Source organism: Jatropha curcas, chromosome 2 (assembly GCF_041381405.1).
Source record: "Jatropha curcas cultivar XTBG-Jc1 chromosome 2, XTBG_Jcur_1.0, whole genome shotgun sequence".
Lineage (NCBI taxonomy): Eukaryota > Viridiplantae > Streptophyta > Magnoliopsida > Malpighiales > Euphorbiaceae > Jatropha > Jatropha curcas.
This window is the reverse complement of record NC_143152.1, coordinates 4663039-4803384: the sequence shown is the minus strand read 5'-3', so window position 1 is coordinate 4803384 and position 140346 is coordinate 4663039. Positions and strand designations below refer to the sequence as shown.

Sequence of the window (140346 nt, the reverse complement as noted above, 5' to 3'; positions counted from 1 at the left end):
ATGTCAAAATCTCTTTCATCCCAAAAAAAAAAATTAGGATTTGAATTTGAAATTGTTTAACAAAATTTTCTGTATCGTAACGTTTCAAATTTCTCTTGGAGACTAATTCAAATAAAATTAACGCAAATCAGAAAAAATGTAATATATTTCAGGTAAATTTTATTTGTAATATTAGAAGTTTGAAATATAAAATTGAAAAAATTTTACTTAAATATTATTTTCATTTAAGCCTAATATATGTAAATAAAATAAATTAATTAAACAAATCGATTGGAAAAAAAACTTTTCTTTAAATAAAAAAAAGAAAAGACTTTAGTTGAGTCAATTGCCCACATTTAGGGCAAAATTTTTATAATTTTATAGTCATTATCTCAGTGACTAGGAATTGATTAACCTCAACGGTCAACCAGCTGTTTCTTTTCTAGTGACGTGGGGTTACAAAGCCAGAGAATTTTTCTAGTCACGTGGGGTTACAAAGCCAGAGAATTCTTCGAGTCTCTCTATCATCACTTACGTATGCATTATTGTCTTTTCACTTTCCTGCTAGCCCATAGCTTTCTTCCCCTTCTTCATCCTCTTTCTCTTTTCTTACCTGAAGTTATTTAATTAGGGTTTAAACATTTACTGTTAATAATATTTTTGAGTCGATTTATGGACATAAAATTATTTTTTTTTAACAAGCAATTTCAACAACAACTTCACGTATCAAGATGAGGTTTTGGAAACATTTTATTTTTTTACCTACTAGTGTTTGCTTGTGATGTACTATCTCTATTCCATAATACTTCTTACATTTGAAAAAAATAATTTATTCCAAAATACTTGTCACATTTGTTGTTTCTAGGAGTAATAAATGTTTTTTTCATGTTTACCTTTTGTCGATGACCAATAATTATTAATTCATTTAATAGTTTTTTTAGAGAATTAGTATTAAATTAAGGGTAATATAATTAATTTACTCAATAATTTATTGTAACTTAGATAAATTTAATGATTTTCTTAATAAACGTGAAATTCTAAACATGACATGTAATACTATGAAGTTAGGTAGATCTATTCTTCTTTTAAATATTTTTTTATGTATATAAGAAAAACTTCATTTAATGTGCTTGCATTAATTGAGTTAATCTAGTATAAAAGATTTTCAAAATATCCCAAAATAACAAATTTTTTATTTATTGTATACATTAAATAGCTAAAGTCAATAGTTCTTTTTTCTCATTAAATATTAACTAATTAATTTGATTTCTTTTAGATGTTATATTTTTATAAATATTAAAAAAATATTTTAAAATGCACTAAATTAGATTGATGTGTGGAGACAGCACATTTAAGATCACTTGAAGAAAATCTAAATTAGATACATGAGAATATTTCTAATCATAAAAACCAAAAGATTTATTTATTATATTCCATGGATTCACCACTATCAACTTATAAGATGATATGTTTAGAGTGATCGCGGTGCAAAAGTCGATTTAAGATGAAATTGCAACTAGTCAAAAAGTTCGGGATGAGTGCATCACTTTTTTTTTTATCTTCTAACCTAGTTTTAGTTTGTGCATGTTGCTGATTATTAGTGGTAACCCCTATCATTTATTCTTCCTTTTGGTTACCTTCTTTTGCTTTTAATTTTTTATTCACTTAAATAAATTCAGATCTATTTTTCATATAATAAATCTATATTTTTTGTTTATTTTTGTTATATTTGCTTTGTCTCCAAGGTTTTTTTTTTCCTTTCTTTGTGAGGATTTGTTATTAAATAAAAATATTATATTTGATTTTATTTGATCAGAGACTTTAGATCTTGATTTACATATATGGATCTTTGATCAATAAAACTTGGTAGTGCGATATATTTTCTTAATTGATGCTATTGATGCGTAGTAGCAGAAATTCATTTGTGTTTATCATATGTTGTAAATTTTAAAAAAATTAATCTAAATATATAAGATCTAGAGAAATTATTATTTTAACGTTCAAATCAATTTGTTGATTGAAAGGTTGACTATAATTCATTAAATGTATTGACTTGAACCTACAGGCAAATAAATGCCTAATCCAAAACAATAACTAAGTAATAAAAAATATGTTAAAGATAGTGGTTGCCTAATTTCAACTTTCTTTTTATGAAAAGGAAAATAGATGACAATAAAAGTTTCTTAAGAAATATATATTATTGCGACATTAATGTTATTATAAAATTTAAAATTGGATGAATCTCGATTCTTGAATGGTGCTGAACGTCGGCGTTTTAAATCAAAAATTCTGTCGGACAGTAAGATGAGCTTTGTCGGCCTCCACCGTCACTGTACACCGCTTGTACCCTGAAGTACAAATCTTGCTTTTAATTAGCCAAACATAGATTACCACGACAAGTTCTTAGCACAATCGCAGTATCAAGCTGTTAATTTCACGAATCATGTGCTTGGTACTATAATTTGAAGGTGTTTAACACGCGCGCAATGGATGATCGAAAATTCTGATTCAAAAAGTCAACCAGGAAGAGATGATACTATCACAGCCAACTGTCGTTTTCAAAGCTCCAACGAAGACAGCTATGTACGTTGTACAGTACGGACGCTCTCAGATCTGTGTGTAGAATGTAATTAATTCAGAGTGCCACGTGTGAGTTTCTAGCCAATTAAATGTCACTCGGTTTATTAATTGACAATGCTACCCTTGTCCCCGTAGTAATACTAATATGCGGTCAGTGACACACACGTGTTCTAGTTGAGATGCTGCTAGCGCAAAGATAATACTAGTAGTATTGGATCGGGAATAGATGGATGCACATTGAATTTATTTCGTTTGTTACATGTAAATTTTATTAAATTATATAGATGAATTTCATAAAATTTGTTTTTAAATTAAAATTTTTATGCTTGTTATAAGGAAATTTCTTGAAATTTAATATCTTAATTCCACTTAAATTAGTTACATTTATACTAAATTTGGAAATAATTTATAATATATATATATATATATATATATATTAAAATTAATGGGCTTTTAAGTATAAACTAGCAAAACTATACATCTAAAATCTACTATCTATAAAAATCATTCACAAATGAATTTTCTTCGGCCTGAATCTATTATAATGTCGTATATGCATTTGTTGTTAGGATACGTCTTTGTGTGTATGAATTTAGAATATTTTAGTTTTAATAACTTTTACTTTTTAATTTTAGAATTTATTTGCAAATCTTATCAATTTTAGTAGAATTAGATCTAAGTATAACTAATTCCACAAAATAAAAAATGTGAAGTTCAAATGAATTTTCATTTATACTAAAAAATTGAAAACTTCGATTTGTAAATGAATTTATAGAATTCACTTTATACGAAACAATTTCTAAATGTTTTTCTCAGTCACAAAAATAAATAAATTTCTTAGGTCAATAATAAAAATAAGAGTACTCTCCATTTAAGGAATATAAAAACGAGACTATTCTTAAAATATACGGTTTGAATTTCAATTCTCAATAACAATATATAATTATTTATCCAATAGTCAATGGCTTTTTTCAAAGATAAAAGAAGGGCATCCTTTGAATTTGGATAATAATATCTAATTTATCTAAAATTATATTTAAAATATGGAACTATAATTCTTAATTTATTTATTTTTTTCACCTTCTAATGTTTTAAAATCTAAACGTATTATCGAATAAACCCAATTGAATAAACCACATTCTTAATATTTGCAACAATTTTGCCATTTTTTTTATAATCTATTAGTTTTTTCTAATTTTGACACTTACAACATATTTAACCCCAATAGGGTAGTTTAGCAGCAAAAAGCACTTGCGGGGTTGATTTCTATAGCTCAGGTCATGGGTTTGATTCTTTGCAATACAAACTCTCATGGGTCAACCCCTTTACTTTCGAGAGCAAGTGGAGATTAGCCAGGTTTGTGGACCGTTAAAACGGATGGGGATTTAGATATCTCGTGCAAGTATAAAAAAAAACATATTTAAATTTTTAATAACAACACATATAGTGGTGAAAAAGCAGTAGGAAATAGTGAGAGATGGTATTGCTGAAATTAGAAAACAACAAAATGCAGCTGGAAAGCATAACAAGAGAAGATGAAATTAAAGAAGAAGAAGAAGGAAAAAAAATGAAGTAGAAAGAGACGGACATGGAGTCGATTTTGGTTAGATTTGTCTGAAATAGAACTGTATAAAGATAAGAGACAGACAGCTATATGGTTACTGTTTTTAATTTGACAAAAAGAATCTCTTATGTATTGCAATTTGCATGCATGCTTTTCGGTCCAACGCGCTTCATTAAAGGAAGCACCGACACATCACTTTCACCAATTCTGCTTCTTGGCTAATTGTTTTGGTCATTCAATTTTTACTTTATTTAATTAATTAGTCTTTAGCCAATCACTCTAATACTTTAGTCAAAATCCAACTCATTTCATTACTTTTATATAATAATTCCTCAAATTAGTAGTTTAGAGAACGTTAATGTTTTTTCCTTTGTACATGTGTCTTACGTTCGGATAAAATATGATATTTCAGTAAAATCCTTTTAAGAGTAGCAAATTTAAGTTTCAAGACCTTAAAGATAAAGTGAATTAGACTTGTCTGGACGTGAGTTTGAACAAATTTATAGATTAAATTAATGAAAAATTAAGACAATGATATTTTTTACCATACTCTGATTAGGAAAATCTAAACTCGATAAAGTTTTTTTAAAAAGGCAATTTACTTTCATTTATTTAATCATTTTGAATGTGTTGAATTAATAGAGAAAAATAAGTTACCTCGCTTTCCACATTTAACTAATGCGTAAAAACATTTATATCTTTTTTGCAAATTGTGATATCTTTAATTTTATTTGCGATTTATAAATTGTGTCCGATAAATTATAAAATCATTTTATTAAAATTTTTAATTAATAAAATGAAATTTATTAAATAATTATTGGATAATCGATAAATTTTTTATTTGGATGATTTTTCTCTCTCTCATTTTTTCTTCTAGTGGATTATGCTTAATTAAGTGGTCAATTGAGAGCGTGCACGTAGGGTATTTCATGTGGAAATTTATAGTCAAAGCCTATTAATGGACCAGTCTTTTCATGTTTTATTAAGTTAATATAATCTTCAAAAATGTCCATATTTGAGAATGACTAAACATAAAGAAAGAACAGACCTCGTCCACCAAGCTAGCTAGCTAGTGCCTAGTCAACTTTTATGAGTTGGAATCGAAAAAGACTGAAATGAAATATTACTTTTGCTTAACGTAACAAAATATAGAATAAAAAGATTAACCTAGTTGGTTTTTGGTTAGTAAGCAAAATGGCAACAATTAGGTATAAAAAATGATTAATCAAAATCATATGATATTGGTTGGAGTAGTAAGTGATATGTGTCCCGTAGGGATGAGAATACAGATTCAACACCTTAGAAATCCACTTTACTGAGACCGTAAAAAATTTTTATGTTCTACGGTCTGAGGAGGATTAAACCTCCTAATTATATCAAAAATTTGATTAATCTTTAATATTCTAACGTTTACCAAACGGGACTATAGTTAATTTCCATGTGCTTTCAATATCATTTCATTCAAATTATAAATGTATATACACACACAAATGAGCATTTGAAAGTTCAAATTCAAAGTAGTTTCACCTCAACATTAGAGCCTGTGGACTTGGAAAATAAGCTTATATGAGTACAAATTTCCACAAGCAGTTTTAACAAGTCTTCCTTTGATTTCATTTCTTTAACTTTTATTAGAGTCATTGGAATTCAAATTCCAAGACTTGGTCATTTTCTTGATTTTTCTTTTTTTTTTTTTTTTGAAAGACATTTTCTTGATTTTTCTTTTTTTTTTTTTTTTTGTTTGAAAGACATTTTCTTGATTTTTCAACTTCAAAGGATTTGCAAAAACCAAATTATTTCTTTTTTTTTTTTTTAAAAAAAAGAATTCTACAATCACTATTTACACGGTATCAATTGATATAAAGCTGGACGACAAAACCAGAACTCAGTAGGGTGTATTGAAGTACAAAACAATTTATTCAATATAATGAAATAAGGGCCAACTGGTGTGGTCTGGTTGACGTTCTCACTTTTGTGTGAGGAGTGTGAGGGCTCAAGTTCAAGTTCTATGACTATAAGAATTTTCACCAAATTGGTGAGTTAAGGGAGGACTATCACGATTGTACAGCCCGCAGGGCCTCCCAATGGATACATATATTATAAAACTGCAGAAATTGTGAAGTGGAGGCACTGTCTTCGTTCTTCATTTTTCTTTTCTAACCATTTTCTGGAATCTTTAAAAATGTCCGTACCAGTTTAATATTCTAATACTGTGTTTACCCATTTGACAATTGGGACCATCTAGGTCTGATGTTGTGGTGTAGGATTACTCACATTGTCATTGTTTGGTGTTATAAAGCACATTGCTCCACAGCAACAAATAACAGAACAAAGCATTGCCATTCATCTTAAGGAATGTATGCTTGGATAAAAATGTCATTGTCAAAAATGAATTTTAACAAAAGAAAATGGAGAAGTGGAGGCACTGTCTTTGTTCTTCATTTTTCTTTTCTTACCATTTTCTGAAATCTTTAAAATGTCCGTACCAGTTCAATATTCTAATACTGTGTTTTCCCATTTGACAATTGGGATCATCTAGGTCTGATGTTGTGGTGTAGAGATTACTCACATTGTCATTGTTTGGTGTTATAAAACACATTGCTCCACAGCAACAAATAACAGAACAAAGCATTGCCATTCATCTTAAGGAATTGTATGCTTGGATAAAAATTTCATTGTCAAAAATGAATTTTCACAAAAGAAAAGGGGGTATATAGTGAAATGAAAAAGGTGAAGTTCTTGAGAGCAAAATTGTTGTAAGAAACCTTGTTTGAGCACTTCAAAGTTGCATGTCCAGGTTTCCTGCTAGATATGATCTCTGACATTTCATGAACAGGGTTTGCTAAGAAAACACTATTGATTTATGTTTAAGCTTGGGTTTGAGGTTCCTTTTCAGCATCTGCTATTAAATTTGAAGTTTCAAGAGACTCATCACCAAACTTGTTTGGGTAGTAGGTGGATTTTTCAGTAACTCCAATTCCAGCTTGAGATGATTCTTCAATAGCCCCGTTTTCTTCCTCATCCGTTTTGTCAGTAATATCATCTGCAGCCTCAGTGGATTTGCCATTATGTTCATTTGTAGACTCATTGGAATCTTCACTGACGTCGTTTGCAGCCCCTGTGGATTTGTCACTAACATCACTTGCAGCCTCCGTTGATTTGTCAGCAACATTATTTGAAGCCTCAGTGTTTTCAGTAACATCATCTAACGCCTCAACGGACTTTTCAGTAACATCATTTGAAGCCTCGATGGATTTTTCAGTGACTTCTTTTGGAGCTTCGAAGGATCTTTCAGTAATATCATTTGAAGCCTCAATGGATTTTTCAGTAGCTTCATCTGAAGCCTCTGATAATTTTTCGATAACTTCAGTTGAAGCCTTGGTTGATTTAACAATCGCATCATTTGAAGACTCCAATGATTTTTCAGTAACGTTGGTTGCAGCATCTGTGGATTTGTTAGTAACATCATTTGCAGCCTCAACAGAACTGTCAGTATTCTCATTTGCAACCTCAATGAATCTGTCAGTAATGTTGTCTGAATCATCGGCGGATTCTTCACCAATCTTTTTGGTAATAACTAGGGGCCCAAGCTTTGCATCAAGATCCCTGACTCTCTTGGTTAGAGCTCTCGCATCTCTAGCTGCTTGTAGCTGACCAGAAGATGCCTGTCGTAGAAAATGAAAAGTGTCAATTCTGGTTATGTCTGTGGCAATTTATAAGCATGATATTATGAAAAACATGTGCACTGCATTGCGCATGACAAACTGGTCGTACATCACTGAAATGAACTTTATAAGAAAGCTGATTCGTAGTAATTTAAATGCGACCAACCGAGGAGAAGAAGAAAGAAATCATCTAGTCAAAAAGGCACAAGAATAACACCACACTTACTGGAAGTCCAACCACAAGCAGTAACAATTTAAATAACAATAGAACCATTTACGAAAACTTTATGCGGTAAGCTCAAAATTAAATACAAAAGGTGCCCTTTACAAGTATAAGCCTATTAATACACTTACATAGTTTGACTTTATAGCATGTGTTGGTCAGGAAATTTTTCATGTGTTTCACGAAATCCTTAAGTAAGCAACACATCAAAAAATTTAATTTCCCCATTGCAAAAGAATAACGTTGAAGATGAGTTTCATAATTGGAGCTACATTGTTCAAGTTCCTCACATTATGTTCATTCTATTAATAAACTAAAATTCCCCTCTGCGCTTCAAGTAAATCCAAGAAGATTAAAAAGAGAGAGGGAGATAGAAAGTCTGTAAGAAGCCTGGTAATCAAGCACATTCATATTTCTATATCCAAGATATAATCATTAACTAAATATAGTTTACCTGCTAAATTACCATCCCTGTACGGCCATCAGGCATATAGGAAGCTAAGAATAGATTGGTTAAGGGCCCAATGAATGCCCCATTACATGCTGACTACAATTTGATGCATCTCTTGACATCTTAAAATGTGTGAGATTTTTTTATTTTTCGTTTTTAGCTCTCTCTGTCCCAGATCAATAGACTGTTTCTACAGTAGATATAATTAGAAGAATATTCATAGCTTCTATTTTGGCCTAGAGCATCAGAACATAGGTCAACAGAAAATGAATGCAATTTTGCCTAATCATTTCACAGGCTTAGGAATGATAAGAACATAGAAAAACATTTCTAATAATTATTAAGCCTTAATCCAAAACTAGTTGTAGTTGGGTTCGCCTATGATAGAAACACAATGGGCTATCTAAATGGTTGCTTCCAGAATTCAGAAACAAGAGGCAAACAAACATCAGTTTGTTTAAGCATGCTGCAATCAAATTATGTGGCTTTCTTATATCAATTCAGTTGCTGAGAATTTTTCAAGAATCATCAACCTCTGACTCACCTGCATTATCTGATCCAACCGATCTTTCAAATCCTCCTCAGATGCTTCTTTGTGAATATTTTTAAGTGCGTATACCAAGTGTGAATTGAGGTCATCTAAACAGTGCTGCTGAATCATACTCCTTGTTATGGCGGCTGGACAACCCACAGCATAGAAAGGACAGTTCACAAGCTTCATTGGACAGACAGTTATGCAATGTCGGTCCATTTCACGTCTCATGATGTGATCTGAGCACTTCTGTTCGCAAGGGATTATTTTGAAAGGACAAGTCGAATCATGCTTCTCCAATTGGCTTGCACAAAAAAAAGATACACAGCCATCATTTGTGCAGTTTACAGTCCTAAAATCACAGTTGATGACATGCTCGGCTAGTTCTTCAGCAGTATAGAATTTCTTGTCACAGTAAAATATGTTTTTGTAGTCAACATTCTTAACCAAATTTTGCGCAATTACCTCTCTCCTATCACTCAACCAAAATCCATTTACTTCCATCTCCTGTACAAAATCATCTATCTTGTCTTCTCTCTTTTCGCTCAGTATCCATCCTTGAACCCGACTAAAGAAATTCCTCTTTGAACTTGCAAAGTCATCAACAAAATCAGAAATAATATCGTAAGGATGGTCGGATATCTCTTCATTTTGACCACCTTCCAAGATAATAGTTTCAGCAACAAAAGTTTCACTTCGCATGGTGAGATATTCAATCATTTCTTTCCTCATCTCAACAGCCACTGAAGCAGGGGACCTGAATATACCACCTGTTGTGTTGTCAACACAAGCTGCCGATAATCCAGGTAGGAACACTTGGGCTATTCTGCGAACTAGATCTGCATCATAAAGGTCACAGTGGAATGTGGGGCCTCCCTCTTTTCCATCTTCAATTTTCTCTTTTTCTGGAACAAGTTCGATATCTATCATTGGAGGATCCATTCTGAAATACACCTACAATAAGTTTGTTCTGAAGCAATGAATTCTTCACCACCATTTAAAGGATAAAAGTAAAGACACTTAAAATTTTCATCCAGAAATTAGCAATAAGTGAATGTACAAATAATTTAGAAAGAGAAAGATCTTAACTCCAAGCTACCGAACCTTTTAATAAACCAAAATCTTCTTGAATGTTGTTGTATTCAGGAGCTTTTGCCTGTTTTCTCTTCCCTTAGCAAAAGTACAAATAGAATACTAACAAGGCAACAAATGGACTTCCAATTTATAATCTCACATTAAAGAAAACTTGAAAACAGTTAGAAGAACTTTTAGTTGCTATTTACTCCCATAATTGTCGCCTTATTGGCATTTGCTTTTCGAAAGAAGGCAAATATGCACGCTATTACCTTCTTCATTTCCCAGGGTTTAAATAACATTATAGTCCATTTTTAAAAAGAGGTAGACTGTAATAACTTAAATAAATAAATAAATAATCTAGTTCATCCTCCTCGCTGTGGATTTGAGATATTTACTGCTATAACAAAAATCCCTTGATTTACTTTTTATCATGTAAATTGTGCATTAATGAGAGGAGAACTATTTAACCCTACGGGATTGGCAATTAATCGAGCATTATTTTACACATTAAATTAACCAAATTTAGCTATCTGCAAAATGGTGCATTTGAAAATATAGCTAAAAAAGATCCAAAATTTCGATCCACAACAAAAGATATTTCACTTCTACTGCTGGATCTGCCAACAAAACAACAAAGATCGATCCTTTATTTTGTCTGTTGATACTTCCATAAAATCCCAAATCCTACATACCTTATCTCGATGAGAAAAAATCTTTCAAATTCACGAATTAAAATTGGAATTCAATGTCTAATAAATGCGTAAACAGTCAGAAAAACGAAAATGAAAGAAAAGAAAGCTTGAGGTATTACCTGGTAAACTGGTTCAGAGATCTGGTTAGGAACTGAAATTCAAAAGTCAATCAGAGAGGGTGATTAACAACAAATTAGGCGTTATTTCCATTTCTTTTGCTTTGGCACGGATATAGAGAGAGAGAGGTGCTAACGTTGCAGGATTTATCGGTGTCCCACTCTTTCCTTTTCAATTTCGTTTGTGTATGTCAACTGCTTTAACGGTCTTGCTGGCTGACCAGAACAGAGAGTTTTTGTTTTTGCTATTTTAGGAGCGAAATATTTATATAGGTAACGATATATTTTAATATTATGTCAATAAATTCAAATTTTAAAAAAGAAAAGTTGACATATTGTTATTTAAAAAAATTTATTGAATCACATAATATTTATTAGAGATGATTGGATATTTATTTAATAAAAAATTACTATTTTGTCCTTAAAATTTAATCAAAATTATTAATTTATCTGTAAATCATCGATTTTTAGTATAGTAAAACTACTTTAATTATTTAGTTTAAAAATGCTATTTTGGCAGTTAAATGCTACTAATGAAATACTTATTTTGTTCATAATATAAGTAGTTTTATAATAATTTTTGCCCATAAACATATGCATTTTGAGATATTATGAGTAATTAATAAAAAATTTTAATTTTATCTTTATTTACATTAAATAAATTTAGTGAGATTGGAGTAATAATATGATATAAAATGTAATTTAGTTAAATTAATATACATCTTACTATAATTTAAGAGGATTAATTGCTTTCTTGCAATAGTCTAAAATTGCTCATATTAATGCACAAAAAAATAATAAATATAAAAAACTAAATAATGTCATTTCTATTTTTATAAATTATTTTTTTCACTTTTTCACAATATCCTTCTTACGAGAATTTAGTGTGAATAATTAATATTAATTGAATTTATTTGATAATAAAAAAGCCTTAAACTACTAAAATTTAATATACTAATTATTCACCCTATTTTGAAAGTCTAATCATTAATATACAACTGTTAAAATTTTTAATGGTCTATATGGAAAAATAACGAAAAATAATTAAGCTCCATGAAAAAGTAAGGACCATAATATTGGATTGAAAGGAATAATACTATCTTATATGAAAAAATAGTCAAATATTATAAAATTAGTCGTGATTCTGCACTTCAAATATATTATTTGAATATTTATTATTAGTAATCTAATTGATATTATTAATCCATATTAATTATAATCATAGGTTTGGTACGTGATTGATATATTCATCTAACATAGATTTGTATTCATGATTTTACTAAAAAAATAATTGACCAAGAAGAATATTTAATGAGCTGGTATAATATTACCATTATTAAAATAATTTTGTATAAAATACATGAAAATAATAGAAATTATTTTGTAAAATAAAAATATAAAGGAATTTAAAAGTTATAGTTGAATAATGTTTAATAGGAGTCTATCACTCTTTTAACTTTTTAAAAAATAAAATACTAAATAAAAATAACGGTTTAAATATTCTCTTTATTTTGTCTTTCATAATTATTTAACAACAAAATATGTAACGCCCAATAAAGCGACAAATCCATCAACGGTCCAAATGCGACAGAAAGTGGACGGTCTGCATTCGATATGTTATATGCAGTAACAAAAAACCGATATCGTCAAATCGCTGTCGGTTTCTATCTCTCTCTCGCTTCTCCTCGAATCGTCCGGCCTGCAAATCTCCCTTCTTCTGCGCTCTCCTTTCAACTGCTAGCAAACGACGTTTTTTTTCTTGAAGGTTGCAAGACTTAGCAATGGCTACCGCTACATACCCACCACCCCCACCTTATTACAGACTGTACAAAGATTACTTACAAAACCCTAAGTCCGCTCCTGAGCCTCCCCCTCCAATTGAAGGGACCTATGTCTGTTTTGGTGCCAATTATACTGTAAGCTCTCTCTTTCTCTCTATTCAATGGTCGTTTTTTGTTTTGATTTTTAGATCTCGTTCTCTTCTCTTTATAGACAGAGTATGTGCTTCCAAGCTTAGAAGAGCAAGGCGTGCGTCAGCTCTATCCTAAGGGACCTAATGTTGGTATGTTTGCTTTGATTTTGCTTACTTTTAGCTGAGCTTGATCAAAGATGACTGCTTTGATGGATTTCAAGAAAGAGCTAGGCATCCCTAGTAATTCAAACTTATGGCTCTTCATTATCTGCATATGGTATTTTTTTTTTTTTTTCTTAGGTGGTCGTTCATATATATATTTTTTTCAATGTAGTTTCTTTACTGGGTTTGGTTATTTTGTTTCAATTTTTTTGGTAACTGGAGCAAGTGGGTGGTGTTTTATTATTATTTTTAGATAGATTTCAAAAACTCAATTTTAGTGGCTTCATGTTTTATTAAAAATAAATAAATGAATAAAACCGTGATTGTTTTAGTTGGTTTCATTTTGTTTCTTCCACATTCTTTGTTTACTGGATTGGTTGTGTTATATATGGAATGGTAGCTGCATATTTTAGTGGTTTTATTTTTTATTTTTTTTTAAATGATTATTTTAGTAGTTGTTTTTTTCCCCCTTTTCTTCAGCATTTTTTGGTCACAAGATAGCCTTTAATATTCTTTTTTAAAGATTTCAAGGAAGAACTGAGGCAATTACTAGAGAATTTGGAGTTACATTTTTATTTTTTTTAATAAGTGAAACGATTGCTTTTGTGAGTCTAGTTATTTTTCTTCCACGTTTTATGGTTGTTGAATAGCTAATGTTATCTTTTAATAGATTTCAAGAAAGAACTGAGGTCACTTAATAGAGAATTGCAGCTGCACATTTTGGAACTTGCTGATGTTCTTGTTGAGAGACCATCACAATATGCTAGGAGAGTGGAGGATATATCTCTCATATTTAAGAACTTGCATCACCTTCTAAATTCTTTGCGGCCCCATCAGGTAAATTAATTTTTACTTACTTCTGGCCTGTTTTTGAGGATCCAATTCTTTGTATGATAGTTTTTGTTCTCCCTAGGCTCGAGCCACGCTGATTCATATTCTAGAGCTTCAGATACAACGGCGTAAACAAGCTGTTGAGGATATTAAGGGGTATGCTTTTGAAAATCTTACTGATATAATCAGCTGCCTACCCTGCGAATAAACTGTCTCTCGTATATTGCCAAAGCATCTGAAATGAGCTTTTGTTCTAAGGTTGTTCATGCAGTTTGTAAAAAAAATTGTTAGATGACAGGCAAAAACATAATATATGTTAAACCTGATCTACTTTATTTTAGACCTAGTTGACAAAGCTTTGAGCAATTAACCTTGAGATGTTGGCTCAAGGCTGAGCAAAATAGTGTCACTGTGTAGTCTCTTGGTAGCTGAATATTGTAGATTGTGATTATTAAATTTCAAAAGCAAAATTTGACTGGATTTTCTATGTTGTCACACATGGAGCAGAGGAAAATTTATATGAATAGTTTGAAATTATTGCGGTTTGCAGCTCAAACCTGTAGCTAATGAATCATAAATTGTTGTAAGTACATTTCTTATGTGTGTTGGACTCTGTTACTTCATCATTGAGTAGAACCGCTATATTTATGCCTTCTTATGTGGCTATTTTAGATTGCAATCTTTGAGGAAAATGTTAGCATGCTAATTGGCATGGTATTTATTTTTTTTACTTATTTTATTGTCAGGTGAATTGTCATGAAGCATTGCCACATCCTTAAGGGCTATAATTTTATGTTATTGTATCGTCATTAGTTGGCAAGTTTTGATGTTGCTTTTGTTTTATCTTTAGGTAGGATGAGCAAATGTTCATACACTACCCTGATATATTTGTAGTTAAAATTCTGATTGATGCTTCCTTGTCTTGTCCAGGAGGAGAGAAGAAGCACAGAAACTTCTCAAGGAGGCTCTCGGAACTTTAGATGGCCAGAGTGCATAAATTGTTGGGCTTTATATTTCTGAATAGAACGGTACAGTAATTGCTGGAGATTGATTTGCCCTGTTCTTGTGGAGATTTTCAGTACTTATAGATTACAGTTTCACCCAAAATACTTGACAGTTTTCAAGGCTCAAGTTGAATCAAGTACATTGAAGTTTTAGTTGGCATCTCGAGAGAGTTGATACACAGGTAGTTTCAGTAGTGCAGTTATGTTTTGTGTAACAGGAAACTCCTGGTTTTAGATTAAAGAAATTTATGTCCTTGTAAATCAACTCTTTGTAGAAACCCTAGTGCAATTTTAAGATGCTATTCCTTATGGTAGTGGCTGTAGCAAGTACTTATCCTTTGCTAATACTAACTTTTAACCTTCTTCTGATGTAATTGAACTTGCGGATGCCATTTTGAGATTAATCTAGCTTGTATTGCAATATTGATGATTTTACTTTTATGTTAAATTTCATATTTATGAACCTCTAGTTAGATTTGTAAATTATTTATATGGTAACGTTACTTCTAGAATAAGTTCTGTTAATATTAAATTGACTTGATTGTCCTTGATTTTACTTTTATAGGTATATCTAACCTTAATCAGATATCTACACTCAAGCAAATGGCCCGGTTTACAATGAAAAAGCTATTTTAGATATAGTATTTATTTATTATTTATATCATTATTAATATTTATCATGTCCCAGATATGTTACGAACGATTGGATGCTGGAAAGCTATTCAATTGATTTTTTAGAAGTGTCATTTAAATGAAATAAAAAAAAAAATTATCAAATTTAACGAAGCGGAGGCACCAATATTATTATTTAAAACAATCTTTTTGCTGTATATATTTATTGATGAGTTCCAAATTAATAATATTTAATTAATATTATCTATTTATATCCATACTATATATGAACAAGGAACGAAGAAGAATAATAAGATTTCTGATAATATATTTTGTGACATTTAAAATAATTTTTTTTCTTAGCCAATCGAAAAGAAAAAATAATTTAAAACAATATATATAATATTTTAAAATTTTATTTTTATTAAAAATAGATAGATATGTATAGATTTTAAAATTTGCGAGCTTTTTAAATTTTTTACTTTTTCTAAAATTATAAGTTAAACTAAATATATATAATAATGAGGCATTTAAAAGTTTCACATTTTTTTTTGAAATATTTAATTTTATTATTTTATTATATGAAAAACATTTTATTTGGGGAGATAAGAAAAAATAATAAATTAGTTTATTTTTATTTTAATATTCTTTTTTATGTTTATACGACTAACATATACTTTTTTTTCTGAATTTTAATATTCTATTAAATCTTTAAATTGAATTTTATTATTTTTCACATTGATTGTATTATTTTTATATAATTTTTTACTCAATGCTTTTTCTTTATTTTTTTCTTTTGTATTTTCAAATTTTCATAATATTATAAATTATATAAACTTCTATTATTTTCTATTTAATTTTTAAAAAACGGCGGATAAAAAAGTAAATAAAAAATTATTACAAGATTACAAAAACAAAGTATAAAAGCTATAGAGATGAATTTAGCTAGAAAATCATAATATTTATAAAAAAATCGACATTATTTGATAAGCTTTCTTAAAAAAATATATATATAATTAAAAATTAAATTAAAAGATTAATAATATTAATAATAAGTCATTCAATTTATTTTTATTATTTCATGTGAAAATAATTTATATTCCAATTTGATGGTACTGTAGTACTTAATATTGTAAATAAATACTAGTAAATATATAAACAATGAGAAAATAACGAGTAATAACAACCCATGTAAAATGTTACAGAATCAAAGATCCAAAATCTATATGTGAAATGTGTTAAGTTCTTAGCACACCACATGTTAAACTCCCTGTACAAAACCACCAACAACTCTAGAAAATTCCCTTTATTTTTTTTCTCGAGAAACAAACAATTCACGAAACCCTAACTTCCACACTGGATTCATAAGAAACATAAAAATGGCTGTCTCAGAGGAGGAGTGCTCGAATGCCAAGTCCCGATCATCGTCTCCTTCTGCAACATTAAATGGCACGCACTACCTGGCCAAGTGTGTTCTTCGAGGAAGCGCTGTTCTTCAGGTCGTGTATGGTCACTTCCGTTCGTCTTCATCCAACGACATCATATTTGGCAAAGTCAGCTCTCTCTCTCTCTCTTGTTTGCACTGAATTTTTGTGCTTTTGCTACTGCTATGCTTTAGTTACTACACTTAATTTTCTGGTCAATTTACTTCAATTTTCTGTTTTGGCTTATTAGCTAGTGAATGCCCTTAAAAATGGAAAAAAAGAAAACTGGATTAGTGATGAAGATAAGTCCAATGCTAATATGATGCTAATATGCTGTAGTATTAATTTTTAATTATGGTTTGATTGTGAAGGAAAATCATATAAGCAAGAAATTAAAATTTCTTGTTTTGCATGGTCAGAAAGTAGACTCTGCTTCGTTCTTCTACCTATTTAATCCTATAATGTTATTGTTAGTTTTATCTGATGGTGATCATATTGTCGCAGGAGACATCTGTAGAGTTGGTAATAATTGGCGAAGAGGGAATTGTAGAGTCTGTTTGTGAGCAGCCCATATTTGGCACTATTAAGGATCTTGCTGTTATCCCTTCGAATGGAAAATTACATGCACGAAGCCCGCAGGTCTATTGATTTCTAAATTATGACTTTGTTTTACAAACATATGTTTTTATATTCTTCCTACTTCTCAATAACCTTAAAAAAATACTGAATGAAGAAAACTGAAACTCAGAAATGCAACAAAAAGTCACATTGTCCCCTGGAAGACAAAAAAAAAAAAAAATGACAGTAAATATTTTTCCTTGGCAAGGGTGATGTTGTGAATATGTTTTCGCATTTACACTGTACATGCAGGAAAAAGACCTCTTGGCTGTTGTTTCTGATTCTGGGAAGCTATCCTTTCTCACGTTTTGCAATGAAATGCTCAGGTTTCTTTTATATGATCTATTCATTCTTGCACTTGGGATTGCTACTTATTGAGGAAGCTTCATTCCTTTTTGAGATAACACTTTTCTTTTTAAAGGTTTTTTCCATTGACGCAAGTGCAACTTTCTAGTCCTGGAAACTCAAGGCATCAACTAGGAAGAATGCTGGCTGTTGATTCCAGGTAAGTTGCTTTTCCTAGGAAGAACACTGAGTTAAATTGTCTATATGCTGGTGTTTGCATATCAGGTTGTTTATGGGGGTTTTCAGAAGTCTGGATGTTCACAAGCCCTATTCTTTATAGAGGCATGCTTCATTCTGGTTGGGTTCACATTTGCAGTCTAGACTGAGAAGGAAAGATGCATTTTTTGATGGTTGTTATTTATTGTTAAAATCTCAGATACTGGGAATCAAAAGCTAAATCTTCGGATGCTGGGGGCCCAACCGGCCATACTCAGATGAAGAGTTATTAAGAACACTGAAATGCTGAACCTATCCCCTACTGAGCAAGTTGTCAGTGCTCATTTAGTGAAGAACTATATACCAAATGAGAGTCCTTAACCGAAGGGCAACTTAGCTTTCCCACTTCTATTAGCCTGTTAACAATAATGGTCCTGAGAAGTGCAGTGATGGGAAGGGAAGGATTGATCTTGGGATTAGTGAGATGTTGCCTTGTAAAAATTATTTGTTGTTAATGGAACACCGATATGGCAAGAATTATGAATTCTCTTTTGAAAACTCATTAACTGATCTCATAAATGTTAAGAGCTTAACGTGAAATTGTTTGCAAGTTTCTTTTTTCTTTTTGTTTAAGTTTATGTTGGCGTGAGATTTTGAATTTCAAGTACAAGAATAAGTTTTAAAAGAAGAATAGCATTTGCGTCTGGATATCCTCAGTGTTCCTAGTTTTCTTGCTTTCATATTGCAGTGGCTGCTTTATTGCTAGCAGTGCATATGTGGACCAATTGGCTTTGTTCTCCCTTTCTGTCTCTGGTGGCAGTGACCTCATTGATAAGGTTGATATCTATCTTTATTTTCTATTCACATACACTTTCTACTATATTATGTTGTTCTTCATAGACTAACAATTAAATAGACTGTTCATCTGTTGTTTATTGAGATGGCATGAAGATTTCATGTGGATGTATTGAAATGTTCCCTTTTGCCACAATGTCAGCGAATATTTTATCCCCCTGAAAATGAGGGGCAAACAAGTTTCACCAGAAGTATCCACAAGCCAAGTATATCTGGTACAATATGGAGCATGTGCTTTATTTCAAGGGATTCTTGTCAATCAAGTAAGGAGCATAATCCTGTACTAGCCATTATTCTAAATAGGTATGACTATTGGGATGTGTATACTACTCTTTGGGGAAGTTCTAATTTTATTTTCCGTTGTCATGTTAAATGACAAGTGGGAAGAAACCCTTTCTCATATTCACTTTGACACTGTTTTGCTGAGGTCAAGTTAAGCTTTCACTAATATTTTTGGTATTGGCAGGAGGGGTGCGCTTCTAAATGAACTTCTGTTATTGGAATGGAACATTGGAGAACATGCTATAAATGTCATTTCGTTGTATGTTGAAGCTGGACCAATTGCACATGACATCATTGAAGTTCCTCATTCTAATGGATTTGCATTTCTGTTCAGGGTTGGTGATGCTCTCTTAATGGATCTTAGAGATGCTCACAACCCCTGCTGTATCTATAGAACAAGCTTAAATTTCTTGCCCACTGCAGTGGAGGAGCAGAATTTTGTGGAAGAGTCATGTAGAGTTCATGATGTTGATGATGATGGTTTGTTCAATGTTGCTGCATGTGCTTTACTGGAGCTTCGAGATTATGACCCTATGTGTATAGACAGTGAAGGCAGTAATATAAAATCAACCTCAAATTACATGTGCTCTTGGAGTTGGGGACCAGAAAGTGATAAAAATCCAAGGATGATATTTTGTATAGATACAGGAGAATTTTTCATGATTGAAATATCTTTTGATTCAGAGGGGCTTAAGGTTAACCTTTCTGATTGTCTGTATAAGGGTCAACCATGCAAGTCACTTTTGTGGGTTGAAAGTGGCTTCCTGGCTGCTATTGTAGAGATGGGAGATGGGATTGTTCTGAAAGTGGAAGATGGAAGGCTACTATATACCAGCCCCATTCAAAATATTGCACCGATCTTGGATATGTTAGTTGTGGATTGCCATGATGAGAAACGTGATCAAATGTTTGCCTGTTGTGGGGTGGCTCCAGAAGGCTCATTAAGGATTATTAGGACTGGCATAAGTGTCGAAAAGCTTGTGAAGACTGCATCTATTTATCAAGGCATTACTGGTACCTGGACACTTCGAATGAAATTGAACGACCTTTATCATTCTTTTCTTGTGATATCTTTTGTTGAAGAGACCAGGGTGCTATCAGTTGGGGTAAGCTTTACTGATGTGACTGATTCGGTTGGCTTTCAGCCTGACGTATGTACTTTAGCGTGTGGACTTGTAGGTGATGGTTTGCTTGTCCAAATTCATCAAACTGCTGTTCAGCTTTGTTTGCCCACCAAGATTGCGCATGCTGAAGGTATACCTCTGTCTTCTCCTGTTTGCACATCTTGGTTCCCTGATAATACGAGTATCAGTTTGGGGGCTGTCGGACATGATTTGATTGTTGTTTCTACTTCTAATCCATGCTTTTTATACATTCTTGGGATCAGATTACTTTCGACTTATCATTATGAGATATATGAATTGCAACATTTGAGATTGCTGAATGAGTTATCCTGCATTTCGATACCTCAAAAGCATTTTGAGCGAAAACGATTAAGTTCTAGCAACCTTGTGGAAGATAACTCTGGGCCTACCCTTCCAATTGGCATGGACATTGGTATTACTTTTGTTGTTGGCACACATAGGCCTTCTGTTGAAGTTCTGTCTTTTGTGCCACATGAAGGTTTAAAAGTTCTTGCTTGTGGGACAATTTCATTAACAAATACTCTGGGAACTGCTGTTAGTGGTTGCATCCCTCAAGATGTAAGGCTTGTACTGGTTGATCGGTCTTATGTTCTTTCTGGTTTGAGGAATGGAATGCTGCTTCGGTTTGAGTGGCCCCCAGCCTCTTCCATGTCATCATTAGAATTTCCGCACTATGGATGTCCTATTGATTCCTGTATGGTTAATGTTGGTGGTGCTTTATCAAATATGTCTGCGATGTCTTTTGAGCCTCAAACATGTGCTGTTGAATTAAGGAGCAAGGCAATGGATGAACTTCCTGTTAATTTACAGTTGATTTCCACCCGTCGTATTGGCATTACCCCTGTTTTCCTTGTTCCTCTGAGTGATTCCCTTGACGCAGACATGATTGCGCTCAGTGATAGACCATGGTTATTGCAAACTGCAAAGCACAGTCTCTCTTATTCATCAATTTCATTTCAGCCTTCAACTCATGCAACACCTGTATGCTCAGCTGAATGCCCAAAGGGGATCTTATTTGTTGCAGAAAACAGTCTACATTTGGTGAGAGTTTGTTATGGCGCTGCTTGACTTAGGGTAGTTTTACTGCTATTTACGGTGTTTTTATTTAGTTATTCAGTTTTTTATCATGTTATTTTCAGTTTCTTTGTTAGTGGCCATTAGTGGGGTGGTTAAGCAAGTAACTTATTGTAATGGGTAGTTATTAGTGGGTAGTTTTAGCTTTACATTTAGTTGTTTAAAAGGCTGTTATATCAGGAAAAATGTAAGCAGAATTTTATGAAAAGGTTTTGAGTTCCTAAAACTCAGAGATTGTAGAGTTCTCTCTTAACGAGCTCTAGGAGATTGCAGATTCTCTCTAAGTCTGTCACCACTGATAGAGGGAAGAAAACTCCTTCTAAGATACCCATCTCAAACCTGATTCCCCTAATTCAAAGACCCATAACTAGATCCAAATTTGGGACCATAACAAATTGGTATCAGAGCCAACAGTTATGGGCGAATCTGTTCAAGACCAGCTTACCAAACTCTTCAATTTACTCTTATCTGAGCAGCAGGCCAATCAGACCTATAATGAGAAGGTTGAACAACTTCATGCCAAATTGGATGCCATGTCTTTTGACTTGGAATCCATAAAGAAGGGGCTGACTTCTTCAATTGCTGAAAGTCAAGCACCAAAAGCAAAGGGTCCAATAGGTTCAGCCTGTCTAGAATCTCCTAGGGGCACTACAACTGTTTCGAAATTCACAGAGTTGGAGGTTCTTGGACCACCTATGAGGAGTAATAATTTACGAAAGTTGGCAAGATTGGAACAACCTAAAACTGCCGCAGAGCGAATAGTTTTCCAGCAAATGTTTCAAGTCTCAATAGTTGTGTGTACAGAAGATAGAGCGGAGCAAAAGAAAGAAATAATCAAACATCAATTGTTAGCACAATTAGGGGGTCTTGCTTGTGATTTGGCAGCTTCTAAATGGGAAGGGAGTGGGAAGAAGCAATTCGAGAATGACATAGAGGAAACATTAGAGGAGCCATTTGATCCAGGCATATTAATTAAATATAGAAGCACAATAAACAGCTCCTTATTTGCAGAATAATAGAGGGTAATAAGGATTTTGTTTGCATCACATTTTCATAAGTTGAAGATTGCATGTCATCCATCCTTTGCGCTTGAGGACAAGCGCTTGTTCGAGGAGGGGTGTAATGTTATGGCGCTGCTTGACTTAGGGTAGTTTTACTGCTATTTACGGTGTTTTTATTTAGTTATTCAGTTTTTTATCATGTTATTTTCAGTTTCTTTGTTAGTGGCTATTAGTGGGGTGGTTAAGCAAGTAACTTATTGTAATGGGTAGTGGGTAGTTTTAGCTTTACATTTAGTTGTTTAAAAGGCTGTTATATCAGGAAAAATGTAAGCAGAATTTTATGAAAAGGTTTTGAGTTCCTAAAACTCAGAGATTGTAGAGTTCTCTCTTAATGAGCTCTAGGAGATTGCAGATTCTCTCTAAGTCTGTCACCATTGATAGAAGGAAGAAAACTCCTTCTAAGATACCCATCTCAAACCCGATTCCCCTAATTCAAAGACCCATAACTAGATCCAAATTTGGGACCATAACAAATTGGTATCAGAGCCAACAGTTATGGGCGAATCTGTTCAAGACCAGCTTACCAAACTCTTCAATTTACTCTTATCTGAGCAGCAGGCCAATCAGACCTATAATGAGAAGGTTGAACAACTTCATGCCAAATTGGATGCCATGTCTTTTGACTTGGAATCCATAAAGAAGGGGCTGACTTCTTCAATTGCTGAGAGTCCAGCACCGAAAGCAAAGGGTCCAATAGGTTCAGCCTGTCTAGAATCTCCTAGGGGCACTACAACTGTTTCGAAATTCACAGAGTTGGAGGTTCTTGGACCACCTATGAGGAGTAATAATTTAGGAAAGTTGGCAAGATTGGAACAACCTAAAACTGCCGCAGAGCGAATAGTTTTCCAGCAAATGTTTCAAGTCTCAATAGTTGTGTGTACAGAAGATAGAGCGGAGCAAAAGAAAGAAATAATCAAACATCAATTGTTAGCACAATTAGGGGGTCTTGCTTGTGATTTGGCAGCCTCTAAATGGGAAGGGAGTGGGAAGAAGCAATTCGAGAATGACATAGAGGAAACATTAGAGGAGCCATTTGATCCAGGCATATTAATTAAATATAGAAGCACAATAAACAGCTCCTTATTTGCAGAATAATAGAGGGTAATAAGGATTTTGTTTGCATCACATTTTCATAAGTTGAAGATTGCATGTCATCCATCCTTTGCGCTTGAGGACAAGCGCTTTTTCGAGGAGGGGTGTAATGTTATGGCGCTGCTCGACTTAGGGTAGTTTTACTGCTATTTACGGTGTTTTTATTTAGTTATTCAGTTTTTTATCATGTTATTTTCAGTTTCTTTGTTAGTGGCCATTAGTGGGGTGGTTAAGCAAGTAACTTATTGTAATGGGTAGTTATTAGTGGGTAGTGGGTAGTTTTAGCTTTACATTTAGTTGTTTAAAAGGCTGTTATATCAGGAAAAATGTAAGCAGAATTTTATGAAAAGGTTTTGAGTTCCTAAAACTCAGAGATTGTAGAGTTCTCTCTTAACGAGCTCTAGGAGATTGCAGATTCTCTCTAAGTCTGTCACCACTGATAGAGGGAAGAAAACTCCTTCTAAGATACCCATCTCAAACCTGATTCCCCTAATTCAAAGACCCATAACTAGATCCAAATTTGGGACCATAACAGAGTTCTTTTCTGTGATGCTGTTTTGATTGTTGTAATTCATTTTGTCAGGCTGCTTATTTTTCTGCTGGTTAAGTCTATATCTAATAGAAGTATATTAACTGATGAAAAGGATAACTACTTGAAGGTAAATCATGCTAATGAGACTCTCATATGATGAAGTTCTGACAGTATGCATGCTTGTTCTGAGCTTACTGATTGATTGGTGTTCAATTACAGAAGAATAAAGAGTGCAAGTTGTATTTGTTTTATCTGGATTTACACAATACTGTGGATTTGGAGCTGATTGTTTGTAAGATACTTTTCTTACTTCTGAACCATGGGATGCCAGTAATTAATCACTAATTTCCATGGGGTTTAATGGGACTGATTAGGAGAACCAAGTTGGAATTCTGAGTTGATGTCTTGGCTTCATACATTTAAATGTGGGATCGGAGTGAGATTTATCCTTAATAAGTTCTATAAAATATGTTTTGGCTTCTGTTCACATCTCTACTTACAATAAGTTGTCATTATAGTTGGTTCCTTCTCACCTATCAGAAAAGTGGAATTTATAATTGGTGGTCTTAAGAATTTTTCTTCTTGGAATTTTTCTTCTTTTAGTTCTTGAATGTTGTCTCTAAGTTGGGTAATTAGTATCATTCTGCATGGTTTGTGATGTTGTAATGACCTTCAATTCTTTGATGCTTCAGGTTGAGATGGTACATAGTAAGAGGCTCAATGTTCAGAAGTTTCACCTTGGTGGTACCCCGCGTAAGGTCCTATACCATAGTGAAAGTAGGTTGTTACTTGTGATGAGAACTGAACTTAGCAACGACACATGTTCATCTGACATATGTTGTGTTGACCCCATCAGTGGTTCAATAGTATCATCTTTTAAACTTGAACTTGGAGAAACAGGAAAATCAATGGAATTGGTGAGGGTTGGAAATGAACAGGTTCTGGTGGTGGGAACTAGTCTTTCTTCTGGTCCAGCTATAATGCCCAGTGGTGAAGCTGAAAGGTGTTTAATCGTTTCATGCTTGCTTGTTTTTATTTTATGATAGTTGCTTTTTAATAATGAATGCCTGTTAGGATTGTAAAAGAAAAATTATGGGGCTTGTCTTGGATCCCACATTGGAAGTATCGAATTTCAGTGTGCACTTTATATGAACTTGGCTCTCCAACCTCAATGGCTAGCTTTTGAGGTGTGGTTCTCTCAAAATCATTACAATTTGTGTCAGAGCCAACCACCCTTCTCCCAGTTGCAATCATGCAACCGGTGGTGATGCTAGAATTGTAGTGTTCTCTAGGGGCTAGTGGTGACGCGGACATTGCAAGTGTTCGCTTGGAAGCTGGGAAAAAACCTAGCACACGGCCACCCTAGCACAAAGCCAACCCGTCGTGGGCGCTGGGCACTGCGGAGCATGGTAGGATGTTAGAATTTTAGTTGCAAGACATGGTATGGAACTTGTCTTGTATCCCACACTGGAAGTATGAGATTTTGTTTGAGGTTTATATGAACTTGGGCTCTCCAGTCCAACCTCAATGGCTAGCTTTTGAGGTGTGGTTCTCCCAAGGTCATAACAATGCTATAGCTGCAAATCTTTGCTAAACTTCAAGGTTTGCCCCTTGATTGTTCAATTTGTATAAGTTCTAAGGTTCTGAGATTTTAGAAGACTTTCTCCCAATTTATTTGAAAATCATGATTTCCTAACTGGACATTTCTTCAACAGTACCAAGGGCCGGTTGATAGTCCTCTGCCTTGAACACTTGCAAAATTCAGATAGTGGCTCAATGACATTCTGTTCAAAGGCAGGGTCATCTTCTCAACGAACTTCACCATTTCGGGAAGTTGCTGGTTACACAGCAGAACAGCTATCGAGCAGTAGCCTTTGCAGTAGTCCAGATGGTAGCTGTGATGCCAAACTTGAAGAAACCGAGGCTTGGCAGTTACGGTTGGCATATGCGGCCAAGTGGCCTGGAATGGCACTTGCAATCTGCCCATATCTTGATCGTTACTTTTTGGCGTCTGCTGGTAGTGCTGTAAGTCGTGTCGTTTTCTTTTTTGCTTTTAATATGTGATGGCGAATGGTATGTGATCATTACTTGAAAAATGTTGGTCTTCTTTTTCAGTTCTATGTATGTGGTTTTCCAAATGATAATCCCCAAAGATTGAGAAAGTTTGCAATAGCAAGGACACGTTTTACTATAATATCATTGGCTGCACATTTGACTAGAATTGCTGTTGGCGATTGCCGTGATGGTATCCTTTTCTATTCTTACCATGAGGTAGGTCAATAACAAATTTCCAGTGTTACTTTCAGCTTATTTCTTCTCATCCTCCTCACTTACTTTGAAGCTTCCTGCTGCTGCACTTGAATTTTGTGGAGTGGTCATGAAAATTTGTTATTTTGCTTCATTTTATTCAAGGATACTAGAAAACTGGAGCAGCTTTATTGTGACCCATCACAGAGATTAGTTGCCGATTGTATCCTCATGGATGAAGATACAGCTGTGGTTTCAGATCGTAAGGGAAGCATTGCTGTGTTATCATGTTCAAATCTTACAGAAAGTAAGTTTTAAGCCTGAACTGTATTTTACAAGCAGTTGGTTTTTCATATATGTTACGTGTTTACATATCCTTTTAACCACTAAGTACTGCAAAATCCACTTCGGTTCTTTCTCCTATAATTGGACATTGGCACTCTTCTGTAAGAAGCAGTGAATGGACCACCATTTTCAAGTTAGAAGTTTCTTTACTGTTTCTTTAGGATATAAAAAAGAATAGATTTTCTCAACTGTGAAGTCTGTTTATGTAACTATGAGCCTTTAATTTGATTCCAACAGGATCTTCTATTTCATTGATGACAAATAGGATAACTTAACTTTTGATCTTTCATATGTGGCCTAAAAGGAAAATTAAGCAGACAAGCAACTCATAATTATTTGAAGTTAAAATTGATGCCATATTTTTTACATTTGTTTGGAACACTGGTGGTCAAGTTGTTTTGTGAGTGATGATAACTACAAGAAGTGTTGCACTCAAATATGTTCAATAACGAACCTGATGTGTGGACAGGCTTAGGATTACTCCATATATTGGCAGTGGACTGGAAACTAATAACTATATTAAGAGTAGCATACTGACAGGATAAGTTAAAAGAATGGCAAAGTGTTCTCTCTTCATTTTGTCTTGCTTCTAAATTTAAGTTGCCTATTTACAGTAGTTGAGGAAAAAATGTTATATTCCAATATCTTATGTCCCTTTGTTCCAGGTAATGCAAGTCCAGAAAGCAACTTGACATTGAGTTGTGCGTATTATATGGGGGAGATAGCCATGAGCATTAGGAAGGTAAATCTTCCTGCCACATATTTGTGGTCCAGAGGCATTTGGTAATATAAACTAGTCCTGCTAATTATTTCAAAACTAAAAAAATGCAATTATTTCTTTTCCCATCATTGCCTAAAAAAGAAAAAGGAGATTCTTTGAGGATTTTGTCTTGGCAATGGTCATTGAAACTTAAAAATGAGAGGATTAAATGGCTTAGTTTAAGAGAAGTACTTTAAAGTTTAGGGTGTTTATAACACTTCATAATCAGACATCATTCAATATTGATTTGACACCGTATAAATGTTTGATATCTTTATTTTGGAAATCTGTAGGATTATGTGCATATAAGACATTGTTGCCTAAAGGAATTATTCTGGCATAAAAAACTGCGAAATAAGTAGCAATATCCCTATTAAAAACAGGGTGGATGGATTAGAGGAGAAAAAGAAGCTATATTGTTTCTTTCTTTGTGAATTTTTTTTGTTGAGCAGTTTGTGAGGGCGTTGGGATTTTGGGGAGGTAGCCCAGAAAATAGGTTTAAGTCTTCGGAAAGACCAACGGCAGGTCAAATTGGTTCGATGGGTTGTCAGGACATATGATAATAAGGACTGAAGATTTGCAACTGCTTAATTTCATGTATTTTATTCAGGCTTCCCTCTTATATAGTTATATTTCCATACTGCTAGAATCTCACATAACCAGATTATAATTCCATCATGATTTGGATGTATATGGGTCTTTAGTAGGGGTGGCCAAAATCCAGTTTTTGGAAGCAGAAACATCGGTTCCGATCCGGTGGGAACCGGAACTGGAACCGTCCGAAACCGGTTCGGTTCTGGTTCTACCAGTTTTGGAATCGTGAACCGCGGTTCCAGTTTCAGTCAAAACCGATGGTTCTAGTTCTGTCCGAAACCGGCCAGAACCGTCTGAAACCGGCTAGAACTGGTCCAAAATCGGCTGGAAAACCGTTCGGAACCGTTGGTTTTGGAACCGTTGAGGAACCGGAACCGTTCGGTTCCAAACCGTAACCGGAACCGTTAATTTTTGGTTCGGTTCTAGAACCGAAACCGGCGGTTCCGAAACCGTGGCCACCACTCGTCTTTAGGACCTGTGTAATTATAAATCACATGAACTGTAAAGAGCTCTCTTATCCATTTATCTTTCGTGTAGAACATAAAATGTTGGATAGGAAATATACTAATGGACATATAATTCAACACAATGTCTATTTGTCTTTTAGCAAATAGTTTTGCTGATGAGATTTTCGTTCATTGATGATTTCTCTTACTAGTCCTTGATTGTTGATTATTAGTTGTATTTCTTACAGGGAACATTTTCATATAAGCTCCCCGCTGAAGATGTGTTGATAGGATTTGATGGCATAGGTGCAAATATTGATGCTTCAAACAACACTATCATGGCCAGTACACTTTTGGGAAGCATAATAATTTTCATTCCCTTGACAAGGTATGAATTTATTTTTCTGAAAAATATGATGTCTCTTTCTATTCATAAAATTGGAGATGATTGTGGGTATGGTGACATGGTGTTGCTTAGAAATTGGAGGTCTCTTCCTTGCAGAAATGACTTTTCCAATTAAGAGGACAAAAATTGGCATTGAAGAGATATTTTAGTGGTTATGGTTCCAATTTTAAAAATGAATTTTTGAGGAAATTATAAAGCTCATTAAACAGAAAACTGAACTTTCAGTTTTTTTCATCATGGTTTGGATTAGAAGATACCTGTTTATTTGGGTTTGATTGCTAACCCAGCCTGGTCAGTACTTGACTTCAAAAATTGGAGGCGCTAGAAATATGAATTAAAAAAAAAAAGGTTTATGGATGAACCATAAGAGGTTCTAATTTTTTTCGAGTATCATAACTATATTGTAAAAGTTTTTATATAGTAGTTACAATGATATATAGTACATAAATACAAAATTGGAGTAAAAAAAGAAAGATATATATATATATATTGGAGAGATTATTGTAGTTATTTTAAAAGATATTGCATTAAATATTTTATAGAAATATTAAATTTTGAAAAGGGGGTGGGGGGGGGGGGGGGTGGTGCCAGTGCATATTTTATTTAGAAAATAGATTCAATTTATTGAGGGGAAATGCAATTCAGAAAAGTATGGGGAGGCCAAGGCTCCCCCTTGTCCTGCCCTAGTTACCCCCTGAACCCAGTGTCAAGTGGACAAGGTCCTCCTGGTCAGCAAGTGATTCACAATTGGGAAACTGTGGGTTGTGAATTACATCTTTTTTGGTGCCGGTAAATTGTCTTTATTTGATCTTCATTTAAATGATTATTTCAGCAAATAAACCTTCCATTTTTATTTTTTATTTTATTGCAGAGAAGAGTATGAACTTCTAGAGGCAGTTCAAGCAAGACTTGTGGTTCATCCTTTAACTGCTCCTATTTTAGGAAATGATCACAAAGAGTTTCGTAGCCGTGAAAACCCGGTAAAGAAACTTGCTTTTGATTTTTGTGATAATGTTGTGCTTTGTTGAATTAAAAGTTTTAACACCAAGCACAAAGAAGTAATTTCCTTTATCTTTGGTGTTTCTTATATTTTGCTATAGCTTGTACAAACTTGTCTGGTCAGTATTCTTATCATGAATTTCAACTGACAACTTTTGCTTAATTGAGCTCAAATTCTTGCAAGAATCTTTTTTAAAGAAGCGTTACTTAATGCCTAGAATTATTTAACTGATGGAATTGGGCTAGTTTTGAAGAAAAAAACTAAGCATATTTAGTAAGTGCAATAATATCTATCTTGACGACCAGAGGAGAAGAAAGCAAAAGCGATTCCAATTTATCCCATGAATCTGTAATTTTAATATAGTTATTCTGGGAATCGAAAAGGTCATCAACCTTGGCCATTGCATGTCCCTAACAATGGCAGTGTCTGAAACTTGGCAAATGTTCCAATGCTTGATGGACCTCTGCCATTTAGAACACCTGTGTTCCTACACATTTAAGCATCCACCAAATAATTTAATCACGTGATGTGCAAAAAAAATATACTATTAAGACACCTGTGTGCCAACACATCTTTCATATGTGCTGGATAAATAGCTAGGCTTTTATGGGGTAATCCTTTTACAATAACTTTCTGTGCAAATTGCTAGGGTGAAAATAAATGCTCCTTTAGAGGGTGAAAATAAATGCTCCTTTAGAATTTTTAGGAAAATGTTGAATGTTTTATCATGACTTACTGGTTGATGCTTATTGATGGCTGATTTTGATTTTGGCATTGCTGCGTTGATGGTTCCTTCTTTATCACATAATATGGATGGAAATTTCTTTATGCCGTGGATGGATAATATGCTTTTCTGAAGGAAAATGTTGAATGTTTTATCATGACTTACTGGTTGATGCTTATTGATGGCTCATTTTGATTTTGGCATTGCTGCGTTGATGGTGCCTTCTTTATCACATAATATGGATGGAAATTTCTTTATGCTGTGGATGGATAATATGCTTTTCTGATCTTATGGTTAGAGTCTCCTTTCTTTTGAATGATAAGAGTTTCATTCTATATTTATATACATTTCTGACATCACTTGACAAAATACAATTTTACTTTACATATATATAGATATATAATGTAATTAACATGGAGATGAATTTTCAAAGCACTGTCTTCCATCTTTTTTGTGTAGCTGCATCCATACCCAAGTATCATCGCCAAGAGTTTGTGTTATAGTTATGATTTGAAAAGTATGTGTTACGTATATTCTGGGCATGGCTAATACATGCACGCACACTTGTTTTTCTAATTATGTTTAAATCTTCTTGTTCTTTTTATTTATTTATTCTTTTATTTTTGATGAACAGGTTGGGGTACCCAAAATACTTGATGGTGATGTTCTGGCTCAGTTCTTGGAGCTAACAAGTATGCAGCAAGAGGCAATATTGTCATTACCAATTGACCAGCTAGATACTATTAAAACAGGTTTAAAATCACCTCAATTACCTATCCCGGTTAATCAGGTTGTGCAACTCCTTGAGCGGGTTCATTATGCTCTCAATTAAATATGCTTGTCACTTCACGAGATTTGTTCGCTGTGACTGGAGTTGAACAATTTCAAAACCAAAGAACCACTACCAATTTTGGAGGGGCTCATGTTTCTGGTTGCCCCTTGATACTCGTACAGCCAAGTTCCGCTATCGATATGCAAACTGGGCTGGAAGATGCAATCTGTTATGTTGAAGCTAATCGATTCAACGGACGTGATGCCAACCATTGATTATTATTTTAGAGCTGCACGTCCCAACCATTGATTATTATTTTAGAGCTGATCGAGAAACAGAAAGGGGACTCGACACATAAAACAAGGCTGAAGTCGTTTACCTTTGGAGCCTGATAATGCGCTCTGCATATATTTGTCTAATCTTGTATCATAGTTTATTCATATTTCATGTGGTGTGGAAAAGCCGTGGGAGGAAAGTGATTTGTAGTTCAATGTGCAATTCTTGCTCTAAAATTATAGACACCGGTCCTTGTAAAGTTCTTCCCTACAAAGACAATAATAAAAAAAAAAGTTCTATATACTTGTGCATTTTCCAAATGTAGTTTTCTTTCCTTATTTTGGATATCGCCGCGAGAATACTTTTGCTTTAAAAGTCTTCTACTGGAATTAGAAGATAGATTCTCCTCTCTCAGCAAGAGAACATTTTATTTATTAAGATTTCTTTTTAGAACTGGCCCAAATCCATGCTTGAAACGACAGAGTCGTACAATAAGAGTGGTCAAATCAATCATTTGGATTTGGAAGAGTGGTTTCAATTGAACCAAGTAAAAGAAATAAATGTGTTAGATAAGTTTGGTTGTTGGGTGTAGTATGAAGCCACCGGCGAATAAATGTAAAGTTGACAGTCCAAAAACCTTTTTGCGTGCACCTGAAAGCATTGAATATGCCAAAGCAAAGCTTCATTCAACTCAAAAAGCACCAATAAACCATTGGATGGCAAGTTTGTTGAGATGCAATTATGGTGCTCCAAAACACAAGTATTTGTATTCCTGTGTCTCTCTCATTGTTGCATCTCTTTAATGGCACATTTCATTATTGGTTCCATCACAATTGAAACTTGCTCTTTCATTTTTAGTTACTGAAACCCTTTTCTTAATACTTATCACATCTGAGAATTTCATAAATAATAAATTATTTTTTTTAATTTTACCCTTTGTACATGACCAACGGTGATTGCTTTAATTTCATAATGGTTTATTGTAATTTAGACAAATTAAGAGTAGTATAGTCAATTTACTTAATAATCTATTACTACATCAATTCCTAAATAATTGTCGCATTTGAGGAAGTACCGTGTTCTTAAATATTTGTCATATTTGTAATTTCAAGGAATAATAAATTTTTTTTTCATGTTATCCTTTGTATATGACCAACAATTATTTCTTCAATTTGGTGTTTGAATATACTAAATTAAGGGTAATATAGTTAATTTTCTCAACAGCTTATTGTAACTTAGACAAATTTTAATAGTTTTCTTAAGAGAATAAAATTTCAAATGTGACGAGTATTTAGAAATTGAGATAGTATAATGTAGATAAATTAATGATTTCTTACCCAAATGTGTTAAGTATTTAACCGGACGAAGTAATTACGAGTATTTGAAGTTAAAAAAAAAAAAAAAAAGTATTTGATGAATCTAGCATTTTAATATCTAAAATACCTTAATATTTGTATGATATGTATTTGGTTCTTCGACCAATAATCGCCAACCGCTAGCATTTAACTACAACAATGAAATTAAACATGAAATACATCCGCATACCTAAACTAGTTAATTGATTAAATTATATTGTTACATTATTTTCCATTACACACTATAAATATATGCTTTAACTATAAGAGTATATTTAACATGGATGTAATCTCAAATTTATATGTTTAATTCAAATCGGAATTCTTAATTAGAAAACATCAGGTACCGCAAGATATAATTATATTATAATCATCATACAAAAAATTATAAGGTGGTGCTTGAATGCATATGATACAATTATAGAATAATACATAATGTAATTATATATATATATATATATGTGTGTGTGTGTGTGTGTGTGTGTGTGTGTGACAATAAAAAGAATGGTTTGGTTTTGTAAATGACTCCACACATCGGATCTAAACAAATTTAATCCAAATAAATATAAAAAGTTATATATATAGATATATATATATATATAGCGAGGCATTAAGCCATATACCTTTACTTTATACAACAAGAGGACCAAAATTATAATGATAATAATAATAATAATAAAAAGGAAGTCCTATAAATACAGCCAAAGATGAAACTAAGCGACATTACTGTTTCAACTGTGAGGAGTCCAGACATGGAAATGTTATATGACCATAAAGCAAGAAGTATTGTTGAAGCTCTAAATGCAAAGGTATATGGAAATGGCACTGAAACTCTGGTTCTTGCTCATGGGTTTGGTTCAGACCAAAATGTTTGGCTGTTTCTTATGCCCTATCTTGCATGCTACTTCAAGATTGTGGTTTTTGACTTGGTTTTTTCACCAAATGTCAATCCAAATCTTTATGATCCAAACAAGTACTCTAATTTTGAAGGGTATGCAAACGATTTGGTTACCCTTCTTGATGTGCTCAATGTGAACCAGAGCACTTATATAGGTCATTCTATGTCAGCCATGATTGGATGCTTAGCTTCAATAAAGAGGCCAGAGCTCTTCCACCACCTTGTTTTGCTTAGTGGCTCTCCAAGGTCTCTCTCTCTCTCCCCCTAACTCATATGTGCAATTTTTTTTAATTAGCTATTGGAGAAAGAAATGTTAAAAGTGATATTCAAACCTTTTTTTTTTTTTTTCAAATTCCAATTATATTCCCTTTAATAATTCTATTTTTTACTTTTCCATATGTAGATGTATAGATCATCACTTCACTTGTTTAATTTCAATGTACAAGACAGAATATTGAATCTTTAAAAATTTTTTTTAGGTACCTGAATGCTGAAGGATATGATGGGGGCTTTGAGAGATCAGAAATCAACACAACATTAAGAAACATCAACCAAAATTTTTCAAGTTGGGTTGAAAATTTTGCTCCAATGGCTGTTGGTGTGAAGAACAAGAAAGCTATATCATTGTTTGAAAATAGCTTGAGGAGAATGAATCCCAAAATAGCATTTAGTACTGCTAAAACAGTGTTCTTAAGTGACCTAAGAAAGATTTTGCCACAAGTGAAAGTGCCTTGCACCATAATCCAGTCCAAGAAAGACATTGTTGTTCCACAATCTGTTTCCTATTTTATGAAGAGAAATCTCGGTGGTAAAGCTAGGGTTAAAATACTAAAAGCACAAGGCCATTTTCCTCATCTTACTGCTTATCCTTTGCTTTTGAAGGTTCTGAAGAGGGTTCATGTCATTAAGTAGCTTGGTGTGACATTTGAATTGTAAACTGTACCTTTTAGGACCAAGTTAATAATTTGCTTTTGTGCAAAAGCTTCATATAAAAATTGTTGTCTTAAGTTTGTAATTGGTAAATCAATTATTAACTGTTCCCTTTTATTTTCTGATTTCTGTTTTGATTTTTTAATATAGAAAATAGATTGTCTTGTTAATCCACAGAATAATGTACATATATAATAGTACAAACATGTGTGTGTGATAAAATTACATGAAAAGAGAAAATTACATTGATGACCTGTAGCTAAATTTATTCAGATAACCAGGTGAACTTTAATTTATTAGTACTCCAATAGTCTCTAGACACAGAAAAAATCCTCAAGATAGACAAAAAAGAAAGGGAAAAAAGGAAATCTAAATTAAAGCAATCATTACAAAAATAAATACCAAGGCAAAATAAACAACAAATGAAACAATCTTGCATGATATTTATAAATCAAACTGCTTCAACAAGCCACAACCACCTTCAACATCTTACTTCAGTTAAAATAATTCTGCTCTTTATCAACATGATTACATCATTCCAACATATTCTTCTGTATTCCTCATTGTATGTATGCTTTCTAATGTAGGAATGTTCGAGGCCGCAGCTGGTTAGTTTATATGTTAGGTAAAGAAGACCAGAACAAATAAAATGATGAACAAAACTACCAAAAACAATATCATCATAATTTGCCCCTTTGCGCCAGCCTTCTTCATGACCATGGCAACTTTTTTCTGCAAAGCATAAAAAATGAGCAAATAATCCATCTGAGGAAGAAAATATGATAAGACTATTTGATAAAAGCTATAAAGAGAAAGTCACCTGAACAAAATCCAGACGGTTTGATGTACTGTCCATTTCCATACCCAAATTATCTATAATCTTCTCCTGAAGAACCAAAGATTTGGATTTTAGCGCTTCAATTCAGCAAAACGGGAGTGGGATAATTGAGATAGTTTTGATACATGCAAAATGTTTGGAAGGGAATATGCACTTCTAACTTTTATGCAAGTTTATGGCAGAGGGCCTAAGGCAGATGCTTTAAGAAAGAACATTAATAAACAAAATGTAACCTGAGCAAGGAGTTCTTCGTGTATTGTAAGCCCAACACCCCCAATTCGCTCCACACTTGCACTAAGCTCATCCAATTCCTCATCCTGTTGCCTGCCATGATCAATAATCATAAAGGTACTGAGTAAAAGACAGATTGCAAATTCACATAAATTATAAAGATATATCCTGAGAATTAACACTAGCTTGATTCGTATGTTTTCTATCATGAATATGTCAACTCTCTTACAAGAGAAACATAACCCCACCACAATAAAGAAGCCCTCAATGCAGCAAAATACTACCAAAACGCCCAAACTCATCTCTGAAGATCCTTCTGGAGGATACTGACAACAGCGGTGGCGGTCACAATGTTTTAACGCAGTATAAACTTTACCCTTTTTCCCCAGCCTTCAATTTTGATAAGCACCAAAAAAATTCAAAGGTAATAGTAACACCATGAAAAGAAAATGGACTAGAAACTACTACCATTTTCATTTCTTCAGTAACTGACTTTGCAATGAAAATAATATCATTTTGTCATCCCATGTTTATACATATCAAAACAGTCAGGAAATAATCAGCAAGGTTCTATTTAACAAATTAAAATGTCTACAAAGATGTGGTATAAATTTTAACTATTAAAAAAGAAATTCAACGAAGATCAGTACTATTTCCAAAACCTCAACAAACTTCACTTGATTGACTCTTTATAACTACGAATACTACAACAACAACAACAACAACAACAACAACAACCCTTAACCCAAACCAGTTGAGGTCAGCTATATGAATCTTTTGTCATTATTTTAAACTATGAATACAAGCAAGTAATTTTTTTTCATCCAAAACTCCCAAGCCTCGTAAAACACCCTTATAAAATAACAGATCCGTACAAGTTAATATTGACATATTATATAGACTTCAATAAGCACTTACACGTGCAAGAAAAAATCATATGCAGTCATTAAGATAAGAATGTGGGGGTAAAAGAACTCACTTTATAAGAAGCATCTGTCTATCTGATTCTGATTGTATAAAATCATCATTGTCTTGAGTGTATGGGTTGGACTTATCCGTCTGATGAGAATTTTGCAGCCTCATTAACTCTCTGCGCATCCCATTCACACTAGTTCTCCCATTGCCATTCACCTCTTTTCCAGCTACTACTGCTTTCTTTACGTTGCCCACCTGATAAATCGATGCAATCCTTTAGGGAATCCACAAAGACAAAGACACACAAAAAAGAAAAAAAAAAAAAAAAACTTAGGTTTACATTGTGTTGCACTATCCTAAATTTATGACATAACTAAAATGAAATGTAGGATAAACAATCCAAATAGGTTAGGATAATCAGCCAAAAAAAAAAAAAAAAAAAGAAATATATTCTTAAGAAGGAGAGAGGAAATACATGCACATTCACATAATCTTTTGAATAAGCATACAGATGATACCTGAGTACGGGCAGTGCTAGTCCATCTCCTCCTTTTTTCAAGCTCTACTTCATCAATCCCATACCAAGAAGGGTCTCTAGCCGCCACACCAATTGCTTTGTCTAGCTCATCCACCTTCCTATGATAAAGAAAGTATTCAGAAATTGCAGACAATAATTAAATTGCTCAATAAAGACACAAAACAATAACAAGTGCATGCCACTAAGTTGCCTAGATTAATGACCTCAATAATGGATTGTGCACTGAACAGAAGCAACAAGAAAATAGGCTAATTATTACGGCCAATCATATCTTCTAACTGACTTTCTATACACTCAACCAAGCAAAGGGCAGATGCTGATCTCCACAAAATATCATGAAAAGCTAATCTGATTACAAAATGTAAATTTCTGTTACCTGCCACTCAATGCTCTCGCAACCAGAAAGCAACTCCTTTGAAAGATGCATTTGGTCCTCTGGATCAGAAGAAATCCGTTCCCATTGGTGAAAAGTAGATAGCAACTTATCAATCTATCACAAACACCAAAAGAAGGCAAAGTATGGAGGAAATTAAATAGTCAGCCCAACAGCTATATGCTATAAAACTGCAAAACCAGCCACACAAACATATGCAAGTATTAACATGATTTTCAAGGAAAGTATGGAAGTATGCATGTGAAGTTGTGCATGAGGGAGAGGAAGAGCTTTTTTTTTTCTTTTTCATTTATGCCTGACGAGGGAGTTCCCAGGAGGCAACTATGTGATGATTATACACACAAGATGTCAGAAGATAATTTCATATACAATGATCCTTAACTTCAAAAGTAAAAGGTCCAATAGCAATTATCATGTCATTTACCGTGCAAAATAATTTGTGTAGAAATCCAAATGCAAAGCAGGTTGACAGATGTGTTCTTTGTACATTTATCAAGGGAATAAAAGGAGAAAAAAAAGGGAAACATGAGTCATAAAATTGCAAATCCAATGAAAGGGAGAAAAAGATAATCACGAGTCCTACTGTAGCAAATCCAATTTACTCAAAAATTTGAACATCTGAAAGAATAGCAATAATAAATGCATGAATACAGATTTCCTTTGGGTCACCCCTGAGATGTTCTAACCAAAGCTAACGTTGATTAAAAATCATTATTATGCATATTGAAGTATGTGAGTTACATTTTCAAGAGCTACCACAGTGGGTACAACTAATATGACAACAAACTTACAGATTCCTGAATTTCTTCCTTCACGATATAAAATGGATCTTGAGCTGAAGACATCTCAGCACCAGTAACTACAACTTGTCCTATGGCACAAAACAAAAAACAACAATGAGATATATTATATGGTTATCATAAGAAGATGCCAGATTAATACATCAACATACAAAGAAAAAATAAAATAAACCAACTTCATTTTACATTATTAACAGAAATGCATATTGATTTTAAATGTGAGAATTAAGATAATCAGGCCAAATTGATGGTGCCAAACCTGGAATGTAGGAAAGAAAGGGTTTCTTCCATCAATTAGGGTCATGCTTAAGATTTGAAGCAAAAAGTATTTACACTGTTTTCCAGTACAAGGAACCACATCATGAATACAAAAGATTACTATAAGATTCAGAACTAAATATTTAATGGAACAGCGGAAAACATACTGGATGCCACCATTAACAGAAATCCTCTTCTCTAAAATTTACACAATTCACTAAACAGTTTACGAGCACAACTTCTTTTAGCCTGTTGATTGAATTTAAACAGGAACAGCTTAACTCTTAACAGTAACAGCAGATTATCAATAGACCAAATGGAAACGAGTAATTAGATCAGAAATAATTGCAAAATCAAATCCTACACTCCAACCCAGATGATCAAAGAATACAAATAATTCAGAACTTACAATGAAGGTAGAACCCAATTCGATCAAGAATAAACCTTCAAGCTATAGATCCAAAAACTCAGATGGAACAAAACAGGGGAAGGTACCCAGAAACTATCGCCGGAGAGGTAAAACGGAGGAAAGCTTCTCCGAACGTCGGTGGGTGAGGAGAAACGAAACGTCAATATAGGATGAGACGGAGAATTCTAATATTGATTGTGATTTTGATTTTGAGATACATCAGTGAGCCCATTCTAGGGCCCATATAGAGGTCATATTACACTTTTGAGTCCGGTCCATATAGATTATGTATGTCGCTATAAAGAACCCCGCCCAATTATGAAACGGGGATTGGATTTGGAGGTCCATTACTCTCCTTCGGCTTTCCTAATGACTAATGAGATGAAGACATGTGATATGATATGCTCATTTGGTTTATAGTAATATAAATTATGACAAGAAAAAATAATTATTATTTTATATGAATAGTCATTTTTAAGTTTGATTCGAGTTTAGATTAAAAAACCCCCTTAAAGATTTTATCGATTATATATCATTTGATTTCATGTAATAAATATTTTCAAATTAATAACAATATTTATGCTAAGGTAAAATTTCTTTTTTAGTCATGAACAAAATAAGTGAATAAAATATAAAAATGATCCACAAGCCAGTACCATTGGTTAGACTGTTTGTGTACAGAGTCTAAGTTTAGCGTGATAAGATTATGAATATAATAATATGATGACATTAATACAGCCAAAGACAAATGATTAGCGAACGCCCAAAGGTTGACGTTTGAAATTTCAACTACAAATAGCTAATTAGAACAGTAAACGAAATGAGCCTAATATCTGTAGACAACTCACTTTTAAGGGAATGGGGAAACGCAAACAAAAACAGGAAAAATGCTATATCTTGAATGACCTTGTTTTTCCTTTCTTTTTTCATATTAATAAGTTTCTCAAGAATACAAGAAAAGCCCTTAGAAACAAAATTAGGGCACAATCCCACATGTTTATACATTTTTTCAAAATGTCTAACCATTAAAAGAATCAAATACTCATTTCATCTCCATTTAGATCAATATCTTTATCCTTCTCTAAATCAGCACTCTTAAGGGCAATTTCTGTAAACATCATATCATTTCAATCACCTTCGAGTTAGACCGCTTTGTGTTAGGCTCAATTGTAGCTCGCCACACTGTTTGTTCATTCCTTGTTAAAGAAAATGGACATATTACTGTACAATGCCAAGAAGCCATTCCAAAAGCTTGCAAGTTCAAACTGGAAAGGACCAATCACTATCAAGCCAGTGCATTCTCAACATATTCCATTGCCTTTTGTTTAACTGAGTTGATTCGTTCTTCATCACCAAGAGACTTCTCATACTCGAGATACTTCTTGAACAGGAACTGCAAATCCAGAAAAGCACACATAAGGCTTCATAGCGAAAGGCATAACAAGAACATACTAAAACAAAGAATTAATTAAACATACCTTCATTTTTTTAGGAGGGAGACTCAAACTAATGGCTCTCTCAAAAAGTGTGCGAGTTACCTCCACGTCACCAAGTCTAATCTCCTGTCATTTTGTGACATCAGAATGTAAGGTATGTCACGTGCATAATGAAGAAGAGAAAGTAATGAAATAAAGTAACTAAATTTTCTTACTTGATCAAGATACACACTCCATAAATCAGTTCTCTTTGGATACTCTCGCAAGATTCCTTCAAACATAGATCGTCCTCTATCAGGAACCCCACATTTGAATTCAAGGATAGCTGTCTGTGAGATGAATTTGATATGTTTGCGGCGGGGAAGGCTTAAAATAGCACGCTGAACAACAGACTGAACCCCATCTTGTTCTTGCTTCAAAAGTCTCTGTACCCGCCTCAACCAAATCTGGAATTCAAATAAAAGGTAAAGCTTAAAGGTTATACCAAACAAAATCTCAACAAGGAACCTGAAAAGAAACCATAACATACCTTGCATGAATGCTTGAACTTCTTTAACATTCTGTCAAGAAGTTCATCAGCCAACTTATGCTGCTCAGTCCTCTCATACACACCCAAAAGTGCTAGATGGACCTTCTTTGGATCACAATACTGCAATGCTCTTTGAAATACCTTTTTAACAGCTTCCTGAAAAAGAAAATCTCAACTGCTGAACTTCTGATTCATATAATTGAATAAAGGGGGGAAAAAACCTTGAAATTGAAGCGTTTTAATTGAAAAATTGAAATTCAAGTGGCTTTCCACTACCTCCGGAGGATTTCCATATTCCTTTTCCAAGTTGAAGTAGGCCACCCAGATGTTTAGCTTCTCATTTTCTTCACGGAAATTTATTGTTCTCAAAGCCCTTCAAAAGGCAAAAACAATCAGTACTAAAGAAAAAGTTTCATTCACAAGGTCACATGAAAATTAAAGTTCCTACAATTCCAATCAAACTTCAATTCTACAAATAGCTACAAATATGCACTAGGAAAATTTTGTTATTGCTCAAAGCAAATTTATTCAAATCAAGTACATGCATGCACAAAAGATCGGCAACTAGCATCTGCATTTCCCATATACAACAAGTATTGTAAACAAATATTACCTTTCAGCAATTGACCGAGCTTTCTCGATATCAGCCAAATTGAGCATGAAAGCCATGTATTTTATCCAAATAAAACTGCTGTTAGGAGAACTGCGAACCAATTTCTCAAATTCTTCAGCTGTTCTTGGTATATCCTTTTCCAGCAGTCTTTCTTCAGCAGCTCTAATTTCTTCCTCCCTGGAGAAATAGTTTCCAAATTTAGAAAAGTAATCCAGAAGAATAACCATCAAAGATGGGGGTGGGGAAGCAAACATTTTAGTATGATATGCTAAAGTACCTCTGTTCCTTTGATTTCTTCTTTTCCCGTCTGTTATTCTTCTCATCTATCACATTTGCCTCTACAATTTGCTCTTGATTTTGCTTGATTACATCATCCACATCAGACAACTCCATGTCATCTAGGGTGACATCAAGTGGAGGAATGGAAGCCCTTGATTCTGCTTGTGCAGGAAGTGGACATTCATCATTTTCAGGTTCAACATCCACACTAGGGTTGCCAAGAGAACTGCTCTCATGTCGTTTAGAACCACTGTCATCAGCAGCATCATTTTCACTAATGTCCTCGTCAGACTCTTCTTTTGAAGGCAGTCTGCTCATATCATTCCCATTATCCAAATTTTTCATTCCCAGAGAAACTCGATGTCTTTCCTCATCCACCTGAAAATTGATATTCAGAACAGGTACAAGTTAGCACAAAAATTGCACCGGTAGACTACCTTAGAATATCCCAAAAATATTCAGTTAATAAAAACGATACAGCAAAGGCTCTCCATGAAATTTCATTCAAAATTTAAACAGCAGAATGCGATTATATGATCTTGGAGAAAAAGAATATACTTCCAAAACTGATTAAATTTGTAAAATGATCTTATTCCCGTGTACTGATGGATAATCCAACCCGATAATGCTCGCATAACATAATGATTCTAATGTCACCAAAATTCCTACCTTCAAGATCCTCACTGTAACCTTCTCCCCAGCTCTATATTTAGTTTCAATATTGTCAACGTGATCCTCTGAAAGCTCCGACACATGGCATAACCCAACCTAGGACGAGGAGAAAGATAGCACGCAAGGTAAGAAAACATAAATATCAATGTAAATTTGCAAAAAATAAAAATAAATAAATAAATAAAAGGAAAAGAAAGGAATATAACAAAATGTACAAGAACTTTTATTTATATTTTTAGACAAGGTCCACCGAATATCAGTTACTATTGCCTTGAAAATAGAGCATCATGTAAACCCACTCATTTGGCCAAAATATGTATGAACTTTCATAACTTATTCCTTACCAAGTTTGTGTGGTCAATTGTGATAAACAGACCATATGATTCCACCCGTTTAATCCTGCCTGCAATTATGTCTCCAACATGTAGGGTACTCCAATCATTAGGTCCAGATATTGCAGCATTCCTTGAACTTGATTTCTTCAAAGTAACTTCAACACGCTTGGACAAAGGCTCCACAGATAATACCCTGGAATCAAGTTTCTTAATACATTGCCCCACATAAATCACTCTTTGGGATGGGAAGCAGGACGAGAAAACCTACCTGCCAATCACAAGTTTCCCAATGGGAAATTCTTTTTCAGGATTCTCAATATATTCATCAGATAAATTTGAAAGGAGAATTTTGGCATCGATCTTCCTTGAAAGCATGATGAAACATCCTTTTGTTGTCACATTCTTAACATAACCCTGTCAGATAGCCCAAAAAATAAAGCAAAACAAAACAAGATCATACAAAATCAACAGAAAGAAACAAATAAATTTACCACTATGAGCCACATATCCTAGTATATTTTGTTCATGCAATAAGAAACATACAATGAGATCATTTACCATATGGTGGAATAAGGCAAAATTAACTAAGGATAGGCAAAATCCCTTATAAAGATAAATGAAACCATCAGGGAAAAGCAATATTAGACTGGAGAAATGCAATTTAAAATATCATGATGCTGTACCTTCTGCCTAGGCAGGCCTGGCTCATATTTTCTCAAAATCATCAATTTTGCTGAGTTAAATTGCACGTACTTGTGAAGTTTTCCCAGTGTGACATATTGGATACACATTTCAAGAAGGTTTCATAGTCATAATTGTAAAAACCTATAGTATATATCATTAATTTCCTTATTTCATGGTGTTGCTTATTGCACATACGGACGTTCAACATTCAAAATGTTTCAACATTACTGATGACCGTCTTAGTATCCCATACCTATTCATCTCAAAAATACATTTCTTCTATTGACAGATCGACTATATGAATATATCTGTGGCAAAAGGTAGCTGTTTTGACACAAGGACATTATAGCCACCAAGTTAATTTTAAATCAAAACAAATTGTCCTTAATGCAAAGCATATGAAGTTAAAATATACAATGCTTTAAACATGAGGCATGATAGCATTGGCATTTAATACAAGGAATCCACATATATTAATTTGCAATATTCAAATTATCAACAATAATGCCTTCGATATGATAACCTCTTACTGATATGAAGCTATACAAATCATTACAAACAACCACATTAGACAATATGGAAAACAAAATATTGTCTATACCTGTACGATTGTATTAGGATGAAGATCCTCTATCTTTTCCACATGCTCGGTAGAAGTATCCCTGGAAATCACATTGCACCATATTCAACAACAGAATAAAAAGGTTAATGGGAAACCCAAATAAAATTTGGAAAGCCATGAAACAAAATTAAACAAAGTTCTAATAGTTCTAACTGTCACTAAATCAGACAAACTTCCAAATTCTATACCCAGAAACACAAGATGATAAAATACGGAATATCCTGGATCTTTCCTGCATATTTGTTATGCATCATAACGCTTCAGTTGTGGTTGATATCGAGTTCATTACATGACACTCAACCACGTTGTACAATAGCAAATAGAGAACCCAGCTGCAGCAATATATCCACCAACATAATGCCAAAAATTAGTTATGAATGCCAACAAGACTCTTTTGTTTTCATACATCAGCTGTGTCAGCATAATGCAGTTCACTCTACAAAATTCTAACTTTAGGGGTCATACAGTGACGAAACTAGCCTCATGATGCTATAAAATCATGAAACTGTTTATAGGGAGCATCATTTATGCCAAAGCAAGCAAGAGCAAGTTTCATCAATATGAATATGCCAAATGATTTAGTACTATAATGTAAAGAAGAAAACGATGTCAAAATTACTAAAGGTCTAAGACATACAATTTCTTTGAAAGATCAGCTGAATTTTGACCAGCCATGCCGTCTAAAGAGAAGCGCAGCGACAGATCAATGTGAATAGTGTTCCTCACTGACCGGCTGATCTCCAGGACCTTGCATTTGACAAATTGCCCTTCATGATATCCAGATAATGGGTCAGGCACCCATGAATCCTGAAGGTCGGTAAAATGAACTCTGCCATGTAAATGGGGACCGATTTGCACAAGCAATCCGCCAATATTAGGAAGTATTTTGGCAATTCTGCCACCGATGACATCTCCTTCATGTATATGAACACTAGCAGTATCACGAGGAACATTATTTACATTATCCTTATTCAGAGCCTTGCCATCATGTGTACTATCACATAATGGACGTAGCACCAGGCGTAACAGTGATTTTTCCTTGTTATAACTTAGAATATTGCCACTAACAGCCTTTCCCACAAGAAAGCGTTTCTGGAATTCTTGAAGTTCACTGGGTTCACGCGCACTGTCAAGAATAAAAAGTTGTGCGTTTACATGTCGAGATATTGCTAACCAGGCCCATTCACTGTCCACTTTATACACATAACCAGTAACACATCGCCCAGAACTAAATTCAAGCTCTTCAGACACAAGTTTGTCCGCTGGCTCATTGTAATCTGCATTGAATTGGATACCCCAAAGGAATAACAGGTCATGGTTACATATCAACAAGAAAAACATATTTCACAACTAAATTCCTGATCCAAAAATAAGCAAAACCATCAAAAATGAATCCCAGTAAGTTAGATAGAGAAATAAATCATTTTTATCAAATCATGTATCACAAACATGGGCAGGCCTCAAGAATACATCAATGAAGGGGTCAAGATCTGATTATCATTCAAAGTTTTCTATGATTTGACAGTACCAATTTGATTGTCATGAATTCAAATGGAGGGGACTTGGGGGAGAGAGAGACACCCTAGACAATGTTTTGTGTGGTATTCAAACATGCCTTAGAATTTAGCCTTGAAATGGTATTCCACAACAGCACCCTTTATGTTACAAAATATTAGTGGTGCTTAAATGTGGCAGCAATTGTTACTATTTCATACAAATAGGTAGCTTTTTCAGATTCTATCTCGTCAGAGGGTAAAGGATTTAAATTATCCTTCAGAGATGTTGCTACAATAAGAAAACTAAATTATTCTTGTATTAGACTTTGCCACCTGCTACTATGGATCCATAATCCCAAGAGACGCATTCCCAGTCGTGTATATAATGTGGGAGCAAAATTAAAAAATATGATTTGCAAATACTGATTCTTTTTTTGAATACCACATTTAAAAAATATGATTTGCAAATACTGATTCATAATTTGGCTTTCATTATCTGGATATAAAAAATATGATTTGCAAATACCAACAGCAATTGATATTGTATTTCCAGAACCATGCCTCACCAAGGTCCAGCAACTGATTCATTTTTTAAGTCATGGAGAACATGAGAACCAACTTTCAATCCATGGCAAACTAAAGGGAGTGCCATTAGAGAGTATGAAAAGTTAAAAAGATAATTCATGTATAACATTCTATATTACTGCAGAAAACTATACAGGCTACAGAAAGTTATAGTTGATAGCCTAATAACATGATGTGACTGACGAAAGGAAGTGCTGTCCCAGGGATTATGTGAGGCCCAGAAGCGAATAGAAACTATGCCCTCAAGATGAAAATAACCAAGAACAGAAAACCAAAAACATTTTGAACCATATTCAGATAAGTGGAGAGATTTCAGAAACAAGACAATGCACAGCAAGTCAATTCCTCTAGTCTTGGATTAGTAAAATCTCACCCGAGGACCAAAACCATCATAACATAGGGACAAACTATTTTCGTTGAACAACAGCTTATTGGTACCAAGACGTAGTAAATTGAAGATCATATGTCAAATATTATTAACCAGTTCAAGCCATGCAATGCAAAATAAATTTCACCACATTGTTATTCTACCTGTAAGTATTTTCGGTTTAATAGACAGCTCCCACAGATTGCTTTTTTTATTCTCTACTTTGCTAGCCTTAGCAACAATCCTTGCAGTCACCGTTTGGCCAATTCTGAAGTTAGCAAATGGATCTTCCAACACACAATCATTATTTACCTGTCCATGACAAAAATGAAAATTAAAAGAGAAGCCCCAAAATGAGAAAACATTTGAGCAAGAAGCTTGCAAATGTTGTTCAAATAAATACATAAGAAACAATGTCCAGATTATTTAGAGCTTCACCTCAGTTATGTGAATCCTTCCCCGGAAACCAATACCAAACTTTAATCTCATTTCAAGAGGCTTTTTATCAGTTATCTAACAGGCAAAACATTTATCAGCATTATTTTTTCAGTCCTCGAAATAAATAAATACAGTCAGCAATCAAAAGCTCATTACCTCTGCCTGAACAAGGGATCCCACATCATAGCTAGACTTCTTTTTTGCCTTCTTTGAACTGGATGTCTCAGTTATCTCACTAATCGATTTCAGAAGCAAAAGCAACCTCCCTGAAGTAGAAGGGTTTGGGAGTGCCATAACAGTGGCAATAACACTGCATTAAATAGACCCATATAAATTGGACGCCCACTTGTAAAGCAGAAAATGAACAGACTACTAATGTTAGCGATACATGCTCGACAAAGTTAAAACATACACTAGCAAAACCATAATCAAACAAAGAAAAGTAGCGAGAGAAACCTAACATACAATGAGTACATTTTACTGGTGTGGCAGGTCATAGGACAGAGAAGGATAGTTACCATCCTACTGATAAAAGAGTGCACTAATGATAAAAGAAGGATCACAATGGGAAATTTATTAGAAATATATGAGACAAATTAAGGTTTCATGTGGAGTTGCAATATAAAATATTACTAGAACCCTTGCACCAAAAAAAAAAAAAAAAAAAAAAAAAAAAAACAAAGAAAAAAAATGCACAAACACAAACACAGAGCTTCACAACTCCTCTTTTCCACCCAAAATTATATTTTGAAGGAATGGAGTTTGTTAAAGACTAATCATAAAGTAGAACATATATTGTTAAAGACTAATTATAATAAATATTCCCACCTTTGTCCATTAAGATATTGTTTTGGCAGAAGCTTCTGCGTGTTGTAGTCCAATACTGATGCATAACCTATAGCGTAGTTATGCTCAGGAATTGAAAGAACCTGCTTTCAGCAGAGCAGATGAGCATGAAGATATTTACGAATTATTTGCAGCAATCTATCATACGAAAGAATACTCACCAAGTAGTTCTCTTTCACAATCTCCACAACAGCTTTTACAGTCTGATGCACCCCCAAGCTCCTAGACTCTAATTTGCGTTTCTGGGATCCAGTATGAAATCAATGGTGTAAAGAAGACCCAATATTTGTTCAAAGAAAAAAGGACCTAATATTACAAAAACACATACAGAAACAGGGGAAAAGAAAGCTTGGAATCTATATTTGCCAAGGAGTAAACAATGTATAAACAAGCCACCATGAAAAATTAATCGTTGAATAGGGTGAAGAAAAATTAAATCAAACCGGATGAATTCGACCTAATCCAATTAAAGACTCATGCTTTTATCATCTATGTGGTTCTTGTCAATAACCAACAAATTGTTTGTTGTGAATATACCACCTCATTGAATCGGGTTGCTCTCCTTACAGGGTAACCCAAAGTGGCTATGAAAACCCAATTAAATTCAAACTGAACTAACATATTTTGAGGATATTTAAATCCAAGAAAAACAAAACCAAAATGAAATTACATAACTTGATGCCTTAGATTTCAGCTTTTTCTAGCACCTGGTTCGCTTGGATGCCAATACCTATCAAGTTGAATACAGCATTACATTTATATATTATAATGATTTGTCATTATAATGCTTAAAATGTTACTTAAGAAGACTTATATTGTTTTGATATTTCTGGTGTTAATATCAATTTCCTCTTCAAGTTTTTGCTAAAGCATTTTTCTAACATATTAATTGCATCATTTAACAAAAAGTAAAAAGAGGTACTTGTGTAATCAATGAGAGAAACTTGTAATGCATACGAGTTCAATTTAAGGTCCAAACTGAAATCAAATAGGTTTGACTTGGTTTGGACATAGTTAAACTATTTACAAACTAGCTTCACCGGTTTAGTTAACTGACCAAATTCTGATCTCTCTCACACTTTATACTGGTTATAACACCAAAAAGAAGTGTTTTGGCTATATCAATTCTTAAACTTCCTACCCTCTCTTCTTTGTTTTATCTTTTTCCCCCACTCTTTTTCACTATTATAATAATCAGGAATCAAATGCACAGAAACATAAACAGAGAGGGGTAAGATTCAAGGCTTAACCTTCTTGTGAGTCTGGTTGGTAGAACCCTTATCTATAGATTTATCAAGAAACTCCGGCTTTAGAGATAAATCAACAAGGTGATCTCTCTTTGCAACATCAATGACTGCAGCTCGAACTGTAGATCCTGTTTCTACTTTCATTCCACCAACTGTTGCAATTATGATGCATGAGAGCTTAGCAGTTGAAAAGCAATTAAGCCAATGAAGTAATAAAAACAATATTTTTTTAAGAATTACGTTGATGATGTGCAATAAAACCGAGAACATCATTATATTTTTCAAAGCTGACAACAACCCCAACTTCCTTAGACTCCCGAACTTTTGCCTCAATGACACTGCCAATGTTAAATCCTTCAACCCATAAGTCAGGTCCTTTGGAGTCTAAAGATTGTAGCTCGGCAATCTGGAGAAAAGACGAGAATAGAAAAAAAAAAAAAAAAAGGTGAGAACATGTAGCACGTTCTTTTTTCAATAATAAGCATAAGCTAACAGAAGTGCCAGTGAAAAGATGAGATTCCAGCTTTTTAAATTGTAAATAGCTGTACAATAATGAGAACACGATATAGCAAATACAGCGCAGTGATTTTACCTTATCCTCCAGACAAAAATATCCTTGAAGAAAGGATGCATCTGAAGATGAACAGTTTGATTGCTTCAAAGACAGTGTTATTCTATTCGTCTCACTACTTACCTAGACATCAAATTAAAAATCATTAAAGCCCAAAAAGTCACAATTTTGGAAACTTTAGTATTAGTTAATTGACCAACATCAATTATATTGCTCCGAACAGATTGTCCGATATAAAAGGCTTCCGCAAGCTGTGCTCTCGGGTCATCCATTGCCTGAAAAATGGGAAGAATACAATTTAAAATAGGCTAACTATGCACCTTTTAAAAAGTATTACATTGTTCTGCCTTATCAAGCTTCCTACTTTCAATGTCAACAGAATGAACGTCCAGTACTTACACAATTATTATTAAGAACAGGCTACTTGCTTTAAATATTGTGTGTCCATGCATTTATTTATTGAAATACATAAGCAGTATGAGATATATAAAACCTAATGCTGGACCCTCACCTAAAAGATTGAACCATATAAAGTTGCATAGCTCCTTACTATATGCCTAAAAAATTTTAGCATGCCTCATTCGAAATCCGGGACACTCATTATATAAATGATGATAACGAACAAAATTTACCTTGCTTCGAGGGGAGAAACCAGTCAAACGCCCAAGAAATCGAACAAAGCAGCCACTTTCAATTAAGTTACAAATGTAACCCTGGTCCACACAAATAAATCCATATATATGAAAGCAGATAATTAAATTATACAATATGAAAACTTTAAGAATCTAATTCATGCTGATAAGGTATTCCTGCAAATAAGGTTGGCAAATATAAGTAGGAAACCTGTAATACTCACATGGACTACTGACTGGGGATGAATCTGATTGAGTTCAGAAGGAAGCTGATGAGCTGAGTTGATGAGAGAATATTTTGCAGAGAAAATCAAATTGTTGCTCTCAATATCTACAGTAATGCATCCACATATTTCCAAATAATTAATTTCTATATCATTCTTACTGTAAACAATCTTACAGACTTGCACACAGCAATAGCAAATTATCAAGGAAAAAAAGGGGAAAAAATGAAGCCTTTTTACTTCTGAATAGCTTCAAATTCCCAAAGCATTAGGTGCTTCACGAAGCCCATATGAATAGGCAGGTTTTGTCCAATAGGGTGAATTTAAGGGGGGTTTGACTCCTTTTGACTGATTATAATTATAGCAAAACTGACCTTGTGCAAATAGTAAAGAACAAGGAAAAGAGAGAAAGATCATACAAATTGCACAGTTGTAATATGATCTAAATTGGGAGGAAAGATTGAGCTTGTTCACAACCTTTACTAGCTGAATACAGTTAAGTAACTGAAATATAATTCATAAATCATAAAAATATTTTCTTTATCTCAATAATGTAGATCAATAGACTATATGTTCAAATTATTTTATATGAACTTATTATATAGTTAATTTTATAAATTTTTAAATAAAGCATTCCAATCAGTAAAATTTTTGAAATTAACTATGTTAAAAATATTTTTTAGAGCTATTCACAAGCTTTCAACCAAAATTAATGTTGATAGAGATTCTCCATTTAAATAATCAAAATTAAAATTTGAAATTGAGCTCTATATCTTCGATAAGTGATGATCTCAAGGAACGATTTGAGTAAGTCAAACTCAAACCAAGATTATGCAATTTGAAGTATTTTACAGCCCCCGATACTGCCTTAACTACATTTTTAAAGGGTCAACTCCCACAAGCTAATGCTTCAATCCTACCAATATGCACGTACAAATACCCCTACATAGGCCACGGTGTAGACAAAAGTAGAATATCCTAGGAGGCTTATTTTCTCACTGGAAAGGAATTCACACAGAACTAAAAGAATAAGAAAAGAGAACAAAAATAAATAGATGAGGACACGAAATACTCATGTGTCTGGAACACTAGTTCAAGGGGGGAAAAAATGGTAAAGCTCCCCAATCATACTGGAAGTCAGCACCAGGCATCTCTATACTTCTAATGCCTCGGAAGCAAAAGGTGATAGCAAAGACAAGAAAAGAATACTTTCATACAATATCTATTTGAATGGAATGGTTTGGAAAATGGGAACTTGCAAATCTTCATGAAGAATTATAAGCAGGAATGATGATGAGCATATAATTCTTCGGGCCATCTCTTTTCATTTCAGTTTCTTATTCCCCAAAGAAAAAGGATTTCAAATTAGATGTCGGACAATCTTATTGAAAAAAAAAATGATATAAATACTTCAGAAAGCAAAAATTTATGGCCAATTAGTCAAAAGATACCTAAGACCAGAAGTTGATCAAACTCATATCCAGGCTTCACGATCGACTTCAACAAGGCAGCTTGGCCTGCAATTATACAAAACCAAATTGGACACTGACAAAAAGATGCCCTAATGATAAAATCCACAAAAGGCTAGGATCAATACCATGGTGATCAGCCAAATGCTCAGTCAAGATTGTACCCTTCATGTAATCTTTGGCTTTAATATATACTATCACAGCATCAGGAGTTACTTTCTCAACAACTCCCGCAACAACGCTGCCCAACTTTATAGCTTCTTCTTCACAAACACTGTCATTTTGATTTCCTAAATCAATATGATAATTTTACAACAGGAATCATAGTGTAATTTCTTGCAGGATACAGATGAATGAATCAATAAAAAAATTTTGAGAACAGCCACTTATCAGGCAAGTAAGTAAACATTCCATCCTAAAACATACATTTAAGAAACAACATAATACAACTTTATTTTAACAGTCGACCAAGGTCAACAGCTACAAGCTTTATGTAGTATTGCATCAAAATTCCGGCACATAGAGACAGGCATACAGTTATGAGAAGCAACAATTTCATTGACAAGCAAACCTTGTGGGCTTCATTATGAAACTAAGGCTGATCCGGTGTGAAGCAGGAATAGAACTCAATACCCTGCATTTGACTGCTTGTCCAACATGATACACTGAAATTGCCTCAGCTCCTGGCTCTAATCCAAGCTCAGATCTGTCACAGAACAAGAATCGTCGATCACCAATCTTCAATGATCAGTGAAAATAGGAATATAACTTAATGCTAAAATAAACCAACAATATGACATCAATTAATTGAAATGAAAAGACATTAATGGCTAAAGGAGACATTAGGATCCTTCATTTATACCAACTACATGTTATGCCATCCATACTTAACATGAGAGAACCTCAAAAGGGAAAAATTAAACATATTTGCAAACCATGTGCATGAAACACACTCAAATGCATGGTTGAGCACACAATTGGTCCACATTTATTGTAATGAACAAACATAAAATGGACTTTCTTCTTGTTTAGGTATAATTAAGGAGATTGGCATAAATATAAGGTGGACATTTAGAGACTAGCCTGGGAGCAAATCCCTGAACTCCATTGTAAAAATGGACAAAGCAACCATGCTTTTCAATCTTTGTTATCCAACCATGTGTTATTAGCCCATCCGTTGCATCTGCGTATGAGCCAAGAATAGGAAGTTTTGATTTGACCTGCCAAATCAGAAACAAAAAAATCTATACATCAGAATAATTAGTAAGAGTGGCAACAACTAATACTGAAGGCTAGTAGGTGAGCATCAAAGAAATTTAGTAACTTAGGACAAGATAGTTTACTCCAGAACATGTGAAGCGAAAGCAAAGATGAAAAACAAAAATGAAAATGAAAAAATTCTGCAGATAGTAGTAATCGCAGCAAATGCAATGAATTTTTTTATTATAAATTAAACATTTGTACACTCCACAAGGGTCTACTTATTTATGAAAAGCACATAGCTATCCGAGGAGAACATACAAGAGTTTTCTTGTGTGTTACAGTTATTCTCTTGGATTTGCAACCAAGCACGCGGAACAACATTTCAGCTCCAACCTGAATAGCAATAGACATTAGCTAAAAGCCCTTGACACGAGTCAAAAGAACAACTACAAGATTAGCCATCATTTCTAGCATCCACCACAAAAGTAAACCTAAAAGCAACTGTTTTAAGAAGTGACCTTAAACTTTTTTCTAGGCTTTGTAATTTCAAATTCAGACATATGGCTAAGAGGACAAAGTGCCTTCAGACCACCAGGAAATTTCACTATAGCGCCAAAGCTGTCAACGGCTATGATTTTGGCCCTTACGACCATCCCAGGCTTGACATCCGAGTGGGTAAATACAGGGCCTTCAAAAGCACTTGCCTGCACAACTAAAACCAGTGAGACAAAAAAATGAAAGCATAACAAAAGATAATCTCGGATAGTTAAAAGCAATAATTTATTTGCTCACTGAACAATTTTTAGTTGGAATAATCAACTCAAAGTATAGAAAATTAGAAGCAGCACCGACAAAGGGCAATGTCAAATTATTTGACATTCTTCAGTCAATCCAAAGTAGATCTACAGATGCAGTAGCAAGAAGCGAGAACAAAATCAAATGGTAGACGCAAAAAATGCTGAGAAAGTCTAAAACAAACAGTCTGAAGTGATGATAAAGTAATTTTCATAACAAATCCCAATGGAATTTCCCCATAAACAGAATAGATTACAGAATAAGGATCCAGGTAGTTCAAACAAGTTAGGGATCAACAATAATGAATCCAGTTGCAAGAAGAAATATAGTAGAATATGGTTAACCTAAAGACTCAATGCAACATTTAAAAAAGAAAAAAAATATATGTTTACTCCATAATGCATCCTTTACATGAAAACTTTGCTTTGAAAAGTATCTTCTGCAAGGCCAGGCAATAGTAAACTGGAGGTCAATCTCCCAAGAGATAAGAACCAGCTTCTATTTCTAGGAAATCTGAGATCCACCCAATAAGTCCACCAACAACTAGGATGGTTGCGCCGAGGTGTCTGACATCCGACTCAAGGAAATATTGTTGAACTAGCTTCATTACCAATAAAATATTATCACCAAATATTGACCCATTTTTAGTTGACTAAATACTTGAAATCAATTGGCTTCCCAGTCTGAGATAGGTAAGTGTCTAAGCAAGGCAATGAGAAAGGAGCATTTTACATGTTTGCAAGTATCTCAACAAAGTCTTACAACCAGTTGACAAAGAGGATCGTTTTTACTATAGGTGCATCACATTGAACAGCAATATACTCCAGGGGAATATTGAAGGAAATGTAATATTAACATAATAGGTAGCACTTAATGTACGTAGAAAACCTTCAAAATCCCCGTTGCAAGGCCTTCCAAATGCTTAAATCCAAGAATTCGGACGCGAACTTTATTTCCTTCTTTGAACTTTTTCTCAAGCTTCCTTACTTCACTTTCAGCTACATCAGATATCTGTCGTTGATCACAAAATTTTAATTAGCCAACAATCAAGTAAAAGATCCAAATGATTTTAGATAATTTAAGGGAAAAAACACACACACACACACACACATACGTATATACAGAGAGAGAAAGAGAGAGAGAACATACGCTAACAAAAGCTGGAGTTGTCACTGAAGTGGACGGGATTTCAAGCAGAAGACCTGAGCCTTTATCTACTCTAACAACTTTTGCGCTCTCATAAATATCTCCAACTTTAACAGGCTGCATTTTAAATCAGTCATCAGTTCCAAGGAAGGGGAGAAAGGGAACCTCAGTTAAAACTAGAAAGTAAAGCCTGAGACAGCTTGAAAAATGTATGAGCATCAGAACATCAATGGTGGAGCCAACTGAGTAAAAACAAAAAAAAAAGACATATAACCCTACAGACGCTCCAGTACAAACAAGAATAACCTTAAGCACTGAATTACTAGGTATGCCCCAGAATCTCATACACAGAGTCCTCAAGAAGCAATATACAGCTTTGTTAAGTGCATGGAACAACTAATACTTTGGCTCATGTGACAAAGCAAAAGATTACAAGTCAAACCTATAATAAATTTTTAAGAAATTGTCAGCACAACCAGGCCCTGCATTGAGCCATAATATGAGCTCCATTAAATTTCTATTGGTGACTCCAATTAATTCCTATTTCTGAAAAAAAACCAGCTTACTTTCAGCTCCAGAATCTGACCACGTTATCATTAAAGATCTATTTTCAAGGCTAAATGACCATATACAAATATTTCCATAAAAATATACTAGACTTACCATTGGAGGAGTCTGATTTTGGACCAGGTGTTGATTGAGAGTCAAGCCAACAGCTCTAGTAGAGGGATCAATAAATAATATCCTAGCGTTGACCTACATCAAAATGAGAGTCGAACCAGCAGAATATTAGTAACTAGCAGCAGAAAAATTGTTGGCAATTATACGGGTAATAAATTAAACATGCATAACAATGTCTACCCTACATGACAAACTAGAAGTAAATAATACAGTAAAAGACCACAATGAAAGAGACATTACAGGAAGGCAAATTGCAGTTTACCCACAACATCTAACAATTAATTCACAGACAGCATGCTTTGAATGAAAAACATTGAGCAAAATATTAATATTGTATTATTGTGATAATCAACAGAGTCAAATGTGTCAAGATCAGTTAGAGAGTAAAATTAATTACACACCTTCTTATTAATGTTGTAATCATCTTTCCAGTTTGAAGTGGGAAAAGCATTTTGCAAGTGAAATATATCAACCTGTAAAACAAAGATAAAAAACAAATATACAAATATTGGAAGATGTAAAGCAGTAATCAAAATCAAATGCTAGTTACCCATGACTGAATCTAGATTCTACAATATGATATGATTAGGCGTTATGACAAGATCACAGCAAACTTACAGTTCCAGTGAAATATGTTAAGAATGCCAACATAATCCCATTTTCGAGGGTGGACTGTACACGGGCATTAACCATCATGCCTGGAACAAGAAGATCAATTGAAATTCCCTTAAGATCCTTCATCTGCACAAGAATTCAACAATCACAACACATGCAAAAGAGGAAGAGAAAGAAAAGAGAGTGATCAGAAAACATTAGCATACCACACATTTAGAAACAGCATCTGGATCAGCACTTAGATAAACAACTTTACGAGTCTTATCAATCCTTCTAACAATTCCTTGCAACAGTTGCCCTGTTTTCACTTCAGAGTTCGTGTTCTCTACAATCACAGGAAGAGTTTACTATAAGAATTAGATGACGCTAAAAGCATGATATCTCATGTCCCTTCGTTTGTGTCCGTGCCTGTGTCATGCATGTGGAAAGTCCAAGAAAGTAAAGCTTAAAGCCTGTAACATCGGCATAAAATAATAGCAATGACTCAAATTGTCACAGTCAAGCATTGCAACTTCATGGGGGCAAGACCCACTCAATGAATAAACAATAGCTGAATTAAAGCAAATAAGCAGTTCACCATCTTTTTTCTAATTAATTTGTTCTTTAGAATAAACCGTGCATTAAAAAGTATTTTACTTGGACCAAGTGTCCAGGAAATTCTCCTATACAGATGTGTCTCTGGGTTTGCTAGCATACTTTATTGCCATGTGCCCATATCCAACTATGCTAAATACAAACCAAAGACCTCAGGGTAAAGCATAGGGCAGAAGAAGCTGGACTGAAAGAGTCAACATCAGCCAGACTCCTAGTATTCCTTAGAGACAATCAATTGAAGAACGACAATGCATGAAATGAAACATTGCTAGGGACTAGTCTTTTCAATAGGACACTCAAAAACCAACTTGCAGCGCTGGATTGTCCGTCAGGTAAAAAGGCAACAGCTGATGTAAAAGTGACTTCTGATGCAACCATGTATTGGCAAATGAAGCAAAATGAAAAAAGGAATCAAACAAACACTACCCTAAATAGGATACATAAATTCTAATTGGGTAAACATCTCCCATTGCCTACAAGAATCATAGGGGACATTCTTTAGGTGCCCTGCAAGTCCTATTTAGTTCTTATTTCTTAAAATTGGTTCTCTAGAAAACAACTCTGTTCTCAGCACAACCATTTTCTTAGTTCCCGAGAACCTTTCTTTCTCTTGAAAACTCGAAACCAAATCACTTTTTTGCTTTCAACTTGTCTCCAATGATATTCAATGCTTGGATCAAACAAGAAAATGAAAACAACTAAGGACTAAAAAATAAATGCTAACTGTGATTTTCCCAAAAACCATTTTATACCCATCCTCAGATATATGTTTTTGAGAAGAGACACCAAAAATAGAACCAAACACTTTATAAAACTAAAAGAAATCTTCTGCTGGCAAGAAGCTGGAATTTGGAAGATAGTTAGCCTTGTAGCAATACCAGTACCCTGGCAGGTTAAGCTTCTTAGCTAAGAGGTAATCATTCTTAGCTTATGAGGTTATGATCAATGTATATGTTCATTAAACACCTTCTTTAATTTCGAGGTCTCGGCTTATATTCTAGCTTTCATGATGTTTTGGTCTATATTGCTCTTATTGAACAAAAAATAGAGTTCATATGCTTCAAAGGTTTTCTCAATTCTTTCCCAGAGCTAAGCTCAAAAGATAGTGAGGATCAGCAGTAGAATTCTTTCCCTCTCTAGACAAGAATACATACTCATACAAGCATTACAAAATTATAATTAGAGTACTGTATAAGAAGAAAAGCAGAAGAGAGCCAAAAGCGAACACCCTGTAGATTCAAATACATAGAGAAGTACTGAGAGTAGATTACAAAAATGGTAACATAAAAGGAAAGACTTATTTTTACCATTTTGGCTGTTCTTTGCCAAAAAACCCATAAAAGAAGGCAATCCAAAATGAAGAATGTAGCCATGATCTTCGACGCTTTTGACATATGCCATGAGAACCTGCAATCATGAACAGTGCACAATTAGAAAAACTAAGAAAGGCCTATGCACAAAGGAAGAAAACATCATATCCTTGGTAGTTCCTATGGAAAACAAACAGACATGGCAACCATCTTTGACGGATGGTAATTAAATTGTTAACGTCTCTCAATGAAACTAAAAGGTTCAAAAGATAACAGCAAAAATATACTATTTGAACATTTAAAAAGAACATTTCAAAATGAATTTCCTCATGGCAAATTGATAAAGCATGGTCTACAAATCCTTTTTCCACAGTTGAAATCCGGCTGTCGCCTTCACAACCCAATATTTTGCACGCAGATATGGTTATTGCTTTTGCTTTCTTCTCCTCTAGGTCAAGAAAGGTTGATGGTGATGTGGGGGGAGATTTCACACACTATTTGATGAGGTTTGAAGAAGGTTAGACATACAGAGACTTCCCTCAACAAACAAATTCATTAGGATGTTTTAGTTCAATGTTCTATTAGAAAGACAAACTAGCTAATTTGGTTCACCACATCAAAGCTTCAATATAAGGCCTGTTTTACAATCCTATGGACAAACTTAATCCACAAGTCTCGATGAATATTACTTAAGTTCATAATATTTGTTTTACTTGCTAAAGCATGTGACATAATAATGCAGAGACTTTGTTAAAATAGAAGCTCAAAGATGTCATTGTTCCATCAATCATTCATCCAATAAAAAATTAAGATAACAGAATGGACATCATACACCACATGAGACAAATGACATTCCTATGTACCTTCAGCTCATGATACTTCACAACACATCCTAGGATGTTAATCATGATAATTATGGTAAACAGCAGGGTTAAACCAATTTCATACATACGATTGATTGCATGAATATAAATCAGGAGGCTGCATACTTGCTGGACATGCTGGACAAGCTCAGTAAATAAACTCTCCAAACCACTGTAAATTACATAGACCAAGCTATTTACACAAGATATAGTAATCAGTCTCTGGCACCCAACTTAATCACTTAACCTAGACAACCAGCAAGTTCAAGACAATAAAAGAATATCTTAATTCATGTATCTAATTGTTTCAGGACTATGAGTTGAAGCAATAACAATAATATTTCTGGAAATCCTAGCTCCTATTAGACCATTTATATCTAAAACATTATATATTTTTTAATTATTTTTAATTTTTTCGAGTACAGGTTTTTGTCAGTAAACAAACAGCCTAAAGTTAAAATGCCCTCACATAACTACAGTCTTCATCATCCAACATCAGGTTACATTCCTGAATAGCATAAATCATATTTCAGTGATTTGGATTTTCATACCATCCCTTCCTGAATAGCATCTAATGAAAAGCCTTTATGCAACAATGAAAGGCGTAAAGAAAGCCAGATTTTTCTCTTGCCATTATCTTTCTTATCATCATCCAACTGCAACACAGTGCATGAAACCAACTGCCCGGTGTAGAATATACTTGGGAGATTACGTTCAATGTCCTGCAAGAAGGAAAATGGCAAAAAGAAGCAAACAAGTTATTGACCAATGTATGCTAAAATGATATTTTGTTTTGGGGGGTGGGGGGGTGATTCTATATGAGCTTTTAGCACCTCAATTTCATCACCCAAAACAGGATCAACTGCATCAACTGAGCGCACTAACCCACGTAAGCCCCCAGGAAGACTAATTACAAGGTCCTTCTCATTTACTTCAGCAACAAGTCCCCAAAGCTTCATTCCAGGGGAAATATTCTGTGCCCATCAGGAAGAGGTTAAGAAAATTTTCAGACAATTAATATTATCTCTTACATTGTAATCGAACTATTCAAAAGATCAACCAAAGTTGAAAAAACAAAAGACATAAAACACACATAAATACAGCTCTTCTGACTTTGATAAGTGATGGCATTAAATTGAAATAAATTAATACGTAATTCCAATCAATAAGACCTCTTCATGAACTCCAATAGAGAAAATAACTGATGGTCCCACGGAAAGCCATGTGTATATTCATAGGCAAAAAGTTAACAAGATATACTCATAAATCCTCTTCAAAAGTATAATAACAAATTATCACTGCCAACTATAGAACTTCATGCTGCTGCTATAAGACCACTGTAAATATGACTTTAGCTTGGATCATTTTGCGTGCTTATCATCCATTGTCTGATTAATGTTCATTAGTTGTTTGTTTTGACTCACAAACTATGTTATAAAAAAAATTTTCAAAAGAAAAAATCATAGCGGATCGAGCTACACCTTTTGGACACTTGCTATGACCTAATTATCACACACCATACATCATGAATCCTATGTACAAAAAAAAAAAGAAAAGAAAAGAAAAGAAAAGAAAAGAAAGCATAAACATACTAGATGAAGTTACAAGTACCAAAAGAACAACACTCACAAGATGAATAATAGATCATGGTCATACTTCCCAAAAAACTTTTTCAAAGACTAAGAACAATAAGTCATTAAACTGCAAATCCAGCATTTACATCCATTAAGATCTTATCATCAAAAGACCAAGGACACCCTTCAAGGGCCACTTTAATTAGCTCTTTTTCTAAAATAACATATGAAGATCAATAGTACACCCTTATGGTCTTTAAATTAGTCTCCTGATTAAAGATAATATTTATACCAATTTAAAGGTTCACCTAGCTGGTATTTCCTTAATGCCTTAAACTTAACAACCTCAAATATTATGTAATTTAACAAAAACATTGTCTGGAGCTAACCATATCAAAAATTAAAATCTTAGAAATCAACAATCACAATCCCATTCAAAAGTTATACTCTCACTCTCACTCAAATCAACCTGGTTAAACTTTAATCTCATCCAGTTAAGGTTGGCAATATACATTCTTTCCCTTTATCCTACTTGGTTTGGAGCTACATTATTACTACTCTATTTGAATCTCATTTTATTCACTCATACAAGTTGGATATGGTCAACTTTCTGAGCCAGTGCATCTACTGGTAGTATTCACTAGGCTTGCCCCCAATTGCTTCTTATCATCAATGAATCCCGTAACACTTTCTTATCGATGCTTCAGTTCTCCTCCCTCATCCTAATCACGCTATTTAATTTGCAATTGAATTCCTACACTGACATCACCAGTTTTGCGAGATGGCTCTAACGTAAATGTGACTTTAGCAGGCAACAAGAATTCTGCAATTAGTTTATGAGAACAAAAAACTAAACCATAAGCCTTGCGTTTCCAAAAAACCACCTAACTTAATTTGAGTTGCAGATATATCGTAACGTAAACCCAAAAAGGGAGAAGTTAAAAAGAATAAATGAAAAAAAAAGGTTAAATTTTCCTCAGCCAACCAGACAAACAGAGAGCAGAGGACATTAGTATTCAGGTTCATCTCCATACCTTCAATGTGATCTTGTTTGCAAATCGTGGAAGTTTTCCAGTCAACCCCTCACCAAAAAGAGAACCAAAATCATCAGTTTCCAAATGCTTCTTATTTTGCAATTTCTTTCCCTTCTTCTTCATCACCGAAACCCTTTCCTCGGCCTCAAATTCTGCATCAGCTTCTGCCCGAATTTCCTTGCGTTCTCTTTGACTCAGAGAGCTTCCTCCACCTGAATACATATAAGAATCAGCAATACAAACACAAGGAACCTCATAGACTTCAATAAGCTCTCTTAACCAAAAATACGTTCCAAATTGTAAGTTTCTTTAGTATCTAACCAACTTGTGCAACATACACATTCAAATGATTCAATTAAACTAAATCCTAATTCAAAATATGCCGCACATATGCTTCAAGTCCAAATTCATTTTTTCCAATCCTCAAGAAAAGCAAAGGTGGCCATGTAACTACGTTAAGCTCGTATCAGTGAATTCACTATCTAACATCAAAAGAATACTAAATTTTATTCAGTTGCTACAGTTTTCCGTAATATCCGTTTTCTCAGGAATCAAGTAGAAAATTAGAACATTAGAGTCGGGGAACCTCTAGGAAAATCAGGAACGTCATCTTCCAGCTGCAAGGAAATGGCTTCAGAAGGAACAGTGTCGTTTGAGTCCTTCTTCTTAGCTTTAAACGGCTTCTTCGAATCTTTATTAAATTTTGGACCATCTTTCAACTTCCTATTCTGAGATTTCTTCTTAGAAGAAGCTGCCATTTTCTGTTAGATTAAGAAACTCGAAATCTTAGCGAAGCTCGTCCCTCTATTTTCAGGTTAATCAACCACTGAGATGTTTCTCTGTTAGCGTTTTATGGTTCAGACTGTCAGGGAGGGTTTTGTAGGGTTTTAGAAAATGAAAGAGAAAGAGAAGGATCGCTAGCCCTACAACTATTAGTCCGGGTTGGGTTAGTTCTTAACGGGCTAGTTCGATCCATTTCTCGACTTTTGATGGGCTGGGCCTGACACCTCATTCAATTTTGAATCGAGGCCGTCCATTAATTTCACTACGGATCGGATGGGTATTTTCTAAGAAGTAGCATGAACACACATCCTGTTGCGAGTCATGGTAACAAATCACTGCAATAAGAAACTTCTCGAACTTGAGAGAAAGCGCCTTTATCATCGATCATCACCAAAGCATTACATCCACTTTCCGTGTTTGTTAGAGCTTAAGGAGAGCGAACGTATTTGTCGAACTAATCCGTAATCTGTAAGTTTCGCTTTCTCTTCCTCTATTTTTGTTCCTTTTTTTATATATATAATTCCGATTCAAATGTATTGATCTGTTTCTGATCTCTTGGTTCTTGTTGACTCTAGGAATTTAGGGTTTGTATATCTGTTGTTTTTCTCCATTTGAATGTTTTACCGTTAAATTTTGGAAATTTCTGAACGTTTGTTTCTGGGAATTGCTTTGGTTGTGAGATGATGTAATTTCAACTGGTCTATGTGATGTTTGTGTATTAATATACGTTGGGGGGATATTCAATATGCTTGTTCTTTTGATTAGTAGAAGAAGCAATATATTTGCTTGCTAATTGTGTCTAACTAATGGAGCACAAGAATTGCTCTGTTTATCGATCGATGATTCTGATTCTTAATAATTTGTTAAAGAAATAATTTACATAGGTTTCTTGGTTTGTTAAAAGTAGTAGCCTAGTGGGGAGTATGAGTTTTAGAATGCTTCCTTCGGCTTCAACATTGGTAAAACAATCGCTATAGATTTCAGTTTTGGCTTCTATGGTGGTGCATATCAGAGTTGGAGTTTCCCACTTTTTTCTTTTTGATTTTGTTTATTTATTCTCTTTGTTCAAAAGATAAGTATTGGATCTTGAAAATGTCTAATGATTACGCTTTACTTGTTGTCTTTAGGTTTTGATATTGGAAATAATGAGGGGCAGGAGCTACAGTTACAGTCCTTCACCTCCTAGGGGTTATGGAAGGAGACGCCGCAGTCCCAGTCCTAGAGGTCGTTATGGAGCTCGTTCTAGGGATCTTCCTACCAGTCTTCTGGTTCGCAATCTTCGTCATGACTGCAGGTCTACTCTCTTTGCTATCCCGCTGTTTAATTTCTATTATCTATTTGGTGAAATCTGCAATTGTGAAAGCAAAATATATGATTGGAAGTCGAGGAGATGTTTTAACTCTATCCTTCCAGCCTGTAAGCCTTCCCTGGGCTTTCTCCCCTTCCATTTCAGTCCTACAGGTTGGAGTGTTTGCTAAGGTAAGGGAATTCCTATAAGGAAATCCTAAGTCCCAAAGTCCATGATAAAATTTTGGGGACATGATATTGTTCTTGTGGTGTTATGTTTTCTTTAGACATTATGACCTTCTTTGTCGTGGTTTTATGTTTTATTTAGACATTATGAGCTTCTTTGTCGTGTTGTTATGTTTTATTTAGACATTATGAGCTTCTTTGTCTGCAAATCTGCAGTAGTCAACCCTAGTTTTACTATATTGTTGAAAGCCAGCCTATTCAAACTTTGCATTATCTCAGCTTTTTTTTTTTTCCGGTATAATGTTTTTGGGCAGGCCAGAAGATCTACGTGGACCATTTGGGCAGTTTGGTCCTCTCAAGGATATATATTTGCCTCGTGATTATTATACTGGGTAAGCCTAAACTATTTTGTTAAAAGTAGTTTGAACATGAGGTATTGTCAAATTAGCATGCTTGTTAACTGTAAAGTTTGTGAACTTGTCTGTCATCCTCATATCTATCACAACCATTTGATGATGGGGTTGTTTCTTGTTACATCCGGTTAATGGGAATGTTTATGGGAATTTGGTTGTTTTTATTGAAAGTTCTGAAGACAAATGAAGTAATAAGAGTACACTTGAAGACACCAATCAACTAATAAGAGTACTGTTCAAGATGACCTTAATGAACACCAAGATTGAAGTTCAAGTCTTGAAGAATATCCAACTCAATTAAAATATTGGCTCCACCAAGGTTAGCAGCCATGATTATTTTTATTTTAATGGTTCGAGGTGTTTGCTAGTGTTGTGATGGCTGTCCATGATACACTGGAAGTTGCACTCTTTTTTGAGGTCAGCACACAGACAGTTTATCTATATGTGCACTTTTTTTATTGAGTCTTGGTGTATGGATGCTGCACAGGGAGCCGCGAGGCTTTGGATTTGTCCAATATGTGGATCCAGCTGATGCTGCAGATGCTAAGCATCATATGGATGGTGAAATTCTACTTGGTCGGGAGCTGACAGTTGTCTTTGCGGAGGAAAATAGGAAGAAACCAGCAGAAATGAGGGCAAGAGAACGTGTAAGGTAATGATGGATATTTGTTTTATTTGCAGTATTTGGTTGAATGCTTAGATTGGCACCATTGGTAATTTGTACATACGATCTGTGTTATCAGGGGTCGGTCATATGACTACAGGCGGTCTCCACTTCATTATTCACGATCACCTAGATATGGACGAAGTTATTCTCAGAGTCCAGGCTACTATTCCCCTTCTCCCAGGCGAAGGCACTATTCAAGGTATGCTGATTGATGGTTTCATCTTTTATCTATAGCATTTTTATCACAACCACTTTGATGGTAGATGAAACTGAAAAATAAGGGTATGCAATTCTGATTACTATTTTTCTGCTTTTGTGATGTATCAGGTCTATTTCTCCAAGAGGCAGAAGGTATAGGGAGCGGTCTTATTCAAGGTCTCCTTATGCCCCAAGGAGCCGGAGTAGAACCCAAAGTAGAAGTCGGAGCCGGAGCCTAGACTACTCTAGGTAATGGATACATGTATAAGGCGGACAGCATTATGGACAGAGAAAATCTCTTGGCAGGAACATGTATTATTATTAGCTGATAGCAGTTTACCTAGAATCAAAGAGTTGCAGTTTAGAAATAATGTTTACAGTTTATGGTTAATTCAGTTTCTGCACTGATTGATGTTCTTGATTGTCTTTGCTGATTATCATTTCATCCCTCTTGAAGTAATTAGACTAGCTTGTGTATGAGATTCTGTTGATTGTGTTTTGTTGTGAATTTGTTTAATTGTGCTAATGTGGAGTATTAAATGGTAGATCTAATTTCTGTACTTGGAACCCCATGAATTCTTTTTGTGTGTGCGCGCACGAGTAGCCGGTTGATGCGCGAAGATGAACACTGATTATCTTGAGGTAAATCCAATAGAAGTTTCTGAATTAGGCTAATATATGTTTGATAAGCTCGCAAATGTCGCATAATCATTATAATAACTTCTATCAATCGGATGTCACTTAATTGATGCAATGGAACTATGAACCTTATACTTTTATTGTTATAAAAAATACACTTTTTAATGTATATGTGTTGAAAACATATTTGATGTATTTTTATGATATATGATATTTTCAAAAAATTTTGAAAGCATTCAAAATTAATATATTTAACGACATTTGGAAGTACTTGAAGAAAAGGTTCCTTCTTTGTAGTTTCACAAAGCCAATGGAAGAGTTCTATATACACAAGAGAAGATGTTCACGAGCGGCTCTTGCCTCTTGTTCATATCTCCCAAAAGCAACCAGATTGAACAATCCCCGAAAATTCATCCGGCACTTTTAACTTTTTCCATTTACCATTTTGTCCTTCCATCATGTAAAACTCTTGAGGCCCACCTTGGTAACTTGATCCGGACACTATTGTCCATTCACCACTCTGGACCCCAGAAGTCCCTACTTTAACCTCCATATCTGGCCCACTCCAGCTCACCAGTATTTCTCCTTTATCCACTCCGAGACAGGATGACTTAGGGGACCCACTCCCTCTCCATACATCCTCAACTCGCTTCCACTCTCTCGCTCCGAGTTCTATTGACTCGGCGCTGCTTTCAAATTGTCCCTGACGATCTGTTTTATACCCACTCACAACCCAGAACTCCGACCCGATTACTACGCCTTCGCACTCGTCTCGCTCCTGACTCATCTTTGGTAACTCATTCCACTCGTCCTGAGTCACATCGTATACCCAAGCTGAACTCAGCGCGTTCTTATTCTCTTCATGACCTCCGGCGATTATAACTCGACCGTTTAACTCGCCTACAGCGAAGAAAGAACGATATTCGGGCATATTCTTACCCTTCCTCCATTTCCGAGTCGTAAAATCATAAATGAACACGTGACTCAGTGGTTCGTAACTCACTGGATCCCACCCTCCCAGGATTACAATCTTCCCTTCTGAGCTAGTAACTCGACAAAACAAAGGAAGACCATCGGGATAGTCAGGAACCGGGTCAACTCGTTCCCAAGCTCCACTGATTGGATCAAGCATAGAAACTCCATAACTGGGTGACCCAGTTGATTTAGAGTCAGATTGAAGAGGAATAGATTGGATAAAGCAAGCAGCTTTATAGGTACGAGCAGATAGTTTTCTCTGGTAATAAAACTCTCTGCTTCGAAGAAGATGACGCCAGCGTTTGGAAACTCGGGAAGCAACTCGGTACGTTGAGTAATGGAGTCGAGTTAAGCACTCGAGAGCTATTTCTTCTGGAAGACCCGGGATTAAGTCGCTTGACTTGGTCATGTTTAGTAATATAAATGTAGTAGTGATGTTGTGTAGAAGAAAAATAGGTTGTGATGGCCATTTATAGAGAGAGATGTTAACGGAAAAGAAGATACAACTAGCCCAAATGGGTTTTCCTTTTGTTTATTCATGATTCGACGTTTTCAGGTTTTGCATTGGAAGTTGATTTAATTGCACATTAAATTTTCTTCAAATCAGATTTTTTTTTTTTTATATATATAAAAAATAAAGTAACTGTAGCGGTTTATGAGTTAAGTAACTTCATACTTTCATAGTAGTTCAATTTTTGCAGGCTTTGTGTTTAAGATTTTATAATTATTTCAAAATCTACATGAAAATTCAAATAATAGTAACTAATTTATTGTTTACAGAGTAGTCTAATTGTAATTTAGTTCATTTTTAATATTAGTCCCAATTTTATTATGAACAAGACATTGCATGTCAAGGGCACTTTTTTTGTATTTAATCGTGGATGCAACATAATGTCAAGGGCACTTTCAAAACCGTCGGTTTTGGATTTAAAAATTACCGATTCTAGTCATAAAAATTTCAAATGATATTGAACAACTTTTCAATGGCTCTAAAATAGTTTTGAAATTGTTGGTTTTGATTTGTTTCGGTTTAGATTTCATGTCAATTTGGAATCGAAAATTAGATAATTTTTTTAAATCTCTTTTTTAATTCATAGCTTCAATAAATAATAAAATAATAATAATAATAATATTGAAAAGACTAAACTAATTTAATAAAAAGTTTTAAATTTTATTTCCAAAATTACAGTAAAATAAAAGGAAAAATTAGGAGTTTCTTTGAAAATATTTTTTTACTGTTTAAAATGGAAACGGTTGGCTTCGATTGCCATTTGAAATTAGTCATTGCTGATCATGGTTCGATATCGATTTTAATCGATTTGGTTTCAGTTTAAAATCAAAGCGTGATCATACCTATTCATCTTTTTAATTTGTAACCTTATTAAAGAACACTAAATTTCTTACTGAAATAATAGATAAACATGACAATCAAATACAAAAAATCAACCTATAATTGTAAAGTATTAAATTTTTTAGAAAAATAATGGATAAATGTTGAAATTAAATATAGAAAAATCAACATGTAAGTGACAATTCTAAATAAAAGAATCAACTACAGAAATTAATTGGCTACGAATGTACCATAAGCAGCATGTTACCTCTATATGTAGCAAATTATACATTAAATAGTAACACTTTCTTCTCAGAGGGTACAAAGCGATAACAAATTTAAGACTCCATTTATTTCCAAGCTACAACTTATTTTTGAAAGTGTTTTTCATATTTCATTTTCTATTGTTTGATTAAAATATTGAAAATTAGTTAAAACTATTAAAAATTATGATTTAAATAGCAAAACAAAAACAAAATAAAATTAAGACAACAAGTTTTTAAGGTGTCGTTTATAGTGAACAAAAAAACTATTTCCAGCAAAATTCAAAAAAAATCTCAATAACCAAATAAAATAAAATTTATTTAACAAAATAAATAAACATTATGGTGATTTTTTCTCTAAAGAAAGAAAGTATATATATATATATATATATGGTAGCATGATAAGATAAAACTTGTATAATACGATTCTAATCCCTATGTTTGTGGTGGTTTTTTTCTCTAGACAAAATAAGCATATATATAATAATATGGTAAAAAAAATTTTAATAATAGAATTTTAATTCCTATTTAATATTGAATAACACTTAATTTAATATTGATGAAATATAATTTTCTACGATATGTATATTATCAATATCCATTGTTTAAATAGTCTTTTTACTTATTGTGTTCTTTATATTTGTCAAAATTTAATATAAATTTTTTATGTTTGTCCAAATCTTTATAATATTAATATAATTACATATATAATATTTTATTTATCAATATTTAATTAAAGTAATTTTCTTATTACACAATAAACTTGCTAAATTAAAATTCATAATTACAATCTTTTGCAATAATATTTTTTTAATTGTATTTATTAACCAATCGAATTTATATTTAAATGGAAAAACGATTATATTTTGACTCCGTTCACGCAGTAAACCAATAACAACCTAAAAAATTTAAACATTACTTCTAACTTTTTATAATGTACATTCAGAAATATCTCGTTTCAGTAAATATTTATATTTTCATTAATTTATTCGTTAACCTTTTACAATGGACATACTTTTATTTTTTATATGTCTCAAATTAAATTGTTAATTCTCTAATATATCTTTATTTAATTTATACAAACAATATTTTTTTAATATTAATTTTATTTACACTAAATATAATAAATATTTAACAAGTAATTATTAATTTTGAAATAAATAATAATTTGATCATATTACTTTCATAAAATTTGTTATAATTTAAAAAAATTAATTAATTTTTAATTTTTGTAAAAAACTTTAAAAAATATATATTTTGGATCGGATGAAATAGTTTTAAAACAGCGTTAACTTATTAAATTAATATTAAGAAAAGGTAGCGGCATGATCGATCGATCAACTCCTACAAAAGATTATTTTTATTGAAATGGATGAAGATCACACACAGCTCAATGAATGGTGTGATACGAGGGGTTGGATAAGTTTGTATTCGCTGTCACAGAGATGACTCATGCTGGGTGGGGCCCACATTTGGTCGTGCGATGTCGATGTCGATGTCGATGACTATGAGTTGTTTTCTTGCAACTGAAACTGACAACGGAAACAGACTTTTTGTTGAAAATTGAAATGCTCAGATTTCTGTCACTGTCGGTATTACTGTGGAGATAGGCACGAACACACTTATTTCCGCTTTGAACTTACCCATTTTAGTTTAGTTTAAAACGAGAAAATCAGATCGCTTCTAGAAATGATTTCAAAGTTCAATTTTAATCTTTTTTTTTTTTTTTTTATGTGGAAATCATCGATTTTGTTTTTAAAAAATAAAATTATAATAAAAATTTTTTAAGCTGTTTTATAAATGAATTCCGAAAATTACCAATTTTAGTTCACTTTCAATTTAAAACTAAACCGAACAAGTTTTTTACTAAATTCAATGCTCATAAATATATACTACCTCTTTTTTATAATACTTATCAAGTTTGAAATTTTATGTCTCTTAAAAAAATTATTAAATTTATCTAAATTATAATAAATTATTAAGTAAATCATTAAATTTGAATGTATAATTTTTATATGTTATCTATGCAATATAATGATGTGGGCTTTACACATGTTTGGTCCTGTGCATTTTGCTTAGAAATGGAAGTGAGGTGCCCATTCCTTTCAAGGCCTATGCTTTTGGGCATATCCAATTCTTCAAGCAAAATGTTCATTTCACAGTTTTCCCATTTGGATTTGGACTTCACCAATCCATTTTGGGAATACTCTATAGCAAAAAAATTAGACTTCTTTCTATTTTTCTTTATAACCTCTACCCATTTTGGTTTTCTTCTTTACAAAAAATATAAACTCGTTTTAGCATTTTTGTTTTAGGTTTAAATCACCAGATTAGAACTAAATCTTGCTCACACCAAGTCAGTCCATTGAGGGAAAATGCTCACAACGAGTATTTACTTCATTTATGAAGATCGAACCTTCAGCTGTCATCTTTTTAACACTTGCTGGTTCCCTTTGATATTATTATTGCAGTTGTAGGCAGTTAAGAAAATCACTTCTTGAAAAATATATTGATTAAAGCAGTAAAATTTCTTTTCATGCATTTTTCTTATAAACATTTCATATGTTATTTTCTTTTCAAATATCCCCTCCATTCCTCATAATCAAACCAAAAAAAAAAAAAACACTAACATAGAATGTTAGTACAAAATATATTCCAATGCCCTTTAAGCATCTGTGCATGATATGTCAAAAGAAAAATGTATTATTGGTTTTTTTGTCTTTTTCCCCTTCTAATCGATATTTGTAACCGTGTTTCCAAACAATGTCCTATTTCACTCTAGCCCATTTATGAAGCACATCACTTTTTTATTTTATTTTTCAGTGTATATATATATATATATATATATATATGTGTGTGTGTGTGTAGGCACATCATGTGTATTATGTAATGTAGTACCTAAAAATGGTAAAGCACTAACCACGTCTAACATTTTCACACCTACTCTTTACAATCACAACCATTGGAAATTTTTTTTTTTTTTTTTAATTCCCTTGTGGGCTTCTATTATCACTTTAATTTATGAATTTAATACAATTCTCAATCTTGATAAATGGTCAATCTTATAAGGCACTTGGGTATTAAATAATTTAAATTTATAATCTTCACTTATAATTTACTTAATGCATTAAAATAACTTCTTTTTAAATACAAATTTCAAAAAATTATATACAATTTCTCAAATAAATAAGAGTGTATTAAAATTTTCATTTAAATTATTAATTATAAACAAATGTTGCTCAAAAAATCACATTAATTACTGTACAAAAGAAATGAAATATAAGAATAGATAGAGTTAAGTTTAGTAAAAACTAACTAATTTAGTTTGGTTTAAACTGAATTAACCGAATACTTACATCCTTGCATAAAATTTGTGAAATATTTTCTAATTATTCTTATATTAACTTATTAAAATTGATATAAAAATAAACTTTATAACTGTAAATTTATTTTATTTATTAGTCACGTGCATACTGAATTGAAAACATATTTAATTTATTTTATTATTTTTCAATTCATTAGAAAAAAAAAAAAAAGGTAAAGTAGAATCAATGCATATACTAAATATAGTTGTAGTGTGAGAAAATGTGAAAAAATTTCTACAAGAAAAAAGATGGAAGCAATGGAAAATGAAAGGTACTGTAAAATTGCACCAAACGTACCAGAAAAGTTATAATTGCAAATAGGAATAGATGTGGACACAATGCCCGCCTTGCCTTCCTTTAAAGCTCCTTTTCTTAACCAAAACCACGCGCCTATTGCTTTTGTAATTTGTAAATATACTACTACCCCTATTTCACTTGTCCATAGGTTACTTTGTCGTCTCCCGTAGCCTTACTTTGTCCATAGGTTACCATGGTACGACACCATGGGTCTTTATTAAAGAAGGAGAGGAATGTTGAATGGTTCATTTCAATACTTGTTGCCCTCATCCAACATGACCTAATTTGATTAAATGCAGATAATTCATATTAACAGCAGAAAATATGCAATAAATGAAAATAAAAATTCTTAGTTTATGGTTCTGTTCTAATAATTAAAGCCTGATCAATAAAATGAAAATAAATAATACAAAGTAATTTTTTTTATATCACAGGTGTCCTTAGTCCATTAGATAAGAGTAATAAGGAAAACATTCCATGTGAAAATTTCCTCTGTTCAGAGGATAAAATATATTATTATTACTTTTGTAACAAATGAAACAATATACCCGCGGTTAATATACCAATCAATATTTAAATTAAAATTAGTACTTTAATGTGAAATTATTTTATATAATTTATTTATGTATCACTTAAAAGTATTAGTTAAATTAGCTTAAAAGGTTAAAACTTTTAACTAAAAATTAATATATAAGTAATGGCATTTGACTTTGCTCTCAAAATTATTTAATACAACTTATTCACATATCAATTAAAATACACCTAAAAGTAAAAATTACTAATATATAAGTAATGGCATCTGCCTTTATTAAAGGCTGCCCTACAAATCCTATTCTATCGCCTCTGAATTGCAAAAACTCTACATTTTAATGGAATAAAAGTAGTGAGTGGCTGTCAAAGTGTCAGAAATCTCAAGTAAGATCTGTCACAATAAGTTTTTTATTTCTGAATTCTAATATTGTAATTTTGTCTAGTCATTTTCAATTTATTATAGGAAAAGTCAATATGGCAGCTCCACAATATTGCTATAGTTTCTTTTTCTTCCAAAAAAAAAAAAAAAAAAGAAAGAAAAGAAAAGTTATTGGCTTCTAAATAATTTTGTAATTTAAAAAAATTTATTACTCAATTTTCCAATAAATGCTAGTAATGGTTTGATCAACGCATGGCCGGTTCAGTGAACCGACGGTTCGAGATTTTTAAAATTTTGATCCGGAATCGACTCTTAAACCTTCGGTTCCGGTTCCGGCACGGTTCATCACGGTTCCGGCGAACCGATGGTTCAAATTACGGTTCCGATTCGGTTCCGGCATTACGCAAATTTAAAAAATAAAAAATAAAATTTTGATTCCGAATTCATGAATAAATAATAATTTTAAAATGTTTAAATTTTATTAACTAGATGAATTATTATAAATTTTAAAAGAAAAACTTCTATTAACTAACTTAGAACTATTATTACATTAAATTTACAAATTTTGCTAATTTACTAATATAAAAAAACTATAAATGGAATATAAAATTAATGGAATGAGTTCGAAATTATTATTTTCAAATACTAAGAAAATTATTTAAAAAATCAAATGAAGTAAATTTATGAATGGAAAAATTTGAGATCAGAGAAAGAATTTGGAATTGGATGTAAGAAAATAAAAAATAAACAATAGATAATTCCAATATTAAGGAAAATAAAGCAATAGAAAAAATAATGAACTATGGAAATTTGAGAGAATTTTGATTGAGAATAAGAGAAGAGTTAGGATATAATTGATTGTGAAATAAAAAATCATCAACTCATCATATTTATACATGTTTCTCATTTATTAGTTTTCCAAATTGTCCCTTCTAATAGAAAAATAACAGCTATATTTTTGGATAATTTAGTAAATTACAGTAAATAAATAAATAAATGATTAAAAATGAATAAAATTTATTTACCAAAAAATAAATAAATAATACCTATCATATCAAAAACTATCCGTTACACTTTTTTTTTTGTACATTTGAAAGTATTTTTTTATATAAATCAACTATTCATGTATAATTTTTTTATATAAATTAAGTCAAAAAATGTGTATTTTTTTCACAACTTTTTATAACTTATGTACCATTTTACTTCTCTTCATCATAAATCAAATCAACTACAATCAAATCAAGTGATATAAATTTTTTTATAAAAATTTTAAGCTACAATTTTTTGTGCATCCGGTTCAAACCGGACCGAAATCGCCGATTCTAGTTCATATTTTAACATTCGCATGAACCTTAACTGGCCCTTGAACCACCGATTTCAGTTTAAAATTATGAACCGTCGATTTCGGTCCGGTTCTAATTCGTCTACAGTACGGTTCGGTTTCGATTAGAACCGAACCAGTGACCATGCCTAGTTTGATCCAATTCTGAGTAAATCTAAATCTCTTTTCAATAAATTTTGGCTTCGACAGTAAATGCCACGTAATGTTATTTTTAACCTTTTATTATATAGCGTGCAATATTATTCTTCAAATTTTTTTGATTTACTTAAAGATTTGATAATCGAAATGACATGATAATTACACAGTAGAGTAATTTTCTTTTTCGCTTACTAAATTGATGAAAACTCTTAAAATAGAAATTGAGACTATTTAAATTTATTTTAAAATTATATTAAATATATAGATTTTTTATTTTTCAACCAAAGGATAGAATATAAGATTAAAATTTTATATATTTCATATTCCATGAATCTAAACTAATTTCAAAGAATTATAAAACAAAAGAAAGAAAAAGATGGTTTGAGAAAAGTGAAGCAACGCGCTAAAACAGCGAGTAGAAAAAAAGTAACGAACCAAACGGAGCAGTCCCTTTAAGTACACTTTCCCACTGTCCCGTTTTTCTTCTGCTACTGCTTCCATAATAACCAACTCTCTCTGTGTTTCCAAAAGAAAAAGAAAGAAAGAGACGAAATGATGAGCCGTCTTGCACCATTATCAGAAGAACCCATAAACGAAGAAGATGACAAGAGCAACAATTCTTCAAAGAAAGTACAGTCATGGAAGAACTGGCTCAAGACCCATTTCTCTCTTGTCTTCAACAAAAAATCTGACCTCAAGATCCTCTTAAGTGTTCTTGGTTGCCCTCTTTTTCCTGTTTCTGTCCATCCCAAGCTCCCCATTAATGAGGTATGTCTTCTTTCATACATTCTTGCATCTGATAAGGATTTTCTTTTCCAGGAAAATAAGTTCTTTTGTGGGTTTCCTTTGTTACATAAAATGCTTTCCAAAGGAGAAAAATGATTTATAAAAAATGAGAAAAATGATAGTTTGAATGTCTCATTACAAGTTGCAAAAGTAGTATAAAATATGGTTTGCTCATGTTGTGATTAATTATTAATGACTAATTAAAAATTAACTAATTAATTACAATGCTAATAATTATAAATTAGAACTTAAAATATTTTAGTTGTAATTTTAATTTTAAATTTTAAATTTCATATTAGATTTATTAGTTGAAAATTCAAACATGACGGTAATATTTCCAACCACTTACAATCTGTTTTCTATTTATTTATAGCTGTAAGCTACCCAACTAATTGTTTAAAAAAAATTTTTTTAAGGGGAAATTAATTTATTACTACTAAAGCTGCAAAAAGAAAAAAAAAAAGGGTTAAATGTGATATTTTTATTATTTTTTAATTTGGGGGAGTAAATGTAATTTGTGTCTCTGTATTAAGGTGCATAAAAGGCATCAGGTAGGCCATTGATCTCCCACCATTAAAGAATCCCAAAAAGGACTGTGAGTGAGGTACTAAAAACTTTGTAGGTCCAGTAATTTAATATAGCATCTATTACATTTTGTAAGGAAAAAGTAATGTGTTTTATATTATAATTATAGTGTTTTTTTTCCATCTTTGATGAACTTTTTTTATTCAAGGTATTTTTGTCATCTTAACCAATGAAATAAAAATATTTTCCAAATTAATGTATATCTATTCTAAGTTGTTCCTCAAAAAGGTTAGTTTCACTGGGATACTTAAACCTTTTTAATTTGCTTTAATAGCGATTTAACTAATAACGTTTTGATTAATTTTTAAAAGTTAAAATTTAATTCATTAAACGCATGGCTTTTAATATTTTACGAAACACTATCCAAACAGTAAATGTTATTGTTAAATTGCCTGGGTAAAAATCTCGAGATTTTTTATAACTTATTAACTGCTGTAACAAAAATCTAAATATAGATTTTAAAGTTGTCTGGATTGAAATTCTGTGAATAATATTTAAAGAATTTTTAGTATTTCAAATAATGTAAATTAAGAGTAATTTTTTTTCTGGAAATATACTTGAAGTGGTTATAAAATATAGTACCAAAATAAAAGGGTGAAAAAGAAAAAAGTGTACGATTCATTTAAGAGAAGGCACCTAATTTCTTATTAGTAGCATTCAACAATTATTGCTATATGTACAGAACCAACTTAGTGTAATTAATGACTTTCTTTATTAGGTATCCTCCTCAGCTCAATACATTATACAGCACTTCACCGCCGCAACCGGTTGCCGGAAATTGGAAGGGACGGTGAAGAATATGTTTGCTACCGGAAAAGTAGCAATGGCTATGGTGGATGAGCTAGGCGGCTCATCCGGCTTGGCGGCTGGAGCAACCACGGGTGATACACAAAAGGGGTGCTTTGTGATGTGGCAAATGGTCCCTAATAAGTGGCTAATCGAGTTAGTTGTGAGTGGTCATAAAGTTGTAGCCGGTAGTGATGGCAATGTGGCTTGGCGTCATACACCGTGGCTCGCTGCTCACGCTGCTAAAGGCGGCATCCGGCCTCTCCGCCGTGCTCTTCAGGCAAGTCGCACTAAAAATACCACATGAATCTCTACACACTTATATTAATTAAAATTAAAGATTAAATAATCCAAAATAACATTTACTATTTAGATCACATCAGATTGGCTCTATTTGTAATTTTAAATTACTCTAAAAATAATAATTTTAATTCCACTTATTGAAAAGCTTAAGGTTTTAATGTATTATTGATTATTACAATCTTGGAGGATAAAGTGATGTAATAAAGAATTAATTTAGAATTAGCGTGACATAATTAGTTATAATCTCAATTAGAAGAGATTTTATAATTTACTAAAATAAAGTTATTTAATTTATAATTTTTGAACTACATTTAGATCTATACCATATGATTAGTGGACCATAATCACTTGTTAATTGGATCTTTTGCCATTGTATATGTTATTCTTAAATTGTAGAAATTAGTTGGTCTTCCATGTTGATTTTATCTTATGAGAAGGTTACCGTTGGTCTTTCTGTTAATTTTATACATAATTTTACCTGCTAGAAACCATAGATCCAACTAACCCCAAGATGCCGGATCTTGCTTCCTTTCTTCCTACTATTTGAATCAATTAAATCATATTTCTGTCAGTAAAAGAGAATTTAAATTTTATGTAATTTACAAATAATTAAGTATTTGTGTTCTCATCGTAAGGGAGAAGGAGGAATCAAGAAAAATAAGTGATAGCTCCGCAGGCAATATCTACAGGGACTTGATCGAATGGCAAATAATTAATTTACAAATAATTAAGTATTTGTATTTGTGTTTGTGTTTTTCTTACAGGGACTAGATCCAATGGCAATATCAGCAGTATTTTCTCCAGCACAATACATGGGAGAAAAATGTATATCAGGAATTGATTGTTTTGTACTGAAACTATCTGCTGAGCTATCAGATTTAGCTGATAGAAGCGATAGCTCCGCAGAAATGATCAAACATGTACTATTTGGTTACTTCAGCCAGAGAAATGGCTTGTTGGTTTATCTAGAGGACTCATACTTAACAAGAATTCAGTCTCCCGGAACTTATCCGACGTACTGGGAGACCACCATTGCAACGAAAATTGAAGATTACCGGACGGTAGAGGGCGTGATGATCGCCCATGGTGGTCAGTCTAGTGTGATCATAACAAGATTTGGAGATAATTTGAAAGCAGGCCTTTCGATTACTCGGATGGAAGAGACATGGACAATCGATGATTTTGCATTTAATGTTGCAGGTTTGTCTATGGATTGTTTCATTCCTCCTAAAGAAGTACAAAAAGATTGTTCTGAGGAGAAGCTTGATTGGAGATCATGATTATAGTTTTTAGATGGTCGACTTTATACACTCGAGCTAAGTGTTCTATATATATACAAATATAGTTTGTCGATTTCAATCGAGATTAAATCAATTGTACTTATTAGTCTGATCTGACTACAAGTGCATATTTGATTTGGACAAAAACTTCCAATCCGATAAACGGTCGATTATGAATTTGTGTACATAGAGAAATTAAGGCAAATATGTAACATAGTACTTTTGAGTTCTGTTTGGTTTCTTTGCAGAAGACTCGATGTATGAAAATGTATTTGGGTAATGACTATTTTTGGCTTTCTAGCTAGTATCAAATATATGGATTAGGAGATGTAAACTTTTCTCAAAATTTTTAATACATAGAAAGTCCAATTTATCGAAATAACATTCCTTCAAATATCATGTCGTGTTAAAATAGCATCTCGAACTCAGAGATTTCTCTTGTACATGTAAACCGGAGATATTATACTATCTAATTTTATAAGGAACTACTATAGATTAAAGTAACGGTTAAATAAACCGATTTAACCGCAATTTTCAAAAATTGAACAGTTGGTTAGGTTCTTCATGAAACTGTCCGCCGCAGTTTGTATTTGAACTGAAAAAGGTTAAAAAAAGGATTTGAGTTTGACATAAAATTGAAAAGACAAAGAAGAAGAAAGTGCCAAAAGGGAGAACTGCAGCGCAGAATTATAACAATGTCACCCTTGGTCCGTTATAGCCGTTGGTTTTCGCGCTACAGAAACCTGAAATTCGAGAACAAGCAACTTATTACATTCTCCTCCTCAGCCACCAACCCAGAGAATGAGAAATTGCATCGACCTGGACCGCCTCCGATCCGTGTTGATCTTACTGAGTCGGCCGGTCGAGGAGTGTTCGCTACGCGAAGAATTGGCGCTGGAGATCTCATTCACACTGCCAAACCAATCGTGTCTCACCCTTCTTTGTCGACTATTAGCAACGTCTGTTATTTTTGCCTCAACAAGCTCGCTTTAACGGAGTTCAAGGGCCAAAGTGCTGCGTTTTGCAGCCAAGAGTGCAAAGAGAACGCTAAGGTATAATGAGTTGTTTTTATTATATGAGAACAATGGTCTGTTTTTGAGTTTTGCTGAACACCCACCATATGTTTGTCCTTTTGCTTATGAAACGAAGTTAGATTTTTTGAAATAACTCTACTTTGGTTAGCAAATGAACTTGGATTCTCTTCGGCTAAGTGAATATGGATTGTTTTGATTGTTATATACTGGCAATAAATAAGTGGTGTTCACAGTTCACTGGTATAAGTTAAATTCTTATTTTATAGATGCAGCATTTATTTGTTTTATGACTAAACTAGAAAGTGATAGGGGTTCTTCATTGTTGTTTTTCTAAGTTAACGTCTTCCTGCTACGATAATATTATTTGCAATATTGTGTAAAAGTAAGTGAATCACAGCGGTATTGGCACTTGATTGGTGCTTACTACCTAGCGATAAGAAATTTGAAGGTTTTTTCAGTTGCTTGGAAATTTGTCCTTCATGGCTCTTTCATTAATGTCTTGGTTATGCACGTCAGCACCTGGATGGGTTAGAGAGCACATCATAAGGATGTTGGCAGGTCGATTATCTGATGTGTAGCTAAGGGGTTCCCTGAGGCAAAAATAAGATGCCAGTCCTGTTTGCTGGAAAGCGTAATTGCGACAGCAAATATTGTTGGTTAGGCGATTTTTGCCCTAGGTAGGGCAATTCGATCTGCTTCTTAGAACGAACTTCACTTTGATATATGTATTTGCTAAGTAGTCCTGGAGTCACATGTTTATCTTTGTGGAAACTGGCACCTTGTCCAGAAGGGGAAGGATATTGAGAATTTCCAATCAAAACATATTATTCTATGGACAGTCTGGCTAAATACAGAAATTTTCTTGAAGATATGATGATTTTATACGAAGAAATCCATCACGATAGATTTGGATAGACGAGAAATATGTAAGTTCTAAGTCCACGTGGTTCATTGAATGAGTGTGTCAATGATCAAATCGTATATTTTTCATTTTTATCCTAATAAAAACTGTTATATCTCCTTGAGAATATGCTGGTATCGTTAAAACCATAGAGAATCTAGTTTAATTTTAAAAGCTTAAATTATATATGATGATCAGGACTTGTTTTATGATTGCAGATGATAATTGAAATTTGTGATTATATGTCGCGTAAAACATATTAGCATGGACAAGGCTGTATATTGGGCAGTGTGTATGGAGAAGGATTAGTTTTTGTGGCTTGGAAGTGATTTCTTTTCATGCTTATGTGCATACTTGTTAGGTTGGAGCTATTGCTGTGAAATTTTACAGTCTTCAAGTCAATTATAACTCAAAGAACTCTGATATTTTATGAAAATTATCTTTTTCCATCATACATTCTTGGAATGAGTTCCGTTTATTAATTGAAGTTTAAGTCTAATTTTTCATATCTTTTAGGTGTTTTATGATGTAGAGACAAAAGCAGATTGGTTAGCTTTTGATGACTATTGCCGGTATGACAGCATCTGAAAGCCATTTACCACTTCTTGTTTGTAGATGATATGCTTTTTTCATTTTGATTTCTGCCATTGATAAAACTGATATATGATTGATTTGCAGAGTCATTCTCTTCTGCACCGCAGTGCACATGTTATCCGCTATATATAAAATGCATTTAGGAAAACAACTTTATTATTTTTTAAAATTTTTTTATTACAATGTTATGTCTATTTTTATATTTATTCAAAAGAATTTACAGATCACTAAATCTCCAAAGCTTCCATTTATTATTATAGCTGTTCTTTGTATTCAAAGGAAAATGTAACATGTAGTATACATCTTTTGGCATATGGACCTGCAGGATAACCCTTTTGTACATCTTACTTCGCTTCTCTTACTTTACAGGACCCAATGTCTAAAGTATCCACTAATGGCAAAACGGTTGGCTTGTATGGTCATCTCTGGAGCTACATCCGCTGAAGTTCTTGACATACTTCAACCAGCTAGTTTATCTCATGAGAGGACTTTAGAGGTGAGAACCCTACATAAATCTTGTTAATGTGATGTTTGGGATATGCGATTACGGTGTTATTGTTAGAACTCATGAAGCACTGACATTTGTAGTTTAATATTTTTTTTTTTTTCTATAGGCTGCATTATGTGGCCTGAGCTTGAAATTAAATAAGCATGCATTGCCATGTCCTTTTATTTCCCCCTTTTTCTTTGTCACCAATGTGCTTTTTATTTTGGCTTGTTTAGATTTCGTTGTAACTTGGAAATTACAATTCCATAACACGGGAAAAGCCTCCTTGCATTGCAAAAGAGAGAGCTACATAAATTAGATCTGTGCCCAAACTGCAAGATGCCTCATACACTAGGACATTCTTTTGGTTTTGTGTGAAGATTGACCTTTACACCTTTATGCCCATGCATTATTTAAATTGATGTAGGATACAGGTATAAATTCTGATAAAGAGGACTTCCATTGTCATGTTCTGTATTAAGCTAGTACATCTAAACTGGTTGTGACAACTTGATCTTGTACTTTTTTTTTTTGTGGCATCTTCTCTTTCTCAGAATTAAAGTTACGTACATTTTTTAGTGGCATTTTTCAGATGGAAGAGGGCTTTCGTTTGCTGAGAAGTTCCTTTGCTAAGGCAAATATTGAAGATGAAAAGATGGAATGTATCCTCCACGTGACTGATGTTTACATTATATATTTCGGTTTAATAAGCGTTAACTTGGAAGTTTCGATGAAGAAGTTATCTTTAACTATATAAGTCTTAACAAAGCAATGGTACGCTAATGTGCTGGCACGAATTCGAATCAATGTGTTCCGTGTTGAATTGGCTGTAGGATTGTATGAAGATCTCCTGTCATCAGCTGCTGCCTGTGTAGAGGCCGAAGCTGCTGTTGGAAGTGCTGTTTATATGCTTCCTTCCTTTTACAATCATGACTGTGGTAAGCTTCTCCCCTCTGGTTCTGGCCTGCTGTTTCATTGTGGGTTTAGGTTACCTTGTTTCACCTGTAAATCATCAAGCCACTGTCTATAAATTCTGTGGGATAAAAATGGGAACATAACTGTTCATTGTCAACTTGTATCATTTGAGTTTGCATGTTCTTGTATGTTGAGTAGTTTGATCAATGAAAATTGGCATCTCTTTCTTGGATCTTTAACCTCTTCTTCAGCAGAATCTTGAATTCAAATGAGATCATTTACTGGGAAATGATGTTGAAATCAAACAATGCAGAAAAGTATAGTCTGTCCACCTTGCTCAACTCACAATCAATAGGCAAATTGTGGTTGCATTCTCCTCTAGCATCTCTGTGCTCTGCCAGGTGATGCCAGGGTCGAAGAAACTGACTTCATTAATTGTTTACTGCAGATCCTAATACACACATTATATGGATAGATAACACGAATGCAAGATTGAAGGCTCTTCGTGATATTGAGGCAGGTTTGTCGCATGAAATCTAGTTTTCAGATTTTCTTTTTCTTTTTTTTTTTTCCTTTTTTCTTCTACTTGTTATTCTTTTAGGTTGATTTTCTATTAGGGAGCAGCACGATAGGACAGTTATTTGAGGAATTCCCTGATGCCTCTTTTTCATCACCATCACACAGCATCCCTCGTGCAAAAATTTCACAAGACATTTTTTGTTGGTGTCAATATAATTTCGTGCATCTCAAAAACGGAGCTGCATTAAAAAGTGCTTATGCTTACTATATGTCTATGTCTATCATTTGGTTTTTTATATACACATTTTGACAGTTGTTTCTGATATATTCTTATACTGTTCGGCTAAGACTCCATTAGTTCAGGTCCTGGAAAATGAGTTACGAAGACAGCTGGCTGTGACACATGAACTTTGAAACTAAGTCATGAAAACTACAATAATTTTTTGTGGATATTCGGCAAATTTTTTTTTTTTTTTTAATGAATATTGGGCTGATGTATTATTGATGAATTGTTTTGGATATGCAGATGAAGAGCTCCGAATCTGCTATATAGATGCTAGCATGGATCATGATGCTCGACAAACCATCTTGCTTCAGGGTTTTGGTTTTAAGTGCAATTGCCTTCGTTGTTTGTCTGGAGATTAATATTTTTTTTTTCATTTGTATTGAAATATTGATGAGAAACATTTGCTTGTATAGATAAATTTTGAACAATGACAGAGTCTGTTGCCTGCTTGTTTTTTTATTGTTGCTAATTGCTCTATCTATAAATGTAGTTGGTGTTTAAGATTTTACCTATTCACATTGAAGTAGCTTTGAACTTTTGAAAGTAAAACTAAAAACCATATGCTTTTGGTTATTTGACCTCAGTAATAGTGTAGGGTGAAAATTTGTATTGGAGTTTTATACTTGTGTTATGTAAATAAAATTTCAGCCAGATACCACAATCACATGCCATACTTAATTGATGAGTAAAAAATTGCAACTACATGAGCTTGTATAATATATATATTGGAACAAACAATTTCAATTAGGGAGGCCTTATAACTTAAAACCCTATTAATTAAGCCCATTTTTCCATTGCCACCAACCACTTTAGCACCCTCTTTTTTACACTTAATTTTCTTTTGAACATGATAATATGCACAAGTAAGAGTCTCTAGACAAGAATTACTAATCAAATCGAAGATATAAAGAGAACTCCCGCCATCTTAGCCCTAAAAATGTGAAGAGGGTGGCAGAAAGAGGGTTCTTATAGAAAAAATCTCCCCCATAACAAAATAGATTTAAAGAAAAAAAAAAAAGAATATATATACCTAACCCTTTTCTCCTTTTCCCTTAAAACCAAACCAAACCCAACTCTTGTCTTATCTTATAGAGCTTAGTTAGTTTACTTGCTTTTATTTCCTTGTTTAGATAGTAATTAGCTAAGATTTCACTCCAACTAATTTTTTTTTAACTTCAAAAAACCAAAAAAATTAGTTTGTTAACTTTCTTTTTTTTCCATCTCTAATTCTCTTGCAGTGATGGGGTCTAATTTGTTCCTCAAATCTCCATCACTTGCTTTCATTTCTAATAATAATAAGTGTGAGTGGTGCTTTTTGAGGAGGAAGAAGTTTAATAGTATTGTATATTGCCAAGGAGGTGGTGGTGGTGGTGGAAAGGCAATAATAAGGTCTAGTGGGATTTCTTCAGTTTTAACAGAAAGATCATTATCATCAACAACTTTAGTTGGTGATCAAGATCATACTGCATCAAGCTTGGTTTTGTCCCCAAATGGCAATAATTCTAATACCATCAAAGATTTTGAGCCTTTTAGTGGAACAACTAGCTCTTCTTTAATGGAGGTTCAAGATGGTATTGGCATTGTCAAATTTCTTGGAGGGAAAGGTTTTTTCATCACTGGTGCAACTGGGTTTCTTGCAAAAGGTTTGTTTTTTTCATTAGGATTTGAGAAGTAGCCTTTTACTTGCATATTGTTTTGTTGGGATTTTATCTAGCTTTGATGAAAAATTAATATGCAGTTCTTATTGAGAAGATTTTACGGACCGCGCCTGATGTGGGGAAGATATATGTTTTGATCAAGGCAAAGAACATGGAAGCTGCAATGGCAAGATTAAAAAGTGAAGTATGTTACATAGTTTTCCATTTTTAATCTTAGAAGTTTAGTTTCTGGTTTTTTTGAATCAATATTATAATTATGGCCATACTTAGATAATAGATGCAGAGCTATTCAAGTGTCTTCAACAAACTTATGGGAAGTCCTACCAAGCTTTCATGTTGAGCAAATTAGTCCCAGTTGTGGGAGATGTATGTGAATCTAATCTTGGGTTGGATGAAGATTTAGCCAACTTGATTGCCAATGAAGTTGATGTTATTGTTAATTCTGCAGCTAATACAACTTTTGATGAAAGGTTTTGTTCATCTCTTTTACATCCACTATATATTTTTACTTTTGGTAATCTTATGCATTATATTTGAGGGCAGGTCTATTTGGTGAAATGAAAAAATTGCTCTTTTGCTACCAAAAAGTCACGAGTTTAAATCAAGAAAATGCAAGAAAAGTATTGCATATACTATATTACCTTTCCTAATTATCAAAAAAGAGAGTCTTAACCAAGATAGCTTGGTCTAGTGGTTGAAGTGCACTAGATCATATCTTGATGATCTTAGGATCGAATCGTGGAGTCAGCATCTTAGAGAGTGCTTTTAAGCCTGAAAGAGATTAGTCTCTCATCTAACTGTTAAACGGGAGGTGGAAAAACACCCTTGGTAGTAAAAAAAAAAAAAAGAGTTTTATGCACTGGAATGCAATTTGTGCCAAGTATATAATTTTGAGAATATGATGTCTTGCAGGTATGATGTTGCTATTGACATTAACACTAGAGGACCTTGCCACCTTATGAGCTTTGCAAAGAAGTGCCAAAAGCTTAAGCTATTCTTGCAAGTATCAACAGGTAAGAAATCTTTACAAATAGGTGAATAGTGATTCTTGATTCTTTAATAATTTTTGGAGGAAATCAAATTTCTGTTGCTAATTGATAGAAATTAGTTAGAAATGCAGAAATTAGAGTTTCAAATTTATATGAAAATTGAGTTTCTGTTATTTTTTACTGCAGCTTATGTTAATGGACAAAGACAAGGAAGAATAATGGAAAAGCCATTCTGTATTGGGGATTGCATAGCTAAGGAAAATTTCATAGCTGAAACCAATTCAAGATTTCTACCTATTCTAGATGTGGAAAATGAAATGCTTTTGGCCCTGAATTCCAAAGAAGCTTTTCAAGAAAATGAAGTGGCTCAAAAGATGAAAGAACTGGGTTTGGAAAGGTGATTAGGCTTATCCTTTATCTTCTTGATTTCTATAAATTGAATGAATATATAGTAACTTAAAGCAATGATAGTGACTTCTGAACAGGGCAAGAAAATATGGATGGCAAGATACCTATGTCTTCACAAAAGCCATGGGAGAAATGATGGTTGACAGCTTGAGAGGAGATATTCCTGTTGTCATCATAAGACCTAGTGTTATTGAAAGCACTTTCAGAGAGCCATTCCCAGGATGGATGGAAGGAAATAGGTAATCTTTTCCACTCAACCTTTACTTGCATTTTTGAAATATTGCCATGACATTCAGGGACGGACGCAAGTTAGGTGGTGGGAGGGGTCTTGGCCCTGGCAATTATTTTTTGAAAATTTTCATTCTTATATTCTGTCCTCTTCAAAATAGATTAGTTTTATTTTATGACTATTTATATCCCCAAGTTTTGAATCCCGCGTCCGGGCCTGTTGACATTGTAATATTTCAGGATGATGGATCCAATTATATTGTACTATGGAAAAGGGCAGTTGACTGGATTTCTAGTGGATCCAAATGGAGTACTTGATGTAGTAAGTGATACTAATAGTATTATTCCTCACACACAATTTTTTTTTGGGAAAGAAGCAAGAAACGATCCAATTTAAAATGAATCTATTTTCACTTTTTTTTTGTTTGAAGGTCCCAGCAGATATGGTAGTCAATGCAACCCTAGCAGCAGTAGCAAAACATGGAATGGTTCAAAAATCAGGAATAAATGTGTATCAAATTGCTTCATCTGTTGTAAATCCACTGGCTTTTAAAGACTTGGCTAAGTTGCTCTATGAACACTACAATTCATCGCCTTACATGGATTCCAAAGGCAGACCAATCAGTGTTCCTTCAATGAAGCTCTTCAATTGTAAGGAAGATTTCTCTGATCATCTTTGGAGAGATGTGGTTCAGAGAAATGGGTTGACAGAAATTGCCTCATTTGACAAGAAAATGTCCCTAAAACATGAATTTATATGCAAAAGATCAATGGAACAAGCAAAGCATTTGGCTAATATATATGAACCATACACTTTCTATGGTGGAAGGTAAGCAACTTTATAATTTCTTACATTGAAAGGGTTTAAAAAATTTATCATGCGGATAAAATTTATACACATCACTCATAAAATGGGATCTACACGTATGTTTTATATGGGCTGAACCCGATAAAGAAGTGATATTTTAGTCTATACGAGAATTACTCAAATTCATTTCTTTTAACTCAAAATTTAAAAATTTGCAGGTTTGACAACAGTAATACTCAAAGATTGATGGAGAGCATGTGTGAAAATGAGAAGAAGAAATTTGGATTTGATGTGGGAAGCATAGATTGGAGAGACTATATAACAAATGTTCATATTCCTGGTCTAAGGAGGCATGTTATGAAGGGGAGAGGGATGTGTAGCTGAATGATATATATATATCTAACTTGTTCGAGTCCTATAACTAATTGTAATAAGACAGTTTTTTTTTTTACTTGTTTTTCTTCTTTGGAAATATGAAATACTATCAAGAGAAGCAAAAAAAAAAAAAAAAAGAAGTCTTTCCTTTTTTGACTTGGTTTCTAACTTTCTAATTCTATTACCAATGCTTCTTCTATGTTATGTGTAATTCCTATAAAACAAGATTTACTAACTAAAATAATAAACTTTACTTGCATAAACTTATTGAACAATTATTTTGACTGAAATCATAATCAATTTTCAAAAGATTTTGTAGGTTATTATTAATAATATAAATATATTTTTTAATAATATAAATAGATTACTTAATGTATGGATTTCAATAATGGAACAATTGTTGTTTTATATTACTTAACGAGCTTTTTTGGAATTAATCTATTTTTGAGGAGAATAGAATATAAGAATGAAACAATATTTAGTTTCCAAATACAAAAAAAAAACTTGTTAGGGGCTAGGGCCAGGGCCCCTTGCACCTAAAATAGATCACTTAACAAGCTTTTCGGCTCGATCCGTTTTGGGCCGAGTCCGTATAGGCCCAACAACCCGTTTTGACAATGTTATTTTTTACATATATAATTTAATGCAAAAATCACTAACTTATGATGGAAAGTTACTTAGAGCATAAATCAGAGCCCTCCAACTAAGGCATCCCATATTTAATATTGGTGAATATCCGTTTTTTTAAACTATTATTTTATTTGTCAATAAATATAAATCATTTAAAATAATTTTTTTATTCACAATATGGTAAGTCGTTTTTAGAATATCAATGATTAATAAATGCTATTTTCTAATTTTATTTTTATTTATATTAAATGTAATAGTTATCTTTATAATTTTCTAAAGAGTAATTTAATTAAATTAATAAATATTTTATTATAATTTAGAAAAATTAAGTTGTTTTTTTTATCACTCTATCACAACTTTAAACTACTTCCACATGTAGAGAAAGAGAGTATCTAATACTTTCTCCCACCAAACAAACACGTGGATAACCAATTAGCCGTAGAATCTTAAAGAAAACAAAGAAGTAACACGTGGACCATTGACAGGTTCGGGCGAGCCCATAGTCGTTGGACAAGTTTGGTACTGCGGGACCCAACCCAATTACTCTATAATTGGTGGGACCCATTAGCTCCTAAATTTTACTTTTTTTTTCTTTTATCTTATTTTATAAATATAAATTATAATTAAAAAAAAAAAAAGGAAAAAAGGGGACATTTGACTTTTGACCTTCGTCAAATTTGGAAGGCCTCCAACTACAAGGAGACTAATTAGAAAGTAAGTTCCATCCTATGAAAGAAAGATGAGATTATGAAAGTCAAGTTAGGGTCATGAATGCAATTTCATGTTTAACTTGTTCTACTAAATCAAACAACTTTGAATTAATTTTTTACCTATCTCAGTTGGCAACACAGACTGAGCATATAAAAAGAGCTCTCGAGTTTGAAATACCGGTAATTTATACAAAAAGAAAAACTACGAACCCTACTATTTTTTCTTGTTTGGGGTCCTTCTCTGTGATTTCTTATTTTTATAAATTAATATAATATCACTCTCCTATTTTTTCTTTAACTACTACGGGTATTCCAATATTCTTTAAATATGAGACTATTTTTATTTTAAAATTCGTAAAATATCTTCCTATTTTGTAAGAATATATGCTATTTTGTTAGTACTTAAATAATTAAATGTTATCTTACAATATAAAAAAAAAAATTAAAACTTTGATTTTTTTTTTTTTAAGTTTTGATGTACTAAAAGCCATAGGTGTGGTTAAACTCTAGATTTTCAAATCCTGTCTAGTTTTTGAAGTGGTAAATTCAAATAGTTATGTATTAGGTTTAACCAGAATTGAAGTCGAATTCAATTGGAAATTTGAATTAATTTTAAATATTATATCAATATATAAATAATTTTTTAAATAATAAAATTGAATTATTAAAATATAATTCAATTAAATGCGTATACAATAATTTTTCTTCAAGTAATTAAATATATAATTTTACAGAACATAAAATTAAAGATAATAATGAAATAAATATTTATTTAAGAATTTGAACAGAATAATGATTTAAATGATATTAGTAAAAATTAAAGAATAATTTAAATGAAGTTAAGAAATTTAAATGATATTAGCAAAAAATAAAGAAATTTGAGTTTTACAACTTTTAAAAAGTAAATTTTTCCAATTTAAAATTATAAATCCATCTTTTCATAATTTGCTGTTAAAAGAGAAAAATTAAAATAAAATGACCACTTTAATATATTTTCAAGATTTGTTTAAAACACTGAAAATTGAAGAAACAAAATTTGGATTCTCATATATTCACGTAAGATTTAAGATGCAACAAAGGCGGTAGAAAATAATGAATTGCATCATAGAAAATACAGTCAAATAAGAGCGCACAAAGCTAGCTCCCTCAATTATTATTATTATTATTATTATTAATGAATAAATTGACAACTACGATTTATGATAAGAAATTTCTGTCATTCTAAACTTTACATTGGACGTATTGTGTTCTTAAAGTTATGATTTTGGTAATATTGTATACGTATTCATACCTGATATGATAATTTTTTCATATTTTAGTTTTTAATATGCAAAATATTGATTTGATGTGTGGTTACTGTAATTTTTTGATATAATTTTTACATTTTTTAAGTACCTAATAAGTGTTGAATTGATTTAATTATAAATTGAAATATTTTAATAAAAAGTTTACTCCGTTGATGTGTCTAATAAGTGCAATTTTATAAATTAAATTATTTAATAGATCAATATAAAAGTTGAGAGTGCCATAATATTTTTTATATAAAGTATATGAATTTTGTCATTGTTAAAAGGATACTCTTGGATTAGATCATGGTCGGGAATCTTAGGAAACCCTTTTCGTATTGATTTGGAGCATTTAAAATTATTTTTTAAGTAATTTAGCAAGTGATTTTAAGTAGGAATGAGTATTTAGTTCAACTGAATTGAACCGAACCGTCTCTAATTAAAAAAAAAAAAAAGTTAAACATAAAGAGAGTGTTGGTTTTGGTAATTCACTTTTAATTTTTGACTCAAAATATATTTTTAATTCACAAGTAAATTTAAAACTAGTTAAAGTATTTTTGATAACACGGCTTAAAAATTACTTTTAAGTAGTTTATGTGTTTTGTTAATAAGTATTTATATGTAATTTAATTCATAACAATTACTAAAAGGGGTAATAATAGTATTTTGAGAACTTATTATGTTAATCATACTTTTTACTGGGTCAAACAGTAATTTTAAAATGAGTAGGTGACTTACTTATGACTTATAATTTATTTTAAGTAGATTTTTAAGTTATATTTCAAACCAAACATCGTTCCACTTGAAATATTTTACTTATTTATGGATTTAAAAGCTTTAATAGAAATTAAACCAAATCGAACCGAAATAATTTAATTCCCTTGATGTAAAAAGCAAACAAAACCAAAATACTCTTATAAGACTATTGATTGCTATTTAGATCGGGAGGAGATGAAATTTATATTGAATTGAATACTCGAAGTTGATAGGAGATTACAGGAGATGAAATAGAGGCTTTGATCTACCGTTGGATTCTTCTTAAGACGACAACATTTCTTTTATTTTCATTTGTGCAAAATAGAAAGTTCTATATGATTGAGTTAAATCGAGTTAAGAGTGAGCTACAGATGAATATATTTTTATTTTGCATTTTAATTTCTAATTTTAATTTGCATTTTGTGGTCTAATATCACAAAAGATCATGATTAGTGTGAAATTGATATAAAATCGAAAATAGAGTAAAATCGTAATAGAAGTGAAAGTTTAGAGTGAAACAATCCAATTAGGCCATTGTTCAAGAGCCAAATCAACATTGATTTGATTCAATTATTCGGTTATAAGCAAGTTTACTCATCCCTAATTCTCAAGGCACTTCAATATAAGTTACTCGAATGTTTTTAAATCTGGAGTATTATTTTTTAGAAGTCTTTATCAGCGGATGGGAAAAATGAGCATAATAATATATGTTTGTTTTTCTTCACCGCGTATATTTTGTATTGGTCAGAGTCTGTTCTTTAATGTATAGCTGCCTCTTTCTCCGCCAGCCAAAATCCAACAAAGCCTGCTGGAAGCTGCCTGCCCACTTGCCACAAAAAAAAAAAATCACAAATATCCAAGCCAAAAAAAAAAAAAAAAAAAAAAAATCACAAATAAAAAAACCAGAAAATTGCAATCAAAAAAATCAAAATCAAAACCCATTTGCCTCCTGACTTCTGACCCCGCGAGTCATTGCCAGTAGTTTTTCAAAGTTTCTGTTTTTCTTCCCCCAATTTCTATTGCTAATAGTTTGTCAAAAAATTTTTTTTTTTTCTGAATTTCCATTTATTTCTTTTTTTTTGACTCCTCTGGCTTTTTTTGGAGGGAGATATTAATGGAAAGCATAGCATTGTGGCAAGGGGTGACTCTTTGTGCGATTGCATCATGGATTGTCATATCGTCATGTCTTAATGTGACCTTAAAGATTAGATCTTTCCTGCAACCTTGGGTCACCCATCATGTCATTTGCGGCACTCCTTTCATCCTCCGGATCCAGGTTTTTCAACTAGATTTCCCTCGAATAAACAAAACCCAGATCGTCTTTTGATTGTTTGTTGAAGAATTTATGCTGAATTGTTTAAATTTTATTTTGTTTTTGCTATTTTGCAGAAGCACCAGCATGGATTCTTGGATGCTTTATTTTCTGGGTTGTCCTGTGTTGTTTCTGTTCCCTTTTATACTGCTTTTCTTCCTTTCCTCTTCTGGGTATCATTTCTTTCTCTTTTAGTTTAGTTTAGTTTACTTTTTTTTTTTTTTTTTTTTTTTGAGGTTGTTGATAAATTTATACACCTGAATTTTAATTTAGTGGTTTTTTGGGTAAAACTGTAGAGTGGGCATGGAAAATTGGCTAGGCAAATGACCCTTCTAATTGCATTCTGTGATTATGCAGGGAACTGCATAAAGGTACTCTTGCATTTTTTTTTTTTGGCTTGATCCTTCCATTTTTCCATTTCTGTATTCTTTCATTTGTAAATGAAGGAATAATATGATCAGCTCATCTTTTGTTCCTTACTTTTGTGTTTATGTGTCATAGGATGTGGTATCAGCTCCTAGACCCAATTGTCCTCCTGTCAGGAGAATAACTGCCACAAAAGATGAGGAAGACAATGCTTTGGAATATGGATTACCTTCTTCCCACACACTTAACACAGTTTGTTTATCTGGGTATTGATGTCTCCTCCTTATATTCGTGTTCTACTCTATATTAATTTTCTACTTGTGTTATGAGCAGATTTAGTACACATTGTACTGGTTTGTATTGTAAGATCGAAATTAGTAGTGGTTTGGTTGTTGTTATCAAGTGTACTACAAGAAATTGGGATCAGCGACTATGCTCAATTCTTGCTTATTGGTGCAAAGCTGATTATTTGTACTTTCTTTTATTTTTTTGAGTTTGTGAAAGTCCTAGCAATTAGCACTAGTATATTATCAATATGTTATTTATTTATTGTGTAAAAATACGAATGCCTGTGTCACTGGAACTTTCGGAAACATAGTTTTATGGCAATATTTATATCCTCGCTTAATGGACACTTACCAGGTACCTCTTGCACTACTTCCTATCACATACCCGAAATCAAGATTTCTCTGTTGAGCTTGCTGGATTTGCTATTGCTTGTTTGCTTGTGGGCCTCATTGGTTTGGGTAAGTGTATCTTTGTTTCACAAGGTGCTGCTAGCTTTATCAGTTTTCTTTGGGGATTTCAAATGAAATTAGTTTTTGCTTGACAGGAAGAGTGTACCTTGGGATGCACAGTTTGGTTGATATTATAGGTGGTTTTTTCACTGGGTTGGCAATCCTCGCCTTTTGGCTTACTGTCCATGATTATGTTGACGAATTTATTGTCTCGGGACAAAATGGTATGTAGAGTTCTGTTTTAATTATCTCATGTTTTATATTTTTAATTAGTAAATTCCAAAAGCTTTCTTTGGACTGCCAAATTGTCCTCAAGCCTCTTGAGTAGTTTTTATGGAATGCTCTATCGCTTTTGAGTTTGAGTGAGGCAAGAAATAGAAGCATAGATAATTGCATTGGATTCTTTTGCCTTTTTCTTCAATTATCCTTCGGTGTAAACTTCAAAAAAGAAAAAATCTTATTAACTCCAAAAGTTCTTGATCGAGGCATGAAAATAGGACAAATAGGATGAATCCTGGCACAAGGCAACTTACTTGTGCGGTGAAAATTGATGAAAGCCTTATGCAGACCCTACGAATGTAGAACGAGTTAATTAATGTCGGCCTGGGAGTCAAAGACCACTATCAAATTTTCCTAGCAAGCTTCAGTTGATGGTCTCAAATGTCTATTCCTCTAAAGAGGAGAAATGTGCCTCTGTATCTAAGCATTCCACATTTCTGACTCCTATGGTAGGATGCTAGGGCTCTATTTAGCCACGTGATGCCAAGTGGCAAGTAGATTGGGAGTAGATTTCTGGTCTTTCTACTTAATTGGCGCAATAAAGATTAAAGAAAATTCTTGGGAACTTGAGGTTGCAAAGTCCTCAAGCACTTGAAAATTCTTTGTTGGAACCTCACATCAATCAAAGAATGATAACATTTGAATGGGATTCGAGTTGCTAGAATGGGCTTGTGTTTTAACACTAGCTATTACTTTAACGGAAGGTGGATTCCAGTTTTGTTTTTAATGTCTTGAAATGTCATACAAATTTAAGATTCAGAATATGAAAATTTTGCTTTATTCTGACTTCTGCATACGCTATTTTGCTTACAGTTACGACCTTCTGGGCTGCCCTAAGCTTCTTGTTGCTTTTTGCTTATCCAACTCCTGAGCTCCCTACTCCAAGCTTTGAGTACCATACGGCTTTCAATGGTGTTGCATTTGGAATAGTAAGCAACTACTATTTAAAACTTGATTTTCATTCTGACTTATCTTTTTTAGTTTTCAATTACCAAAAGTGTTATTATAGGTTATGAAACTGGAATCAAGTTCTAAATTCCATGTGCTGGTAGTGAAATCACGATGTTACTTGTAGAATTCCCTAAAAGACAAAGAAGAGGCATGGGGTATGCTTAGAATAATCTTAAAAGGTACATGAAAAAGAAAAAGAAGAAAATTTTATGAGAGTTGAGATATCACTTGTTCATTGAAGAAGATAATCTTAGCACAGTGAAATCACCAATTTATTACTATTCTTTTGGTAGATTATAAATGAAAAAGAGGGGTATGATAGAATTGGGGTCTACAACACGTGCACAAACACAAAGGAAAGATAAGATGGGAAAGGTGCACTCAATCATGCAGGTGCGCACGCGCGCGCACACACACACTCTGGCACGTCAATATAGCGAGTTATGTGAACTAGTTATCTAAGTTCAGGAAAAGGGTTAAATATTGTAGAATGAGGAGTAGAAGTGCGAGATGTTTGGAAATTTCCTGGTTATTCCTCCCTTGGTACCAATACCATTAGAGCTTGTCTATGCTTCTGAATGAGCAAATTGGTGAGGGGACCATCAGGAACTATTATGATTGAATTTCAAAAACTCATACCTACACTTAGGCATCCTTATCTAACACAGGTACTTTTGATAGAAGTGAAGAGTTGAAATCATTTTGCCATTAAGGATGGGATTTAGAGGGCCTGGGAATCAAATGCCTGGTTTGCCCCTTGGGGAGTGGTAAGGGCATGGTCTTCTAATTTACCATCAAATAATGGTCTTCTAATGTGTGCTTTTGGGCTTGCTGGAACATTTCTGATGAGGTTTCACTTTTTAGTTACAATTTGCTCGGACAAAATGATGTTTAATAGATTTTTCTTTTTCATCTAGCATTTTGCAGCCTCACGTTGAAGTTCTTTATGAAATAAGCTTTCAAAACATAAACTAAATTTGCTTTGTTGTTCAGGTGGCTGGGATTCAGCAAACATTCCACCAGTTCCACCATGAATCTGTGCCACGCTTGTTTACACAACTCACTGTCCCTGCCTTTTTTGGAAGAATGCTCGTGGGAATACCGACAATACTCATCGTGAAGTTCTGCAGCAAGGCCCTAGCTAAATGGGTACTTCCTGTGATATCAAACACCTTGGGCATTCCCATAAAATCAACTAGCTATATTCCCATGTTGAATGGATCAATTAGTGTCAAAAAATCGGACGAGATTAAGCAATCGGGATATATCAGAAAGTTATTCTTCTTCTCCCATCAGGACTCATTTGATGTTGATACAGGTATTAGATTCCTCCAATATGCTGGCCTTGCTTGGTCTGTGGTAGATCTTGTTCCTTCTCTATTCTCTCATTTGAGGTTGTAGTGATCCTGTTTTGTATATATATTGATATCTAGGGTGTTTTTCGTTTCTTTTCTTTTTTTTTTTTTTTTTTTTTTTTTTTTTTTCTTTTTCTAATTGGGTGAGGGGGAGTTAGCCATTGGTAAGTAATTAGGATGGTTTTATCAAGTTCCAATTGGAATTTTTTTTTTCTACGCTTTAATTTTGTAAATCAAATTTTGTCCACGGACAAAACGAATCAATTGTTCATGTATTTAATGGAAGTTATGCTTAGAAGCACATAAATGTACTTTAGAGTCTCTGCAAGCGCATGAAAAAAATATAGTTAACGGAACGTGTAGTTGCAGGTGAAACTAGCATTAGAATTTTGAGGTGAGTTATGCAAGGATGTTAAGAACATGAACATCTCAATTGGTGTCCAAAGTAAATATTGGCACTTACTATTTTGTCTTAATCTTTTAAACCCTAAAACAGAATAGCTACTCCATAATACTTTCTTCACTTTTTATGTAATAGATTGTTATAAATTTAAAATCAGAACTTAAAGATTATAAATTTGTTATTTTATAAATTTGAATCAAAGTACCTCTAGACTTTCTGTCTCAAAACTCTCCGCTCTAGGGTCATTTCGCCCTCTTCCTCAAAGACAGGTTTATGGATATGCTCTTGTTAAAGGAGGTTTACGCAACAATATCTCATGAGGGTAGATACTAGATAGATACGAGAAATGAGAGATGGTATTTCCAATGCTTAAAGATGGGTGTGGTTTGGCTTTGACAATGCCATATTTTTCATAATTAGAGGGGAAAAATATGATTTTATCTATCTATTTTACTATAATATATAACATTACCCCTGTATTTTTAAAAATATATAGTTTTGTCCTTATCTTTTGCTTATAAAAAATTGATAGAATGATATAACAGTGAAATGCAAGCAAAAATAGGGACAGAACTATGCATTTCTAAAAATGCAAGGGCAAAGTCATATTTCCATAGAATACAAGGATAAAAATGTAATTTTCTTTTATAATATATCTTGCTCATATTTTTGTTGTACTAACTGGACTACATCTTTTTTCTTGCCCTATGTTAGGAAGTAATATAATATTTCGTTCAAAGAAAAGAAAAATCGAAGTTAGTAATCATCATTCCACAAAAATAAGAATTTTATTCTCTTCCTATTTCAAGCAATTTCGTGCACCAAATAGTTACTATATTTCCTCATTCCATGCAAAAAAAAAAAAAAAAAAAAAAAGAAAAAAAAAAAAAAGAAGAAGAAGAAGCAGCAGCTTTGGACCTTAGCTCTAATTGGAGAGCTTGTGTTACCTTGTAATTTTGTTAGTTCATTTTGCCTCAAAGAAATATCTGTCTGCACATTGGAGATAGCAAAGAAACTCACGGTATTGGAAAACAATTATCAGGGATTTTCTTCACACCTGCAATATCACTCTATAAAACTCTTTCTTGGCTATTTCGGAATTTGCATTTGGCTACTTTATGTGAAAATATACAGTTAAAATACTGCAAAAGACTAATAAATAACTGTTGAAGAGAGAGAGAGAGTAATATATTTTTTCAAACAACTCTTGCTCACAATTACAAGATAAAAAGAAAAGCAAAAGCATCTACTTAACATCTAATCCACTTGTCTCCAGAAGGATGCGACATTAGTTGAACGTGGAAATAAAACAAGAGTATTCACAATTCTGCTAGGAAGATAATATCTATTGCTGATGATCTGCCATTAGCTTTAGCAAATTGTGGAGAATATTAAGCATCATTTCAAATATAAACATAAGAAAAAGATAAAAAAAAACAAAACCTGCCCTATCATACATGCTTTTCAGTTTATATATCCACCAGAAGCATGCAAAGAAAGTTCTATAGATGAACTCAGTAGATATATATTTCTTGATATCAGGATTGAGAGGCAGCACCAGGAGCAGGGACAGCGGCACAGTAGAAGGCTCATTCATAGGAAGTAATCAGGAGTTCTACGGGTAACATCAGGCTCCCCCCTCCTAGGAGCTGGCTCAAACTGCAAAGCATCGAAGATTCACCCTAAGAATTCTCACCACACTAAAGCATTAACATTGACAAGCAAAATAAATTTGGAACAGGGGGAGATAGACTGACCTGAATGAAAGTGTGACCTTTGCAGTCATCGACTTCCAATATAGAAGCCATGTTTCCACAGCGATAACAATAATTAGGCGCACTAAATATGGTAACCACCTTTTGTTCCTGCCCCAAGAAAACAATGTAATATCTTAAAACCTAACTTGTTGTCTAGAATGCAAAACTAGATTAATAGAAATATATTCATGAATTATGAAAATGATAATTACATGAGCCCAATTAAATCCATCCATTACAAGCTGATGTGCTCTAGCAATCAACTTCAAGTTGTTTGAATGATTAAATTGCTCAGATATATCCTATACAAAGCAATAAAAATTACGTTAGGAAATTTCAGCATATTAAGGTAACCATCACAACTTGAGAGAGAATAAAAGAGAATGGAACAAGGAGTAAAATAGAGAGAGAAGAATAGTCTTTGTAATAAAGAAAGGAGTTACCTGTCCAAAAGTATATCCAGCACCACGAGGTGATATACCCCAACCACATCGGTCATCTGGGTCAGACCATAAAAGATCGCACATTGCTCCTTCATGAGGAACCTCCTGGACACGATCAAAATTTCTTATGTTGTCGAGGGTTTCTATTGACGGTGACAATCCACCATGTAGACAAAATATTTCTGACTCTACCTGCACAGAATATAATTTGATTTCAGAAATATGCATCATTTATCCCAGATCATTTTGTGACCAAGCTTTGTTACAAAATAAATAAAGCAGAAAATTTCACCCCAAGAATGTCACACCTATTGGAGAGGTTTTCTGTCTATTTACAGGAAGAATTAAAATTTTTTTCCCAAGAAGCACACTCATAATCATTAGGTAAACTCATTATTCTTTGCATATGGCATTTGTGCTTTAGAGCGAATTAAGCAATTGGAATAGTCAGATCATCATAGAAAAACCAAAGACAATAATGATTGTCATAATGACATGATATTCAGTAACTAACATAAACAGGAAGTACATCATAGAACAATGATAATGGTGAATGAATAATACCCAACAGCATTAGCTAAAGCAATCTCTTTAATCTTGTATCTTAGAAATAAAATAAGCAGGTAAATCATTCTATAGTTTTCTCCACATCCAAATTTCTGTTATTTGCAAATTTGTAATCATTAACAAACAGCACAGCTATAATGAGTCTTACTAACCAATGCAGTCAATGGAAAATAGTCAAAAAGGTCTGTGAAGGTCTTCCAAACATTAGCATTGCCATACCTGTAATAGAATCATATAAAAAAAAATAGCATCAAACGTTTGCAAGAGAAGGCAAGAATGTTTTACAACTCCAAGCAAGCATATCAAATCATCCAACTCCTCCACAAGGGCATGCTTCTTGTCATTGAGGCCATATGAACAAATTCCACTTCCAACTGCCAACACACTTGGCCTCCATTAGTGTTAATACAATTTGAAGTCCACCAAAAGGTTTGGTCAATTATGTTCCATCCTAGAAAATACGTAGTAACACATAAAAAATAACAGCACATCACATGCAAAAGTATGCAGAAGGGGCATCCTCCATAATCTAAAAGAAACTCTAAAATGCAGTGCACATGGTCATTCATTTTTGCATATTTTTACCACATAATCAAGATATGAGGACTTAAACATTAAAACTAGCTAGGACCTAGCTCCAGAAAAGAGTTTACAAATGAATCATGCATCTCATTGCATTTCCTCATTCCAATAAAAGAATTCACAGTTCTGTGAATTCTTTCAGTGTCACAGAAACTTAGTCTTTCCAAAATCAATAGAATATGTCAATTAATTTCGACATTTGAAATATAAATACTAATTATTTTTAATGAGAAGTCCTTTTTCTCTTTTTAAGTCACTGCTGATTTCTACAATCTGGATCAATGACAAAGTCCAGTTAGGATGACCAACTTGAAACCAATAAGTTCCACAGTTAAGATTACCTATTAGAAAGTCTTCCTCACAATAAGGTAAACATATAAAAGGGAGAAAGAGAGGGGGGGTGGGGGTTGGGGGGTGGGGGAGGAAGATAAACACATGCAAGAAACACTTACATTCAAACAGATATTAGAAAGTTCATATGAGAGAGAAAAGAGTCTGCAACTCAACCCTAAAAACTTTTATGCTTGCTAATAAACTGAAAAGGCAGACAAAGTAATATAAATAGAACAGAAACAAGGGAACATGAATACATATAACATGCGTATGTGTGCATGCACTCTTATCATTCCAGTACATTATCACTACTAGAACATGGTAATAACAACGAATAAAAGCTGTGTACACTATACTCACTTTCGTAGACATTCATCATAAAACCCATAAACCTGAGTAATCTGCCAGAAGGAAAAACAAAAATGAAGCAATAAGTAGATTTGATAAATTCAACTATCCAAAATAAATATGGTGTCAAATTATAAAGGATCCATACTGAAGAAATTAAAACAGCTAAACAGTCAATCACAGGTTGAGTTATGCTCTTCATTTTGCAAGCATTACTGCACCCATTCAATTAAAATATGGGAACTCAATAACAGAGAATATGAATGAAATACCTGGCGACTTTCATGATTTCCTCTAAGAATGGTTATTCGCTGTGGATAACACACTTTCAGAGCCACTAAGAGCTGGACTAAGGAAATAAATCAGTATTATAGTGTGAAAAGAAAATGCTTCAGACATTTGCTGAGCTTTGAAAAAGCCAAAAGCCAAAATCCAAAATCAAAAATCCATAATTAGCTAGCACAATAAGCAGCAAGTCAAAAATGAGGATCAATGTCTGAGCATGTGCATTTCAACATCTATAATAACTATACTAAATATCTAAGGCTGGTTGAATTTCAAAGATTGCTACTAAAAGAGATGCCAAGCCATCATATGAGATCGTCCTTTGTACCAGATTTCAAATGTTTCAACAATGGCAATATATTCGTACCACCAACAAAAATTGCAAATTTTAATCCACATGCTTCATCTACTACTACAGGGTCAAAATCCAGATTAATGTGTCACATTCATCTTACATCAAAAGCTAGACATGAAAGCAATTGAGGCAACATGAATACAGTGTGATTAATTATTTGGGCCACAAACTTAATCACAAATATGACCAATCTATTAAACAAGATAACAGTGCACCTATTTTGCACCTGTATAAAGGTCAAAACGGAACCCACTAGGGGAAAGTTAAGAGAAGAGAGATTGATATAGTCTGCACATGTTCATTATAGAAAATGAGTGTGTTGTACAGAAAGCTGAGCTTATTGAAGTTGCAAAAGAAAAGAAAGCAAGGCATACACCTTAGATGACATGAGAACAACTACTGAAAAAGGGATTTTGCAACTCTAGTATTTTCTAAAGAGGTGGCATTAAACCATGTGGACATCAGCTCATAACCATATTAGCCGATGCACAAAACTGCATCAATAGAATATTATAGGTCAAACTACTAGACAGCACAGCCATCTGATTCCAAAATTGTGTAAAAGCTGCCAATAAAGCAAACACCAAACTGTGATTAATATTAGGTACAGCCAGTTTGCAGGTCATGTATAATATTGCCACCCCTACGTACTTCATATTATGGTGAAGAATTAAAATAAATAAATAAATAACATCAATAACAGCAGATCAAAATATAAACAAAGCACCTCGTGCATTGTTGCTAATTTGTGCTTCTTTCTACTGGCATGTGCAGAAGTGTTAATTAGCATCCAATGAATAATTGCAAATGACATAAATGAAGATATACATACCGTCACAGTTTCAACAGAATAATAACCACGGTCCACATAATCTCCCATAAACAAGTAATTGGTATCGGGACACTGTCAATAAAATTTTAAGATATGGTTACAGGTCTTGAATCTGAAAGTGATAGAATGAATCCAACAAATGCCTTACCAAAATATCCAATGAGGAAGAGAGGAAAGAAAATACCAAAAAGAATTAAATTTGAAATTTGCATAGGCCATTTTTTCATAAGATAAAATGATAACGAAAGGTAAACACATAAACAAATAATTTAAAACCTAGATGAGTGAAAACAATTTTTTAATGAGGATTCAAGGTGTGCAAGATGCCAAGATAGCATGAACCAAAATGAATAATATGAAATGAACTCTGCTGAAACCATGAATTGGAACTGTTCTATTGACATAATCTTTGATATGGGAAATGACTGTTTGTACTTCTCCAAATGAGACGCACTAAATATCCAAGATAAAATGAACAAAAACAAGTAGTTTCCTAACCAGTGGCAATTTACTTGACTATACCTCAAGAGTACTTCAACCTTCAAAAGCATTGGCAGGTCTCAATAAATTATTTTAGACAATCCCTCAGCTGAAACAGAAGAGTTAAAATACAAAGTGGTGATAGTCAGAACTGATACCTTCCCTCCAATACGAAAAAGTTCTGCAAGATCATGAAACTGCCCATGAATATCGCCACAGATTGTCACAGGGCTTTTCACAGGCTGTGGTAAATTCAAAAAAAAAAAAAAAAAAAAGGAATATTAAAATTTCTTTTAAAGAATTACTACCCGAGTAATATAATGCTTTGAAGTACAGGAAAGATTGAGTACACTTAACAGGCAGCCAAATAAAATTAGAAATAAAGCTGAAATTCTAGAAAGACTGCCAAATTTCACAAGCACCTGCTAACTACTAAAAGTATATTTTCATTTTCGAAATTTAAAATTAATAATGACGCAGGCAGGTTCCTACAGCACCACAACTGGGTTCCATGTTTAAACCAAGAAGGATAACGAGCTGTACCTGAACATTGCTTTCTTGCATTAGTATCTCCTTAGCCTTGTCACATAATGCTCTAACCTGCAGAGCAAAAGAAAATCAAAATGAACAAACTATACAATTCTCGCACAACCCAAAATGAAAACGTTGTTAATAGCAAAAGCAAGTAAACTGAAAATGGAATTAAAAGCTAAATGCTTCACTAATAGCAAAAGCACATATGCATTTGTAAAATGTGTTATTTCTCATAGGATAAAATGGGAATTTAATCACCACACATCCTCTGCAAAATTTGAATATTTTGCGAATCATTTTCCTATTAGGGCTCTTATTTTAGAACCAAATAAAACAAATGGGCATAGATCAACTCAACAATATCATGTAAATACCACAGAATTCATTTCCCAAGCAAAGAAACAAACACAAATCGTCATTAAATTAAGCAATTCAGATCAATTTTCAAAAATTTAATACGTTCTTGGCAACCAAACAAAAATTGCAGATGAACCTGGGTCTCGGAGAGTGGCTTGCACTGCATGAGCTGCGAGATCTGCTCATCGAGATCGGTGACTGAATCTGAAGAAATCGAATTGGCGCCCATCTTGATTGTTCTGTTCTGCTTCGCGGATTAGGGATAGCCCTAACCCTAAAGATTGAACTGATATGGTTCTTTGTGTCTTCTTTTTCAGTTTCTCTCGCAGTTGGCTTTGCGCAGTGAACGAAGATGAAATGAGAGAGCGCGTGACTGCGTGAGTGAGGGAGCGAGTGAGATAATTAGCTAATAAGTTGAGAAGAGAAGGTAGATTGGATTCTTTCTTTTCCTTCCTTTTATTTATTTTTAAATTGATAAAATAAAATGAATGGCAGAGTTTTTTCTTATTATTAATAATTAGTAGCTTTTTTATGTTATGATAACAATAAAGAAAAAACACAACAACATGATATCCTTTTAGAGTATTAATATCATGTCAAATAAATTCTATTTAAATTTAAAATATGAAATCAACATGATAAATGTAGAATTCAATTCAATTCAATAGTATTTTTTTAGAAGAAATTCAATTTTATATTGTTTATCTATCTATTTATCTATACTATATAAAGGAAATATTGAAGAATAATGAGATTTTCTATATTACACTTGATGAAATTAAAATGTTCTAAAGTACCCTTAATGACAGTTAGTTAAAAAATTACAATTTATTAGTTGATTAGATATAATTTATAAAAATTATTTTTTCAGTCAATCATGTGCAACCCGATTATCTTTTCACTTATACGAAGAGTGAGATGTTTTCACCAATTTGGTGAGTAGAGGTTATTTCTTATTGTGTAGCCCACAGTATTATTTCGGTCCATCAGACCTCTTAATTAATAAAAAATTTATTTTTTAAATAAATACATATATATAATTAAGCATTTCAAAATAGTGAAAAAAAAAGGTAAATTCCCTATATAAGAGCAACCATTTCTGTACCAGTTTTGACAAAGCGAAAGTTTTATATTTACTAAATTTATTTTTTAATAAATATATATGATAATGACACATTTAAAAAATATATATTTTATTTATTAAATATTTAATTATTTTTATGATATATATAAAAAAGAAAGAAAATATATTTTTTTATTAATATTCTTTTTTCTTTGATTTGTATGGTTCGATTAGATATATATTTTTTAAAGAATAAGTTAAGTGTATATATATATAATATTTTATTTAGAAAGTAGATAAAAAAAAGGAAAAAAATATATTATTTTTATTAATATTTTTTTCTTTATATTTGTAAGGTTTGATTAGATATATTTTTAAAAAAGTAAATTTTCAAACAGAATTTATATAATTAAACCTAGATGGTAAATAGTTGAAATTTTTAATTTAAAAAATATATATAATATTTTATTGATATATTTATATATCGATATACATTGAAACATTTTTTATGTTAAGTGAGTTTTAAAAGAATTTTATTCTTAATAATAATTTTTTATTTTCTTTTTTTGTTACTAAATAATTTGAAACTACTATCATTTTAATTTAGTAAGAGATTTATACCTCCCTTACAATAAATAGGTGACCTATTGATGATTAAGCATTTTTAATTTTCTTGATATTTTTTCTTTAATATCCTAAATTTGTTTAACTTAAAAGAAAATAAGATTTAGAAAACTGGAAAAGAATTAGAACTATATGGGTTAGGTTTTAAGAATTTGTGTGTTTGTATATATATTTCTTTCTTTGATATACTGGGTAAGTAATACCATTATTATTGCCAAAATGATTTACATTATTAATTTAGATCATCTTTTTATTTCTTTTCTGTTATCCGGCGGTAAAAAATAATTTATTACTCCCTCCGTTTCATTTATTTGGACAAATTTTCCATTTAGGGTGTTCCATTTATTTAGATAAACTTGCTATTTTCAGTAAAAAATGAAGATACAGAGTCTATATCGCCCTTTACATAGCTTTCAATATTTGAAAATATTAAAATAGTGGCAGACAAAGTACAGAAAATGCATTTAATGAGGTTATGTTTACAAGGTAATTGTTTTGTTTCATTCTCTCTCCACTTTAATTAAATATGTACGAAAAATGAATTTATGAGCACAATTTTAGTTCTCTACGTCATTCTTATAATTCTCTTCAAACGATAATGCACAAATTAGAAGACTGTATCCATCCTAAACCCTAAATCAACGATTTTCAATTTTAACTCGTATTTAGAAATTGAAAATCATACATTACTAAACTCATATCTTCCCAAAATCCACCGCTTCCTACGGACAATGTTGTGTTTATTTTCTGTTTATCATTTATAATGACAATGTTTGTCCGTTATTTTGCAAACATGTATCAGTAGTTCAAAAAGTTGGTGCACACCTTTTACTCATATGTAAATCCCGAAAATACAAAAAATGCGTGCAACTTAACAGAAAGTGCACGTATGCAATGAAAATGATTGAAACAAATACATATAAAATGTTTTCTGTAAGATTTGCTTCAATTATTCAAATTTTTTAATCTTAAATCGTTACTTTTGAGTTTTTGTCATTAGTTGATTTTATTGGGAGAAGAGAGCCTGACATAAATGTCTTTAAGTAAAGAACGGTATAATCAATGCAATGTTGAAGGTAAATTTGGAAAAAATTTTTCTTTTCTTAATTCATGTGCAAATCAACTTTTGTTCAAATAAATAAAATGGAGGGAATATCATTTTTCATTATAGTTAAATATAGATATTGATTTGGGATTGAGTCATGAGTTGAAAATTGAGTAATAACTTGATTTTCTTTTTGGGCACCTATTAGGATTTTAAAAATTTGCATCCATAAATTATGGACGAAAGGATTATGTTAAACTTTATTATGAGACCACTTTATTGCATAAAAATAGAATTAACGACATAAAATGTAGCATTGCAAGTATTTTATACCTCAAAGTGCAATATAAATTAACCACTTGTATTTATTTTATTCTAAACAAAACTTATACTTTAATATTATATAGATAAAAAAATGAGTGTATAACGAGCATAGTCAACGTGCAACGCACGATATATAAAATGCTAGTACTATAAAATACCATTAATGATGGTCAACTAAAAAATTATAATTTATTAGTTGATTAGATATAATATATTTTAAATTTATTTTTTAATAAATATATACGATAAATAAGACATATGAAATTTGTATATTTTATTTTTTGAAATTATTATTTATTTGATTTTATTTTGAAAGTTGTATATTTTCGAAATTATATTGCATATAAATATTCTGAAATTTAATTTTTTAGTTTTTTCTATGAAAAATAAAATATAATTTCATGATGAAGTAGTGTACATGAAAATATTTAATTAATTTTTCTTCACTTTTTTTCTTATAAACGATTATCTAAAATAAAGATAGTCTAGCTCCCAATAGTTTTCTTTTTTTCTTATTATAGAAAATAATATGTGATATTTTTATTTTATAGATTATGGCAATAAAGGCGAAAATCTTATACAATAATAAGATTAATAAATATTTAATTAATCTAATAGTTTATGTGAAATTTGAAATTTCTTTTAATCTTCTCTTGAATATATTTATGTGAAATATATATATATATATATATATATATATATATATATATATATATATATATATATAGTTTATTAGTTGATTGGATATAATTTATAAAAATTATTTTTTAAATAAATACATATAGATAATTAAGCATTCAAAATTTTTAGTTTTGTTTTTTTTTAATTTATTTTTTAATAAATATATATGTTGATAAGACATTTGAAAATTTTTATATTTTATTTTGTAATTTCAGTATTTATTTAATTTTATTTTTGATTATAATTTAAAGTATTTTATTTAGAAGGGAGATAAAAATAGAAAAAAAAAATATTTTTATGAATATTCTTTTTTAATGTTGGTATGATTTGATTGAATATATTTTTTAAAAATAAATTTTCAAATAGAATAAATTTTGAAATATAAAATTTTGAAATTATATTTACATATAAATATTCTGATATATATTTTTTTAGTTTTTTCTATGGAAAAAATAATATAATTTCATGATAAAGTGGTGTATATGATAGTTTTTAATTAATTTTTTCCTTCACTTTTTTTTTTTTTTTTATAGATGAGTATCTAAGATAAAAACTAGTTACCTAATATTTTTTTATTATAAAAAAGAATATGTGATATTTTTCTTTTATAATACTCTTAGTAATAATCCGATTATGCCAATAAAAAATCTTATACAATAATAGGAATAATAAATATTTAATTAATCTAATAGTTTATGTGAAATTTTATATTTCTTTTAATCTTCTCTTGAATATATTTATGTGAAATATATATACACACATTTAAACCATTTATCTCATTTCGGATACCTATGAATAGAGAGAGAAAAAGAATGATAAATAGTAAGTAGAAACAAATTGTACAATATACTTTGTCAATTTTTCACCTAGTTGGAGTTATTCAATATGTTCAAAAATATTATTAGATTAATTAATTAAATATTTTATTAATTAATGGTCTAAGATTTCTCTAAAAAAAGAGAACTTATATCCCTTTGCAATTTTAGGGATGTTTTCTAATTTTAAGGATATTGAAACATTGAGTGAAACTGATTTTAAGTTGGTTTTTAGTTTGCATGGATAAACTGAATTTTTTTTATTCGATTTTTGTTTTTAGAAAGATTTAAATTGATAAATGTAAAAGTGTATATAAAATCGATTAGACTAATTAGATTTGGAACTATATTTAATTTGGAGATGTTTTTATTTTGAAAATTCACTTTAATTTTAATTTAATTCGGTGTAGTTTCAAATTAAGGTGATTTTGTATGCTCACTATCTAAAATTAGTTTTAAAAGTTATCCCTCATTTTATTAAGTAAAATTAGCTAAATTTCTTTACAATATTATATATAATGATTTTCGTATTTGGTCAAAGATGTAAAAAAAAAAAATTTGTGCAATTATTCATAAGTTCTGAAATATTAATGATCTTATTTGAATCTTATTCCATCTAAATGAATTCTATATTTTATATATAAATTCATACTTTTTTTATGTTCAATATAAGTAAAAATTTACCGAGTTCAAATTTTTTATTTATTGAATTCATTATATTTGAATTATTTTTTTAAATTGATAAACTTTATAAATAATTTTTAAACTCAAAAGATACAAATTATTAAAATCAATGATTTTAAATATAAATTATCTAAGCTCGGGTAGATTTAACTTAATTAAAATATTTAATTTATTTTTAACTATTTATACATCCACAATAAAAAGATGGAGTTCTAACACTAAAAAAATATACACAATATAAGAGAGAAATTATAATAAATAGTTAATATTGTATATGAAAATAAACAAGTATAAAATAACTAGAATATATCTTTAAATATTTGATTATATTTTTATTATAATTTAAAACATTCTATTTAGGAGAGAATTAAAAAAGAAAAAAGTAAATTCAATATTATTTTTTTCTTTAAGTTTGTATAATTTTTTGGATATATTTTTTAAAAAATAAATTTTCAAATCGATATATACATAATTAACTCTTTCAAAATTTAAAATTTTTACTCTTTAAAATTTATTTTTAAATAAATTGAACATGTGTATGTGTGAAATAACAAACAATTGAAAATTTTAATTTTAAAAATATATATAATATTTTATTATTTTATCTATTTATCTACATATATTAAAATGTATTTTTTATTTGTGATATTGTAGATTGTAAATATACAGTTATAATGAATTTTAGATAAGTGACGATATAATAAAAATCTAAATGATATAAGAGAAAAATTATAGCAATTTTTAATATAAAAAAAATAAAAATGAGTATAAATAATAAGTAAAAGTAAGTAATGACATAAAGAATTGAACGAGTACGAATAACGAATGTAATTGTAGTCAATTCGAAAATTATAGTTTATACTAACGAGAGTTTGAATGAGTTGCTCGACACTCTTTTCCTTTTGAGTGAGTTCAAGTGTTTGATTCTCATTGATAAAGTAAATAATCGCTGAGAGTACTTTATCCCTTTTTGGGCTGACCTAGTACAAGCAGAATTTAATTCTCCCTTCTTGAATTGACCTAGTAAAAGCATGATTTAATTCTGCCCAGTGGGCTCGAGATACCTGTGGTTAAAACAAAAAAAAAATTACAAATTTATTATTTGATTGGATATAATTTCTAAAAATTATTTTTTAAATAAATACATCTAGATAACAAAAAAAAAGTATACTATTCCTTAAAATTCAAGGTTTATTTAGCGAGAATATAACATTTCTTTTATGTAATCTTTTTTATTAATTAAGTAACTTATTTATTTATTTATTTTAAATTTGCAACTTATAAAAATAGAGAAATAAAATTAGATCATACCATTATTTGCTTTATATTTTTCATTTATTGACTTGGCTATAATTTTTTTTCGTCTATCAACATCAAATTTCATTAAATTATAACATTTCAATTAAAAAAGGGTTGATTTTTGAAATTCAAATTGGTAATTTTTTTAATATAATCTGTTTCTTGTTATACGTTGAGTTCCAAAAAGAGTTATATTCTTGATAATAATTTTTTATTTTATTTTCATTACTGAATTAATTTGTAACTATTATCACTATAATTTAGTAAGAGATTTATATATTCTCTACAATAAATAGATGATCTCTTGATAATTAAATATTTTTTATTTTCTTAATATTTTTCTATTATATTTTAAATTTGTTTGACTCGAAAGAAAATAATGTTTATAAAACTGGAAAAAAACTATAACTATATATTTATATTTTGGGTCACTTTTTGGAGTTTCAAGAATTTGTGTATATGTGCATATATTCCTTTTCTCTAATGTACTGGGTGAGTAATATTGTCATTATAGCCATAATAATTATTATTATCAATTCAGATCATCTGCTCATTTTTTTTCTTTATCTAGCAGTAAAAAAATAATTTATTATTATTATTCATAATAGGTGTATGTAGATATTGATTTGGGGTTGAGAGTAGTAGGTTAGAGATGCAGTGATGATTTAATTTTCTTTTTGGACACTTATTAAGGTTTTAAGAATCTGCATTTATAAATTAGGAATTGAATGATTAGGCATAGGAATTGAGTTGAATTTTATTTTGAAACTACTTCATTATAAAAAAAATTGAATTAAGTATATAAGAAGAAACATTACAAGTAACTTATACGACAAAATCCAATACGAATCAAGTAATTATATTTATTTTAATCTAAATAAAAACTTATACTTTAATATTATATAGATAAAAAAAAATTAAAAGAGTATAAATATATAACGAGCATAGTCAACGTGCAACGCACGTCACAAAAAAGACCAAAATTTGATAAAAGGACCAAAACAAGCATTATTTATTTATTTAATTCTGTGAATTTTGTAAAATTATTTAAATTTTATCGGGTTTACTGAAATTTAATTTAATTATACTCAATTTCTTATAATTGAATTTATGAAATTGAAATGAACATTATTTTTGTTTGAGAACACAAGCAACGCTTACTACACTAGACTAATGACTCGCAAGACCTGATGAAAATAGTCAATACACAAATTTTTGATTTTTTTTTTTCTTATCTTTTCTTTTTCCTCAAACCTATACTTGATATTTTGATAAGAAATTATTAATTCATAAACAAAAATTATTTCCATTACTTTTTTTTCCTATTTGCAATTCATAGAACGACAATTCATATTGGTGGATGGTGTTAGTGTCATATTAAATGTATATAATACAATTAAGGTCAATATAAACATATTACAAGAAGTCACCTAAAAAATTAATCAATTCGATCCATTTAATAAATTGACAATATAGCAATACACGATAATATATTTAACGTTTATATAAAAATAAAAATATCGTTTTGGACTTAATCTTAATTTATATAGTTTCAATTTTCCTTTTTTTTTTTTTTTTTTTTCTCTCCTTGTCTTAGAAAAAATCCTTCTTTTTTGGAGATAGCATTCTTTAGTTTCACTCGGACAGTAACACGCATCAAATTCATATTACGTTCAATATTTACCATTCGCAATTCAAATATTAGGCACCATTTTGTTTACTCAGTTCATCTTTAATAAAAGGGTATTTAATATTTGTGCATCTTTTGAAAATAATTTATATTAATGAAATTATTCTAAAATGAGTGATTTTTTTTTTGAACCAAAAAATATAAACGTAAATGTAGAGCTATAAATGAGCCGAGCTAAGTTTTGATGAGCTCGAGCTCGACTTGATAAAGATATACTCGAGCTCGGAAATCTAAACTCGAGCTCGAAATTTATTAACCAAAACGACGTTGTTTTAATATAGGTTTTAATTGATTTTGTCTTATTTAGATAGCGAGCTAGCTTTTACCCAGGCGAGCGTCGAGTAGCTTACGAGCAGCTTGTCTCATTTATAGCCCTACGTAAATGCAACTTTCAAGTAAAATGGTTTCCAAAATAACAAAAAATGCCAATTTCAGTTTGAAAAAAAAAATCAACTTGTTAACTTTATTAATCAAATTTTAGCACTATGGTGTGATCTATCCACTATATTTTTTTAAAAATAAAGATGGTTATCGTTAATACGCCGAGTATAACCTAGTGGTAAATGCATAGATCGCATAAATTATTTGTTGAATTTGAATTTTCCTTACCACTTAAGCCACTTGTCATGAGTTCAATTTCAACTTATTATTATTAAATAAGTTCTAATTTTTGAAAATTAAGTTGGAGATAATATAAGTCGTAAAATCCAAACTTAGTTTTTTTTAAATGGCCAAATTTAGTTATTAAAGAGTTCAAATTTTTTTAACTATAACTTGAATATGATGATAATGGCTACATTTTTGGATAAGCGGAGTGTTTGGTTCCAAAAAACATGAGTATAAGTACTGATATTTATAGTAAACATAAAATATAACTTATCTACCTCTCATTTCATGCTAATAAAACAAAAAACACGCTAAAAAGTAACTGAATTCCCAATTTTCTTGTTGTCAGCAACACTCAAGTTAGGTAAGAAGAGTAACACCGTTGGCTAAAAGTCGTACGGACACCGTTCACTTATAAGATATTTCTCTCTTTCGTTTGGGACACACAACACAAAAGGCCAAAGGGGCAAAAAACCAATAGACTCCGTCCTGATCTGATGTGGAAAACTTAAGAAAAATTAGATTGATGAGATACTACTATTTAATGATTTATTAATTTTATTTTTTTAAGAATGAATTGCTATTTTTTCTTTCAGTTATAGTCAAATATACTTGCAAAACTCATATTTTTAAAATTTAATTATATAAGTTTTGATTCTAGTAAAACTTTATTTTTCAATTCATTGCACGTAAAATATAATTATTGTCCTCGATAAATGTATGTAGCATGTAGAAAATTTTAAAAGAAATGAATTATCCCATAGTTATATATGGATATTCCATTCTTTACATAATGAACAAAATGACTCGTGTGTTAGCTCGGACTGAGTTTTTTTTATCTAATATGAGGGAATAGATTAGAAACAATCCATCTTTGACTTGTGCTGTATTTTTCTCTCATGCTAATAATAATTAGTATAATTAAGTGCGATTTGATTGGTATTTTTATTTATGTGCTGATTGGTATTCTCATTTGTGTGAAGTGTGAAATGTGTCGTGTTCGAGTTTTCTTGACCAGAAGAGTTTTGGTTAGTCAAAGAAAATGAAGGCAACATTGGAATTTAATTATATAGTGTTTAATAGATAAATTTAATAAATGAATGTAGTAGTATAATAACGATAAAAGTTTTATTTGAGTATAATTAGGTAATTAAATATAAATTCACTTTTTAAAAGAATTATGCAAAAATAATTTTTTAATTTGCTAATTCTTAAATAAAATTTTAGAATTAATTAATGATTGTAGACAATTATTGTGTGACAGAGGGAGTACCGGAGCAGTATATAAATACATAATCTCTCTCCTCCCGAAAGAAAAATAAGCGCTATTTTAGCTTGGTGTCTGATCCCAAACAATCTAGGGTTTCTCGCATTTTCAGTTCTAATCAAATTACGGCCAACAGGTTCTCTCTCTCTATATATATACGAGACTTATCTATTTTTGTTAATGGCTGCTAGTTGCGTTCTGGATTTGAATTTTGGTTTACTTTTTTCTCCTTTAACGTCTATTCACAGAAGAAAATGTACGCTCTCTCTTCTTCTAGCGGAATTGTTGTTTGTTGGTTGGGTGGTTGCTAGCTTTCAATTTCTGTAATTGCATTGTGTTTATCGGTATGCTTTTTTGATTTTTTGTTTTTGTTTTTCTGTTTTCAAGATCTTATCTGATTTTTGAGCTCTTAGATTGTTCTAATTTATGTGCTTGTTGATTCTTGATTTTTGTGCTTAATTGCGTTTTTATTCGTATATTATAGCATCTATAAATGCATATTTTTTTAAAAATTTTGCTTGTGTTTGTGTTTTTTTGAAGTTAGATTTTGCTTGAAATTGGATTGATTATTGTATTACACTGTTTTGTTATGATTTTGAAATGCATGGTGTTTATCAGGGTTTTTATGCAGAATTTTTATTAGAGCTAAAGGATAAGAGGTGATTTGACTTTGGAGGAGGAGTTGTTCTAATTGTGGAAAATAAAATTGTAAATTGTAATTTCTAGAAAGCATGAGAACTTCATGGGCGGATTCTGTGGCTAACTCTGCTTCTGATAGTGTGGAGTCTGTTAATTCTGGTAACAATGGCCAGCCACGTCCAACCCGTGCCACTTATATTCCACCACACCTCCGTAACCGGGCACCTTCTAATGATGTCCCTGCTTCCTCGTCTGCTGTTCAGTCAACAGCCAATGTCAATGTCAATGTCAACGTCAATGCCAATGCCAATGCAAATGATCGTGTAGGTTATGGTGGACCTGCACCAGGTGGTTCCCGATGGGGTGGAGGTTCTAGACCAGATTTTGGCCGTCAAGGATATGGTTCTGGTGGTCGAACTGGTGGAGGTGGTGGTAGTGGTTGGAACAATAAGAGTAGTGGGTGGGACCGTGTGAGAGATCGTGAAGTTAATCCTTTTGGCAATGATGATGGTGATGTGGATGGCGCTCTTGGTGAACAAGAAAATACTGGCATTAATTTTGATGCTTATGAGGATATTCCAGTGGAGACTAGTGGGGACAATGTGCCAATGCCTGTGAATACCTTTGCAGAGATAGACTTGGGTGAGGCATTGAATCAAAATATTCGAAGATGTAAGTATGTGAAGCCCACTCCAGTTCAGCGTCATGCAATCCCAATAATAATTGGGGGACGGGATTTGATGGCTTGTGCTCAGACAGGGTCAGGGAAGACAGCTGCTTTCTGCTTTCCAATTATTAGTGGAATTATGCGGGAGCAGTATGTACAGAGACCGCGTGGACCGAGGACCGTATACCCACTTGCACTTATTCTCTCCCCTACAAGGGAGCTCTCTTGTCAGGTGTGGTTGAAATTTACTCGTGTGTTTCAGGATTTGTGGTTCAAATTTAATCGTGCATTTGAGGACTTGCAACCTTCTAATGTGCCATTGTGTCCTAAATTTTTCTATTACAATCTAATTGCAGATACATGATGAAGCCAAAAAGTTTTCCTATCAAACTGGTGTAAAAGTGGTAGTAGCTTATGGTGGAGCGCCAATCAACCAACAGGTTTGGATCACATGACATCTTTCTTATCTATTTGTGAAAACATGTTTATTTTCTTCTCAAATCCTTTGCCCTTACAAAGGTTTACTGGAAATTTATCTGTTTTTGTTGCTTCAAATCTTTCCCATTGTCTCGTTCTATAAATGAATTGAGATAAGAGAACAGTCCAATCTAAGGAAAAAAAAAAACTTAACAAGTTCAATAGCAAAATGATTGGAGTAAATTGTTTTCTCGTTTAGTATTTTGAATTAATTCTTGTTGGTTGAAAATCTACCTTAGATCAATTATAAAATTTAGGAATTTCTAGCTAAATTTCAAAAATTGAGATTTTGAGATGATCAAATGTGAGACACACCAATGGTGAAAGGCAGTATGTATGTCTGATGAGCAAAAAGAAACCACATTCAAATCAGTTCAGTTTATTGATTGATTGATTTATTTATTTTTTTGAATTGGTGATAGTGAGAAAATTGATTCTTTTTCTACTTACTGAACTAAGATGTCGCCAGATGCACATGGTTCAAATTGTTTTTAATTAATCAAACAAAATATGCTCGTTGTTCATAATTTACATTTTCTCACTGTTACATTATTGATATTATGGTTCTTGGAACAGAGGCATGCTTCTACTATGGTCTGATATTGTGAGCCTTATGTGCTTGTTTTTGTGCCACTAATCTTATGGGTATAGTTAGTTTTGCTTGCATTCAAAATGTTTTGGATGGCTTTTGCTAGTTGTTTTCCCGCTCCAATCTAGCTTCTTTGTTTGTACTTGTCCCTACTCATCCCTATTCAATGCTTCAAGCATGTACACACATAATGTGATTGTTTGAATTTGTGCATTGTTGAATGTGTCAACATTTCTGGTTCCCTTTCTGATTATATTCTCAAAACAATTCTAATTAAGTGGCTATAAATTAATTTTATAGGTTGAGGTGCAGATAAGGTTTTAATTAGCTATAAATTTCTTTTTCATGACTGCTCTGACATTTCACACCAGAACCTGAATTCAATAAACCATCAAATATTTAGATTTTATTTGATGGCTGACCTGTCCTGTTATCTTGTGATAAGTTATGGACCTTATTGCCCCAGCAATTTTTCCAGTTCCTGCACAGCACTATTATTAATTCTATGATATGATTTTCTCATACTGGAATATCCAATGCCAGTGAAAGCAAGTTATGTAGCTACTCTCTCAGTTTTCGAGAAAGCAACCTCTAGGCTTGGTCAGTATAAATTCTCGTGTGTGTGCTTGCTGCCTCAGCCCTTCATAGCCCTACGCAAGCACCCAATTTATAAAATGAGTAGTAGCCATCTATCAACAACCATAAAGCTTTCTTTTAATTTTCGCATGTTTTGTGAGCATACAACACTATTTGTACATCTGATGATTGCAAGACTATTAACAGAAGCATGCCAGTTTGATCTCTACAGAACGGTCCCCTTCCCCAGCCTCCTCTATTTTCCAATATAGTTCTTAGTTTTTGTGGCTAGCCAATAGGATTGTCTAGGATTGGTGGCACTTGGGTTCATATTATTATGGTATAAATATGAGCAAACTCGGCCACTGGAGCAGCAATAACAGACAAACCTTTAAATTTTTTTTACTTGCTCCCTTGTACTCCATTGCTCTTTTGGTCAAAGTTCGATGCTGTTTTTTAACTTTTTATGGATATGATAGACAGATGAGTTGTAAGTGACAATGGTTATTTCCCATGGAGATTGGAGGATGTGATATATTTACACTTTGTAACACAAAATTAGTTTTGCTGGCTTTGATTTGTTCTTTGTGCAACATGCATTTTTCCTATTTGTCATAATGCTTTTTTATACTTCAAACTGTGTTTTGGATTCATATTACCATAAATTATCTTTGTGATCACTTATTACCTGCTTTAGCATTGTCATTCGCGCTTATTGCATAATTTAATTGTGTAATTTCTGTTCATTATTGCTTGGTCAGTTACGAGAACTTGAAAGAGGAGTTGATATTCTTGTGGCAACTCCTGGACGATTGGTGGATTTGCTTGAGCGGGCTAGAGTGTCATTGCAGATGATTAGATATTTGGCACTTGATGAGGCAGATAGGATGTTGGATATGGGTTTTGAGCCTCAGATTAGAAAGATAGTGGAACAAATGGACATGCCTCCACCTGGGAGGAGGCAGACAATGCTGTTCAGTGCCACTTTTCCAAAAGAAATACAGGTATTGTTTTAGATACTTTAGTCTTCTCTATCGATGTCCACTCATCTTCCAGGGAACTTCATATATTTATATCATGATGCCTTTCAGAAGTTCTTAGATAATCAATAGGTTTGATGAAAACAATCTATTTTGTTATGGTGGAGAGCGTTTTGGGGGGTGTGCTGCTTTTTGGAAATTTTCGATAACTGTTCCTAAGAAAATAGAGAACTGGATTTTATACGAAGAGGCATTTTCAAGTTTTCTCTTCGAATTTAGAAAACTAGAAAGTCGATTTCCATTTGAACATACAAGTGGAATATCTAGATACCTCGAGTTTTTCACTCAACGAAAAGGTTTTCTATTTTTAGCAGTTTTAGAACATTTTGTATACTATTATTCATAGAAAAATGAATCATGAAATGTGATGAAAAATAGAGAAGAAAATCAAACCTATTTGCCTCAAGGTAAATGCAAAGTTGACTTCTGGAATTGTTGCTTTATTTTTGGTTTCATCATGGGATATAGCTTATGTTATGGATTGAACAGTTGAGTTCCTATTTCAGCAAGTGTAGATGCGATAACCATTTATTTTGTGAAGGATAATAATTGGGATTTATTGCACAATCACATTTAAAATTCCATCTAACTGTTTTTTGTAATTCGGTTGGCATGCAGAGACTCGCATCTGATTTCCTATCTGGTTACATCTTTTTGGCTGTTGGAAGAGTTGGTTCTAGTACTGATTTAATCATCCAACGAGTTGAATATGTTCATGAGACTGACAAGAGAAGTCATCTCATGGACCTTCTTCATGCACAGAGAGAAACTGAAATTAATGGCAAGGTAATTCAAACTATTTGCTACTTTTGGAAATTTGATGTGGTTCATTTGTTCTGTTCTGGTGATTTAACCAGTTCATAGTAGTTAGGAACAGCCTGATTACTGGGATCTTTCTAACTTGGTTTAAAAATTACAACTGCTTAAATTTGAATAACAGTAACAAAGGGTAGAAGGGTAATAAATCTAGGAGAGAAAGAGAGTATAACTGAGGAACAATTTATCATGAGGAAAAGATGGGAAGAAGGCAGACGACTATGAATGGAAGGATACAATAAATGATAAAAGAAAATGAAAAATCTAAAGCCTTCTGAACCATGCTGGGCAAATGTTTAGGGGAACCATTTTGAGATATTTTTTGATATTTGCTGTTTGGTAATAGTTTCTTGTGACTTTGCAGCAATCTTTGACATTAGTTTTTGTTGAGACAAAGAAAGGTGCCGACTCTTTGGAACATTGGTTGTGTATGAATGGGTTTCCCGCTACAACAATTCATGGTGACAGGACACAACAGGTGAGTTGTTTAGGTTCAGATTTCTTCAGAAGGATGGAATATAACACACTGTTCTATATAACATGATGATAGGAACATTTATTCGGCTGATGTGTTTTGAATCCTCTTTAGTTCTTCTGGCAGTGGCCATATCTTGAACTAAATATTTTAGTATTATGGATTTGTTTGTAGGAAAGAGAAATGGCACTAAGATCGTTCAAAAGTGGGAGGACACCAATTTTAGTAGCAACGGATGTGGCAGCACGTGGTCTTGACATACCTCACGTGGCTCATGTGGTCAATTTTGATCTTCCCAATGATATTGACGATTATGTTCATAGGATAGGCCGGACAGGACGAGCCGGAAAGACTGGTCTAGCCACAGCTTTCTTCAATGAGAACAATTTGTCACTGGCAAGATCCCTAGCCGATTTAATGCAAGAGGCAAATCAAGAAGTACCTGCCTGGCTTACTCGCTTTGCTTCAAGGGTTTCATACAATGGTGGCAAGAATCGACGGACTGGGGGCCGTTTTGGCAGCCGTGACTTTAGAAGGGAGGGATCTTTTACTAGAGCAACAGATTATTATGGTGGAGGAAATAGCAGTGCATATGGGGTTCCGGCTGTTCCTAGTGGTTACAGTGCCGGATATGGTCCAGGTGTGGCCAGTGCTTGGGATTAGTGACCCCACTATAATATTGGACTCAAAAAACTCTTGTTTTTCTCATGAGTATATAATTTTTCTTCTCCATTAGAATCAAGGATCAAATTTTTGATACTTCATTATTTTCTGTTTGTGTTTTCTTCTAATTTGGTTCAAACTATGGAAAGCTGTATATATAGTTTTTCAATGCTCTTGTCGGCTTATCCAATGTATTGAAACCAACGGAGTATATGCCTTCTAGGTGTTAATTAGCTAAAACTTAGCTAAACCATAAAACAAAACAACCTACATGGCCGTCGTGTATATAATTCTCAATGTAAAGCATACCAAAGTTCGATGTTATGTTCTAATGTACAATAGCTAATCTCTAAATGAATAATTTATATTTATTGGATGAATTCTACAATGGTTTTGTAACCTCAGTCTTGAAACTATCACATGGGATACCAATCATCGCGATCATATATGAGACATAAATAAGGATAAAAGATGCTATAATTTAACTTTCAGATTATAATTGAACAAGCAGGTAAAGAAGAAGAAGAAGAAGAAGAAGAAGAAGAAGAAGAAGACTCAGAAAGATAACAGGATTGCCTCAAATTGTTTGAATGCGACTTCAGAATCACCAATTGGTTCTTCAGTCAAAATTAAATTTAATAATGATATCACGAATGCGGGACTCAGCAGCTAGTGGCACTCGTCCATATGATACTTCAATACATGGTATTCACCTTCACAAAGAAATATGATTTATTGCTTCTCTGAAATTTTGATTGTTATGGCGGTGGCGGTTCTCTTCTAGATTTCCAGTACCATTCAGATGATTTCCCGGTGCCTTATAACCATCCACACATTAATTGACTTCGTATGTGGATCGAACCCACCCCGTGACTTCATGCAAAACCAGAGAAAAACAGCTTAGGTTAGTTTAGTTTAGTGGAAATCATAAGTTTTCTATTAAGATTTAAGAAGCTTGACTTATGCTTCCAACAATTTAACAAAAAAAAAAAAAAAAAAAAAGATGTTCATATACAACATAAAATACATAATTAAGAAGAGCAACTCCTGGTCTATCCCTCATATGTATTTTCACTATGACCTACTGCAAATACAAATGTTGAATGTTATATAACTAGAAATTCTTCAAGCAGCACCATATAATTATCAAAGACGGAGCAATTACAAAGCCTCAGAAAGTCGTGATTCTATCTCAAAACAGCAGACATGAAATTTATCAACCTAATGCACAAAATCAACATTCTTAAGTAAGAAGCACCCATTGGACTGTATATAAGCATTCTACTCGAGAATAATTTATGATATTCAACAAACATATATTCTCATTTATTCTTTTTTTTTATTAAAATAAACGTGTTTTCAACAATGACACACTTCAGGTAATTAAAACATTAGCTATGCATTTAAATTGGCATACGAGTTCATATTCCTAAAGGGCACACCTCCCAACTTTATGTTTACAGAAGTGAAATCAGAATACTTGCTGTCATATTAAGCAGGTTTAGTAATCTGTATTAATTAACTTTCGAAAAATGAAAGACTTTGCCTTTTTTATATAATTGGCCTAACAACAGACTGTCGACCTGTAAAGTACTAACAGATAATTGTATTTAAGAACTTAAAATAAGCCAATGTGAATTATATATTTCATACCTTACCTCAGTATCAGATGTTCATTTCAGTTCTGATTATACAGTAAGACTGTCGATTCTGTTGGACAAAAATCTAACCTTCATCAGATGTATCGTCGATCTCAGAGGTTACCTCATAGCAGGCATCATCTGTTTCACCCTCTTCCTCCTCAGATTCATCTGTTCCAATCTCATCCTCAGCATCATTCAACAAAATATCTTCAGGTATCATATTAGCACCCTTATTCCGGTAAAGAAGTCCAGTTCTCATCACATAATGAAACTTATCTCTGAGACGAGCAAGAGGATGTGGATTCACTAGTTTTCCCCGCTGGTAACCTTCTCTAAGAGCAACTGTGGTTGTCTTACACTTCAATGAGAGGTAGAAAATCCCTGGATACCTTGTAAATAGTCGAGTAAATTTATGTGGAAGAATCATCTCCTCTCTCAAGCTCCTCAAATAGTTCCTCTTGGTCTTCTTATGAATTGTCAGGCTCAGAAGCTCATGCAAAACCCCAACAACTCGCTTCTCCATGAGTTCACTATTTGGATCAATCTGTCTCGAGTCCTCATATGGCGAAATATAGGGTAACTTCTGAAATTCCTCCATCCATGCTCTCACCTTCTTTTGCGCTCCATACCCCCTTGGGAAACTCATTGGGAAAGCCAAAGTAGTCTGCCCTTTCTTGAACTTCTGATACTCATTACCCATTTCTTTGCTCTCATTACTACGCTGCAATGCAGAAACTGCGAATTCATCCCGCCATTGCACAAGCCGTAAGCACCCAAAACCATTTGATGCCTTAAAAAATTGAAAATGATCAGGGTATTTTGGAATCAATATTTTCTCAAAATTATCAGGCAAACCGAGGTCCCACTTCAAAGGATATAGTGATTGAAGTGGTACTGTCCTACTTTTCATCATCATAAGCACTCTACAAAGTCTCTCCACAGTATCACTCTCATAATTTTGGTGTATGCTCTGCTCCTGTGAATCCAGCAAGAGTGCAGTGTCCGTTAAACGGAAACAGGGCAAATTCGCATAACGGGCATGAGGAAATTCACTAAAAAGAGTTGGGTACCTACACATCGATGGAATTAAATATATATCGTTATTTTAACCATTCCAATTTCTTAACGACATTATTCACCCAAATTAGGTGCACATGCAAGCAAATGCAAATAAATACTGGGTGTTTCAAAAATCTGCGAAAAGAATTCATTTGACCGTAAAAGAATCAAATATTTTTATTCCCATAGCTAGTATACAAATCCACTCCACATTTTCACATTCTTACAATGTTAAATAGAGTATTATCTCCAAAAACCCACAAGAACCATACAGTATCCAATAATTTGAAACTAGAATTTGTTTGGATTCAATGAATTCCATAATATTCCATTTGAAATTTCTTGTTTGCTATAAATTAAAATGAGCAAAATTTAATTTTACGTTTTCAATTAACTAAACCAGATTCTATCATTTATACATAAAATTCTACGCTTCAAATTCATTTATCCCAAAGACAAGGAGTTAACAAACAAGCAAAATCTCTAAAAATTGATATATACTCCTATTTTCACAAACCATTCTACTCAGGCCACCCTCAAATGTTCTCCGACATGACCAAACTAATGAACTATGGATAAAAAGAGAAAATTGCAAAATGGATAATCAAATGAGGAATAAAAAGATTCTAAATTTCACTGCACACACCCATTTTAAGGCCAAAAAAGAAAGAAGAGAAAAAGCAAAAGACCTGCGCAAGAAGCGAAGAACAGGCACAGTAAGGCCAAGAAGCTTATGCCAATCAGCAACAGACTTAGCAGTGAGAAAGCCAGTGGGAGAGCGCTTGATTGCGTCCTTTAAGAGACAAGCCGCCTTAAGATCGGTCTCTCTATCAATTATGTGGTCGAGGCTACGGTTCTTCACCCATTTAAGCCTGACCTTAACAATGGATCGACACTGGAGAAGAAAATGGTAAAGATGATTACGGTTGTTGTTGGGTTCCAACGGAGTTTTTGGCTGCAACAAGTTTCGTACAGTAATTAAAGATTTGTGGGTTTTGGAGATCATTTTCTGCTTTAGTTTGTCTTCGCTCACACTTCAGCCATTATATATGGCTGTGCAGGTTAAGCGACCACCTTGGTTGAGTTTCTAAAATTGATGAATAAATAGCTCGTTTTGACCCAGAATTTGGCCCACGTAGTTTATCCAAATTTTAACTTCACAGCCGATTAATTTGTCAAAAATTGCTCACAATTTTATCCCACACGTGAACAGCGACCGAAAGAAATTATTATTTTTGTTTCATAATATTTTTCACATTTAAAAATTTAATTTTTTTAAAATATGTGTTACATTTTAACTGAGTAATAAATATTTTTTATTCTATATTTATTCTTTATATATGACTAATAATTATTACTTCAATTAAATGATTTTCTTAGAGAATTAATTTTAAAATAAAATATAATATAGTCAATTTACTCAATAATTCATTATAATTTAAACAAATTTAATAATTTTCTTAAGAGACGTAAAATTGTAAATGTAACGAGTATTTTGAAACAGAGATGGAATAAATTAATTTTTGAATAGCCTTATTTCCGGAGCAAGGTTTGTTAATTACAGAGCAATGATATTTTTATAACGTTAAGCTGACTTAATAAATATTTACTCTTGCAGATTTATGAGCTTAAAATCTATTTGTGACTTTGATTTTTGATTTAATTGGGAATTGAAAATCTCTCTGTATATTATGTTTGAACCTGTTGTTTTGGAACGCTCGAATCAGCTCCTTTAAGCTATGCCTTACCCATCAAGAAGAGAGAAACTCTCTTACGTGCATTGACCAATTATGAGCAATTTGACATTTTTACCTGAGTGACTTGGCTATAAAGTTGAAATTGGAGCAAATTGAATAAAAGAGCCAAGTTTGGGGTGCATAATGAGCTAGTTTCCATTATGAGCCAAATAGTCATTTATTTATTTATTTAAAAAAAAAAAAGAAAATAAAAAACAAAAAAACCACAGCTTGGCCAAACCCATTGCCGTCTTTCAGTTTCTGTCCGACTCTGTCTAGAATGGAAGCCAAGGAAGCAGAAGACGAGTTAACATGGAGCAGAGAAACAATCCCAAGAGTAATGAAGATAGTCAGCGCAAGACTTCCTCAAAAAGACCTTATCTCACTTCTACTTGTCAGCCCTTGGCTCCACCGCACTCTCATCTCCTACCCTTCTCTCTGGCTCGTATAATTTCCTTCTCTCCAACTCTTAATTTTGATCAGTATACAATTTAAATGCTTTTCTTGATATGGGTTCTTCTTCTTATTTAATTTAAGGTTCTTGATTTTCGTGAGATGAGCAAGGCGGGAGATAGGCTTATAGCAGCTCTTTCACTGGTAATTTTCACAAACTCGCAAATATTTGTTTGTTGACACGGTGTCGTGAAGCTCAATGTTTCTTTTGTTTTTGTAGTCAAGATACCAGCATGTGAAGCAGATTAGCCTTGAATTTGCACAAGATATTGAAGACAGACATCTTCAAGTCCTTCAAAGCAAGGTAGTTGAAATTTGATAACGTTGCAAAGTTGTACTGGACCTATCTTTTCATTTATAAAGAGCTACAATTAAGGATTCGTGAATGATTTAGATAAAAATATTAAAGCTTGATTCTTAGTTTCAGTAAACAGAAAAAAAGAAGGCAAATCTGTCCTTAAAGTTAAAAAATATTCTTAGAACTTATTATTGTATAGAATAGTAATGCCCAAATTTATCTTTGCAATAGGGATTTTAGTATAAGAACACAGAGTTTACCTTAATCTTGATAGTAGAATCTAAAAATTTGTTGTAAAATTTACTTTATACAATTTAAAATTTAATTTCCTCTCTGTGAAAACTATACTGATGAATTTTGAGATTTCAGTTTATCAATTCTCTTCAAAACCTGGAGTCTTTAAACCTGAATGGCTGCCAGAAAATTTCTGACAAGGGAATAGAAGCTGTAACTGGTGCTTGTCCAAATCTCAAAGTCTTTTCTATTTATTGGAATGTGAGGTACTTGAAATTTACTAGATTTGCAAATGTGCAATAGTAGGGAGTAATGTTTTTCATCGCTAACAAGTTTTGTATGTGGGTTGAGCTTCAGAGTGACAGATGTCAGTATAAAGCATTTGGTAGAGAACTGCAAACATGTAGTTGATTTGAACTTGAGTGGTTGTAAGGTACTTGATCCTACATTTGATGCTGGTTATTTCTGTATACTATGCTGAAATATGAAGGAAATCAAAATATATTTGAGTGCAGACTTTGAAAGGGAGTGATGTTGTAATATGATCATAAGATGCTTGCTAGCTATGTTGCTCGGAAACTTACTTTGACTGCTGTTTCTGTGTTTTGGAAACGTTTTCTGCACGGAAACATTTGGAAACTCCTTGGAATATGAAAGAGAATAGGGAAAAGGAGAACACACGCAAATTTGCCTGAATTAATGACAATTCACTTGTCCCATACAACTCAATTAATCAGTAATAAAATTTTGTTTCCATTTTTTTTCCTTTTTGTTATTGCAGAATATAACAGACAAAAGTTTGCAATTAGTTGGAGACAATTATCAAGACTTAGAGTTGTTGAACCTGACTAGGTATGCAGTTGGTTCTCATTAAATTTTTATGAGATCAAGCTTATTTAAATAGAAAAAGGTTCTAAATGTTGTCTGCTTCTGAAATGTATCAAATTATTTATTTTTATTCATGTCTGAACAAAGTATTAAGTTACCAGAAGCTGCTTAACAAATAAGGGAAATAATTATTTACCTATCAACAACACACCAATTTACATCCTAAATTATTTTCCAGTCCAATGATTGGGTTATTGAGGTACCAAATTTGATTAGTTCTTACTGAGGGTATGTGCATATTTTTATTGTCTTGGTGTTCTCAGGTGCATCAAGCTAACAGATGGTGGCTTGCAACAAATATTGTCCAAGTGCTCCTCTCTCCAGAGTTTAAATCTTTATGCCCTTTCAAAGTTAGTACTGATGTCTTCAATGTTGTTTTAAAGTTTGTTATAGTACATGCATTTCAAAATTATGGGGCTTATGTTCTGCTTGATTCCTTTCAGCTTCACTGACAAAGCTTACAAGAACATATCAAATCTACCTGACTTAAGATTCTTAGATTTATGTGGTGCCCAGGTGAAAGTCTGCTTCCTTTCTGAACAAGCTTTTACATCCAGTTTTGCCAAAGGCTTATATACATTGCAATTTATTTTTCAGAATCTATCTGATGACGGACTTTCTTGTATAGCTAAATGCAAGAATCTTGTCTCCCTCAATTTGACCTGGTGAGTAAAATAACAGGTCTATAAAAAGTTGTGGAATAAGAAGATATAATTACATATAACTTCTTTCTTTTCTTTCATTAGGTGTGTTCGAGTCACTGATGTGGGGGTTTTAGCTATTGCCGAAGGTTGCACCCGTCTCGAGTTTCTCAGGTAAACCCAAAAAAAGCATCCTTTATTCCTCCTCCTTATTGACCATGCATAGTAGAAAAGATATAATAGTCTTGGGATATTGATGTTTAAGTGAGTCTGTACCAATGTTCAAACAACAAGAAGTCGTACAAAACATTATTGACTATTCAACCACCTGTAAGCAGCTGCCCTGCTTGAGCACTTAACTGAAAGAGTTTGTTAAGCCTGCTATCTGTCATTCAGGCATTGCTATCTACGATCATTCTGCTGCTAACCAAAAGTTCCAATATCTGGCAAGTATCATGGGGAAATATTTGCTCAATATTCTTAACATTGTCGTAAATTTTACAAATTACTAATCACTTGAGAATAATATATAGATAATTACGGATAATATTGATAGCATGCGGTCTACTTTGTTCTCTCATTCAAATGTGCAATTTCACGCTATAGTCCTGTCTCTGATGTCTTGGAAAGAATGCTGCAGTTTGTTTGGAATAGTTGGTGTGACTGACAAGTGCCTGGAAGCTCTTTCAAAGTTCTGCTCAAACACAATTACAACCCTTGATGTGAATGGATGCATTGGCATAAAGGTAACTCTTTCTTGTGAAGGGCATGGGTTGTTTATGTGCAAGTTAATAGTTGTGGGGTCCTGTCTGATAAGCTTTTAGTTTAAAGCTGTAAACCCAAGCAACAAGAATTTCTAGGTCCTCTTATACTCTGACTATGTTGGTTATGTACTGCTGAGAACTATTTTTATCACAATGTGAATAAAAAAAATTGTTAGTTGTTTATTTGAAATTGTTAAATTTATAGTCTTGCATTTCCAGTAAATTCAATAAGGTGATTCACTAGGATGGTTTCTTCTAAATATTCACATCTTGCCATGTTATTTGCTATTTTCTTTTTCCACCTCCTCTATACTTCCACAGTATTTAATGCACTGTAAATCGTGAATTCCTGCCAATTTGGGGTAGGTGATAACGTTAATCCTCCTACATACTGTGGAGTAATGTGTCATCAATCTTATATGAGATGGTTTGCTATATATTTTCATTATTGTAACTTCAGTTGCTAGTGGTACTCCTTGGTTGTGTGGCCATACCAAGAGCGTTAGGGGTTAACACAAGTATTGATAAGATGTTACTTTGCAATGTTCATGGGGTTGCTTAACCGTGTATTCAAGCGAGTGCACATACATGTAGTGTAGTCAACATAGGCACGAGAACATGCTCAGTCCCATGTCAGTGAAAGATTGAAGTATTTCTTTTGCTTCACTTTTATTTCTCTCGGTTTGTTAAGTCTCTTGTATTTTCAATCAATTTGTTAATTACATGTTTTCTTGCAGAGACGGAGCCGTGATGAATTGCTTCAGCTATTTCCTTATCTGAAGTGCTTCAAAGTACACAGCTGATATCAGGAAATTTTCATACTTACATCTTCACATAAAGGTGTTTTACCTTGTAAGCCATATTATTTCCTGCATGCAATTTTCAAACCACAATGATTAAGAATTAGACTCTATGCACAAAGGTAATAACAGTTCTAAATTGAATTTTGTTCCATTATGCATCATTATGCTGACAGTTCTGGTCATCCTAATCAATCATCCAGATATTTCTGGTGATTTTATTCATGTGATTATTTCTTCAACATCAGATTCTGAGATGCACTTGGCTTGAACTTTGCTTTTAGTCATTTTTCAAATCGTTTAGTTTTTTTTTTTTTTTTTAGTTGTCTGGACAGTTGATGGACTGGCTGAAAACCAAACAAAGATCTCTAGGTTAGAAGGAACTGCATCCTGTTATTGTTTCATTGACTGGGAGTATCCTTATCAATGTTTGGCATCACAATTCCTTAATTTTGCTTTGTAAATTTAAGCTCTGTGCTTTCGTTTCATCCTTTTTGATCTCGAATTATTTCTGGTTATCAGGAATCTTATGATACTTTAAGATGGCATTTTGTGTTTCGATTTGACCGAGAAAAATCTCTCATGGTTGGCCCTGCCAACAGACCCCAAGTGTTGTCCACTTGTTTCATGGGGATGAGATCACATGCTATAAAGTTCATAGCATCACCAGTTTCGGGTCTTGCTTCTGAGGATTTAATTTTGTTTTTCCAATTTGGTCCTGATAAGCATTACAAAATGCTAGTGAATTATACATGCCATAATAACCCATTAAACTTTTAAGTGAACATGCAAAATGTAAACATTTTTGCTGCTATTGGATGCTGTTTAAAGAAGTTTCAGGATAGGATAGCTAAACTTCAATCCATCTAGTTCTTCTAGTTCTTAATCAAGTGAAATCTACCATACAAGTCAGTAAATAAATCAACTGCAGTTCGTGTAGTATAGATAGTGGTTAATGCCTGGACCCTTACAGCAAAAATGTTGTCCTTTTTCCTTTTGCCTCCACGATGCAATTCTTGATCATGTGCTTTTTATTTTGGCAGCTACTTTCATATCTTGGATAGTCGATCTTTATCAGATGCTAACCATATTGGTTAATCTTTCCAGGGATGATAAATTTTCAATCATGACAGAATCATATAAACAAACAGCAGACACTCGAAATGACGATTTGGAATTTGGAATACATTCATACCACATGGGATTTGAATTCTTTCATCCATTACATGTGAGTTCATTAAACTGTTTAGCATGTGTACGAAATGCAGGCCAAATACAATTTGTCTTTGTTTTATCCATCGCTGTCTGATGAGATTCTCCTAAAAATATATGTATCGATCAAATGTTTTACTGACAAATTATTTTATTCATCAAACAATAATCAGTATACAAACTGTTCTATGCCAGACAAGGATTACTGTACTTGTATTACTAGTTTGCTGTATTTTCTGTTGTTTGATAGATGTTCATATAGTAATAAATCCCATTGGAATCTGATTAATCAATCATTAACATTCCCAGCTACACATACAACGCGTGTGTGGGCTAAAATTAGAACATTCTCCTTCTCCTTCCTGTAAAAATCTGCAAAACCTTATACAACTACGAAGCACACAATTGCCTTCTTTGTTTATTAGATTTGGAAGACTTGGAAGTATATGCCGGCATGTTTCGGCTTCCACTTTGTGTATTACGACCGTAACTGCGATAAACAAATCAGGGTTTAAGTTAAAAAAAGAAAAAGACAGAAATTAAGCGCGAAGACAAATGAATAAAGTTGATCATGCATTATACTAATTTTTAAATTTGGTATAAATTTCTTCAAAATATTGAAGCTCTGGTTCTTGATGATTTGAATTTGCTTATTGAATAAAATGTCCTCTCTTTAAAAAAATAATGCGGAAATAAAAAATAAACAAATAAAGAAACCTGAGAAAACAAGGAGAATGACAAAGAAATGCTTGGAGGAAAGCACAGCCATCCTTATTCCCTAAGAACGACCTAATGATAGTTATGTTTTCTCCTACTCTGTACTTCTATTATATAAATAATTAATATAACTATCTCAATTTATTTGGATTTGCCAAATGTTTCAAAGCATTTCCTATTTAATGTATGAAATCAAGTGCCAAGATTTTCTTAGATATGAGTTTGAAAAAGTGTGTGTTTGCTCATAATTGAAATTGGCTATTCCCTACTAAGAGCCATACTGGAGAATCCAGCTGCAACCATGGGTCCAATTATAGCAGGAAGGTCTTTACTAGACAGCAGCCAACTAAAAGTAAGCTTTTTTTTTTTTTTTAATCCACTCGAATTTTAGAACGTAAAAGTGTTTTGAAATTAGTCATTCATTATTTTTTATTTTTTTATAATACATAAAATGGTATTTTTAAAAAAATAATTTCAACAATATAATTCAACATTTATAATAAATACTATCAGACATAGAATTTTAATGTGAGTATATACAGTTTATTTATCTTTCAAAAAATCAAAAGAATTGTTTATATTGTTTGGAATAATAAAACTAAAATTAGAAGAGATAATATTATATCTTTTTGCTTGAAGATTATTTTAATGTAAAACTTCATAGTAGCAACTAGGGATAGAAGCTGGGCAGGTACCTGCCAAATTTGCATTTCTCATATTCAAACTTTCTTAAAAATTTGGATACTTGTGTTCATCTCAAACTCATTTAAAATTTTAATACTCGCACCAGTTCTATATCCATTGAATTAATACCCAAACTCATTTTAAAAGGGTTGGATGATTGGACACTCTCGAAAATCCACTTTGATGATATTAGGGTTTGGAGTTTTAGGCTTGAATTTAATTTATTTACCCTTCAGTAAAATATTGAGCCAAATAGTACAATTAAATTTTCACTTAAAATTTATTATATCTAACATTTTTAAACTATATCAATGGGTTATGGTGGATAGAGGGTACCTGCAGCTTTAAACTCAAACTCAATTCAAAACCGTGATGAATAGTTAATTTGAAACTCATATCTATCTCAAACTCATTTAAAAAAAATACCCTAATTAATCTGCTTTAAATAGATTTTTACGGTCAGGTACCCACGAAAATCCATCTCGCTTTCATCTTTAGTAACAACTAGAAACCGTGGAAAATAACTTAAAGCTATTTTTCAAGTCTTAGTTAAATTTTATAAAACTGAAAAATTATTTTCTAACTTTTTCAAATAGGAAACTGGCTGATTAAAAATGATATTGCTCTCTTCTTTTAAATTAAAAGCCTTTCTTATTTCCAAAATGGCAATCCAAAGCTAAAATTCATTTTTAATCCAAAATTCGGCAATCCAACTTAGAAAATCCATTTTTAGTGATTCAAATCCAAAATCACTCTTTTCATGAAAATGACAATCCGCACTAGAGTATGATAATTAAAAGTGTTCAATTAACCTTTCATAATTAAAATCAACCAATTTCATTTCACAAGGGGAAAAAACTACTTAGATTTGATTATTATTCCAAGGAATAAGCAGGCAGACTCGACTCTCTAAACTCGAGTTGCGGACCAAATGTACCGAAAACTCTATTTTCCTTTTCTTTTCTCTTTGGATCGAGAGATATGTGATTGTTGTAGACTTCACTCATCAAGGCAATACTCCCTTATTTTGTAATTTATTTTGTTTCTTGCTTTATTTTATAGTTTTGGTATAAATGACATTCTTCTTCGTCTCAAACCTATTTTAATATTGGATCGAACATTAATAACTGGCCAATTAATTGATCATTTAATTGAAAACTTAGTCCCTCAATTCTCATTGGTTTTATCGAGTAGTGCACTTCTATTATCTTTACCTCATAATTAAATTTAAACAGCGACTACACAAAACCCTTGAGTGAACCTAATCCAAATTAGAGTTTAGCGGATTGGACCTAGTGCTCATGCTGAGACTTCACATCGGTTTGTCAATTTTGGGAGTTTTTGTATTTTCAATTTTGCAGCAGCTTCAAAATGAATTAGAAAAGTTTTGCAATCTTCTCATTAGTCTTTGGCATCATCGAAATCTGTGTGTTTAGCAAGGTAAACATGCTACAATTGCTATCTACTGTTTTTCCTCTTCGCAAGATGCTCAACTCAATCTTGACTGAATCTACTGCATCAGGTTTAACGGGTTCAGGCATTTTTGGGCCTGCAGGTCCTACTCAGTTGTATTGGCGTCGTACTGTTCTTGGTTTTTGCAAAATCAATGTTGATGTTGCATGTGGTCCTGGGCAGTGGCAGATGGCTTTTGGAGGACTGCTAAATTAATGGATTGGGGCTTTTCTTGTTGCTACAGGAGGTGCTTTCATTAGTTATAACACTATTCTTTTTGCTAAAGCAGTGACAGTCCTAGACGCTCTTTCCTGGTAGAAGAACGAAGGGTTGCATCACAGAGGTAGAGACAGATTCGAAATAAGTTTGACAAATTAAAGCTTGGTTTCGGGTTATAGGTTCTAATGAATTTTACCAAAACATTCTAGAATGTTAGAAGTTGTCAAATGAAACCAATTTAGTTACGGTTTCATGAGTTTGATGCCAAGCTAGTATGGCAGCTTATGAGATTGCTTGAGTTCTATTCCAAATGCAGGCTATTTCATTTGGACAGAGGTTCCATTTTTTTTTTTTTTTTGTCATATGATGTTTCTTTTATTGCAAACTAATAGGTCGGGTGTATGGTTCGACATGCTGGCCGGGGCCTAAATGGTTCGTGATACTAAGTTTTTCTTAATTTTTTTTATTAACTAGTTTTTTCCGACGTGAATTGTATGTATTTGTACTCATTATTTATATTCGCTCTTCTCGCTTGTTATTTATCTTTCAAAATTACTTTATTTATTTCGACCTGTTTGTGTTACTTACATTTGCATAAAATAGTTAAATAAATAATAAGTGATTGAGATAAAAATAAATAGTTCTATTCTTTTCATTCAATTTAATTATATGCTTTTTATAATGGCACAATACATAAATTATCCATAAACTTTCTTATTTTAATTTTGTGACAACTTCAACTTTTGCTTTGACCCATCGCACATTTTAACTTATGAAATTACATCTATTTAACACTTTAATTTTCAAAATTATTTTATTGAATACTTCAGTTTGTAAAATTAGATTAATTAAATACTTATTAAAAAATTAAAATTTATGAAAATTATTATTTCAAAAGTCGTGCTAACTATATATTAAATCGATATTTATAAATAAAATCCAAAAACTCTCAAAAAATCATTGATATTAGTGTTGAAAGGTATATAATATTAATGTTTAGGTTATCATAATATTAAAGTTGCGAAGTTCATGTGTAAATTTATATATTCAGTCTTTTTATAATGGCTAACTTTCATAAATTATATAAATTTATTATGCATTAAGGCAACATCTATCTCGTTGCCCCTTTTGCAATGTCCTCTGAAATTCAAAAAACAGGTTCACTATAATATTTAAATGACTATTATTAATTTTCAAGTTTTTTTAATATATTTGTTAAACAATCAAAATACAAGGTAATTTATCATTATTAAATGTAACCATGTTTTTTTTTTTTTTTTTTTTTTTGTCGATCTCAATATTACAATTTTTATTGGTACTTATTGTCACGACCCGTCTCCATGGGCCGGACCGGCACTAGAGCCCGGGTAAGCTTAAAGCCCCCGAAGCCCGTAGTAAGCCTAAAACACTACAACTTACTATCTCAATATAAATTTCAAATATTCAGTCCATATTACTGAAAAATAAATCTCAAGATTTTATTACATCTCGGCCCAAATTTATCTTCTACAAAATTTCACAGTTCGGGCCCAATTAACAATACATCACATCTTTAATATGGCTCACGTAATTATATCGTCTATGTTAGTACACGACTAATTGTACACAAATTCTACAACTGCGGAGTTCACTAACAGATGTATACAGACAAGCCTTCGGACATTTATCTATTTAATAGATCAAAACTAAAATTAGAGAATTTCTTTTAAACAGCGAAAGAGCAGAGCTATAGCTGGAATTTAGAAAATGCTACTTCCTGAAAGATTTAAACAAAAGAGATGTGAGTTTTCTAAGGAGTAATATTTATTGCACAACACACGCATTCACACAAATGTATAAATATATCAATCTAGTCATCCGACTGGTTATATGCTCACACAGCCAGTCACACAAATGGCATATCACCAGCACTCACAATTATTAACATCTTCATATAATCACATCACGTGGAAATTGGTCTGTGGCGTCACCGAAACCCCCGATGAGCCGTCCTCCCACATGGCCCATCCTCTCATAACGTGTGCACCAGGGAGCCGATCCCCCATACTGGCCGACCGGTCTAATCCTCACTTGACCAGCCCTCTCATTGTTTTTCCATTCCCTCTTTTCCTTTCCATACCAACAGGAGGCAACCCGGTCGTCTCCATCAAATCTAGATCATCAGGCGCTCACAACAGGAGGCCACCCTGCGGGCTGCGATCAAACCTAGATTATCCGGTGCGCCCAAATAAAGAAGCCAACCTGTGGTTAACAGTAACGGTAACAGTAGGTGCACACGGGGGCGCCGATCTCCCATTTACCCGGCCGACGGTCCAGTTTCATAATTCATCATAATCAGGATCCATGCTTTATCGACCGTCCTCACAAACCCATGGTGACCCACTTCATCCCAATTCCACACAAACAAAGCACAGCAATATCACAACCCAATTAATCAAGTATTGCAATTAAATGCAAGCATATTAATCAATTAAACATCGTAATGCAATGCTCAAGTAGACATCCAAGATCAATTGCAACTAAGTAAATAGTGTTAACAATAAACAATAATAATAAAATAAATAATAATAATGATAAACAATAACAATGAAAATAATTAAATAAATATTGGAATACTTAAATGAATAATAATGATAATATATAAATAATTAGAGTACTTTATTTATTATGTATCAAATTATAGAATTTATTTAAATAATCTTCTTAATTATATTGTTAATTAAAAATAATCTGAGTTCTATCGAAATTTCGGCAGCATCTCCCCTAAAAATGAGATTATCTACCTGCTTAAATATCAGCAATATTATATCCATCAACCATTACATACACAGCCCATCCTTCGGGCAATCAAACAAATTAATTTCCCTTCCTCCGTCCAAAATAATCACATCAATATTTAATCGTCAATGTCAAACTTCAACTTATTATATAACATTAAGTAAGTAAATAAACAAATAAGTGAAAAATAGCTATTTGCTTAACCTCCACTCGTTACTAGTTAAACAATTTAATATAAATCCTTAACAATCATATAAAACTATAGCTTATGTATTGAATAATCATCAACTAAATTCGGAGTTTTTCGATACCAAAATTATATTTTACACATTAACTAATCAATCTTATAAATCATCTAGATATAATACACGTCTTTCGGCTTCTAATAACAACTAATACATATTCACAAACCATATAAGAATATTTATTAAATCATAAGCTTAGTAGAATTACACACCTAATCGCTCTTAACCGACTAAGCACTCATTTTACTTTTCTTATGCATAATCAACTAGTTTTAGGCTAATTGCTATCTAAATATCTAATAAACTATTTCCAATTTATGTTTCACATTTGATTACCAACTATTATCTTAAAGGACTTAAATTCTAAAGTTTCAAAATTAATTGTATTTAACTAAGGCAGATAGTGATTTTAATTACACACTCATAATCTAATATAATCACAACTCTAATAATTATATCCTAGGTTCACATTCTCCTAAAAATTCTTCAACTAATTCACAGCATAATATTATAAATTTGGAATTTATACCAAGAATTAGGAACGGAGCCTTAGAGCGTACCAATTGAAATTTGGGCGAGGATTCCACGATCAGCACGAAGAGAAGAGAATTCTGCCTTTCAGGGTCTCGCCGGAGAGTCGCCGGCCGGTCACCGGACTGCCGCCGCCGGCAGCCGTGCACGGTGGCCGGAAAGTCGATCTTGCCCAGAAATTTGCGATTGACACACCAAAATGCTCGAAATTATGCCAGGACCTCGATTATATGACCAATTTGAACTGATTGTGCCCCATTTGGTTGGAAATCGCCTCTAAACCTTCGGCCAGCCGCTCCTCTTTGGATTTTTCCGATCCAGGCGAAATCACTCAAGATTGAAGCTATAAAATAGAGATAGGGGAGGACAGGAGGTCGACCGCACCTGGCTCGTGGCTTGGGATCGTCGGAAACTTGAGCTGGAGACGCGATTCACGGTCGAGCGAGATCGCGGCCCTCCTGCGGCTGCTGCGCTCACCAGGAACGAAGGAGAGCGGGGAAGGGAGGCCTGAGCAGCTGCAGTGGTGACGCGTCGGCGAGGAGATGAGCTTGATCGGCTCTGGTGGCCGGAAACGGGAAGAGAAGGAGGGGGGAAGGTCGCGCGCTGTTGCTGGCGCAAGGAAGAAGAAGGAAAAGAAAAAGAAAAAAAGAAAGAAAAAAGAAAAGAAAGAAAAAATCTTGGGCTTCTAGACCATTCCGGTTCGATTCGAACCGGTTTGGTCTGATTCAATTTTTGGCTCGATTTGCAGATTTTCGAGTTTTTCGCTTGGTATTCGAAAAATCGAATTGGTTTACGGGTCCAGTTTAGCAATAATAAAATACTAGCTGGTATAATTTCATTGGTTGAAATAAAAAATTTTAGTTTTTAAATGAAAATTCTACGAAATTAAATTTTCGGGTCGTTTCAATCTCCCCCCCTTATAAAAATTCGTCCTCGAATTTTAGAAATGAGCAAGAGATAGGAATGCAACTAGAAAAGAAAGCATGTAAGAATATTTAACAAACAAATTATCATTTGATTGACATCCAAGAATGAATGAATAAAAGGTTTCATTATAACTCAAACCCCTTAAACTAGCAAACAAGGTTCCATCACACTCAAAATGTATTCGTTCAACCATCTATTACATCTATTGTCACTTGATTAAAACTCACAGGAAAATTAAGTCTATTACTATAACCTCCAATTTCTATCATCAGTCAGCTACTGAAATCTTTAGAAAGTCGTTCAATAAAACCGAGTTTAGCAGTAACATGCATAATAATAATAATAATAATAATAATAATACATATTTTTCTCAAGATTATTTAATTTTATTTGAAAATTTAAGTTTTATTACATATTTGTCCATGAAAACCATGTTCCACTAAAGTTGAAAATACACAATGGTAATGTCAAAAGGCTTTTCCATCAATCTAACCAAAACACATATTCTATGAAGCAAAATATATTGGTAAGGATTAAATACATAGCTTACGAAAACTAAAGATAATTGAAATTTGATTGACTTATAATAAGGATTAACTCATTTAGTTTACATATGTTATTACTACATCTTTTGCTTACTCAAAGTTTGAAAACTATTTCTTTAATTCAAAACTTTAAGAAAAATCGTCTTGTAACTTTCATGGTCTATTAGTATCACAGGGCGACTTGAGCTCACTCTCTTGGTTCATACCCATATAAGTCCTATTTTCCCTATAATATTGTTACTATAGACTGGTGCAACTATTCCCCCAGTTATCATGCCTCTACAAGGATTTTTAATATCTTTCCTGTTTAACCATCAGTTTCTCTTTAATACTTAATCTATCAAGTTACCCTGAAACTTATCATCAAATGGTCTTTCATAATAACACCTTTCATCTCTCCTAGCTCTTATATTTTTAATAACTTTCATTCCACCAATATTGCTATTAGTTCATCCTAAGGATATTAGATACTCTTATTAATTATTTTGTCCTCTTGGTTTCTTTCATACTACTAATCATCATTGCTGATGACTTACCTAATCACCAAAATTTTAAACTACCATTTATTACATGCCCAAAACATTCACCTTAACCTAATATTTATCAATACTAAGGTTTTTAATAAATTTTCCTAATTCTTGACCTAATGCTACATTTCCATTCAGGTATATCATAGATAGACCACAATAATCCAACTTCCTTTACCAAATTCTTTAGCTAAATAATTTATCCATTTCTATATGGAGTTTCAATTTATACCTCCATTATAAACAATATCAAGTCCCAAATTAATGGCGCTTTACCATCCAAATATCACATCGAATCAATCTCATTAACTCCTTAGAGTCTGATTTAAATATGCTATTAACTTCTTTACTCTTTTGTCCATATTCTCCTAGATTACAATTTCAAACCATAATGCCAACATTTTAATTAGTCTCATTTAACCAAGTATTAGGTACCATATGTGGAGCTATTAACTTAGCATCTATCTATTGCTAACTTATATCAAATTCAAATTCAACTCACCTGTCTCACCAATCTTTAACTTCATGTTTGACTTCAGAATTTTCAACCAATCTAGTAAGGGATTCATAAATTCCTCTCATTTTTATCTACCACTTACTCCTCATATATATTACAACTCGTCATATATTATTCCTTATACCCTTAAACTATTCAAGTTCATTCTTAATGTTATCTTTCTCTCTTTACACATTAACAGTCCTATACTCCAAATTTAGTAGCAACTTAACTCCTATTCCAAAATTGTCTACTCGACCTTTCCAACGTTCGTTTGTTTGTCTTGACTATGAACTATCTACTTACATTTATCATTGTTATCATTATCATTACCATCCCATTATCTTATTCTACTAGCCCCGTGATATAAATAGACAACTCTCAAAAATAATTTTTTATATATAAATAGTCATTTTGAAATTATGTGTCATAATACAATTTAAATTCAAAATCAAGATGGGATTTTAAATTCAAATAACAAGTAAATAAAATGACAGAAATTTTATATTTTTGGATAATTGCTAAAGAAATTCAGTAGCCGAGCTGAATACTAAAATACCGATTCCTAATCACCCAAAGTTCAACAATCCACCATACAAATGAAAAACCTATTTATTTTCCACACTAACCTATTTACTGTAGGAATAGAGCTCACATGAAAAGTAGTGTACTGGGTGATCAGGCCAATCCACTACCAACAAGTATTGCTCTATTCCCTAGCCTAAGGGTTGATATCAACTCTAGCCCCTATAGGTATTGCGATGGGTTCATCCTATTGTCCACTACTTTCACTCAAGTCCTCAATTACTTCTTTCTATGGACCATTAGTTTACACAGCAGGTATGGATTTTTCCTTCATAGGGTTCAGTGCGTCCACCCTCCCTAAGAAGGAAATTCCCAAGCTTCTTCCCTTATGTTGGTTACGGCCGATCCCAACATAAGGAAATTTCCTATACTCCGCAGTTGTGTCCTAGAACCCTAACCTACGCTCTGATACCAACTTTGTCACGACCCGTCTCCATGGGCCGGACCGGCACTAGAGCCCGGGTAAGCTTAAGGCCCCCGAAGCCCGTAGTAAGCCTAAAACACTACAACTTACTATCTCAATATAAATTTCAAATATTCAGTCCATATTACTGAAAAATAAATCTCAAGATTTTATTACATCTCGGCCCAAATTTATCTTCTACAAAATTTCACAGTTCGGGCCCAATTAACAATACATCACATCTTTAATATGGCTCACGTAATTATATCGTCTATGTTAGTACACGACTAATTGTACACAAATTCTACAACTGCGGAGTTCACTAACAGATGTATACAGACAAGCCTTCGGACATTTATCTATTTAATAGATCAAAACTAAAATTAGAGAATTTCTTTTAAACAGCGAAAGAGCAGAGCTATAGCTGGAATTTAGAAAATGCTACTTCCTGAAAGATTTAAACAAAAGAGATGTGAGTTTTCTAAGGAGTAATATTTATTGCACAACACACGCATTCACACAAATGTATAAATATATCAATCTAGTCATCCGACTGGTTATATGCTCACACAGCCAGTCACACAAATGGCATATCACCAGCACTCACAATTATTAACATCTTCATATAATCACATCACGTGGAAATTGGTCTGTGGCGTCACCGAAACCCCCGATGAGCCGTCCTCCCACATGGCCCATCCTCTCATAACGTGTGCACCAGGGAGCCGATCCCCCATACTGGCCGACCGGTCTAATCCTCACTTGACCAGCCCTCTCATTGTTTTTCCATTCTCTCTTTTCCTTTCCATACCAACAGGAAGCAACCCGGTCGTCTCCATCAAATCTAGATCATCAGGCGCTCACAACAGGAGGCCACCCTGCGGGCTGCGATCAAACCTAGATTATCCGGTGCGCCCAAATAAAGAAGCCAACCTGTGGTTAACAGTAACGGTAACAGTAGGTGCACACGGGGGCGCCGATCTCCCATTTACCCGGCCGACGGTCCAGTTTCATAATTCATCATAATCAGGATCCATGCTTTATCGACCGTCCTCACAAACCCATGGTGACCCACTTCATCCCAATTCCACACAAA

At 32.7% G+C, this 140346-nt stretch overlaps 17 protein-coding genes across 34 annotated transcripts; 10 read left to right on the top strand and 7 right to left on the bottom strand.

The window, feature by feature from the left end:
- Positions 1-6766: 6766 nt before the first annotated feature.
- LOC105648960 (TRAF-like superfamily protein) lies at positions 6767-11119 on the bottom strand. The gene is made up of 3 exons (XM_012235470.4): positions 10883-11119; positions 9007-9948; positions 6767-7788 (listed from the first exon to the last, which is right to left on the bottom strand). The coding sequence occupies exons 2-3, from the start codon at positions 9934-9936 to the stop codon at positions 6991-6993; spliced, it is 1728 nt and encodes a 575-aa protein (XP_012090860.1). The 5' UTR covers positions 9937-9948; positions 10883-11119; the 3' UTR covers positions 6767-6990.
- Positions 11120-12462: 1343 nt separating this feature from the next.
- Positions 12463-15223, top strand: LOC105648959 (mediator of RNA polymerase II transcription subunit 7a). Of its 4 annotated transcripts, none has more exons than XR_016319373.1 (6): positions 12464-12795; positions 12872-12941; positions 13624-13790; positions 13867-13940; positions 14531-14600; positions 14715-15223. XR_016319373.1 is itself a non-coding variant. In XM_012235468.4 (5 exons), exons 1-5 carry the CDS (start codon positions 12661-12663, stop codon positions 14779-14781), a joined length of 513 nt encoding a protein of 170 aa, XP_012090858.1. In that variant the 5' UTR covers positions 12466-12660; the 3' UTR covers positions 14782-15223. The 4 variants fall into 4 exon arrangements, 2 of the variants coding, with proteins under 2 accessions (XP_012090859.1, XP_012090858.1); XR_002286074.3 differs by having other exon boundaries at positions 14531-14634; XM_012235468.4 differs by lacking the exon at positions 14531-14600 and having other exon boundaries at positions 12466-12795.
- A 1369-nt stretch (positions 15224-16592) lies between these two features.
- LOC105648958 (Cleavage and polyadenylation specificity factor (CPSF) A subunit protein) lies at positions 16593-31857 on the top strand. 4 transcript variants are annotated; one of them, XM_012235466.4, is made up of 15 exons: positions 16595-16953; positions 17329-17463; positions 17695-17768; positions 17864-17947; positions 18692-18779; positions 18941-19101; positions 19265-21266; positions 24677-24987; positions 25700-26009; positions 26100-26255; positions 26397-26538; positions 27242-27318; positions 28625-28764; positions 29654-29762; positions 31141-31857. In XM_012235466.4, exons 1-15 carry the CDS (start codon positions 16780-16782, stop codon positions 31336-31338), a joined length of 4161 nt encoding a protein of 1386 aa, XP_012090856.1. In that variant the 5' UTR covers positions 16595-16779; the 3' UTR covers positions 31339-31857. The 4 variants fall into 4 exon arrangements, 2 of the variants coding, with proteins under 2 accessions (XP_012090856.1, XP_020540869.1); XR_016319491.1 differs by lacking the exon at positions 31141-31857 and having other exon boundaries at positions 16594-16953; positions 27242-27359; XR_016319492.1 differs by lacking the exons at positions 27242-27318; positions 31141-31857 and having other exon boundaries at positions 16593-16953.
- A 1762-nt stretch (positions 31858-33619) lies between these two features.
- LOC105648957 (strigolactone esterase D14) lies at positions 33620-34854 on the top strand. Its single transcript, XM_012235465.4, has 2 exons — positions 33620-34053; positions 34287-34854. Exons 1-2 carry the CDS (start codon positions 33662-33664, stop codon positions 34717-34719), a joined length of 825 nt encoding a protein of 274 aa, XP_012090855.3. The 5' UTR covers positions 33620-33661; the 3' UTR covers positions 34720-34854.
- Positions 34855-35149: 295 nt separating this feature from the next.
- Positions 35150-39303, bottom strand: SYP61 (syntaxin of plants 61). Its single transcript, XM_012235464.4, has 8 exons — positions 39121-39303; positions 38445-38524; positions 37636-37749; positions 37240-37353; positions 36786-36976; positions 35809-35899; positions 35558-35623; positions 35150-35469 (listed from the first exon to the last, which is right to left on the bottom strand). Exons 2-8 carry the CDS (start codon positions 38496-38498, stop codon positions 35359-35361), a joined length of 741 nt encoding a protein of 246 aa, XP_012090854.1. The 5' UTR covers positions 38499-38524; positions 39121-39303; the 3' UTR covers positions 35150-35358.
- A 710-nt stretch (positions 39304-40013) lies between these two features.
- LOC105648954 (RIBOSOMAL RNA PROCESSING 5) lies at positions 40014-62893 on the bottom strand. Its single transcript, XM_012235463.4, has 40 exons — positions 62567-62893; positions 61981-62192; positions 60206-60346; positions 59924-60094; positions 58507-58606; positions 56812-56930; positions 56609-56731; positions 56392-56463; positions 55973-56065; positions 55313-55426; positions 55052-55174; positions 53887-54072; positions 53687-53761; positions 53249-53385; positions 52737-52871; positions 52294-52439; positions 52148-52213; positions 50697-50803; positions 50473-50553; positions 50041-50115; positions 49862-49963; positions 49510-49675; positions 49273-49421; positions 48184-48264; positions 48005-48105; positions 47333-47486; positions 47177-47251; positions 46903-47050; positions 44928-45567; positions 44270-44330; positions 43253-43398; positions 42994-43177; positions 42647-42745; positions 41976-42355; positions 41699-41875; positions 41362-41458; positions 41086-41241; positions 40772-41002; positions 40599-40682; positions 40014-40513 (listed from the first exon to the last, which is right to left on the bottom strand). Exons 1-40 carry the CDS (start codon positions 62736-62738, stop codon positions 40406-40408), a joined length of 5787 nt encoding a protein of 1928 aa, XP_012090853.1. The 5' UTR covers positions 62739-62893; the 3' UTR covers positions 40014-40405.
- A 182-nt stretch (positions 62894-63075) lies between these two features.
- On the top strand, positions 63076-65930 carry LOC105648953 (serine/arginine-rich SC35-like splicing factor SCL33). 2 transcript variants are annotated; one of them, XM_012235462.4, is made up of 6 exons: positions 63076-63231; positions 63891-64057; positions 64551-64628; positions 65137-65301; positions 65393-65515; positions 65644-65930. In XM_012235462.4, the coding sequence occupies exons 2-6, from the start codon at positions 63909-63911 to the stop codon at positions 65765-65767; spliced, it is 639 nt and encodes a 212-aa protein (XP_012090852.1). In that variant the 5' UTR covers positions 63076-63231; positions 63891-63908; the 3' UTR covers positions 65768-65930. The 2 variants fall into 2 exon arrangements, with proteins under 2 accessions (XP_012090852.1, XP_089574106.1); XM_089717980.1 differs by lacking the exon at positions 63076-63231 and adding an exon at positions 63331-63347.
- A 447-nt stretch (positions 65931-66377) lies between these two features.
- On the bottom strand, positions 66378-67682 carry LOC105648952 (F-box/kelch-repeat protein At1g80440). Its single transcript, XM_012235461.4, has one exon. The coding sequence runs from the start codon at positions 67535-67537 to the stop codon at positions 66521-66523; it is 1017 nt and encodes a 338-aa protein (XP_012090851.1). The 5' UTR covers positions 67538-67682; the 3' UTR covers positions 66378-66520.
- A 7568-nt stretch (positions 67683-75250) lies between these two features.
- Positions 75251-78827, top strand: LOC105648949 (lipase (DUF620)). The gene is made up of 3 exons (XM_012235459.4): positions 75251-75541; positions 76863-77210; positions 77998-78827. The coding sequence occupies exons 1-3, from the start codon at positions 75326-75328 to the stop codon at positions 78511-78513; spliced, it is 1080 nt and encodes a 359-aa protein (XP_012090849.1). The 5' UTR covers positions 75251-75325; the 3' UTR covers positions 78514-78827.
- A 100-nt stretch (positions 78828-78927) lies between these two features.
- On the top strand, positions 78928-83761 carry SDG38 (SET domain protein 38). 2 transcript variants are annotated; one of them, XM_020685224.3, is made up of 7 exons: positions 78928-79565; positions 80965-81020; positions 81412-81538; positions 82122-82191; positions 82288-82467; positions 82893-82960; positions 83490-83761. In XM_020685224.3, exons 1-7 carry the CDS (start codon positions 79209-79211, stop codon positions 83514-83516), a joined length of 885 nt encoding a protein of 294 aa, XP_020540883.1. In that variant the 5' UTR covers positions 78928-79208; the 3' UTR covers positions 83517-83761. The 2 variants fall into 2 exon arrangements, with proteins under 2 accessions (XP_020540883.1, XP_012090850.1); XM_012235460.4 differs by having other exon boundaries at positions 82893-82964.
- Positions 83762-84317: 556 nt separating this feature from the next.
- Positions 84318-87871, top strand: MS2 (Jojoba acyl CoA reductase-related male sterility protein). The gene is made up of 9 exons (XM_012235501.4): positions 84318-84892; positions 84988-85091; positions 85178-85377; positions 85820-85920; positions 86083-86293; positions 86382-86543; positions 86773-86854; positions 86964-87361; positions 87559-87871. The coding sequence occupies exons 1-9, from the start codon at positions 84490-84492 to the stop codon at positions 87722-87724; spliced, it is 1827 nt and encodes a 608-aa protein (XP_012090891.1). The 5' UTR covers positions 84318-84489; the 3' UTR covers positions 87725-87871.
- Positions 87872-91846: 3975 nt separating this feature from the next.
- On the top strand, positions 91847-96404 carry SPP1 (Phosphatidic acid phosphatase (PAP2) family protein). The gene is made up of 8 exons (XM_020685227.3): positions 91847-92373; positions 92487-92582; positions 92706-92780; positions 92911-93041; positions 93418-93521; positions 93608-93736; positions 94605-94720; positions 95736-96404. Exons 1-8 carry the CDS (start codon positions 92212-92214, stop codon positions 96141-96143), a joined length of 1221 nt encoding a protein of 406 aa, XP_020540886.1. The 5' UTR covers positions 91847-92211; the 3' UTR covers positions 96144-96404.
- On the bottom strand, positions 96180-103797 carry PP2A-4 (protein phosphatase 2A-4). Its single transcript, XM_037636673.2, has 11 exons — positions 103510-103797; positions 103026-103082; positions 102641-102724; positions 102003-102074; positions 100803-100874; positions 100543-100583; positions 99420-99486; positions 98701-98892; positions 98470-98559; positions 98258-98365; positions 96180-98159 (listed from the first exon to the last, which is right to left on the bottom strand). The coding sequence occupies exons 1-11, from the start codon at positions 103600-103602 to the stop codon at positions 98094-98096; spliced, it is 942 nt and encodes a 313-aa protein (XP_037492601.1). The 5' UTR covers positions 103603-103797; the 3' UTR covers positions 96180-98093.
- Positions 103798-113469: 9672 nt separating this feature from the next.
- On the top strand, positions 113470-119582 carry LOC105648946 (DEAD-box ATP-dependent RNA helicase 11). 3 transcript variants are annotated; one of them, XM_012235455.4, is made up of 7 exons: positions 113470-113607; positions 114103-115009; positions 115134-115217; positions 117181-117423; positions 118078-118245; positions 118640-118753; positions 118925-119582. In XM_012235455.4, the coding sequence occupies exons 2-7, from the start codon at positions 114203-114205 to the stop codon at positions 119411-119413; spliced, it is 1905 nt and encodes a 634-aa protein (XP_012090845.1). In that variant the 5' UTR covers positions 113470-113607; positions 114103-114202; the 3' UTR covers positions 119414-119582. The 3 variants fall into 3 exon arrangements, with proteins under 3 accessions (XP_012090845.1, XP_012090844.1, XP_089573948.1); XM_012235454.4 differs by having other exon boundaries at positions 114090-115009; XM_089717822.1 differs by lacking the exon at positions 113470-113607 and adding an exon at positions 113738-113815 and having other exon boundaries at positions 114090-115009.
- Positions 119583-119756: 174 nt separating this feature from the next.
- On the bottom strand, positions 119757-123200 carry LOC105648944 (Ubiquitin carboxyl-terminal hydrolase family protein). 2 transcript variants are annotated; one of them, XM_012235453.4, is made up of 3 exons: positions 122805-123200; positions 121067-122126; positions 119757-120286 (listed from the first exon to the last, which is right to left on the bottom strand). In XM_012235453.4, the coding sequence occupies exons 1-2, from the start codon at positions 123119-123121 to the stop codon at positions 121139-121141; spliced, it is 1305 nt and encodes a 434-aa protein (XP_012090843.1). In that variant the 5' UTR covers positions 123122-123200; the 3' UTR covers positions 119757-120286; positions 121067-121138. The 2 variants fall into 2 exon arrangements, with proteins under 2 accessions (XP_012090843.1, XP_012090842.1); XM_012235452.4 differs by having other exon boundaries at positions 121072-122126.
- An 848-nt stretch (positions 123201-124048) lies between these two features.
- Positions 124049-129340, top strand: LOC105648943 (RNI-like superfamily protein). 7 transcript variants are annotated; one of them, XR_002286071.3, is made up of 14 exons: positions 124050-124296; positions 124389-124448; positions 124525-124608; positions 124972-125102; positions 125194-125269; positions 125618-125688; positions 125988-126074; positions 126168-126240; positions 126322-126389; positions 126471-126539; positions 127006-127111; positions 127867-127969; positions 128253-128301; positions 129037-129340. XR_002286071.3 is itself a non-coding variant. In XM_089718446.1 (13 exons), exons 1-12 carry the CDS (start codon positions 124132-124134, stop codon positions 127930-127932), a joined length of 1056 nt encoding a protein of 351 aa, XP_089574572.1. In that variant the 5' UTR covers positions 124050-124131; the 3' UTR covers positions 127933-127939; positions 129038-129340. The 7 variants fall into 7 exon arrangements, 4 of the variants coding, with proteins under 4 accessions (XP_012090841.1, XP_089574572.1, XP_012090839.1 ...); XR_016319752.1 differs by having other exon boundaries at positions 127867-127981; XM_089718446.1 differs by lacking the exon at positions 128253-128301 and having other exon boundaries at positions 127867-127939; positions 129038-129340.
- Positions 129341-129423: 83 nt separating this feature from the next.
- Positions 129424-129952, bottom strand: LOC110011012 (defensin-like protein 156). The gene is made up of 2 exons (XM_089718447.1): positions 129859-129952; positions 129424-129631 (listed from the first exon to the last, which is right to left on the bottom strand). Exons 1-2 carry the CDS (start codon positions 129908-129910, stop codon positions 129438-129440), a joined length of 246 nt encoding a protein of 81 aa, XP_089574573.1. The 5' UTR covers positions 129911-129952; the 3' UTR covers positions 129424-129437.
- Between the last annotated feature and the right edge of the window lie 10394 nt (positions 129953-140346).

Bases quoted from the DNA above. Each gene is read 5' to 3' on its own strand.
- LOC105648957 (XM_012235465.4), top strand. From the start codon at position 33,662: ATGGAAATGTTATATGACCATAAAGCAAGAAGTATTGTTGAAGCTCTA. The intron at 34,054-34,286 runs GTCTCTCTCTCT...AATTTTTTTTAG, and splicing joins TTGCTTAGTGGCTCTCCAAG to GTACCTGAATGCTGAAGGAT.
- SPP1 (XM_020685227.3), top strand. From the start codon at position 92,212: ATGGAAAGCATAGCATTGTGGCAAGGGGTGACTCTTTGTGCGATTGCA. The intron at 93,042-93,417 runs GTATTGATGTCT...GACACTTACCAG, and splicing joins AACACAGTTTGTTTATCTGG to GTACCTCTTGCACTACTTCC. The intron at 94,721-95,735 runs GTAAGCAACTAC...TTTGTTGTTCAG, and splicing joins ATGGTGTTGCATTTGGAATA to GTGGCTGGGATTCAGCAAAC.
- SDG38 (XM_012235460.4), top strand. From the start codon at position 79,209: ATGTCACCCTTGGTCCGTTATAGCCGTTGGTTTTCGCGCTACAGAAAC. The intron at 79,566-80,964 runs GTATAATGAGTT...CATATCTTTTAG, and splicing joins AGTGCAAAGAGAACGCTAAG to GTGTTTTATGATGTAGAGAC. The intron at 81,539-82,121 runs GTGAGAACCCTA...GGCATTTTTCAG, and splicing joins CTCATGAGAGGACTTTAGAG to ATGGAAGAGGGCTTTCGTTT.
- LOC105648949 (XM_012235459.4), top strand. From the start codon at position 75,326: ATGATGAGCCGTCTTGCACCATTATCAGAAGAACCCATAAACGAAGAA. The intron at 75,542-76,862 runs GTATGTCTTCTT...TTTCTTTATTAG, and splicing joins CCAAGCTCCCCATTAATGAG to GTATCCTCCTCAGCTCAATA. The intron at 77,211-77,997 runs GCAAGTCGCACT...TTTTTCTTACAG, and splicing joins CTCTCCGCCGTGCTCTTCAG to GGACTAGATCCAATGGCAAT.
- LOC105648953 (XM_012235462.4), top strand. From the start codon at position 63,909: ATGAGGGGCAGGAGCTACAGTTACAGTCCTTCACCTCCTAGGGGTTAT. The intron at 64,058-64,550 runs GTCTACTCTCTT...GTTTTTGGGCAG, and splicing joins AATCTTCGTCATGACTGCAG to GCCAGAAGATCTACGTGGAC. The intron at 65,516-65,643 runs GTATGCTGATTG...GTGATGTATCAG, and splicing joins AGGCGAAGGCACTATTCAAG to GTCTATTTCTCCAAGAGGCA.
- LOC105648960 (XM_012235470.4), bottom strand. From the start codon at position 9,936: ATGGATCCTCCAATGATAGATATCGAACTTGTTCCAGAAAAAGAGAAA. The intron at 7,789-9,006 runs GTGAGTCAGAGG...TTTCTACGACAG, and splicing joins GGTTGGATCAGATAATGCAG to GCATCTTCTGGTCAGCTACA.
- LOC105648959 (XM_012235468.4), top strand. From the start codon at position 12,661: ATGGCTACCGCTACATACCCACCACCCCCACCTTATTACAGACTGTAC. The intron at 12,796-12,871 runs GTAAGCTCTCTC...TTCTCTTTATAG, and splicing joins GTTTTGGTGCCAATTATACT to ACAGAGTATGTGCTTCCAAG. The intron at 13,791-13,866 runs GTAAATTAATTT...TGTTCTCCCTAG, and splicing joins ATTCTTTGCGGCCCCATCAG to GCTCGAGCCACGCTGATTCA.
- LOC110011012 (XM_089718447.1), bottom strand. From the start codon at position 129,910: ATGGCTGTGCTTTCCTCCAAGCATTTCTTTGTCATTCTCCTTGTTTTC. The intron at 129,632-129,858 runs GTTTCTTTATTT...TGTTTATCGCAG, and splicing joins CATTCTCCTTGTTTTCTCAG to TTACGGTCGTAATACACAAA.
- LOC105648954 (XM_012235463.4), bottom strand. From the start codon at position 62,738: ATGGCAGCTTCTTCTAAGAAGAAATCTCAGAATAGGAAGTTGAAAGAT. The intron at 47,252-47,332 runs GTAATGAGCTTT...TTTGCCTGTTAG, and splicing joins GATCCCTTGTTCAGGCAGAG to ATAACTGATAAAAAGCCTCT. The intron at 41,242-41,361 runs GTAGTGGAAAGC...TTTCTTTTTCAG, and splicing joins AATATGGAAATCCTCCGGAG to GAAGCTGTTAAAAAGGTATT.
- PP2A-4 (XM_037636673.2), bottom strand. From the start codon at position 103,602: ATGGGCGCCAATTCGATTTCTTCAGATTCAGTCACCGATCTCGATGAG. The intron at 103,083-103,509 runs GTTCATCTGCAA...TTTGCTCTGCAG, and splicing joins AGCCACTCTCCGAGACCCAG to GTTAGAGCATTATGTGACAA. The intron at 102,075-102,640 runs GTATCAGTTCTG...TTTTATTGACAG, and splicing joins TTTTTCGTATTGGAGGGAAG to TGTCCCGATACCAATTACTT.
- LOC105648958 (XM_012235466.4), top strand. From the start codon at position 16,780: ATGGCTGTCTCAGAGGAGGAGTGCTCGAATGCCAAGTCCCGATCATCG. The intron at 26,539-27,241 runs GTAAGTTTTAAG...CCTTTGTTCCAG, and splicing joins ATGTTCAAATCTTACAGAAA to GTAATGCAAGTCCAGAAAGC. The intron at 29,763-31,140 runs GTAAAGAAACTT...TTTGATGAACAG, and splicing joins TTCGTAGCCGTGAAAACCCG to GTTGGGGTACCCAAAATACT.
- LOC105648952 (XM_012235461.4), bottom strand. From the start codon at position 67,537: ATGACCAAGTCAAGCGACTTAATCCCGGGTCTTCCAGAAGAAATAGCT.
- MS2 (XM_012235501.4), top strand. From the start codon at position 84,490: ATGGGGTCTAATTTGTTCCTCAAATCTCCATCACTTGCTTTCATTTCT. The intron at 85,092-85,177 runs GTATGTTACATA...GGCCATACTTAG, and splicing joins TGGCAAGATTAAAAAGTGAA to ATAATAGATGCAGAGCTATT. The intron at 85,921-86,082 runs GTAAGAAATCTT...TTTTTACTGCAG, and splicing joins ATTCTTGCAAGTATCAACAG to CTTATGTTAATGGACAAAGA.
- LOC105648944 (XM_012235453.4), bottom strand. From the start codon at position 123,121: ATGATCTCCAAAACCCACAAATCTTTAATTACTGTACGAAACTTGTTG. The intron at 122,127-122,804 runs GTCTTTTGCTTT...ATCGATGTGTAG, and splicing joins GTTCTTCGCTTCTTGCGCAG to GTACCCAACTCTTTTTAGTG.
- SYP61 (XM_012235464.4), bottom strand. From the start codon at position 38,498: ATGTCTTCAGCTCAAGATCCATTTTATATCGTGAAGGAAGAAATTCAG. The intron at 36,977-37,239 runs GTATCATCTGTA...TCGATTTATCAG, and splicing joins CTAGCACTGCCCGTACTCAG to GTGGGCAACGTAAAGAAAGC. The intron at 35,470-35,557 runs GTGACTTTCTCT...TATGCTTTGCAG, and splicing joins ACCGTCTGGATTTTGTTCAG to AAAAAAGTTGCCATGGTCAT.
- LOC105648943 (XM_089718446.1), top strand. From the start codon at position 124,132: ATGGAAGCCAAGGAAGCAGAAGACGAGTTAACATGGAGCAGAGAAACA. The intron at 126,241-126,321 runs GTGAAAGTCTGC...TTTATTTTTCAG, and splicing joins TAGATTTATGTGGTGCCCAG to AATCTATCTGATGACGGACT. The intron at 126,390-126,470 runs GTGAGTAAAATA...TTCTTTCATTAG, and splicing joins GTCTCCCTCAATTTGACCTG to GTGTGTTCGAGTCACTGATG.
- LOC105648946 (XM_012235455.4), top strand. From the start codon at position 114,203: ATGAGAACTTCATGGGCGGATTCTGTGGCTAACTCTGCTTCTGATAGT. The intron at 115,010-115,133 runs GTGTGGTTGAAA...ATCTAATTGCAG, and splicing joins CAAGGGAGCTCTCTTGTCAG to ATACATGATGAAGCCAAAAA. The intron at 117,424-118,077 runs GTATTGTTTTAG...GTTGGCATGCAG, and splicing joins CTTTTCCAAAAGAAATACAG to AGACTCGCATCTGATTTCCT.